At 54.7% G+C, this 140,184-nt stretch overlaps 1 protein-coding gene across 1 annotated transcript; it reads left to right on the top strand.

Moving 5' to 3' along the window:
- Nucleotides 1-28,237: 28,237 nt before the first annotated feature.
- LOC134154715 (transmembrane protein 209-like) lies at nt 28,238-88,766 on the top strand. The gene is made up of 15 exons (XM_062601394.1): nt 28,238-28,304; nt 76,830-76,956; nt 77,073-77,131; nt 77,872-78,003; nt 78,989-79,227; nt 79,647-79,851; nt 80,324-80,499; nt 81,453-81,524; nt 82,661-82,757; nt 84,320-84,445; nt 84,882-84,979; nt 86,914-87,028; nt 87,129-87,226; nt 88,047-88,120; nt 88,712-88,766. The coding sequence occupies exons 1-15, from the start codon at nt 28,238-28,240 to the stop codon at nt 88,764-88,766; spliced, it is 1,740 nt and encodes a 579-aa protein (XP_062457378.1).
- Nucleotides 88,767-140,184: the final 51,418 nt, after the last annotated feature.

The raw sequence follows: 140,184 nt of genomic DNA, 5'->3' as shown, positions 1-140,184 counted from the left end.
AGTCAGGGGAAAAGAAGCAAGGCAAAGTACTCACGTTGGAAAAATACTTGGAAGAGCACAAGGGGCCTCAGTCTCACTCCTCTGGCTGGCTTCGAGGACTGAGTCCCTCATCTCCAGCATCTGCAAAGGTGAGAAACACCGGTGAGATGCTGCCAAGGAAAGAATCTTGCTGCTGGCAAAGGCAGCTAAAGTTTCCACTACTCAGAAAAGAAGAAGCTGCCTCTCAGAAACTCTGAAATACCCATCATTGTGGCTCACAGCAGCCCCTCCATTCCACACAAGACCAGCTGTAGGAGAATATAGGCAAAAGTCTAAAAGCTCTGGCAGGATTATGTCCAGGGCAAGCACAAAGAGGCTAATCCAGCAGAGCATTGGGAAGTCAAGGCAGGCAAGTGCAGGGGAAGGCAGCTCACTAAACTCTAGGGCAATGTGCAGGGCAGTCCTGCTAGGGAGGATGAGAGAGGGCAGTGGGGGTTACGGCAGCTCTGTTTTCCCAGAAGGGAAGGTTCTTTCTCAGCCTCTGCTCTGACCCTTCCCTGTCAGTGCTCTTTTACCCTGAAGGGAAGCCCAGCAAGGCTGAACATCCCTTTCCTGTTTGAACCAAGCATCTGAATAATCACACCGCTGAACAGAATCTCTCCATCTGCTATAGCAGAAAGGCCTAGCAGTTCCACGGCCACTAGAGCGAGGGCCCCAGAGGCTCTGCTGGGAGAGGTTAATGGAGAGTCAAGGAGTCATGAGAGATGCATTGCAGAAGTAGAGCACAAGCAGCGCCTTTGACAGCAAACCCCGGGGACAGTCAGGCAGGGCCCAGCAGAACCCATGGGAAGGGCTCTTGTCCAGCCAGTGCCCACACCACGATGCTTTGGCAGAAAGCAAGCTGCCAAAAGAAGGACCTCCATCAGGAGCACCTACCTCTCTTGAATTCTGATAGCCAATCTCAGGCCCGCCAGCTCCCGCTCTGGCCTCTGGCAGCTGCTTCCTCCAGCCCACTAAATCCTCCTTTGCAGAGCTAGGCTGAATTGCTGGCAGCATGCTGCAAATACATACCGTGGGGAAGTGTGACACAGAGACTCTCCACCACCCAAACACCCAGGGCTGCACAGCGTGCCCGAGGGAAAGCTCTGGGTGCCCACAGTAGGACTTTTTCTCCAGGCACCAAGGAGAGCAGCAGGGTCAGCTCCAAGGACAGGCTCCAGCACACACCATTACCCACTGTCCTGAGCACTCCAGTAGCCTCTGCTGTGTGGCCCCCAAGGACAAGCTTTCTTGGAAGCTTCAGAAAGGGAACCGGGAATAACTGCTCTGTCCCTTGCAGTCCTTCCATTTTCAGGCACTCATGTCCCTCCTTCCCATCCTCTTCAAAGTGCCCAAACAACTCGTCCTTGCCTCTAAGGGCTGCCTGAGCCATGGCCACACCCTCTCGAGCCTGCTGCTCGCCACCCCTGACTGCTGCCTGGAAATGACCCTCCTTCCTCCTTGCTGCTGGCAGTCAAAGGAAGGGCATTGCCCAAGGGGAAACACCACAGCTTTGGGGAGATATTCACCCAAGGCATCCTCCCCTCCAGCAGCATTCCCTGCACACCCCTCTTGCACCTCACACCAGTTGAGCTTTTCCACTTAGCTCCTCACAAGGCCTGACAAGGGCATGCAGACTCTTCCTCAGCCTGCAAAATTGCCCTGAGACACCCAGCCCTGCTCTCCACAGATGAGCAGCATTCTCCTTACTTTCATCTATGGGCTAGGGGAAAAGGCCCTCCTCTTCCCGAAGGACCAATTACATTGAGTTGCCCAAAGGTCTGGAAGCTGGAAGCAGAGGCAGCGGGGGCAGAAAGCCAAGAGCAGGCTCTGCCAGGCACTTGCTCTTGTCTGCCCAACCAGCAACGGAGGCCTAGTCCTCGTGGCAGAGCTTAAAAGGCATTCAGAGCTTGCTGGGACCTTGTGTCCAAGGGAAACATCACCCTCCAAGACACACAAGGCTACAGGGTCACCCTCCGCCATTCCCCCAAGTGTCTCACCTGCCTCGAGGCTCTTCCTCCACCGTGCCTTCCTCCACATTGGTAGCCACCACTTTGGATTCAGGCTGCCTCTCTCGCTGGAGGAGGCGCTGGCCAGATACATGCTCTGCAATCAGAAGGGAAGAAAACACACAGTCAAGCCAAAGGCTGTGCTTTGGGAATGTGTAGGAGAAACACAGAAGGCAAGGGCAGAACGAATTGCTTTGAAGGTGGAAGGAAGTCTTGGCACAAGTGAGCAGATTGTCAACTCCCCATCAGGGCTGAGCTGCCTTGCCTCTAGTGCCTCATGCTAGGCGAGCCACGGTGCTGCAGCCTTGGCTCCAATGCCCTGCCAAGGACCAACAAAAGAGAAGGTGCAAAGCCCAGCCAGGCATCAGCCACTCCATTACCTTCCTTGCTGCTGGCAACATCTAGTCCCTTCTCCTCTTCCCACGTGGGCTTCACAGCTCCCACAGATGGTCTTGGAGGGGCACTCTCAAGCACATAACTGTAAACCAGAAAAAGACACCACTCGCAAGGAAGGGCCCCGCATGTCCTTTGCTGCTTCTGTGAATTCTGGGCACACAGACACATGGCCCAGCTGCTAGGAAGAGCAGCCTTTCCCAAAGGGGGAATATGCAGGACAGGTCTCATCTCCTGGAAGACTCCCTCAGGAAGTGCAGGGACCCAGCATGCCTGCCTGCAGGGCCACAAGCTTCCTCCTCACACTGCTCCAGGCCTTCCCTCTACCCCTGGGGAGAGAGCTCCTTCTCAGCTTTCCAAAGCAAACCCTCCAGGTCAACACTGCAACCTGTCTGACAGCTCCTGAGCAGGCTCCTGTGCAGGCACATCAGACAAGGCCCCTTTCCTCCAGCTTTCCACCCTCGTAGGAAATTCTAATCTAGACCTCCACAGCCCTTGCAATCCCTCCCAAGCTCAGGGCAGAGCATCTGCAAAGAACAGCCTCCATTCCTGGGCCACTAGTGGAACAAAGGCCTTCACAAGGTGGGAGCCAGCACAGAGCTCAGCAGAAACCCCACACAGAGCCCAAACAAAGCCAGGGCATGGCTGCAGCACACGGGGGTCCAACTCCTCGGAAGACTTGCTCTGCAAGCACATCCTGAGCAGCCTTCACTAGCTCTGGCAACACACCTCGACCAAACCTGCAGTGAGGAGCTGCTCTTTGGGTGAGCCCGGAACTCAAGTGGAAAGGAGCAAACCAAAGTACTCACGTTGGAAAGACAATGAGAGAGCCAGAATGGATCAGGGAAGCCGCTGTTTGGGTGCTTGCGAGAACTGAATGCCTCATCTCTGGCATCTGCAAAGGGCAGAGACATGGGTGAGATGCTACGAAGAAAAGGACCTTGCTGTGCACAAGGGCAGACCATGTTTCCACTAATCAGAGAAGAAGCTGCCACTCAGAAAGAGGGAAACACCCCTCGCTCTTGCTCACAGCCACCCCCACCTCCATTCTACAGACCAGCAGGTGCGGAATAATACAGGCAGATGGCCAGAAACACTGGCAGGCTTCTGTCAAGGGCAAGAGCCAAGAGGCTGATGCAGGAGAGCAGTTGTTGCGTAGTGGAGAAGTCAAGGGAGGCAAGCAGAAGTCTTCTGCACCAGAAAGCCCAGGCTGAATGACACGGCTGCACTGGAGACCTGGGCAAAGGCCCTGGCTTGCAATGACTTTGTCTGTGACAAACCCCGAGAGTCTTCTGCAACTTGAGGAGCAGCTGTTGGACGCACTGCCCCACAATCCCAAACATGGCCAGAGGAGGCCTGGAGACAAATGGGATCCTAACACAAAGACCCCAAGGAAAGGCTGACTTTCTGGAAGACTTCTGGAGGAAGCCTAGCAGGAAAGAACTCCCAGGACCCGGCAGTGGGGGGAAAGCGGTTGCTTTGGACTTGGCCAGGCTTGCAAAGGGGTGAGAAGGAGAGCTGTGGAAAAAGGCAGACTTACATCCAGAAGAGCTTTGAGCAGCTGTGGGGAGGCATTCAGCCTGCACAGAAAGCCTCTGTAAAACCACATTGTCACCTCTTTGCCTTCAATGAGAAGCACGCCAATGCCCTTGAAAAGAAGGGCCACGTTCTTCCCATTGGCCAGGCAGCAAGACAGAAGGTACACGGTCTCCTCCACGCAGGCCGCCACTGTTTTCCAAGGCATGGAGATGGCCATGGCTACGTGAGGATACTTGAGGGTCTCAGCTTTCCTGCGCCCTAGGCAACAAGCAAAGAGCAGCCCAGTCACGGACGGAGCCTTCAGCAGGCTCCCACACAGTGCTGGGCGCCTGAAGGTCTTGCGGCAGCACGGAGCTGCAGAGCTCTCTGCTTTAACCCCCACAAAAGCCCCCACAGGAGGCTCCTGTCAGCCCTCCCTGGCCCAAATTCAAAGCACTCTGCAGCCTCCTGGGACAAGGCTACCGCAGGGCTTCCTTCCCTGCACAGACACCAAGAGCGAGCCCTGGCCACCTCCTGGGAGCGGGAGGCAGGAGGGCAGGCCAAGCAGAGCAGCAAGGGGGCCAGCTGCCAGCAGAAGGCAGTGCACAGAGGAATGGTGCCGGCACTCAGGCCATGCCAGCTTTGACGAGCCTTAGCTGTGCCATGTCACGCTGGCTCCAAAGGAGGAGGAAAACACATGGGCTGCACAACAGCCTTCCACGCTGCCTCTTAATCCATCGGTGTTAGGAAGCAATAGGAAGGACTTGTCCTTTTGAGCAGACGGCTGCTGTGGCATCAACGGGGAACAACAGTGGCAACTACACGGCACTGGAAGCAGCAGCCACAAAAGCCCCACTATGGAGCCACGCGTTCGAGCCAGTGCAAGAGAGAGACACACCGAGAGACTCTCGTTGGATTCTGCATTATAATGTTGTGACAATCAAAACACCCTGAAGCTCTGCTCAGCACCCGGGGCAGCAAGTCTCAATTTCTAACAGCCCCTGGGAAACAGCAGAGAGCCACAGCCCCGCGATGTCCCCGGGGGAAGCCGAGGTTTCAGTCTGCCTTCTTACCAGCAACAGAGGCCTCCTCATGGCTGAGGCCATGAAGATCCACAAGGTTGCTTGAGAGGCGAAATGCGGGTCTCCGAACAGTCAGAGGACCGTTCTTGCCAGCAACGACTTGTTTTGTAGCAACACTGAAGGTGCCAAGGGGAATAATTCTCACATCCTGCAGCCAGAGAAGTAGAGAGAAGCCTTAGAAGCATGGGAGACAGACAAAGAGAGAGTTGTTCTCCAAGCATGGCCACGGTGCTAGGTGCCCTGCCCATGGCTGGCATGCAAAGGGGCAAGACAGAGCCTTCTGGAAAGCTTGGCGGAAGCCCTGGAGAACTCCCTGAGAAGGCCATTCCCCATAGTTTCCTCCCCCTCCTCCTCAGCCTCCAAAGGCAACGTTGCCGCCCCTCCAGCACACGAAGAAAAGGCTTTCCCAGAACAGCTCCCTTTCTGGCCTTGCACTCTGCCAGGATCTCCAGAGAGGGCCCAGAAAGCCTCCCACCCTTCCAGCAACCGCAGCTGCACTGCACATTGGGCACCTCCCTTTTGGGAGAAGTCGGTCTGGGGCACAGCTGTCATTTGCAGCATGCTTCTGCAGGGAGGTTGCTTCTGCTTGGAGAGGAGGGGCAGGACTATTGCGGCCCATGGCCCCGAGGGGTCAGTGCTGCTGCCAGCATGGGTATGGGAGGGGAGGGAGAGGATGGCACACCCACCTTGTTCAGCACCAGCTTCTCCTGGATGTAGTTGGAGACACCCTCCCAGATGGGCACGGCCACTGCAAAGCAAGGCAAAGACACGTCATGCCCCCTGCACCACAAGGCACCATCAGCGGAGGACCCTTGGGGCACCCCCAGACTGCCCAGGCCCCCCCGCAGCCCCCGGGCATCTACAGCCCATCTTGGTGCTCAGCCTCTCGACAGCGATCCTGGGCAAGGAGGTCGCGAAGGCCTTACCCCGCGGGGGGATGACGGGCACCCGCTGCTCACGCTGCGTGGCACGGCCAGCGTCCCAGAGCTCCATGTCCGTGCTGGGCGCTCTGGCTTGGCCGCGCAGCGGGAAAGTCCCTGCAAAGGCTTCCTGGCCGCTTGGCTGCTCCTGCTGCGCCCTTCAGCGCAGCCCCGCGCTGCCCCGGGCTCCCGTCGCCAGCTCCCGCTGGGGCTTGTCGGCTCCTAGCAGCACAGTGGTGCCCAGAGCAGCCCCAGCGCCTGCGCTGCGGCGGGCTGTGCGGGACGAGTGGGGAGGGTGCGTGGGCGGGCGGGAGAGGGCAGCGGTGGCTGTGACCCGGCAGGGATGTCCCCTGTGACGCCAGCCCATGTCACAGAGGGGACCGGGACCCCCGGGGCCCCCGGCCAGGGCTGGCCCTGCAGTGGGGAGGGGCTGCACGGGGCACTTGTGGGGCTGCCGTGACCCCCGCACTGGGGAGGTCCTGGGGCAGGGATAACCCCACCGGGGGACCGGCTGGGCTGGGTGCTGCGGCTGCACTCAGCCAGGCCATGGCCCCATGCGGGAAACCTGGCTGCGAGGGGAGGGGGGCAGTGGGGCACTGCACCAGCCTCCACCCATGGCGACACAGCACAGGCTGCGGCTCCTGCTGCCCCCAGTGCAAGGAAGTGCTGAGAACGGACCGATGGCAGGGAAACCTCCAGCAAGGCCTTGGCAGGCAGCAAAGCCCTGCCTCAGTGCTGAAGCAGAAGTTTCTTCCTGCCAGGCGTGGGCAGCTGGTGCATCCTGCCTCTGGGAATGTCCCCCAGAGCCCCCAGATGATGCCACACACGGGTCTGTGTCTCTCCACATTGCCCAGGGAGAGCTCGCAGGCGCTTGCGCATGCCCTGGATCACCTCTGGCACCTCTGGTGTCACCCAGTGTTTCCACAGCAGCAGCTGACTCCCACCTTCTACCACCTTGGACTGGAAATGGGAGGGGGGACAAGGAGCTCGCACACTTCTGTGCACCTCTTTTGGGCACACGGCAGCTTAAGCAGGATGAATCCCACAACCGTCCTGGGGGTTGGTGGCGTGCATGGGATGGAGGTGTCTGCCCCACCACCTGGAGGGCTTCTCCCCAAAGAAATGAGGGGCCCAGGCTGACTCAGCTCACTCACTGCTAGAAGCCTGGGGAAATGACTTCCCTGCTGGGTGCAGGAGCAGCTCCTCTGCCAGGAGCCGCAGTGCTGAGGGCACTGCCTGCCCGTGCTGAGCTGAGCTGAGACAAAACGGAGGGAAGCTCCGGATGCTCAGGAGGGAGGCAGCAGCTGAGAGCTCCTTCTGGCAGAAATGGGCAGAGCCCTTCCAGTGGGAAGTCTCTGGCTGCAGGGCAGTGCTGCTGAGCTGCTCGCGGGGTCCTGGAGACCTCGCGCAGGTGATGGTTGAGGCCATCTTTCCAGAGAGCTCTCTCGGTGGAGCAGCTGGTGCTTTAGGGCAGGGACTTGCTGCCACAGTGTCCGAGGGACAGAGCGGCACGGCTTCCTTCTGCCGGGGAGGGTGTAGGGCTGTGCGAGCAGGGCGTGCGTGCAGCCAGGTGTGCCCAGGGCTGTGGCTGAGAGCAGTGTCCTGGGAGGTCAGGGTGCCCAGGGCCATGCCTCTGCCACCTGCCTTGGTCAGCACTCAGCCCGCCTGGGCAACTGTCTGCAGCGCTGCGTGGAGAAGCCATGGTGGGAAGTAGCAGCCCACAGAAGGGCAGGATCTTGCTGTCCCAGATCAGAGGCTGTGTGGGGCAAGGCTGCTCAGAGCTGCTGCTCAGCCCCAGGAGCTTGCCCGGAGGAAAGTCAAGGCAGGGACCACTCCACAGGGAAGGAGGTTTCCTGAGTGTTGGCTTTCTGTTCCACGCTGTTGTTTTGGGGGAAGGGAAAAGGAGGTGCCAAGGCTGGAGAAGAGCTGGAGACTGGGGAGGCTGCTGAGGGGTCAGCAGGTCTGTGGGGAAGCTCAGAAAGTGCTTTTGCCCCTGCTCTGCCCTCACACAGCAGCAGCAGCAGCAGCAGCTCTGCTGGCCCCAGGAGCCTTTGTGGCAGCTGCTCCTTGGCACCTGCCAAGAGGTGGGTGCCCCAAGGCAGTGCCCTGCTGCCGGGAGGGCTCTCTGGGGCACAGCCAAGTGCCCCAGAAGTGGGCTGGGGTCTGTTGGCTAAGGCAGGCAATAGACATGGGAGAGGGCATTTGGTGCTGGCAGGAAAAGCAGCAGGCGGTGGAGCCATTGTGCGAGAAGGGGAGGAAGGCAGAACAGAAGTGCGGTGGGAGGGAGAATTAGGGAATTTAGCTCTCTTCTCCTCCAGTGCAGATGTTTTCCTCCCAGAAAACCCCACATGGCCTCTGCCAGCCCGCAGAGCCTCTGCCCCACAGGCCCCAGGGCCAGGCCAGGCACTGCCTTCTCTGCAGACAGACCTCTGGCTTAGGAGAGAGTCCGATTCCAACGAGATGTTACTCCAGCCTAGGCCTCTCTTGCAAAGGCTGGAGCAGCAGCAAGTACACGGAGGTTCTGCTTGCAAACTGCAGCTCACTAAGTGCTTGAGGTCAGTGTTCCGAGAGCTGCTGGTGCTTCAGCACAGTCTTTCTAGCACAGGCTGGAACAGCAGCAAGTAGGTGCAGAACAGCCAAAAATGCACTGATTGCCCCAACAGGGTCTTCTTCCAGCAGCCTGGGGCCTGGGAGCTTCCTCAGCCAGAGGCAGGAGCCACAAAGCCTTTGTCCGCTTGGTCCTTCCAGAAGCACACCCCCACCTTGGGCTGAAAGCACACCGTCAATGTGTGGCAGGGCCAGATGCGGCTCCTTGCTTGGCTTCTCTCTTCCTCTTCAAAGCACTTCTGCTGGGCTTCTTCTCACCTCCGCAGGGCAAGGAGATGCGGCTTTCAGCGACCTCTCTCTTGCCTCTCCTTCCTGACCAAGAGCTGTTAGCTCACAGCCTGCCCCGGTGCATGCAAAGTTCAGATGTGGTCATTTACTCCCCAAGAGGCCTTACTCCTCCTGCAGCAAATACCCTCTGGCACTTTATTGCCCAGCCATTCCCTGTGCTTTGGTCCTTCTGTAGCTCTTATTTGGGGAGCCTATAACATGGAGAGGAATGAGAGTTTCTGGTTTTGGTTTGTTTGAAAAGATTGATCCCTACCAGAAGCAAGCAAGGCAGAAAGACATCTTGGGCTGGCTTTTTCCTCCAGACCATGTTTGTCACAGCAGAGAGTCAGCTGCCCGTATGGGAGCATGATTTGGATCGGAAAAGGGTGCGGGAACTCCTCATCACAAAGGCCTTAAGCCATACTGGGGAGCCAAAGTCCTCAGGTAAAGCCCACAATTTTCTCAGCCTGGTCTTCAAGTACGGCCTCAGAACACAAGTGGGCCTCTTGGCATGCTGGGCTGCCACCTTCAGCAGGAGCTCTCCTGGACGGGCTGAGTTCTTGCTTTTCTCTTTACTCATACAGTTTCAAGAAGAAAACAAGAACTCCCCACCAGTGTCCCCGGCCACACTGAGATGACTGTGGCTCCTAATGGCTCCATTCGTAGAAGGGCCCAGGAAGAGTCTGCATAGGTATTGTCAGAGAAGGAAAGCTCCTCAGATCCACTGGAGATGTGGGCCTTCCACTCGTGTATGCAGTGTGCTTCCCAGGCTCTGACAAAGGAAAGGTATGGGCGGAGGAGGAGGGCAAACTGGTTCCTCTGGAGTCCCTGCTTTGTGACAGGACCTATTTCAAAGCACGGAGATCATCAGAGAGGTCCTTTTCGCTCCAGGATCTTTTCCTCACCCAGCACTGTGATTTGTTTCTCTACAGCTTTCAACATTTGCTGGCGTGTCCACAAACCTATTGCCTAACACTAGCATTTTTGAATGTCATCCCGTGCTGACTGGCAGCAATGTCATTTATTGGCTTCTGAGACTTTATCTGATTGTGCTCGATGCAGGAAGACAGTGAGGGTCTTCTTGCTCGGTTTACATAGTCCTGTAGAGGAGTTTCCCTGGAAAAAAACGAAGTTTCGACAGGGCAAGTGGTACCCGTGTGTGTGTTTGTGTATGCACATACATCTCCATCGAGAAGGCTCAGCAGAAAGCGGCTAAAAGATTTGTCCTCCATAAAACTGCCTTTCTGAGCTGTGAAGGAAGATGGGACGCTTGGAGACAGGAGTCCAACCTGCAGGAGTCCAGGTTGGGCAGTGGTGTAAGTAGATATGGTCGGTGGGTTTTCTGAAAACGTGTGGGGCATATCACAGAATCACAGAATGGGTAAGGTTGGAAGGGACCTCAGGGGATCATCTAGTCCAACCTCCCTGCTCAGGCAGGGTCACCTCGATCATGTTAGACAGGGTTGCATCCGGGCAGGGTCTGAATCTCTCCAGAGGAGGAGACTCCACAATGTCTCTGGGAAACCTCTCCCAGTGCTCGGTCACTCTCACAGGAAAGAAATTCCTCCTCATATTGAGGCGGAGCTTCCGCTGGTTCAGTTTGTGCCCGTTGCCTCTTGTCCTGTTGCGTGGCACTAGTGAAAAGAGTTCGGCCCCATCCCTTTGATGGGGATATCCAGTGGAATTTCCTTCACTCTCTTTCAAGAGCCCGTTGAGTGATAATCAAACACAAAAAATCAAATGTCTTCCTCTGTGTGGGCCCCTTTCATTTTGAGTTCCTCTGAGGGCTTTACATCTCTCTACATTTTTGCACCGTCCACTCCCATGTACTATTTATTTCCACAAACGCTTTGGGCTATGTGTGCTGAAAAACTAACACTGGGTTTTTTTTTCCCCCTCTCCCAGGTGCAGGTGAAGTTGGAAGTACATGTGTTGGCCTCCAGGCATCTACTGAAGGATCTGCAGCAAATGCCACTTTCCAGGGCAATACAGAGGCATTGTGATATTCTGAGCAGAAAGGATGTGACCGGCACAAAATACAATGCAATGCTGGTGAAAAATATTTGCTTTACACAGCACGGTAATGGTTTCCCACTAAGTGGTCTGGCTGTGAGAAATCCTTGCCGCAGGCTGAACCTAAACTCCAAGGGGTTTCAAAAACTGTCAGGCACATGGCACTTCCCTCTAACAAGCCTGCAGGGATACGGAGCATGTCTGGCACCGTAACGTCCATGTCCCTTCTCGTGCGAGTAACCAACTGGCTAACCTTTCTTCTGCAGCTTGATGGAGCTGCCTAAGTATTTTGTATGGAAGCACATGTGTGGTCTTGCTCAAGTCAGGTGCTGCCTTTTAGCCACAGCAGTCCCTCTGCTCCCTTCCATTCTCTTCCGGCTACAGACATGTAGCGTTTTCAGCGTTCTCTTAGCACTGAGCACATTGCTCCTGGATCTGTTCTGTGTCCCCTACTTCAGTCCTCCTGCACTGGAAAACCCTCCAGTGCAGCCCAGCATGGCCACTGGCAGGCACAAGGCTTTGATGCTGAGTGTGAGGGCACTTGTGCCTTGCACCCGGGAGCGTCGCAGCAGGAAAATGGTGTCAGTGCTGACAGGGAGGTGATTCCAGCCACACCCACCTGGAAGCTAGGAGGAGGAACCTTGCTGCTGCTTCTGCTAGTGAGCTCACTTGCGCCTCAAGACCTGAGAGGCCACCAGTGGCCACAAAGCGGCTGTTACTGCCTGGGAGGGAGCAACCAGCCTGGGGAGGCAGCAGGGGTGTTGGCAAGCTCAGTGCAGGAGGGGAGAGCAGCAGGTGTTGTGCAGCTGCCTCCAGGAGGGCTCCACGCTGTCTCCCATTGCTTCTTCATCAATGTCCTGATGAAGCAGGGACTTGGTGTGTTACCAGGGAGGGGTGCTGATACCTGGCTGTTCTGGAAAGGAGCTTTTCAGAGAAGGACCTGGGGGCTGTGGTGGGCACCAAGCTGACCATGAACCAGCAATGTGCTCTGGTGGCAAAGAGCAGCCATGGTATCCTGGGCTGCATCAGGAAGAGCATTGCCAGCAGGTGGAGGGAGGTGATCCTTCCCCTCTGCTCAGCACTGGTGAGGCCGCACCTGGAGAGCTTGGTCCACCAGCACAAGAGAAACATGGACCTACTGGAGTGAGTCCAACCACAAAGAAGACTAAGGGCCTGGAGCATCTCCTGTATGAGGAGAGACAGAGATAGCTGGGCCTGTTCAGTGTGTAAGGGGAGAAGGCTCGGGGCAATTTGAATGTACAGAAGTACCTGATGGGGACATGACATAAAGAAGACAGAGACAGATTCTTCTGTGACAGCCAGTGGCAGGATGGGAGGCAACAGGCACATGTAGAAATACAAGAAATTCCATTGAAATGTAAGAAAAGATTTTCTGCTGCAAGAGCGATGGAAGACTGGACCAAGTTGCTCAGCAGGACTATGAGTCTCCATCCTTGTTGCTGCTCAAAACCCAACTGGACACGGTCTCAGTCAGCATGCTCCAGGTATACCTCCAGGTATAAAAGAAAAGAGGGTGGAGGCAGATGTTCTCCAGGGGTGCTTTCCAACTTCAGCAATGCGTTGATTCAGTGATTTGGTGATGCTGCCATTTGTGAAGTCACTTGTGAGCTGCCTAGAGGAACTTTGCTTCTCCATGGAAGAACTCCTCTGTATCACAGAGCAGTCAGTGCCTCGGCAAATTACTTCTCAAGGACTTCAACGAGGCGTGGGGGCTTTTTCTTCAGGGCCTCGTACAGGCAATCCTTGCACCAGGAAGTCCAGCTCGGCATCAGCCTGAACAGCTCACGCATCATGGTGTGGGATGGTTTCTCCGCCAGAATTCTTTGGTATTGCTCAAAGTCCAGAATGTCCCCGAGCAGGAGGTCCAGGACACCTTTCACTTCAACAACACGTTCAATCAGCTCCACTCGGTGCCTATCAACAAAGTGTTCCCCTGGGGAGGCCAGAAGCAAAGGGTTAGTCATCTGTGGACACACTGGTGCTCTTTCAGCTGCTTCACAGGTCATGGAGCAGCAGCCACTTCACAGCGGGGTTTGCCTGAGCTAGCACGACCCAAGGAGGAAATGAACGGCACCACGGAGCACCCAGTCCTCTCTGTTGTTAGTGGGTAATGGCAGCATCTAGCCGAAAGCAGAGGCTCGTGTGAAGGTCTAATTCAAACTGGGGCTGTGCCGGGGCCAATGCTGTGTTTTAGAGTGGGTGTTTGAGCCCCTTACCCTGGTTTTGAGGCATTTTGCCCCCAAAAGTCTCACCTGTCACTGCCAACATTTGAACAGAATCTTTGGGGATTTGTTCTCTGCCCCTAAAGCCTGTGGGACAGCAAAACAGAAAAGAAATGAAAGGGGAAGCAATGGGAGGGAGCTCCAATCTTGCATGGTCAATGGGGCGCTGCAGAAGGGAAGGACAGAGCAGACACCTTTCCAAAGGAGGCTCCTTCCCTTAGGGGACTAGGACTCCCAGGCCACCTCCCAGCCTTGCTGGTGACCCTTTCTCATGGCTGCTCCCATCTCCACTGAGCCAGTGCCATCAAGTGACAGCACAGCTAATTACAGCCCTATCAGAGACCACCACAGCTGCGCAGTGTGAACTGGCCATGGGAAATGCTGGAGCTATGGATGATGTACGATGAGCACCTCTGACAGGGAGGAGACATACCATCACCTGGTTCAACCCATATGTCTTGCTGGGAACTCACTGCGTTGGAGTTTTAAGCTAATTTCAGACAGTGTCATGGCAAATACGTTCAATTGAGCTCATCACCCTTGGTTTGTTCTGCAGCAACCATGCACATGTCAACATGGCTGCCCCACAAACACGCCGACACGCACATGCCAATGACACAGCTGGGCCTTTCACAGGCAAAGACACACACACGGCAGCCCCACGCACACACATATGCAGCGCAATGGGGACCACTGGGGCAACATCCCCCCTGCTCCCCCCCACCCCAGGGGTCCAGGCACCCCTCTGCCCCCCTGCACCCCAGGGGCCCAGGCATCTGGGCATTCTCCTGCCCGCCTCTACCCGAGGGGCCCAGGTGTCCGGGCACCTCTCTTCTGCCCACTACGCGAGCGGCCCAGGCGTACGGGCATCCCTCTGCCCCGCCCTGACTCCAGGGCCCAGGCATCCGGACACCCCATTGCCTCCCCCTACCCCAGGGGCCCAGGCGTCTGGGCCCCTCCTTCCACGTGCCCAGGAAGTCCCCATCCCTTCCCACGTCAGGGGCCCAGGCGTCCGAGCACCCTCCCCCCACCCCCGTTACCCGAGCGCCGGCTCGGACTCCTGGGCCCCTCGCCGCGCCCCCTTCCCTCCCCCAGGCCCAGCGATGCCGCTGCCGCCCCGCGCCGGGAACTGCAATCCCAGCAGGCAGCGCGGCCGCCGAGCCCCGCCCCCTCCCTGGCGCCTCGCGGGAGCAGCCGCTGTGAGGAGGAGCCTTCCTGGCCCCGAGCCCGGGCTGCTCCGCTCCGCTCCTCAGGCCTCCCCAGAGCTGCCGCGCTGCAGGCGGGCGAGCGCGCCGCACACCCCGCCAAGAGCCACCCGGCCTGGGGCAGCTGGTTTAATTCAGCACACAAGAACTTCCTGGGTGCTCGCGCGGCTCACAAGCAGAGCTGCTGCTGCTGCTGCCGCCGTTGTGGCTGCTGCTGTGGCCACCGCCGCTGCCCCCGGGGCTCCCACTGCCGCTTCCCCTCTGTCTGACATGTGGTCTTCGACTGCGCCTGCCCCTGGGGCTGCCGCTGTGCCCGCCACCGGGGCTTCCACTGCTGCTGCCACCGCCAGTGGATCTGCTGCTGTCCCCGCCACTGGAGCTTCCACTGCCGCTGCCGCTCTGTCTGACACTGGCACTGGAGCTGCCGCTGTGCCTGCAGCTGGAGCTTCCACTGCCACTGCCAGTGAGGCTGCTGCTGACACTGGGGCTGTCGCTCTGTCTGACAGTGGGTTTCCCAGTGCCACTGGGGCTCCCGGTGGGGCTGCCGCTCTGTCTGCCACTGGGGCTCCCACTGCCACTGCCAGTGGGGCTGCTGCCGGCACTGTGGCTGCCACTGATGCTGCCACTGCCCCTGCCACTGCTGCTCTGTCTTCTGTTGCCACCGGGTCTGCCGCTGACACTGCCACTGCTGCTGCTCTTTCTCCTGCTTGTCCCTGTCTCCGCCCATGGCTCTTCTTCCCCCTGGAGAAGGAGGCAGAAAGGAACAGGCTGTGCCCTCCTGCGGCAGAAAGGCCAAGGCCGTCCTGCTAGGGAGGACAGGGGTGCGCAGTGGGGGCCAGAGCCGGTCTCTTTTCCCGCAAGGGAAAGGCCTGTTCCCTAACTCTTCCCGTGAGCCTTCCTGTCAGCACCCTTCTGCCCTGAAGAGAAGCCCAGCAAGGCTGAACATCCCTTGCTTGTTCACACCAAAGATCTAACTCATCACACAGCTGAAGAGAAACTCTCCATCTTCTAGCGTGGAAACGCCCTGCAGTTCCACAGCCACCAAGCAGAGAGCCCCAGAGGCTTTGTTGGGTTGCTCACAGAGAGCGCTGGAGAGGCAGATACATTGCAGAAGTAGAGCACAGCTGGCATCTCTGAAAACAAAGGCCTGCGCAAAGCCTTCCAGGGCCCAGCAGGGCTCTTGTACAACCAGCACCCATAGCACAAGGCCTGGGCAGAGAGCAGGCTGGCACATGAAGGGCCTCAATGAGGAGCACTTACCACTCCAGACCTCTGACGGTCCTCGCTCAGAGGACATGCACTAGTGCTCGGGCTTCTCTCCGTTCCTTCTTCCTGCCCGCTGCTGCACTCTGTGCAGAGCACTCTGAGGTGACTGGCACCAGCCTGCAAATACACACCGCGGAGAGGTGATATGAGCACAGGGAGAGTAGGGTCCCCACCTGGCCCTCACCAGCTTCACACCTGCTCCTGCAGCAGAAGGCAATTCTGCAGCAGAAGCACAGGGCTTCCACTGACTGCGGCCACATCAGAGCATCACCTCCCATCAAAACACCTGGGGCTGCACGTCATGCCTGAAGGAGAGCTCCAGGAGCCCAAGGGAGACTCTCTCCAGGCAGTGAGGAGAGCAGCAGGGTCATCTGCCAGGACAGGCTCTGAAACACACCATTACCTGCTGTCCTGCCAACTACACAAGACTGCTCTGTGGCCCCAAAGACTCTGTGTTCAGGGGTGGGAAAAGGATTGTTGCTGGGCACCCAGTGTCAAAGAAGGAGAAAGGCATCAAGCATTTACACACAAAGCCCTTAGCAGGTGGACGACATCACAGAGTTCTGCAGAACCCTCTCCCCACCCTCAGAGCCCAGATGTAGGCAGAGCATGCATGCAGGTCACTGCGACTGTATCCCTGCTACCTGACACTTGATGGGAATGGTCCGTGTTGTAACTTTTTGTATCTGTACTACCTGATACTTGGTGGGAATAGTCTAGTGTTGTAACTTTTCAGTGCCTGAACAATACCGCTGTGTTAAGCGGGATACAAATAAGTAACTGACAAGGTCTTGGGAATCTGTGAGAAAGAACAGTGGTTGGTTACATGTAGATTCGGTGGCTTCCAGCTACAGAATCACCATGAGAAGCAGTCAACATGAAGGTCAGAAGCTGAAGAGTAGTGAAATAGCGACCCCCAAAGCCAAATGTGGCCCCCGAAATAAGTCTGCACGCGTGCGCAGTATCATAGCCTGGTTATGCAACCGGGGTGGAGTTGGGCTAGACTCCCTGCACTTGCTGGCCCCAGGTGCCGGGACTCCCGCCTACCACAAGTAATCATAAATACCGGAGTTTTTCTGAAGGAGAGAGAGGCTGCTACACAACAGAGGACCACGTTGCCTCCTCGGGGACATCCGAAAAGATTGTACCTGCCGATTCTCGCTCTCTCATCATGCAGATGATTGGGACAAGCATTGAGGTGGTCCTCGAGATTACCATTGGGTCGGTCTGTTCGTAAGTATCTACTAATAAACTGCTTGCTCCTAAAGAGTGTTTGTGTGTGTGTGTGTGTGAGTGAGTTTGTGCCGGCTTGCCAACCTGGGCATATGGCCCCTGGGAATCTAACTATAAGAGGGACCCAGCCGCTGGGAAGACTTGTTCCCAAAGCACTTTCAGAGCAGCCTCCCCCAGCCCTGGCACTGCAGCCGTAACAAACCTGTGCGGCGAGGCTGCTGCCTTTCTGAGGCAGGGGGAAAGAAGGAAGGCAAAGTACTCACGTTGGAAAAATACTTGGAAGAGGTTCAAGGGACACAATCGAAGCTGCTTTAGTGGCTGTCGGGATTGAATCCCTGCGTATTTTCATCTGCAAAGGTGAGAAAGAGAGGTGAGATGCTGCCAAGTAAAGGCTCTTGCTCCTGGCAAGGGCAGCCCATGTTTCCATGCTCCGGAGAAGAAGCTGCCTCTCAGAACTGCAGAAACACCCATTGCTTTTGCTCACAGCAGCCCCTCCATTCCACACAAGAGCAGCTGCAGGGGAATATGGGCAAAGAGCTAAATGTTCTGGCAGGCTTTTGTCAAGGGAAGAGCCAAAAGGCTGATCCAGAAGAGCATGGAGTCAAGGGAGGCAAGCACAGGGGAAGGCAGCTCACTAAACTCTAGGGCAATGTGCAGGGCAGTCCTGCTAGGGAGGACAGGAGGGGGTAGGGGGGGGCTATGGCAGCTCCATTTTGCAGAAGGGAAGGTTCTTCCCCAGCCTCTGCTCTGAGCCTTCCCGGGAGCCTTCCTGTCAGCACCCTTTTACCCTGAAGGGAAGCCCAGAAAGGCTGAACATCCCATTCTCTTTGAACCAGGCATCTGAATTATGACAGAGCTGAGCAGAAACTCTTCACTTTCTATCACAGAAAGGCCCAGCACTTCCAGTGCCACCAGCAGGAGGGCCCCAGAGGCTCTGCTGGTGTGTTCACGGAGAGCAAGGTGCAACAGTGTGTGCATTCCAAAACTACATTCACCACCGGCGCCTTTGAAGGCAGGACTGGGCGATGTCGGGCAGGGCTCAGTGAACCCATGGGAAGGGCTCTTGTGAGCCAGCGCCCATAGCACAAGGCTTTTGCAGGATGCACACCGGCAGAAGAAGGGCCTCCAACAGTGACACTTACTGCTCTGGCATTCTCGTCCACTTCATTCCCAAGCCACTCAGTAGGTGCTCCAGCTTCTGAAGATGGCTTCCTCCTGCCTGGCACTGCCTTCTGGGCAGAGCACTCTGGGGTGCCTAGGAATGGACTGCAAATACACACCGCGGGGAGGTGGCATGAGCACAGGGGGAGTAGGGTCCCCATTTCAGCCTGACAAGTTGGGCACCTGCTTCTGCCACAGAAGGCAGTTCTGTAGCAGAAGCACATGGGTCCCACTGACTGGGGTCACATCCACAGGAACGGGGATCAGCCCCTAACAAAACACCCAGGGCTGCAGATCATGCCCGAAGGAGAGCTCTGGAAACAACCACAGTGAAAATTTCTCTCCATGCAGGAAGGCGAGCAGCAGGGTCATCTGGCAGGATAGGCTCCGAGGCACAGCATTACGCACTGTGCTGCCAGCTACATTAGCCACTGCTCTGTGGCCCCAGGGACTCTGTTCCAGGATGGGCAATGGTTTGCTGCCTGTCTTCCTTGGTCCGGTGGCTTACGAGGTCATCCTACAAGGGACAGCCTAAGCTGGAATACAGCCACACCGCTGTTGTGTTAAGGCAGGATCAAAGCAGAGAGGAAAGGTGTTAGGTTCTCACTCTGTTGCCAGGGCACATGTCTGGCTGCTTTCTCCCTCTGTCATAGTTTCTTAATTCTGTCTTCAACACTTGAACTGCACCATATTCAGTGTTGCAGAGGTGGGAGGGGACCAGGTCTTGGGGAAGACTTTGCAAGGTACCTATTTACCACTAGCTCACCATGACATGGTACCCACCTACCTGCACCCAAACATCTTCTGCTCGCTGGAGTTTTAATGGGCAGCAAGTGCTGTGAGCCTGGAGAGTGGCCCTCTCCAGCAGTGGCGCTGACCGGCAACGGCGCAACTGCCTGACAACGGCGGCAACGGCAGCAGCAGCACTGCTTGTGAGCCATGCGAGCACACAGGAAGTTCTCTGATGCTGAATTAAACCAACTGCCCCAAGTCGGGTGGCTCTTGGCTGGGTGTGCAGTGAGATCATCTGTTTGCAGCATGGGAACTTTGGAGAGGCCTGAAGAGCAGAACTGAGGAGTCAGGGCTTGGGGGCTGCTGCCAGGGCAGCTCTCCGCCACGGTCCTGCTGTGGCTCTTTGGCTGCAGCTGTGGTGGCTGTGGCCTAGGGGTGTGCTGCGTCTTGTTGGTGCTGGGGAGAGGCGTGGAGAGGGCCCTGCCATGGCCAACGCATGTCCTGGGGCCAGGGGGCCTGTGGGGAGAGGAGGAAAAAGCTGCTGTACACCTCTGAGGGGAGGAAGTGCTTGAGCCTGGGCCCCCCTTGCTGGGGCCCAGTGCTGGCGTCGTGGTGGGAGGGAACTGCCAGCTCTTGTGTGTGTCTTGGGTGCCCTTGAGTGCTGGGCTTTTGCGGGCGTGAGGGGAAGAAGGCGGGTGCCCATGGCCAGAAGGGGAAGCGGCCACCCCGGAGGCTTGGTGCCAGCAGAGTCCATGGCCACCTGGGCTGTAGCACCCGGGAACTAGTGGAGTTGCAGAGACTGAGGGCAGGTAGGAAGGAGAGCAGCAGAGCCCAGAGCTGGCCTTGAGGCGAGCAGGCTCAGCAGAATCACAGAATCAGGAAGGTTGGAAGGGACCTGTGGAGATCATCTAGTCCAACCTCCCTGCTCAGGCAGGGTCACCTAGACCATCGTAGACAGGACTGCATCCAGAGAGGCCTTGAATCTCTCCAGGGAAGGAGACTCCTCCACCTCTCTGGGTAACCTCTCCCAGTGCTCGGTCACTGTCACTGTGAAGAAATTCCTCCTCATATTCAGGCGGAGCGTCCGCTGGTTCAGTTTGTGCCCGCTGCCTCTAGTCCTGTCGCACGGCACTACTGAAAAGAGTTTGGCCCCGTCCCCTTGACACCCTCCCTTCAGGTACTTAGACACACTGATAAGATCCCCCTCAGGCTTCTCCTCCCTAGGCTAAACAGGCCCAGCTCTCGCAGCCGTTCCTCGGAGGGCAGCTGCTCCAGCCCCCGACCACCTTCGCAGCCCCACGCCGCCCTCTCTCCAGCAGCTCCGTGTCTCTCTCGTCCCCTCTGTCAGGGCTCGAGGAGGCGCCAGGGAGGGGGCGGGGCTCGGCGGCCGCGCTGCCTGCTGGGATTGCAGTTCCCGGCGCGGGGCGGCAGCGGCATCGCTGGGCCTGGGGGAGGGAAGGGGGTGCGGCGAGGGGCCCAGGCGTCCGAGCTGGTGCTCGGGTGACGGGGGGCGGGGGAAGGGGGGGTGCTCGGACGCCTGGGCCCCTGGCGTGGGAAGGGATGGGGATTTCCTGGGCACGTGGAAGGAGGGGCCCGGACGCCTGGACCCCTCGTGTGAGGGGGGCAGAGGGGTGTCGGGAGGCCTGGACGCCTGGTGTGGGGGGAGGCAGTGGGGTGTCCGGATGCTGGGTCCCTGGGGTGGTGGGGCCCAGCGGGGTCTTGGATGCCCCCCAGGGTGGGGGGCTGAGGGGTGCCTGGACACCTGGGCCCCCGGGGTGTAAGGGGGGCAGGGGGGATGTTGTCCCACTGGTCCCAATTGCCCTGCACATGGGTGTGCGTGGGGCTGCCGTGTGCGTGGGGCTGCCGTGTCCATGTCTTTGCCTGTGAAAGGGGCAGCCGTGTCGTTGGCGTGTGTGTGTCATTGGCGTGTTACTGGGGCAGCAATGTTGGCATGTGTGTGGTTGCTGCAGAACAAACCAAGGGTGATGAGCTCGATTGACTGTTTTTGCCATGACACTGTCTGAAATTAGCTTAAAACTCCAATGCAGTGAGTTCCCAGCAAGACATATGGGTTGAACCAGGTGATGGGATGTCTCCTCCCTGTCAGAGGTGCTCATGGAACATCATCCGTAGCTCCAGCATTTCCCATGGCCAGTTCACACCGCGCGGTGGTGGTCTCTGATAGGGCCGCAGTTAGCTGTGCTGTCACTTGATGGCACTGGCTCAGTGGAGATGGGAGCAGCCATGAGAAAGGGACACCAGCAAGGCTGGGAGGTGGCCTGGGAGTCCTGGTCTCCTAAGGGAAGGAGCCTCCTTTGGAAAGGTGTCTGCTCTGTCCCTCCCTTCTGCAGCGCCCCGTCGACTGTGCAAGATTGGAGCTCCCTCCCATTGCTTCCCCTTTCATTTCTTTTCTGTTTTGCTGTCCCACAGGCTTTAGGGGCAGAGAACAAATCCCCAAATCTGCTCAAATGTTGGCAGTGACAGGTGAGACTTTTGGGGGCAAAATGCCTCAAAACCAGGGGCTGGGGCTCAAACACCCACTCTAAAACATAGCATTGGCCCCGGCACAGCCCCAGTTTGAATTTTACATTCACACTAGAATGCTTTCAGCTTTCGGCTAGACGGTGCCATCACCCACTAATAGCAGAGAGGACTGGGTGCTCCGTGGTGCCGTTCATTTCCTCCTTGGGTCGTGCTAGCTCAGGCAAACCCTGCTGTGAAGTGGCTGCTGCTCCATGACCTGTGAAGCAGCTGAAAGAGCACCAGTGTGTCCACAGATGACTAACCCTTTGCTTCTGGCCTCCCCAGGGGAACACTTTGTTGATAGGCACCGAGTGGAGCTGATTGAACGTGTTGTTGAAGTGAAAGGTGTCCTGGACCTCCTGCTCGGGGACATTCTGGACTTTGAGCAATACCAAAGAATTCTGGCGGAGAAAACATCCCACACCATGATGCATGAGCTGTTCAGGCTGATGCCGAGCTGGACTCCCTGGTGCAAGGATCGCCTGTACGAGGCCCTGAAGAAAAAGCCCCCACGCCTCGTTGAAGTCCTTGAGAAGTAATTTGCTGAGGCACTGACTGCTCTGTGATACAGAGGAGTTCTTCCATGGAGAAGCAAAGTTCCTCTAGGCAGCTCACAAGTGACTTCACAAATGGCAGCATCACCAAATCACTGAATCAACGCATTGCTGAAGTTGGAAAGCACCCCTGGAGAACATCTGCCTCCACCCTCTTTTCTTTTATACCTGGAGGTATACCTGGAGCATGCTGACTGAGACTGTGTCCAGTTGGGTTTTGAGCAGCAGCAAGGATGGAGACTCACAGTCCTGCTGAGCAAGTTGGTCCAGTCTTCCATCGCTCTTGCAGTAGAAAGTCTTTTCTTATATTTCAATGGAATTTCTTGTATTTCTACATGTGCCTGTTGCCTCCCATCCTGCCACTGGCTGTCACAGAAGAATCTGTCTCTGTCTTCTTTATGCCATGTCCCCATCAGGTACTTCTGTACATTCAAATTGCTCTGAGCCTTCTCTCCTTACACACTGAACAGGCCCAGCTATCTCTGTCTCTCCTCATACAGGAGATGCTCCAGGCCCTTAGTCTTCTTTGTGGTTGGACTCACTCCAGTAGGTCCATGTTTCTCTTGTGCTGGTGGACCAAGCTCTCCAGGTTCAGCCTCACCAGTGCTGAGCAGAGGGGAAGGATCACCTGCCTCCACCTGCTGGCAATGCTCTTCCTGATGCAGCCCAGGATACCATGGCTGCTCTTTGCCACCAGAGCACATTGCTGGTTCATGGTCAGCTTGGTGCCCACCACGACCCCCAGGTCCTTCTCTGAAAAGCTCCTCTCCAGCACAGCCAGGTATCAGCACCCCTCCCTGGTTACACACCAAGTCCCTGCTTCATCAGGACATTGATGAAGAAGCAATGGGAGACAGCGTGGAGCCCTCCTGGAGGCAGCTGCACAACACCTGCTGCTCTCCCCTCCTGCACTGAGCTTGCCAACACCCCTGCTGCCTCCCCAGGCTGGTTGCTCCTTCCCAGGCACTAACAGCAGCCTTGTGGCCACTGGTGGCCTCTCAGGTCTTGAGGCGCAAGTGAGCTCACTAGCAGAAGCAGCAGCAAGGTTCCTCCTCCTGGCTTCCAGGTGGGTGGGGCTGGAATCACCTCCCTGTCAGCACTGACACCATTTTCCTGCCGCGACGCTCCCGGGTGCAAGGCACAAGTGCCCTCACACTCAGCATCAAAGCCTTGTGCCTGCCAGTGGCCATGCTGGGCTGCACTGGAGGGTTTTCCAGTGCAGGAGGACTGAAGTAGGGGTCACAGAACAGATCCAGGAGCAATGTGCTCAGTGCTAAGAGAACGCTGAAAATGCTACATGTCTGTAGCAGGAAGAGAATGGAAGGGAGCAGAGGGACTGCTGTGGCTAAAAGGCAGCACCTGACTTGAGCAAGACCACACGTGTGCTTCCATACAAAATACTTAGGCAGCTCCATCAAGCTGCAGAAGAAAGGTTAGCCAGTTGGTTACTCGCACGAGAAGGGACATGGACTTTACGGTGCCAGACATGCTCCGTATCCCTGCAGGCTTGTTAGAGGGAAGTGCCATGTGCCTGGCAGTTTTTGAAACCCCTTGGAGTTTAGGTTCAGCCTGCGGCAAGGATTTCTCACAGCCAGACCACTTAGTGGGAAACCATTACCGTGCTGTGTAAAGCAAATATTTTTCACCAGCATTGCATTGTATTTTGTGCCGGTCACATCCTTTCTGCTCAGAATATCACAATGCCTCTGTATTGCCCTGGAAAGTGGCATTTGCTGCAGATCCTTCAGTAGATGCCTGGAGGCCAACACATGTACTTCCAACTTCACCTGCACCTGGGAGAGGGGGAAAAAAAAACCCCAGTGTTACTTTTTTAGCACACGTAGCCCAAAGCGTTTGTGGAAATAAATAGTACATGGGACTGGAGAGTGCAAAAATGTAGAGAGATGTAAAGCCCTCAGAGGAACTCAAAATGAAAGGGGCCCACACAGAGGAAGACATTTGATTTTTTGTGTTTGATTATCACTCAACGGGCTCTTGAAAGAGAGTGAAGGAAATTCCACTGGATATCCCCATCAAAGGGATGGGGCCGAACTCTTTTCACTAGTGCCACGCAACAGGACAAGAGGCAACGGGCACAAACTGAACCAGCGGAAGCTCCGCCTCAATATGAGGAGGAATTTCTTTCCTGTGAGAGTGACCGAGCACTGGCAGAGGTTTCCCAGAGACATTGTAGAGTCTCCTCCTCTGGAGAGATTCAGACCCTGCCCGGATGCAACCCTGTCTATAATGATCGAGGTGACCCTGCCTGAGCAGGGAGGTAGGACTAGATGATCCCCTGAGGTCCCTTCCAACCTTACCCATTCTGTGATTCTGTGATATGCACCACACGTTTTCAGAAAACCCACCGACCATATCTACTTACACCACTGCCCAACCTGGACCCCTGCAGGTTGGACTCCTGTCTCCAAGCGTCCCATCTTCCTTCACAGCTCAGAAAGGCAGTTTTATGGAGGACAAATCTTTTAGCCGCTTTCTGCTGAGCCTTCTCGATGGAGATGTATATGCATACACAAACACACACACGGGTACCACTTGCCCTGTCGAAACTTCGTTTTTTCCAGGGAAACTCCTCTACAGGACTATGTAAACCAAGCAAGAAGACCCTCAGTGTCTTCCTGCATCGAGCACAATCAGATAAAGTCTCAGAAGCCAATAAATGACATTGCTGCCAGTCAGCACGGGATGACATTCAAAAATGCTAGTGTTAGGCAAGAGGTTTGTGGACACGCCAGCAAATGTTGAAAGCTGTAGAGAAACAAATCACAGTGCTGGGTGAGGAAAAGATCCTGGAGCAAAAAGGACCTCTCTGATGAGCTCTGTGCTTTGAAATAGGTCCTGTCACAAAGCAGGGACTCCAGAGGAACCAGTTTGCCCTCCTCCTCCGCCCATACCGTTCCTTTGTCAGAGCCTGGGAAGCACACTGCATACACGAGTGGAAGGCCCACATCTCCAGTGGATCTGAGGAGCTTTCCTTCTCTGACAATACCTATGCAGACTCTTCCTGGGCCCTTCTGCGAATGGAGCCATTAGGAGCCACAGTCATCTCAGTGTGGCCGGGGACACTGGTAGGGAGTTCTTGTTTTCTTCTTGAAATTGTATGAGTAAAGAGAAAAGCAAGAACTCAGCCCGTCCGGGAGAGCTCCTGCTGAAGGTGGCAGCCCAGCATGCCAAGAGGCCCACTTGTGTTCTGAGGCCGTACTTGAAGACCAGGCTGAGAAAATTGTGGGCTTTACCTGAGGACTTTGGCTCCCCAGTATGGCTTAAGGCCTTTGTGATGAGGAGTTCCCGCACCCTTTTCCAATCCAAATCATGCTCCCATACGGGCAGCTGACTCTCTGCTGTGACAAACGTGGTCTGGAGGAAAAAGCCAGCCCAAGATGTCTTTCTGCCTTGCTTGCTTCTGGTAGGGATCAATCTTTTCAAACAAACCAAAACCAGAACCTCTCATTCCTCTCCATGTTATAGGCTCCCCAAATAAGAGCTACAGAAGGACCAAAGCACAGGGAATGGCTGGGCAATAAAGTGCCAGAGGGTATTTGCTGCAGGAGGAGTAAGGCCTCTTGGGGAGTAAATGACCACATCTGAACTTTGCATGCACCGGGGCAGGCTGTGAGCTAACAGCTCTTGGTCAGGAAGGAGAGGCAAGAGAGAGGTCGCTGAAAGCCGCATCTCCTTGCCCTGCGGAGGTGAGAAGAAGCCCAGCAGAAGTGCTTTGAAGAGGAAGAGAGAAGCCAAGCAAGGAGCCGCATCTGGCCCTGCCACACATTGACGGTGTGCTTTCAGCCCAAGGTGGGGGTGCGCTTCTGGAAGGACCAAGCGGACAAAGGCTTTGTGTCTCCTGCCTCTGGCTGAGGAAGCTCCCAGGCCCCAGGCTGCTGGAAGAAGACCCTGTTGGGGCAATCAGTGCATTTTTGGCTGTTCTGCACCTACTTGCTGCTGTTCCAGCCTGTGCTAGAAAGACTGTGCTGAAGCACCAGCAGCTCTCGGAACACTGGCCTCAAGCACTTAGTGAGCTGCAGTTTGCAAGCAGAACCTCCGTGTACTTGCTGCTGCTCCAGCCTTTGCAAGAGAGGCCTAGGCTGGAGTAACATCTCGTTGGAATCGGACTCTCTCCTAAGCCAGAGGTCTGTCTGCAGAGAAGGCAGTGCCTGGCCTGGCCCTGGGGCCTGTGGGGCAGAGGCTCTGCGGGCTTTCAGAGGCCATGTGGGGTTTTCTGGGAGGAAAACATCTGCACTGGAGGAGAAGAGAGCTAAATTCCCTAATTCTCCCTCCCACCGCACTTCTGTTCTGCCTTCCTCCCCTTCTCGCACCATGGCTCCACCGCCTGCAGCTTTTCCTGCCAGCACCAAATGCCCTCTCCCATGTCTATTGCCTGCCTTAGCCAACAGACCCCAGCCCACTTCTGGGGCACTTGGCTGTGCCCCAGAGAGCCCTCCCGGCAGCAGGGCACTGCCTTGGGGCACCCACCTCTTGGCAGGTGCCAAGGAGTAGCTGCCACAAAGGCTCCTGGGGTCAGCAGAGCTGCTGCTGCTGCTGTGTGAGGGCAGAGCAGGGGCAAAAGCACTTTCTGAGCTTCCCCACAGACCTGCTGACCCCTCAGCAGACTCCCCAGTCTCCAGCTCTTCTCCAGCCTTGGCACCTCCTTTTCCCTTCCCCCAAAACAACAGCGTGGAACAGAAAGCCAACACTCAGGAAACCTCCTTCCCTGTGGAGTCGTCCCTGCCTTGACTTTCCTCCGGGCAAGCTCCTGGGGCTGAGCAGCAGCTCTGAGCAGCCTTGCCCCACACAGCCTCTGATCTGGGACAGCAAGATCCTGCCCTTCTGTGGGCTGCTACTTCCCACCATGGCTTCTCCACGCAGCACTGCAGGCAATTGCCCAGGCGGGCTGAGTGCTGACCAAGGCAGGTGGCAGAGGCATGGCCCAGGGCACCCTGACCTCCCAGGACACTGCTCTCAGCCACAGCCCTGGGCACACCTGGCTGCACGCACGCCCTGCTCGCACAGCCCTACACCCTCCCCGGCAGAAGGAAGCCGTGCCGCCCTGTCCCTCGGACACTGTGGCAGCAAGTCCCTGCCCTAAAGCACCAGCTGCTCCACCGAGAGAGCTCTCTGGAAAGATGGCCTCAACCATCACCTGCGCGAGGTCTCCAGGACCCTGCGAGCAGCTCAGCAGCACTGCCCTGCAGCCAGAGACTTCCCACTGGAAGGGCTCTGCCCATTTCTGCCAGAAGGAGCTCTCAGCTGCTGCCTCCCTCCTGAGCGTCCGGAGCTTCCCTCCGTTTTGTCTCAGCTCAGCTCAGCACGGGCAGGCAGTGCCCTCAGCACTGCGGCTCCTGGCAGAGGAGCTGCTCCTGCACCCAGCAGGGAAGTCGTTTCCCCAGGCTTCAGGGAGTGAGTGAGCTGAGTCAGCCTGGGCCCCTCATTTCTTTGGGGAGAAGCCCTCCAGGTGGTGGGGCAGACACCTCCATCCCATGCACGCCACCAACCCCCAGGACGGTTGTGGGATTCATCCTGCTTAAGCTGCCGTGTGCCCAAAAGAGGTGCACAGAAGTGTGCGAGCTCCTTGTCCCCCCTCCCATTTCCAGTCCAAGGTGGTGGAAGGTGGGAGTCAGCTGCTGCCATGGAAACACTGGGTGACACCAGAGGTGCCAGAGGTGATCCAGGGCATGCGCAAGTGCCTGCGAGCTCTCCCTGGGCAATGTGGAGAGACACAGACCCGTGTGTGGCATCATCTGGGGGCTCTGGGGGACATTCCCAGAGGCAGGATGCACCAGCTGCCCACGCCTGGCAGGAAGAAACTTCTCCTTCGGCACTGAGCCAGGGCTTTGCTGCCTGCCAAGGCCTTGCTGGAGGTTTCCCTGCCATCGGTCCGTTCTCAGCACTTCCTTGCACTGGGGGCAGCAGGAGCCGCAGCCTGTGCTGTGTCGCCATGGGTGGAGGCTGGTGCAGTGCCCCACTGCCCCCCTCCCCTCGCAGCCAGGTTTCCCGCATGGGGCCATGGCCTGGCTGAGTGCAGCCGCAGCACCCAGCCCAGCCGGTCCCCCGGTGGGGTTATCCCTGCCCCAGGACCTCCCCAGTGCGGGGGTCACGGCAGCCCCACAAGTGCCCCGTGCAGCCCCTCCCCACTGCAGGGCCAGCCCTGGCCGGGGGCCCCGGGGGTCCCGGTCCCCTCTGTGACATGGGCTGGCGTCACAGGGGACATCCCTGCTGGGTCACAGCCACCGCTGCCCTCTCCCGCCCGCCCACGCACCCTCCCCACTCGTCCCGCACAGCCCGCCGCAGCGCAGGCGCTGGGGCTGCTCTGGGCACCACTGTGCTGCTAGGAGCCGACAAGCCCCAGCGGGAGCTGGCGACGGGAGCCCGGGGCAGCGCGGGGCTGCGCTGAAGAGCGCAGCAGGAGCAGCCAAGCGGCCAGGAAGCCTTTGCAGGGACTTTCCCGCTGCGCAGCCAAGCCAGAGCGCCCAGCACGGACATGGAGCTCCGGGACGCTGGCCGCGCCACGCAGCGTGAGCAGCGGATGCCCATCATCCCCCCGCGGGGTAAGGCCTTCGCGACCTCCTTGCCCAGGATCGCTGTCGAGAGGCTGAGCACCAAGATGGGCTGTAGATGCCCGGGGGCTGCGGGGGGCCTGGGCAGTCTGGGGGTGCCCCAAGGGTCCTCCGCTGATGGTGCCTTGTGGTGCAAGGGGCATGACGTGTCTTTGCCTTGCTTTGCAGTGGCCGTGCCCATCTGGGAGGGTGTCTCCAACTACATCCAGGAGAAGCTTGTGCTGAACAAGGTGGGTGTGCCATCCTCTCCCTCCCCTCCCATACCCATGCTGGCAGCAGCACTGACCCCTCGGGGCCATGGGCCGCAATAGTCCTGCCCCTCCTCTCCAAGCAGAAGCAACCTCCCTGCAGAAGCATGCTGCAAATGACAGCTGTGCCCCAGACCGACTTCTCCCAAAAGGGAGGTGCCCAATGTGCAGTGCAGCTGCGGTTGCTGGAAGGGTGGGAGGCTTTCTGGGCCCTCTCTGGAGATCCTGGCAGAGTGCAAGGCCAGAAAGGGAGCTGTTCTGGGAAAGCCTTTTCTTCGTGTGCTGGAGGGGTGGCAACGTTGCCTTTGGAGGCTGAGGAGGAGGGGGAGGAAACTATGGGGAATGGCCTTCTCAGGGAGTTCTCCAGGGCTTCCGCCAAGCTTTCCAGAAGGCTCTGTCTTGCCCCTTTGCATGCCAGCCATGGGCAGGGCACCTAGCACCGTGGCCATGCTTGGAGAACAACTCTCTCTTTGTCTGTCTCCCATGCTTCTAAGGCTTCTCTCTACTTCTCTGGCTGCAGGATGTGAGAATTATTCCCCTTGGCACCTTCAGTGTTGCTACAAAACAAGTCGTTGCTGGCAAGAACGGTCCTCTGACTGTTCAGAGACCCGCATTTCGCCTCTCAAGCAACCTTGTGGATCTTCATGGCCTCAGCCATGAGGAGGCCTCTGTTGCTGGTAAGAAGGCAGACTGAAACCTCGGCTTCCCCTGGGGACATCGCGGGGCTGTGGCTCTCTGCTGTTTCCCAGGGGCTGTTAGAAATTGAGACTTGCTGCCCCGGGTGCTGAGCAGAGCTTCAGGGTGTTTTGATTGTCACAACATTATAATGCAGAATCCAACGAGAGTCTCTCGGTGTGTCTCTCTCTTGCACTGGCTCGAACGCGTGGCTCCATAGTGGGGCTTTTGTGGCTGCTGCTTCCAGTGCCGTGTAGTTGCCACTGTTGTTCCCCGTTGATGCCACAGCAGCCGTCTGCTCAAAAGGACAAGTCCTTCCTATTGCTTCCTAACACCGATGGATTAAGAGGCAGCGTGGAAGGCTGTTGTGCAGCCCATGTGTTTTCCTCCTCCTTTGGAGCCAGTGTGACATGGCACAGCTAAGGCTCGTCAAAGCTAGCATGGCCTGAGTGCCGGCACCATTCCTCTGTGCACTGCCTTCTGCCGGCAGCTGGCCCCCTTGCTGCTCTGCTTGGCCTGCCCTCCTGCCTCCCGCTCCCAGGAGGTGGCCAGGGCTCGCTCTTGGTGTCTGTGCAGGGAAGGAAGCCCTGCGGTAGCCTTGTCCCAGGAGGCTGCAGAGTGCTTTGAATTTGGGCCAGGGAGGGCTGACAGGAGCCTCCTGTGGGGGCTTTTGTGGGGGTTAAAGCAGAGAGCTCTGCAGCTCCGTGCTGCCGCAAGACCTTCAGGCGCCCAGCACTGTGTGGGAGCCTGCTGAAGGGCTCCGTCCGTGACTGTGCTGCTCTTTGCTTGTTGCCTAGGGCGCAGGAAAGCTGAGACCCTCAAGTATCCTCACGTAGCCGTGGCCATCTCCATGCCTTGGAAAACAGTGGCGGCCTGCGTGGAGGAGACCGTGTACCTTCTGTCTTGCTGCCTGGCCAATGGGAAGAACGTGGCCCTTCTTTTCAAGGGCATTGGTGTGCTTCTCATTGAAGGCAAAGAGGTGACAATGTGGTTTTACAGAGGCTTTCTGTGCAGGCTGAATGCCTCCCCACAGCTGCTCAAAGCTCTTCTGGATGTAAGTCTGCCTTTTTCCACAGCTCTCCTTCTCACCCCTTTGCAAGCCTGGCCAAGTCCAAAGCAACCGCTTTCCCCCCACTGCCGGGTCCTGGGAGTTCTTTCCTGCTAGGCTTCCTCCAGAAGTCTTCCAGAAAGTCAGCCTTTCCTTGGGGTCTTTGTGTTAGGATCCCATTTGTCTCCAGGCCTCCTCTGGCCATGTTTGGGATTGTGGGGCAGTGCGTCCAACAGCTGCTCCTCAAGTTGCAGAAGACTCTCGGGGTTTGTCACAAAGTCATTGCAAGCCAGGGCCTTTGCCCAGGTCTCCAGTGCAGCCGTGTCATTCAGCCTGGGCTTTCTGGTGCAGAAGACCTCTGCTTGCCTCCCTTGACTTCTCCACTACGCAACAACTGCTCTCCTGCATCAGCCTCTTGGCTCTTGCCCTTGACAGAAGCCTGCCAGTGTTTCTGGCCATCTGCCTGTATTATTCCGCACCTGCTGGTCTGTGCCAGAGGGTATTTGCTGCAGGAGGAGTGAGGCCCCTTGGGGAGTAAATGACCACATCTGAACTTTGCATGCACCGGGACAGGCTGTGAGCGAACAGCTCTTGGTCAGGAAGGAGAGGCAAGAGAGAGGTCGCTGAAAGCCGCATCTCCTTGCCCTGCGGAGGTGAGAAGAAGCCCAGCAGAAGTGCTTTGAAGAGGAAGAGAGAAGCCAAGCAAGGAGCCGCATCTGGCCCTGCCACACATTGACGGTGTGCTTTCAGCCCAAGGTGGGGGTGCGCTTCTAAAAGGACCAAGCAGGCAAAGGCTTTGTGTCTCCTGCCTCTGGCTGAGGAAGCTCCCAGGCCCCAGGCTGCTGGAAGAAGACCCTGTTGGGGCAATCAGTGCATTTTTGGCTGTTCTGCACCTACTTGCTGCTGTTCCAGCCTGTGCTGAAACACCATGTGATTGGAGCCAGTGCTCTCTGCTCCTGCTCTGCAAAGCTGTTGGCCTAAGCCTCTTCACTCCCTCGGCATCCATGGCAAAGCCATCAAAGGACGCCAGCTTCGGATGAGATCTGTCTAATGCCTCGTGTTTCCCAGCACAGGAGCTCTGGCTTCCTCCGCTTGCTGCTTAGTTTGCAAGAGCAACCTCTTTTTGTCTCTCAGAGTCCTACCTTTGAAGGGCAGGCTTGTTCCATTTGTCTTCCCCTCAGGGATGGGAGGTGCAAGAGCAGAATCTGGCAGAAAATAGGACGCAAGCACAGAGCTGAGGAATGAGCCCAAAGACAGCAACGGCCTCTTCTCCCACTGCGGGCTGCAGCTCTCGGAACCCTGGCCTCAAGTACTTCGTGAGCCGCAGTCTGCAAGCAGAACCTCCGTGTTTGTGGAGAAAATGGGCACAGGCATCTTGGATGTCTGCAGTCTTCTCCACGGGACTTGCCAGAGTTCCTGTACTGCTATGAAGATGGTTAGAAGGCTGGGTCATCTCTCTAAGGAGGAAAGGCTGTAAGGGCTGCGCTTGTTTAGCCTCCAGAAGAGAAGCCTGAGAGGGGATCCTACCCATGTCTACAAATACCTCAAGGGAGGGTGTCAAGAGGATGGGAGCGGGCTCTTTTCTGTGGTGCCAAGTGCTAGGAGAAGAGGCAGCGCACACGAACAAGAACACAGGGAGCTCCACCTGACTCTGAGGAAAAACTTCTTTCTGGTGAGAGTGACCGAGCACTGGGACAGGTTGTCCAGAGAGGTAGTGGAGTTTCCTTCTCTGGAGACATTCAGAGGCTGCCTGGTGTGATCCTGTGCAGTGTGCTGTAGGTGACCCTGCTTGAGCAGGGGGGCTGGACGAGATGATCTCCAGAGGCCCCTTCCAACCTCCACCCTTCGATGATTCTGTGATGGGCGCTTTCTCTCGCAGCTCCTGCTGTGGGGGTAATGGAAAATGCGTGGAGGACAAAGAGGCTAGAAGCTGGTCTGAGGTGCGGATCCTTACTGAGGCTTGTCAGTCTGCAGAGAGAAGGGGACTCAATGCTCATGAAGTGCTGATGAAAGTCTCCCTGAGCAGGTGCTCAAGCAAAGCTCCTGCATTTGCAGATGCACATGTACCAGATGGATCGATGAAGCCATGTCCTCCAGAATCGCCATTGCTAGTGAGGGGCCGCAGGCTTTGCCCTGACTTGGGCTTGCTGGAGTGTCAAGGTGGAGCAGAGTGGCACTTGGAGGAGGCTCTCCTTCAGCAGCTTAAAGGCCTGCCAGCTTTCCTGAGCTCCTTTGCCCTTCTGAGCTGCCTCCCCTGGCGTCCCCCTAGCAGGTCTCTGCAGAAGGGGAAGCCTGCTCGCCTCAAGGCCAGCCTCTGGGCTCTGCTGCCCTCCTTCCTACCTGCCCTCCGGCTCTGCAACTCCACTAGTTCCCGGGTGCTACAGCCCAGGTGGCCATGGACGCTGCTGGCACCAAGCCTCCGGGGTGGCCGCTTCCCCTTCTGGCCCTGGGCACCCGCCTTCTTCTTCTCACGCCCGCAAAAGCCCAGCACACAAGGGCACCCAAGACACACACAAGAGCTGGCAGTTCCCTCCCACCACGCAGCCAGCACTGGGCCCCAGCAAGGGGGGCCCAGGCTCAAGCACTTCCTCCCCTCAGAGGCATACAGCAGCTTTTTCCTCCTCTCGCCACAGGCCCCCTGCCCCAGGACATGCGTTGGCCATGGCACGGCCCTCTCCACGCCTCTCTCCAGCACCAACAAGACGCAGCACACCCCTAGGCCACAGCCACCACAGCTGCAGCCAAAGAGCCACAGCACGACCGCGGCGGCGAGCTGCCCTGGCAGCAGCCCCTGAGCCCTGACTCCTCAGCTCTGCTCTTCAGGCCTCCCCAAAGCTCCCACGCTGCAAACGCACGAGCTCACCACACACCCAGCCAAGAGCCACCCGACTTGGGGCAGTTGGTTTAATTCAGCTTCAGAGAACTTCCTGGGTGCTCGCGTGGCTCACAAGCAGTGCTGCTGCTGCTGCTGCTGCTGCTGCCGTTGTGGCTGCTGCTGTGGCCACTGCCGCTCCCCATGGGGCTCCCACTGCCACTGATGGTCTTTCTGACACTGGGTCTTCGTGTGCCACTGCCACTGCCAGTGGGGCTGCCGTTGTGTCCAGCATTGGAGCTTCCACTGCCACTGCTGCTACGGGCGGGTTTCCCACTGTGTCCAACATTGCAGCTCCCACTGTCACTGCCGCTGTGTTTACCGCTGGCACTTGGGCTGCCGCTGTGCCCGCCACTGGGGCTTCCAGTGACGCTGCCACCGCCAGTGGATCTGCTGCTGTGTCTGCCACTGGGGCTTCCAGTGCCGCTGCCGCTGTGTCCGGCACTGCCACTGGGGCTGCCACTTGGTCTGACAGTGGGGCTTCCAGTGCCACTGCCGCTGCCACTGGGGCTGCCGCTGTCTCTGACAGTGGGGCTTCCAGTGCCACTGCCACTCTGTCCGGCACTGGCACTGGGGCTGCCGCTTGGTCTGACAGTGGGGCTTCCACTGCCCCTGCCGCTGACACTGGGGCTGCCGCTCTGCCTGCCACCGGGGCTCCCGCTGCCACTGCCACGCTGCCTGCTACTGACACTGGGGCTGCCGTTCTCTTTTGCAGTGGGGCTTCCACTGCCGCTGCCTCTGGGTCTCCCGCTGACACTGCCGCTGATACTGCCCCTGCCACTGCTGCTGCGTCTTCTGCTGAAACTGGCTCTGCTGGGCTCTTTGCCACTGCTGCTGCGTCTTCTGCTAAAACTGGCTCTGCTGGTCTCTTTGCCACTGCTGCTGCTCTTTCTTCTGCTTGCCTGTGTCTCTGCACATGGCTCTTCTTCCCCCTGCACAAGGAGGCAGAAAGAACAGGCTGTGTTCTGCCCTGGCAGAAAGCCCAGGAAGACTGCAGACTCGTGAGGGCCAGGGATGTTTGCAGGAGCTTCTGAGGGTGTTGCCAGCCTCACCGTCATGGGACATGGGAGCTTGTTTGGACACAGCTCATCAGCCCGTGGCGGAGGCTGCTGGTACCAGGACTGGCAGGTACCTGTGTCGTCTTGGCTTCAGCAGTCAAGGAGAGCTTTGCAAAGGGGCACACCAATGCTGGAAGCATCCCTTTGCGCTCAGCTGCTCAGATCTTGCAGGTGCCACTGTTGGAGGCCATTCTCAGCACTCAACAGCTGCCCCTTGGCTGGAAGGCAAGGCTGAGCCCAGGCCAGCCCTGTGGCTTGCTCATGGGGCAATGGGGCTGCAGCCGCACTGACACCTTGTCTCTCTCACTCGGCCTCAGAGCCCTCCTGCTTATATCCTCCTCTACTCCCTCAACCCTGCTCCCATTTGCAGCCACAGCCCTTCAGGTCCACAGCAGTGCTGGGCATTTGCTGAGTGCTGCAAGGAGGGACTTAGTGACAAGCTTTAAGCCACATAAATCTCATGTCAGAAAAAGTCACAGCACGCTCTAGGCAGCACAGTGGCTCCGGGATTACAAGTGGCACCCCTTGCTGCCTCACTGCCCCTCAGTTCTGCCAGGCTTCTCCTGGAGCTGCCACATACCTGCCCTGTCTTGCAAGGCCCCTCTTGACTGTCCAGCCCTTCCTCCTCTTCCTCTAGGCAGGAGAAGTAGACCTTCAGGGTCACTTGCTTGTCTTCTCCCAGCTGGTATTGGACGATCTTCTGAATACTGGGCTTTTCTTCAGCCAGATTCTCAGCACCCTCCTGCACCTGCAAGACAACTCCACACTGTGCAATGTGCCCAACTTCCAAGTCCACTCCGCTGCTCTCCACATGCTCCTCACCAGCATCCAGGGACTGCAGGACCTTGGCAATCACCAGGCCCCTGGCTCTGACCTGGCCTGGGGCACCCCGCCGGACAACAGCTGCTGCCACCCCAGCAGCAGAAGAGCAAGGGGCACCGCAACATGTCCCAGGCTTTGTGACCTTCTCCTGAGCCTTCCTGCCAGCACCCTATTGCCCTGAAGGGAAGACCAGCCATGCTGAACATCCCCTTCTCATTCACACCAAGCATCTCAATAATCACACAGCTGAGCAGAAACTCTCCATGGTCTCTCACTGAAAACCCCAGCACTACCATGGCCAGAAAAAAAGAGAGGCCCCCAGGCGCTCTGCTGGAGTGTTCGAGGAGGGCGCAGCAGCAAGAGCTATATTGCAAAACTAGAGCCCAAGCAGTGCCTTTGAAGGCAAGCCCTGGGCCAAGTCAGCCAGGGCTCAGCAGAGCCCATGGGAAGGGCTCTTGTCCCAGAGAAGAATGCTTCTGCAGACAAAGGAGCTCAGGGAGGAGCACCTACCTGTCTTGCCTTCGGAGCGCTTTCATTCACAGCCCACACAGCTCGCACTCTAGCACGTGGCGGTTGTTCCCAGGTGCCTGGTGCCGGCCGTTTGGCAAAACACTCTGGGGTGGTGGAAAACATCCTGCGAATAGGCACCAGGGAGGTGGCATGAGCCCGGGGAAGCTGGGGAGTTTGGACTCCACGCAGCGCTCCCAAGGGGGGCACCTGCCTCTGCAGCAGAAGGCAGTTCTGCAGCAGCAGCACGGGGGTTCCACTGACGGGGATCACATCCACAGACACGGAAATCACCTCCCGCCAAAACACCCACAGCTGCACAATGTGCCCGCTGGAGAGCTCTGGGTGCCCACAGCGAGACTTTCTCTCCAGGCAGCAAGGAGAGCAGCAGGGTCCCCTACAAGGACAGCCTCCAACTCACACCATTACCTGTGTCCTGCCAACTGCATTAGCCACTGCTCCGTGGCCCCAAGGACTCGGTGTTCCGGGATGGGCAATGGATTGCTGCTGGGCACCCAGCAACAGAGAAGGAGAAAGGCATGAAGGCAGCCCAAAATTAAAGCCCTTGTGTGGTGGGAGCCAGCACAGAGTTGGCCAAAGCCCCCCACAGAGCCCACATGAAGGCAGAGCATGCCCGGAGGTCACAGGGACACTGTCGCTGGGAAGTCTTGCTCCCAAAGCACTTTCAGAGCAGCCTTCGCCAGCCCTGGCACTGCAGCCCTAACAAACCTGCGCCGAGAAGATGCTCTCTTGCTAAACTGGAGGCTAGGGAGCCAACAAACATACTCACGTTGGAAACATATGGCGGCGGGGAGTACGGGCCTGGACATCGAGGGCTTTGGTGGCTGCAAGGATCGAGTCTCTCATCTCCAGCATCTGCACAGGGGAGAAACACAGGTGAGATGCTGCCAAGAAGAGGATCTTGCTGCTCACAAGGGCAGCCAATGTTTGCACTGTTCAGAGAAGAAGCTGCCTCTCAGAACAGCAGAAACAACCTTCTCTCTTGCTCACTGCAACCCCTCCATTCTACACAATAGCTGCTCCCTGGACATACAGGCAAATGGGAAAAAGCTCTGGCAGGCTTTTGTCCAGGGCAAGAGCCAAGAGGCTGATCCAGGAGAGCAGTTCTTGCCTAGGGGAGAGACTGAGGGAGGGCAGCGCAGGGGAGGGCCGCTGACTAAGATTAAGGGCAATGTGCAGGGCAGTCCTGCTAGGGAGGACAGGAGGGTACAGTGGGGGCTGCAGCAGGTCTCTTTTCCCAGAAGGGAAAATTATTTCTCAGCCTCTGCTCTGACCCTTCCCATGCGCCTTCCTGCAAACACCCTACTGCCCTGAAGGAAAGACCAGTCACACTGAACATCCCGTTCTCATTTGCACCCAGCATCTCAATAATCACACAACTGAGCAGAAACTGAATTTTCTATCGCAGAAAGGCTCTGCAGTTCAGAGGCAATCAAAAACGGGACCCCGGTGCCTCTGCTGGTGTGTTCAAGGAGGGCGCAGCAGCAAGAGCTATATTGCAAACCTGGAGCACAAGCGGTGCCTGTGAAGGCAAGCCCCGGGCCAAGTCTTGAAAGGCTCAGCAGAGCCCATGGGAAGGGCTCTTGTACAGCCAGCGCCCATAGCACAAGGCCTGGGCAAAAAGCAGGCTGGCACATGAAGGGCCTGACTCAATGAGGAGCACTTACCACGCCAGACCTCTGACAGCCCTCGCTCAGAGGACATGCACTAGTGCTCGGGCTTCTCTCCGTTCCTTCTTCCTGCCCGCTGCTGCTGCACTCTGTGCAAAGCACTCTAAGGTGACTGGCACTGGCCTGCAAATACACACCGCGGAGAGGTGATATGAGCACAGGGAGAGTAGGGTCCCCACCTGGCCCTCACCAGCTTCACACCTGCTCCTGCAGCAGAAGGCAATTCTGCAGCAGAAGCACAGGGCTTCCACTGACTGCGGCCACATCAGAGCACCACCTCCCACCAAAACACCTGGGGCTGCACGTCATGCCTGAAGGAGAGCTCCAGGAGCCCAAGGGAGACTCTCTCCAGGCAGTGAGGAGAGCAGCAGGGTCATCTGCAAGGACAGGCTCCAAGGCACAGCATTACCTGCTGTCCTGTCAGCTACATAAGACCTGAACACTCTGGGTTCAGGGATGGGCAATAGGTTGTTGCTGGGCACCCAGTGTTGAAGAAGGACAAAGGCATCAAGACAGTCAAGCATTAAGCTCCTGCATAGTGGGAGGCAGCACAGAGCTCTGCAGAACCCTCTCCCCACCCACAGAGCCCAGATGAAGGCAGAGCATGCATGCAGGTCACTGGGACCCAGCCGCTTGGAATTTTTGCTCCCAAAGCACTTTCAGAGCAGCCTGCCCCAGCCCTGGCAATGCAGCCCTAACAAACCTGTGCGGAGAGGCTGCTGCCTTTGTCAGGGAGAGGGGAAAGAAGGAAGGGAAAGTACTCACCTTAGGAACATGTTTGGAAGAGGTGCAGGGGACACAATCGGAGCTGCTTTAGTGGCTGTCAGGATTGAATCCCTGTGTATTTTCATCTGCAAAGGTGAGAAAGAGAGGTGAGATGCTGCCAAGGAAAGGATCTTGCTGCTGGCAAGGGCAGCCCATGTTTCCATGCTTCAGAGAAGAAGCTGCCTCTCAGAATTGCAGAAACAGCCGTTGACCCTTTGCTCTTGCTCACAGCAGCCCCTCCATTCCACACAAGAGCAGCTGCAGGGGAATATGGGCAAAGAGCTAAATGTTCTGGCAGGCTTTTGTCCAGGGAAGAGCCAAAAGGCTGATCCAGGACAGAACGGAGACATCAAGGGAGGCAAGCGCAGGGGAAGCCAGCTCAGAAGCTTCTCCAGAAGGGAAGGTTCTTCCCCAGCCTCTGCTCCGAGCCTTCCCGGGAGCCTTCCTGTCAGCACCCTTTTACCCTGAAGGGAAGCCCAGAAAGGCTGAACATCCCTTTCCTGCTTGAAACAAGCATCTGAATTATGATAGAGCTGAGCAGAAGCTCTTCACTTTCTATCACAGAAAGGCCCAGCACTTCCAGTGCCACCAGCAGGAGGGCCCCAGAGGCTCTGCTGGTGTGTTCACGGAGAGCAAGGTGCAACAGTGTGTGCATTCCAAAACTACATTCACCACCGGCGCCTTTGAAGGCAGGACTGGGCGATGTCGGGCAGGGCTCAGTGAACCCATGGGAAGGGCTCTTGTGAGCCAGCGCCCATAGCACAAGGAGTTTGCAGGAAGCAAGCTGGAAAAGAAGGGCCCCCAGCAGTGACACTTACCGCTCTGGCATTCTCGTCCACTTCATTCCCAGGCCACTCAGTAGGTGCTCCACCTTCTGATGGCTTCCTCCCGCCTGGCACTGCCTTCTGGGCAGAGCACTCTGGGGTGCCTAGGAATGGACTGCAAATACACACCGCGGGGAGGTGGCATGAGCACAGGGGCAGTAGGGTCTCCATTTCAGCCTGACAAGTTGGGCACCTGCTTCTACCGCAGAAGGCAGTTCTGTAGCAGAAGCACATGGGTCCCACTGACTGGGGTCACATCCACAGGAACGGGGATCACCCCCTAACAAAACACCCAGGGCTGCACGTCATGCCTGAAGGAGAGCTCTGGACACAACCACAGTGAAATTTTCTCTCCATGCAGGGAGGCGAGCAGCAGGGTCATCTGCCAGGACAGGCTCCCAGGCACAGCATTACGCGCTGTGCTGCCGACTACATTAGTCACTGCCCCGTGGCCCCAAGGACTCTGTGTTCCGGGATGGGCAATGGATTGCTGCTGGGCACCCAGTGACAAAGACAGAGAAAGGCATCAAGGCAGTCCAGAATAAAGCTCTTGCGTGGTGGGAGACAGCATAAATCTTGGCTTAGGGCCTCCAACAGACCCTGTATGAAGGCAGAGCATGCATGCAGGCCACTGGGATGCAGCCGCTGGGACGTCTTGCTCCCAAAGCACTTTCAGAGCAGCCTCCCCCAGCCCTGGCACTGCAGCCCTATCAAACCTGTGCTGAGGCTGCTGCCTTCGTCAGTCAGGGGAAAAGAAGCAAGGCAAAGTACTCACGTTGGAAAAATACTTGGAAGAGCACAAGGGGCCTCAGTCTCACTCCTCTGGCTGGCTTCGAGGACTGAGTCCCTCATCTCCAGCATCTGCAAAGGTGAGAAACACCGGTGAGATGCTGCCAAGGAAAGAATCTTGCTGCTGGCAAAGGCAGCTAAAGTTTCCACTACTCAGAAAAGAAGAAGCTGCCTCTCAGAAACTCTGAAATACCCATCATTGTGGCTCACAGCAGCCCCTCCATTCCACACAAGACCAGCTGTAGGAGAATATAGGCAAAAGTCTAAAAGCTCTGGCAGGATTATGTCCAGGGCAAGCACAAAGAGGCTAATCCAGCAGAGCATTGGGAAGTCAAGGCAGGCAAGTGCAGGCGCAGGCAGCTCACTAAACTCTAGGGCAATGTGCAGGGCAGTCCTGCTAGGGAGGATGAGAGAGGGCAGTGGGGGTTACGGCAGCTCTGTTTTCCCAGAAGGGAAGGTTCTTTCTCAGCCTCTGCTCTGACCCTTCCCTGTCAGTGCTCTTTTACCCTGAAGGGAAGCCCAGCAAGGCTGAACATCCCTTTCCTGTTTGAACCAAGCATCTGAATAATCACACCGCTGAACAGAATCTCTCCATCTGCTATAGCAGAAAGGCCTAGCAGTTCCACGGCTCTAGAGCGAGGGCCCCAGAGGCTCTGCTGGGAGAGGTTAATGGAGAGTGAAGGAGTCATGAGAGATGCATTGCAGAAGTAGAGCACAAGCAGCGCCTTTGACAGCAAACCCCGGGGACAGTCAGGCAGGGCCCAGAGGAACCCATGGGAAGGGCTCTTGTCCAGCCAGTGCCCACACCACGATGCTTTGGCAGAAAGCAAGCTGCCAAAAGAAGGACCTCCATCAGGAGCACCTACCTCTCTTGAATTCTGATAGCCAATCTCAGGCCCGCCAGCTCCCGCTCTGGCCTCTGGCAGCTGCTTCCTCCAGCCCACTAAATCCTCCTTTGCAGAGCTAGGCTGAATTGCTGGCAGCATGCTGCAAATACACACCGTGGGGAAGTGTGACACAGAGACTCTCCACCACCCAAACACCCAGGGCTGCACAGCGTGCCCGAGGGAAAGCTCTGGGTGCCCACAGTAGGACTTTTTCTCCAGGCACCAAGGAGAGCAGCAGCGTCAGCTCCAAGGACAGGCTCCAGCACACACCATTACCCACTGTCCTGAGCACTCCAGTAGCCACTGCGGTGTGGCCCCCAAGGACAAGCTTTCTTGGAAGCTTCAGAAAGGGAACCGGGAATAACTGCTCTGTCCCTTGCAGTCCTTCCGTCTTCAGGCACTCATGTCCCTCCTTCCCATCCTCTTCAAAGTGCCCAAACAACTCGCCCTTGCCTCTAAGGGCTGCCTGAGCCATGGCCACACCCTCTCGAGCCTGCTGCTCGCCACCCCTGACTGCTGCCTGGAAATGACCCTCCTTCCTCCTTGCTGCTGGCAGTCAAAGGAAGGGCATTGCCCAAGGGGAAACCCCACAGCTTTGGGGAGATATTCACCCAAGGCATCCTCTCCTCCAGCAGCATTCCCTGCACACCCCTCTTGCACCTCACACCAGTTGAGCTTTTCCACTTAGCTCCTCACAAGGCCTGACAAGGGCATGCAGACTCTTCCTCAGCCTCCAAAATTGCCCTGAGACACCCAGCCCTGCTCTCCACAGATGAGCAGCATTCTCCTTACTTTCATCTATGGGCTAGGGGAAAAGGCCCTCCTCTTCCCGAAGGACCAATTACATTGAGTTGCCCAAAGGTCTGGAAGCTGGAAGCAGAGGCAGCGGGGGCAGAAAGCCAAGAGCAGGCTCTGCCAGGCACTTGCTCTTGTCTGCCCAACCAGCAACGGAGGCCTAGTCCTCGTGGCAGAGCTTAAAAGGCATTCAGAGCTTGCTGGGACCTTGTGTCCAAGGGAAACATCACCCTCCAAGACACACAAGGCTACAGGGTCACCCTCCGCCATTCCCCCAAATGTCTCACCTGCCTCGAGGCTCTTCCTCCACCGTGCCTTCTTCCACATTGGTAGCCACCACTTTGGATTCAGGCTGCCTCTCTCGCTGGAGGAGGCGCTGGCCAGATACATGCTCTGCAATCAGAAGGGAAGAAAACACACAGTCAAGCCAAAGGCTGTGCTTTGGGAATGTGTAGGAGAAACACAGAAGGCAAGGGCAGAACGAATTGCTTTGAAGGTGGAAGGAAGTCTTGGCACAAGTGAGCAGATTGTCGACTCCCCATCAGGGCTGAGCTGCCTTGCCTCTAGTGCCTCATGCTAGGCGAGCCACGGTGCTGCAGCCTTGGCTCCAATGCCCTGCCAAGGACCAACAAAAGAGAAGGTGCAAAGCCCAGCCAGGCATCAGCCACTCCATTACCTTCCTTGCTGCTGGCAACATCTAGTCCCTTCTCCTCTTCCCACGTGGGCTTCACAGCTCCCACAGATGGTCTTGGAGGGGCACTCTCAAGCACATACCTGTAAACCAGAAAAAGACACCACTCGCAAGGAAGGGCCCCGCATGTCCTTTGCTGCTTCTGTGAATTCTGGGCACACAGACACATGGCCCAGCTGCTAGGAAGAGCAGCCTTTCCCAAAGGGGGAATATGCAGGACAGGTCTCATCTCCTGCAGGACTCCCTCAGGAAGTGCAGGGGCCCAGCATGCCTGCCTGCAGGGCCACAAGCTTCCTCCTCACACTGCTCCAGGCCTTCCCTCTACCCCTGGGGAGAGAGCTCCTTCTCAGCTTTCCAAAGCAAACCCTCCAGGTCAACACTGCAGCCTGTCTGACAGCTCCTGAGCAGGCTCCTGTGCAGGCACATCAGACAAGGCCCCTTTCCTCCAGCTTTCCACCCTCGTAGGAAATTCTAATCTAGACCTCCACAGCCCTTGCAATCCCTCCCAAGCTCAGGGCAGAGCATCTGCAAAGAACAGCCTCCATTCCTGGGCCACTAGTGGAACAAAGGCCTTCACAAGGTGGGAGCCAGCACAGAGCTCAGCAGAACCTCCACACAGAGCCCAAACAAAGCCAGGGCATGGCTGCAGCACACGGGGGTCCAACTCCTCGGAAGACTTGCTCTGCAAGCACATCCTGAGCAGCCTTCACTAGCTCTGGTAACACATCTCGACCAAACCTGCAGTGAGGAGCTGCTCTTTGGGTGAGCCAGGAACTCAGGTGGAAAGGAGCAAACCAAAGTACTCACGTTGGAAAGACAATGAGAGAGCCAGAATGGATCAGGGAAGCCGCTGTTTGGGTGCTTGCGAGAACTGAATGCCTCATCTCTGGCATCTGCAAAGGGCAGAGACATGGGTGAGATGCTACGAAGAAAAGGACCTTGCTGCCCACAAGGGCAGACCATGTTTCCACTAATCAGAGAAGAAGCTGCCACTCAGAAAGAGGGAAACACCCCTCGCTCTTGCTCACAGCCACCCCCACCTCCATTCTACAGACCAGCAGGTGCGGAATAATACAGGCAGATGGCCAGAAACACTGGCAGGCTTCTGTCAAGGGCAAGAGCCAAGAGGCTGATGCAGGAGAGCAGTTGTTGCGTAGTGGAGAAGTCAAGGGAGGCAAGCAGAGGTCTGCTGCACCAGAAAGCCCAGGCTGAATGACACGGCTGCACTGGAGACCTGGGCAAAGGCCCTGGCTTGCAATGACTTTGTGACAAACCCCGAGAGTCTTCTGCAACTTGAGGAGCAGCTGTTGGACGCACTGCCCCACAATCCCAAACATGGCCAGAGGAGGCCTGGAGACAAATGGGATCCTAACACAAAGACCCCAAGGAAAGGCTGACTTTCTGGAAGACTTCTGGAGGAAGCCTAGCAGGAAAGAACTCCCAGGACCCGGCAGTGGGGGGAAAGCGGTTGCTTTGGACTTGGCCAGGCTTGCAAAGGGGTGAGAAGGAGAGCTGTGGAAAAAGGCAGACTTACATCCAGAAGAGCTTTGAGCAGCTGTGGGGAGGCATTCAGCCTGCACAGAAAGCCTCTGTAAAACCACATTGTCACCTCTTTGCCTTCAATGAGAAGCACGCCAATGCCCTTGAAAAGAAGGGCCACGTTCTTCCCATTGGCCAGGCAGCAAGACAGAAGGTACACGGTCTCCTCCACGCAGGCCGCCACTGTTTTCCAAGGCACGGAGATGGCCACGGCTACGTGAGGATACTTGAGGGTCTCAGCTTTCCTGCGCCCTAGGCAACAAGGAAAGAGCAGCCCAGTCACGGACGGAGCCCTTCAGCAGGCTCCCACACAGTGCTGGGCGCCTGAAGGTCTTGCGGCAGCACGGAGCTGCAGAGCTCTCTGCTTTAACCCCCACAAAAGCCCCCACAGGAGGCTCCTGTCAGCCCTCCCTGGCCCAAATTCAAAGCACTCTGCAGCCTCCTGGGACAAGGCTACCGCAGGGCTTCCTTCCCTGCACAGACACCAAGAGCGAGCCCTGACCATCTCCTGGGAGCGGGAGGCAGGAGGGCAGGCCAAGCAGAGCAGCAAGGGGGCCAGCTGCCGGCAGAAGGCAGTGCACAGAGGAATGGTGCCGGCACTCAGGCCATGCTAGCTTTGACGAGCCTTAGCTGTGCCATGTCACGCTGGCTCCAAAGGAGGAGGAAAACACATGGGCTGCACAACAGCCTTCCACGCTGCCTCTTAATCCATCGGTGTTAGGAAGCAATAGGAAGGACTTGTCCTTTTGAGCAGACGGCTGCTGTGGCATCAATGGGGAACAACAGTGGCAACTACACGGCACTGGAAGCAGCAGCCACAAAAGCCCCACTATGGAGCCACGCGTTCGAGCCAGTGCAAGAGAGAGACACACCGAGAGACTCTCGTTGGATTCTGCATTATAATGTTGTGACAATCAAAACACCCTGAAGCTCTGCTCAGCACCCGGGGCAGCAAGTCTCAATTTCTAACAGCCCCTGGGAAACAGCAGAGAGCCACAGCCCCGCGATGTCCCCAGGGGAAGCCGAGGTTTCAGTCTGCCTTCTTACCAGCAACAGAGGCCTCCTCGTGGCTGAGGCCGTGAAGATCCACAAGGTTGCTTGAGAGGCGAAATGCGGGTCTCTGAACAGTCAGAGGACCGTTCTTGCCAGCAACGACTTGTTTTGTAGCAACACTGAAGGTGCCAAGGGGAATAATTCTCACATCCTGCAGCCAGAGAAGTAGAGAGAAGCCTTAGAAGCATGGGAGACAGACAAAGAGAGAGTTGTTCTCCAAGCATGGCCACGGTGCTAGGTGCCCTGCCCATGGCTGGCATGCAAAGGGGCAAGACAGAGCCTTCTGGAAAGCTTGGCGGAAGCCCTGGAGAACTCCCTGAGAAGGCCATTCCCCATAGTTTCCTCCCCCTCCTCCTCAGCCTCCAAAGGCAACGTTGCCGCCCCTCCAGCACACGAAGAAAAGGCTTTCCCAGAACAGCTCCCTTTCTGGCCTTGCACTCTGCCAGGATCTCCAGAGAGGGCCCAGAAAGCCTCCCACCCTTCCAGCAACCGCAGCTGCACTGCACATTGGGCACCTCCCTTTTGGGAGAAGTCGGTCTGGGGCACAGCTGTCATTTGCAGCATGCTTCTGCAGGGAGGTTGCTTCTGCTTGGAGAGGAGGGGCAGGACTATTGCGGCCCATGGCCCCGAGGGGTCAGTGCTGCTGCCAGCATGGGTATGGGAGGGGAGGGAGAGGATGGCACATCCACCTTGTTCAGCACCAGCTTCTCCTGGATGTAGTTGGAGACACCCTCCCAGATGGGCACGGCCACTGCAAAGCAAGGCAAAGACACGTCATGCCCCCTGCACCACAAGGCACCATCAGCGCAGGAGCCTTGGGGCACCCCCAGCCTGCCCAGGCTCCCCACAGCCCCCAGGCATCTACAGCCCATCTTGGTGCTCAGCCTCTCGACAGCAATCCTGGGCAAGGAGGTCGCGAAGGCCTTACCCCGCGGGGGGATGATGGGCATCCGCTGCTCACGCTGCGTGGCGCGGCCAGCGTCCCGGAGCTCCATGTCCGTGCCGGGCGCTCTGGCTTGGCCGTGCAGCGGGAGGGTCCCTGCAAAGGCTTCCTGGCCACTCGGCTGCTCCTGCTGCGCCCTTCAGCGCAGCCCCGCGCTGCCCCGGGCTCCCGTCGCCAGCTCCCGCTGGGGCTCGTCGGCTCCTGGCAGCACAGCGGTGCCCAGAGCAGCCCCAGCGCCTGTGCTGCGGCGGGCTGTGCGGGATGAGTGGGGAGGGTGCGTGGGCAGGCGGGAGAGGGCAGCGGTGGCTGTGACCCAGCAGGGATGTCCCCTGTGACGCCAGCCTGTGTCACAGAGGGGACCGGGACCCCCGGGGCCCCCGGCCAGGGCTGGCCCTGCAGTGGGGAGGGGCTGCACGGGGCACTTGTGGGGCTGCCGTGACCCCCGCACTGGGGAGGTCCTGGGGCAGGGATAACCCCACCGGGGGACCGGCTGGGCTGGGTGCTGCGGCTGCACTCAGCCAGGCCATGGCCCCATGCGGGAAACCTGGCTGCGAGGGGAGGGGGGCAGTGGGGCACTGCACCAGCCTCCACCCATGGCGACACAGCACAGGCTGCGGCTCCTGCTGCCCCCAGTGCAAGGAAGTGCTGAGAACGGACCGATGGCAGGGAAACCTCCAGCAAGGCCTTGGCAGGCAGCAAAGCCCTGCCTCAGTGCTGAAGCAGAAGTTTCTTCCTGCCAGGCGTGGGTAGCTGGTGCATCCTGCCTCTGGGAATGTCCCCCAGAGCCCCCAGATGATGCCACACACGGGTCTGTGTCTCTCCACATTGCCCAGGGAGAACTCGCAGGCACTTGCGCATGCCCTGGATCACCTCTGGCACCTCTGGTGTCACCCAGTGTTTCCATGGCAGCAGCTGACTCCCACCTTCCACCACCTTGGACTGGAAATGGGAGGGGGGACAAGGAGCTCGCACACTTCTGTGCACCTCTTTTGGGCACACGGCAGCTTAAGCAGGATGAATCCCACAACCGTCCTGGGGGTTGGTGGCATGCATGGGATGGAGGTGTCTGCCCCACCACCTGGAGGGCTTCTCCCCAAAGAAATGAGGGGCCCAGGCTGACTCAGCTCAATCACTCCCCGAAGCCTGGGGAAATGACTTCCCTGTTGGGTGCAGGAGCAGCTCCTCTGCCAGGAGCCGCAGTGCTGAGGGCACTGCCTGCCCGTGCTGAGCTGAGCTGAGACAAAACGGAGGGAAGCTCCGGACGCTCAGGAGGGAGGCAGCAGCTGAGAGCTCCTTCTGGCAGAAATGGGCAGAGCCCTTCCAGTGGGAAGTCTCTGGCTGCAGGGCAGTGCTGCTGAGCTGCTCGCAGGGTCCTGGAGACCTCGCGCAGGTGATGGTTGAGGCCATCTTTCCAGAGAGCTCTCTCGGTGGAGCAGCTGGTGCTTTAGGGCAGGGACTTGCTGCCACAGTGTCCGAGGGACAGGGCGGCACGGCTTCCTTCTGCCGGGGAGGGTGTAGGGCTGTGCGAGCAGGGCGTGCGTGCAGCCAGGTGTGCCCAGGGCTGTGGCTGAGAGCAGTGTCCTGGGAGGTCAGGTTGCCCAGGGCCATGCCTCTGCCACCTGCCTTGGTCAGCACTCAGCCCGCCTGGGCAACTGCCTGCAGTGCTGCATGGAGAAGCCATGGTGGGAAGTAGCAGCCCACAGAAGGGCAGGATCTTGCTGTCCCAGATCAGAGGCTGTGTGGGGCAAGGCTGCTCAGAGCTGCTGCTCAGCCCCAGGAGCTTGCCCGGAGGAAAGTCAAGGCAGGGACGACTCCACAGGGAAGGAGGTTTCCTGAGTGTTGGCTTTCTGTTCCACGCTGTTGTTTTGGGGGAAGGGAAAAGGAGGTGCCAAGGCTGGAGAAGAGCTGGAGACTGGGGAGTCTGCTGAGGGGTCAGCAGGTCTGTGGGGAAGCTCAGAAAGTGCTTTTGCCCCTGCTCTGCCCACGCACAGCAGCAGCAGCAGCAGCAGCTCTGCTGGCCCCAGGAGCCTTTGTGGCAGCTGCTCCTTGGCACCTGCCAAGAGGTGGGTGCCCCAAGGCAGTGCCCTGCTGCCGGGAGGGCTCTCTGGGGCACAGCCAAGTGCCCCAGAAGTGGGCTGGTGTGTGTTGGCTAAGGCAGGCAATAGACATGGGAGAGGGCATTTGGTGCTGGCAGGAAAAGCAGCAGGCGGTGGAGCCATGGTGCGAGAAGGGGAGGAAGGCAGAACAGAAGTGCGGTGGGAGGGAGAATTAGGGAATTTAGCTCTCTTCTCCTCCAGTGCAGATGTTTTCCTCCCAGAAAACCCCACATGGCCTCTGCCAGCCCGCAGAGCCTCTTCCCCACAGGCCCCTGGGCCAGGCCAGGCACTGCCTTCTCTGCAGACAGACCTCTGGCTTAGGAGAGAGTCCGATTCCAACGAGATGTTACTCCAGCCTAGGCCTCTCTTGCAAAGGCTGGAGCAGCAGCAAGTACACGGAGGTTCTGCTTGCAAACTGCAGCTCACTAAGTGCTTGAGGTCAGTGTTCCGAGAGCTGCTGGTGCTTCAGCACAGTCTTTCTAGCACAGGCTGGAACAGCAGCAAGTAGGTGCAGAACAGCCAAAAATGCACTGATTGCCCCAACAGGGTCTTCTTCCAGCAGCCTGGGGCCTGGGAGCTTCCTCAGCCAGAGGCAGGAGACACAAAGCCTTTGTCCGCTTGGTCCTTCCAGAAGCGCACCCCCACCTTGGGCTGAAAGCACACCGTCAATGTGTGGCAGGGCCAGATGCGGCTCCTTGCTTGGCTTCTCTCTTCCTCTTCAAAGCACTTCTGCTGGGCTTCTTCTCACCTCCGCAGGGCAAGGAGATGCGGCTTTCAGCGACCTCTCTCTTGCCTCTCCTTCCTGACCAAGAGCTGTTAGCTCACAGCCTGCCCCGGTGCATGCAAAGTTCAGATGTGCTCATTTACTCCCCAAGAGGCCTTACTCCTCCTGCAGCAAATACCCTCTGGCACTTTATTGCCCAGCCATTCCCTGTGCTTTGGTCCTTCTGTAGCTCTTATTTGGGGAGCCTATAACATGGAGAGGAATGAGAGGTTCTGGTTTTGGTTTGTTTGAAAAGATTGATCCCTACCAGAAGCAAGCAAGGCAGAAAGACATCTTGGGCTGGCTTTTTCCTCCAGACCACGTTTGTCACAGCAGAGAGTCAGCTGCCTGTATGGGAGCATGATTTGGATTGGAAAAGGGTGCGGGAACTCCTTATCACAAAGGCCTTAAGTCATACTGGGGAGCCAAAGTCCTCAGGTAAAGCCCACAATTTTCTCAGCCTGGTCTTCAAGTACGGCCTCAGAACACAAGTGGGCCTCTTGGCATGCTGGGCTGCTACCTTCAGCAGGAGCTCTCCTGGACGGGCTGAGTTCTTGCTTTTCTCTTTACTCATACAATTTCAAGAAGAAAACAAGAACTCCCTACCAGTGTCCCCGGCCACACTGAGATGACTGTGGCTCCTAATGGCTCCATTCGCAGAAGGGCCCAGGAAGAGTCTGCATAGGTATTGTCAGAGAAGGAAAGCTCCTCAGATCCACTGGAGATGTGGGCCTTCCACTCGTGTATGCAGTGTGCTTCCCAGGCTCTGACAAAGGAAAGGTATGGGCGGAGGAGGAGGGCAAACTGGTTCCTCTGCAGTCCCTGCTTTGTGACAGGACCTATTTCAAAGCACGGAGCTCATCAGAGAGGTCCTTTTTTCTCCAGGATCTTTTCCTCACCCAGCACTGTGATTTGTTTCTCTACAGCTTTCAACATTTGCTGGCGTGTCCACAAACCTATTGCCTAACACTAGCATTTTTGAATGTCATCCCGTGCTGACTGGCAGCAATGTCATTTATTGGCTTCTGAGACTTTATCTGATTGTGCTCGATGCAGGAAGACACTGAGGGTCTTCTTGGTTGGTTTACATAGTCCTGTAGAGGAGTTTCCCTGGAAAAAAAGGAAGTTTCGACAGGGCAAGTGGTACCCGTGTGTGTGTTTGTGTATGCATATACATCTCCATCGAGAAGGCTCAGCAGAAAGCGGCTAAAAGATTTGTCCTCCATAAAACTGCCTTTCTGAGCTGTGAAGGAAGATGGGACGCTTGGAGACAGGAGTCCAACCTGCAGGAGTCCAGGTTGGGCAGTGGTGTAAGTAGATATGGTCGGTGGGTTTTCTGAAAACGTGTGGGGCATGTCACAGAATCACAGAATGGGTAAGGTTGGAAGGGACCTCAGGGGATCATCTAGTCCTACCTCCCTGCTCAGGCAGGGTCACCTCGACCATGTTAGACAGGGTTGCATCCGGGCAGGGTCTGAATCTCTCCAGAGGAGGAGACTCCACAATGTCTCTGGGAAACCTCTCCCAGTGCTCGGTCACTCTCACAGGAAAGAAATTCCTCCTCATATTGAGGCGGAGCTTCCGCTGGTTCAGTTTGTGCCCGTTGCCTCTTGTCCTGTTGCGTGGCACTAGTGAAAAGAGTTCGGCCCCATCCCTTTGACGGGGATATCCAGTGGAATTTCCTTCACTCTCTTTCAAGAGCCCGTTGAGTGATAATCAAACACAAAAAATCAAATGTCTTCCTCTGTGTGGGCCCCTTTCATTTTGAGTTCCTCTGAGGGCTTTACATCTCTCTACATTTTTGCACCGTCCACTCCCATGTACTATTTATTTCCACAAACGCTTTGGGCTACGTGTTCTGGAATACTAACACTGGGGTTTTTTTTTCCCCCTCTCCCAGGTGCAGGTGAAGTTGGAAGTACATGTGTTGGCCTCCATGCATCTACTGAAGGATCTTCAGCAAATGCCACTTTCCAGGGCAATACAGAGGCATTGTGATATTCTGAGCAGAAAGGATGTGACCGGCACAAAATACAATGCAATGCTGGTGAAAAATATTTGCTTTACACAGCACGGTAATGGTTTCCCACTAAGTGGTCTGGCTGTGAGAAATCCTTGCCGCAGGCTGAACCTAAACTCCAAGGGGTTTCAAAAACTGCCAGGCACATGGCACTTCCCTCTAACAAGCCTGCAGGGATACGGAGCATGTCTGGCACCGTAAAGTCCATGTCCCTTCTCGTGCGAGTAACCAACTGGCTAACCTTTCTTCTGCAGCTTGATGGAGCTGCCTAAGTATTTTGTATGGAAGCACACGTGTGGTCTTGCTCAAGTCAGGTGCTGCCTTTTAGCCAAAGCAGTCCCTCTGCTCCCTTCCATTCTCTTCCTGCTACAGACATGTAGCATTTTCAGCATTCTCTTAGCACTGAGCACATTGCTCCTGGATCTGTTCTGTGTCCCCTACTTCAGTCCTCCTGCACTGGAAAACCCTCCAGTGCAGCCCAGCATGGCCACTGGCAGGCACAAGGCTTTGATGCTGAGTGTGAGGGCACTTGTGCCTTGCACCCGGGAGCGTCGCGGCAGGAAAATGGTGTCAGTGCTGACAGGGAGGTGATTCCAGCCACACCCACCTGGAAGCCAGGAGGAGGAACCTTGCTGCTGCTTCTGCTAGTGAGCTCACTTGCGCCTCAAGACCTGAGAGGCCACCAGTGGCCACAAGGCTGCTGTTAGTGCCTGGGAGGGAGCAACCAGCCTGGGGAGGCAGCAGGGGTGTTGGCAAGCTCAGTGCAGGAGAGGAGAGCAGCAGGTGTTGTGCAGCTGCCTCCAGGAGGGCTCCACGCTGTCTCCCATTGCTTCTTCATCAATGTCCTGATGAAGCAGGGACTTGGTGCGTAACCAGGGAGGGGTGCTGATACCTGGCTGTGCTGGAGAGGAGCTTTTCAGAGAAGGACCTGGGGGTTGTGGTGGGCACCAAGCTGACCATGAACCAGCAACGTGCTCTGGTGGCAAAGAGCAGCCATGGTATCCTGGGCTGCATCAGGAAGAGCATTGCCAGCAGGTGGAGGCAGGTGATCCTTCCCCTCTGCTCAGCACTGGTGAGGCCGCACTTGGAGAGCTTGGTCCACCAGCACAAGAGAAACATGGACCTACTGGAGTGAGTCCAATCACAAAGAAGACTAAGGGCCTGGAGCATCTCCTGTATGAGGAGAGACAGAGATAGCTGGGCCTGTTCAGTGTGTAAGGGGAGAAGGCTCAGGGCAATTTGAATGTACAGAAGTACCTGATGGGGACATGGCATAAAGAAGACAGAGACAGATTCTTCTGTGACAGCCAGTGGCAGGATGGGAGGCAACAGGCACATGTAGAAATACAAGAAATTCCATTGAAATGTAAGAAAAGATTTTCTGCTACAAGAGCGATGGAAGACTGGACCAAGTTGCTCAGCAGGACTATGAGTCTCCATCCTTGTTGCTGCTCAAAACCCAACTGGACACGGTCTCAGTCAGCATGCTCCAGGTATACCTCCAGGTATAAAAGAAAAGAGGGTGGAGGCAGATGTTCTCCAGGGGTGCTTTCCAACTTCAGCAATGTGTTGATTCAGTGATTTGGTGATGCTGCCATTTGTGAAGTCACTTGTGAGCTGCCTAGAGGAACTTGGCTTCTCCATGGAAGAACTCCTCTGTATCACAGAGCAGTCAGTGCCTCGGCAAATTACTTCTCAAGGACTTCAACGAGGGGTGGGGGCTTTTTCTTCAGGGCCTCGTACAGGCGATCCTTGCACCAGGAAGTCCAGCTCGGCATCAGCCTGAACAGCTCACGCATCATGGTGTGGGATGGTTTCTCCGCCAGAATTCTTTGGTATTGCTCAAAGTCCAGAATGTCCCCGAGCAGGAGGTCCAGGACACCTTTCACTTCTACAACGCGTTCAGTCAGCTCCACTCGGTGCCTATCAACAAAGTGTTCCCCTGGGGAGGCCAGAAGCAAAGGGTTAGTCATCTGTGGACACACTGGTGCTCTTTCAGCTGCTTCACTGGTCATGGAGCAGCAGCCACTTCAGAGAGGGGTTTGCCTGAGCTAGCACGACCCAAGGAGGAAATGAACGGCACCACGGAGCACCCAGTCCTCTCTGTTGTTAGTGGGTGATGGCAGCATCTAGCCGAAAGCAGAGGCTCGTGTGAAGGTCTAATTCAAACTGGGGCTGTGCCGGGGCCAATGCTGTGATTTAGACTGGGTGTTTGAGCCGCAGCCCCTGGTTTTGAGGCATTTTGCCCCCAAAAGTCTCACCTGTCACTGCCAACATTTGAACAGATTCTTTGGGGATTTGTTCTCTGCCCCTAAAGCCTGTGGGACAGCAAAACAGAAAAGAAATGAGAGGGGAAGCAATGGGAGGGAGCTCCAATCTTGCATGGTCAATGGGGCGCTGCAGAAGGGAAGGACAGAGCAGACACCTTTCCAAAGGAGGCTCCTTCCCTTAGGGGACTAGGACTCCCAGGCCACCTCCCAGCCTTGCTGGTGACCCTTTCTCATGGCTGCTCCCATCTCCACTGAGCCAGTGCCATCAAGTGACAGCACAGCTAATTACAGCCCTATCAGAGACCACCACAGCTGCGCAGTGTGAACTGGCCATGGGAAATGCTGGAGCTATGGATGATGTACGATGAGCACCTCTGACAGGGAGGAGACATACCATCACCTGGTTCAACCTGTATGTCTTGCTGGGAACTCACTGCATTGGAGTTTTAAGCTAATTTCAGACAGTGTCATGGCAAATACGTTCAATTGAGCTCATCACCCTTGGTTTGTTCTGCAGCAACCATGCACACGTCAACATGGCTGCCCCACAAACACGCCGACACGCACATGCCAACGACACAGCTGGGCCTTTCACAGGCAAAGACACACACACGGCAGCCCCACGCACACACATATGCAGCGCAATGGGGACCACTGGGGCAACATCCCCCCTGCTCCCCCCCACCCCAGGGGTCCAGGCACCCCTCTGCCCCCCTGCACCCCAGGGGCCCAGGCATCTGGGCACTCTCCTGCCCGCCTCTACCTGAGGGGCCCAGGTGTCCGGGCACCTCTCTTCTGCCCACTACGCGAGCGGCCCAGGCGTACGGGCATCCCTCCGCCCCGCCCCGACTCCAGGGCCCAGGCATCCGGACACCCCATTGCCTCCCCCTACCCCAGGGGCCCAGGCGTCTGGGCCCCTCCTTCCACGTGCCCAGGAAGTCCCCATCCCTTCCCACGTCAGGGGCCCAGGCGTCCGAGCACCCTCCCCCCACCCCCGTTACCTGAGCGCCGGCTCGGACGCCTGGGCCCCTCGCCGCGCCCCCTTCCCTCCCCCAGGCCCAGCGATGCCGCTGCCGCCCCGCGCCGGGAACTGCAATCCCAGCAGGCAGCGCGGCCGCCGAGCCCCGCCCCCTCCCTGGCGCCTCGCGGGAGCAGCCGCTGTGAGGAGGAGCCTTCCTGGCCCCGAGCCCCGGCTGCTCCGCTCCGCTCCTCAGGCCTCCCCAGAGCTGCCGCGCTGCAGGCGGGCGAGCGCGCCGCACACCCCGCCAAGAGCCACCCGGCCTGGGGCAGCTGGTTTAATTCAGCACACAAGAACTTCCTGGGTGCTCGCGCGGCTCACAAGCAGAGCTGCTGCTGCTGCTGCCGCCGCTGCCGCCGTTGTGGCTGCTGCTGTGGCCACCGCCGCTGCCCCCGGGGCTCCCACTGCCGCTTCCCCTCTGTCTGACATGTGGTCTTCGACTGCGCCTGCCCCTGGGGCTGCCGCTGTGCCCGCCACCGGGGCTTCCACTGCTGCTGCCACCGCCAGTGGATCTGCTGCTGTCCCCGCCACTGGAGCTTCCACTGCCGCTGCCGCTCTGTCTGACACTGGGGCTGTCGCTCTGTCTGACAGTGGGTTTCCCAGTGCCACTGGGGCTCCCGGTGGGGCTGCCGCTGTGTCTGCCACTGGGGCTCCCACTGCGACTGCCAGTGGGGCTGCTGCCGGCACTGTGGCTGCCACTGATGCTGCCACTGCCCCTGCCACTGCTGCTCTGTCTTCTGTTGCCACCGGGTCTGCCGCTGACACTGCCACTGCTGCTGCTCTTTCTCCTGCTTGTCCCTGTCTCTGCCCATGGCTCTTCTTCCCCCTGGAGAAGGAGGCAGAAAGGAACAGGCTGTGCCCTCCTGCGGCAGAAAGGCCAAGGCCGTCCTGCTAGGGAGGACAGGGGTGCGCAGTGGGGGCTAGAGCCGGTCTCTTTTCCCGCAAGGGAAAGGCTTGTTCCCTAACTCTTCCTGTGAGCCTTCCTGTCAGCACCCTTCTGCCCTGAAGGGAAGCCCAGCAAGGCTGAACATCCCTTGCTTGTTCACACCAAAGATCTTACTCATCACACAGCTGAAGAGAAACTCTCCATCTTCTAGCGTGGAAACGCCCTGCAGTTCCACAGCCACCAAGCAGAGAGCCCCAGAGGCTTTGTTGGGTTGCTCACAGAGAGCGCTGGAGAGGCAGATACATTGCAGAAGTAGAGCACAGCTGGCATCTCTGAAAACAAAGGCCTGCGCAAAGCCTTCCAGGGCCCAGCAGGGCTCTTGTACAACCAGCACCCATAGCACAAGGCCTGGGCAGAGAGCAGGCTGGCACATGAAGGGCCTCAATGAGGAGCACTTACCACTCCAGACCTCTGACGGTCCTCGCTCAGAGGAGATGCACTAGTGCTCGGGCTTCTCTCCGTTCCTTCTTCCTGCCCGCTGCTGCACTCTGTGCAGAGCACTCTGAGGTGACTGGCACCGGCCTGCAAATACACACCGCGGAGAGGTGATATGAGCACAGGGAGAGTAGGGTCCCCACCTGGCCCTCACCAGCTTCACACCTGCTCCTGCAGCAGAAGGCAATTCTGCAGCAGAAGCACAGGGCTTCCACTGACTGCGGCCACATCAGAGCATCACCTCCCATCAAAACACCTGGGGCTGCACGTCATGCCTGAAGGAGAGCTCCAGGAGCCCAAGGGAGACTCTCTCCAGGCAGTGAGGAGAGCAGCAGGGTCATCTGCCAGGACAGGCTCTGAAACACACCATTACCTGCTGTCCTGCCAACTACACAAGACTGCTCTGTGGCCCCAAAGACTCTGTGTTCAGGGGTGGGCAATAGGTTGTTGCTGGGCACCCAGTGTCAAAGAAGGAGAAAGGCATCAAGCATTTACACACAAAGCCCTTAGCAGGTGGACGACATCACAGAGTTCTGCAGAACCCTCTCCCCACCCTCAGAGCCCAGATGTAGGCAGAGCATGCATGCAGGTCACTGCGACTGTATCCCTGCTACCTGACACTTGATGGGAATGGTCCGTGTTGTAACTTTTTGTATCTGTACTACCTGATACTTGGTGGGAATAGTCTAGTGTTGTAACTTTTCAGTGCCTGAACAATACCGCTGTGTTAAGCGGGATACAAATAAGTAACTGACAAGGTCTTGGGAATCTGTGAGAAAGAACAGTGGTTGGTTACATGTAGATTCGGTGGCTTCCAGCTACAGAATCACCATGAGAAGCAGTCAACATGAAGGTCAGAAGCTGAAGAGTAGTGAAATAGCGACCCCCAAAGCCAAATGTGGCCCCCGAAATAAGTCTGCACGCGTGCGCAGTATCATAGCCTGGTTATGCAACCGGGGTGGAGTTGGGCTAGACTCCCTGCACTTGCTGGCCCCAGGTGCCGGGACTCCCGCCTACCACAAGTAATCATAAATACCGGAGTTTTTCTGAAGGAGAGAGAGGCTGCTACACAACAGAGGACCACGTTGCCTCCTCGGGGACATCCGAAAAGATTGTACCTGCCGATTCTCGCTCTCTCATCATGCAGATGATTGGGACAAGCATTGAGGTGGTCCTCGAGATTACCATTGGGTCGGTCTGTTCGTAAGTATCTACTAATAAACTGCTTGCTCCTAAAGAGTGTTTGTGTGTGTGTGTGTGTGAGTGAGTTTGTGCCGGCTTGCCAACCTGGGCATATGGCCCCCGGGAATCTAACTAGAAGAGGGACCCAGCCGCTGGGAAGACTTGTTCCCAAAGCACTTTCAGAGCAGCCTCCCCCAGCCCTGGCACTGCAGCCCTAACAAACCTGTGCGGAGAGGCTGCTGCCTTTGGGAGGCAGGGGGAAAGAAGGAAGGCAAAGTACTCACGTTGGAAAAATACTTGGAAGAGGTTCAAGGGACACAATCGAAGCTGCTTTAGTGGCTGTCGGGATTGAATCCCTCTGTATTTTCATCTGCAAAGGTGAGAAAGAGAGGTGAGATGCTGCCAAGTAAAGGCTCTTGCTCCTGGCAAGGGCAGCCCATGTTTCCATGCTAAAGAGAAGAAGCTGCCTCTCAGAACTGCAGAAACACCCATTGCTTTTGCTCACAGCAGCCCCTCCATTCCACACAAGAGCAGCTGCAGGGGAATATGGGCAAAGAGCTAAATGTTCTGGCAGGCTTTTGTCAAGGGAAGAGCCAAAAGGCTGATCCAGAAGAGCATGGAGTCAAGGGAGGCAAGCACAGGGGAAGGCAGCTCACTAAACTCTAGGGCAATGTGCAGGGCAGTCCTGCTAGGGAGGACAGGAAGGGGTGGGGGGGGCTATGGCAGCTCCATTTTGCAGAAGGGAAGGTTCTTCCCCAGCCTCTGCTCTGAGCCTTCCCGGGAGCCTTCCTGTCAGCACCCTTTTACCCTGAAGGGAAGCCCAGAAAGGCTGAACATCCCATTCTCTTTGAACCAGGCATCTGAATTATGACAGAGCTGAGCAGAAACTCTTCACTTTCTATCACAGAAAGGCCCAGCACTTCCAGTGCCACCAGCAGGAGGGCCCCAGAGGCTCTGCTGGTGTGTTCACGGAGAGCAAGGTGCAACAGTGTGTGCATTCCAAAACTACATTCACCACCGGCGCCTTTGAAGGCAGGACTGGGCGATGTCGGGCAGGGCTCAGTGAACCCATGGGAAGGGCTCTTGCGAGCCAGCGCCCATAGCACAAGGCTTTTGCAGGATGCACACCGGCAGAAAAAGGGCCTCCAACAGTGACACTTACTGCTCTGGCATTCTCGTCCACTTCATTCCCAAGCCACTCAGTAGGTGCTCCAGCTTCTGAAGATGGCTTCCTCCTGCCTGGCACTGCCTTCTGGGCAGAGCACTCTGGGGTGCCTAGGAATGGACTGCAAATACACACCGCGGGGAGGTGGCATGAGCACAGGGGCAGTAGGGTCCCCATTTCAGCCTGACAAGTTGGGCACCTGCTTCTGCTACAGAAGGCAGTTCTGTAGCAGAAGCACGTGAGTCCCACTGACTGGGGTCACATCCACAGGAACGGGGATCACCCCCTAACAAAACACCCAGGGCTGCAGATCATGCCCAAAGGAGAGCTCTGGAAACAACCACAGTGAAAATTTCTCTCCATGCAGGAAGGCGAGCAGCAGGGTCATCTGGCAGGATAGGCTCCGAGGCACAGCATTACGCACTGTGCTGCCAGCTACATTAGCCACTGCTCTGTGGCCCCAGGGACTCTGTTCCAGGATGGGCAATGGTTTGCTGCCTGTCTTCCTTGGTCCGGTGGCTTACGAGGTCATCCTACAAGGGACAGCCTAAGCTGGAATACAGCCACACCGCTGTTGTGTTAAGGCAGGATCAAAGCAGAGAGGAAAGGTGTTAGGTTCTCACTCTGTTGCCAGGGCACATGTCTGGCTGCTTTCTCCCTCTGTCATAGTTTCTTAATTCTGTCTTCAACACTTGAACTGCACCATATTCAGTGTTGCAGAGGTGGGAGGGGACCAGGTCTTGGGGAAGACTTTGCAAGGTACCTATTTACCACTAGCTCACCATGACATGGTACCCACCTACCTGCACCCAAACCTCTTCTGCTCGCTGGAGCTTTAATGGGCAGCAAGTGCTGTGAGCCTGGAGAGTGGCCCTCTCCAGCAGTGGCGCTGACTGGCAACGGCGCAACTGCCTGACAACGGCGGCAACGGCAGCAGCAGCACTGCTTGTGAGCCATGCGAGCACACAGGAAGTTCTCTGATGCTGAATTAAACCAACTGCCCCAAGTCGGGTGGCTCTTGGCTGGGTGTGCAGTGAGATCATCTGTTTGCAGCATGGGAACTTTGGAGAGGCCTGAAGAGCAGAGCTGAGGAGTCAGGGCTTGGGGGCTGCTGCCATTGCAGCTCTCCGCCACGGTCCTGCTGTGGCTCTTTGGCTGCAGCTGCGGTGGCTGTGGCCTAGGGGTGTGCTGCGTCTTGTTGGTGCTGGGGAGAGGCGTGGAGAGGGCCCTGCCATGGCCAACGCATGTCCTGGGGCCAGGGGGCCTGTGGCGAGAGGAGGAAAAAGCTGCTGTATGCCTCTGAGGGGAGGAAGTGCTTGAGCCTGGGCCCCCCTTGCTGGGGCCCAGTGCTGGCTGCGTGGTGGGAGGGAACTGCCAGCTCTTGTGTGTGTCTTGGGTGCCCTTGAGTGCTGGGCTTTTGTGGGCGTGAGGGGAAGAAGGCGGGTGCCCAGGGCCAGAAGGGGAAGCGGCCACCCCGGAGGCTTGGTGCCAGCAGCGTCCATGGCCACCTGGGCTGTAGCACCCGGGAACTAGTGGAGTTGCAGAGACCGAGGGCAGGTAGGAAGGAGAGCAGCAGAGCCCAGAGCTGGCCTTGAGGCGAGCAGGCTCAGCAGAATCACAGAATCAGGAAGGTTGGAAGGGACCTGTGGAGATCATCTAGTCCAACCTCCCTGCTCAGGCAGGGTCACCTAGACCATCGTAGACAGGACTGCATCCAGAGAGGCCTTGAATCTCTCCAGGGAAGGAGACTCCTCCACCTCTCTGGGTAACCTCTCCCAGTGCTTAGTCACTGTCACTGTGAAGAAATTCCTCCTCATATTGAGGCGGAGCGTCCGCTGGTTCAGTTTGTGCCCGCTGCCTCTAGTCCTGTCGCACGGCACTACTGAAAAGAGTTTGGCCCCGTCCCCTTGACACCCTCCCTTCAGGTACTTAGACACACTGATAAGATCCCCCTCAGGCTTCTCCTCCGCAGGCTAAACAGCCCCAGCTCTCGCAGCCGTTCCTCGGAGGGCAGCTGCTCCAGCCCCCGACCACCTTCGCAGCCCCACGCCGCCCTCTCTCCAGCAGCTCCGTGTCTCTCTCGTCCCCTCTGTCAGGGCTCGAGGAGGCGCCAGGGAGGGGGCGGGGCTCGGCGGCCGCGCTGCCTGCTGGGATTGCAGTTCCCGGCGCGGGGCGGCAGCGGCATCGCTGGGCCTGGGGGAGGGAAGGGGGCGCGGCGAGGGGCCCAGGCGTCCGAGCCGGCGCTCGGGTAACGGGGGGCGGGGGGAAGGGGGGGTGCTCGGACGCCTGGGCCCCTGGCGTGGGAAGGGATGGGGATTTCCTGGGCACGTGGAAGGAGGGGCCCGGACGCCTGGACCCCTCGTGTGAGGGGGGCAGAGGGGTGTCGGGAGGCCTGGACGCCTGGTGTGGGGGGAGGCAGTGGGGTGTCCGGATGCTGGGTTCCTGGGGTGGTGGGGCCCAGCGGGGTCTTGGATGCCCCCCAGGGTGGGGGGCTGAGGGGTGCCTGGACACCTGGGCCCCGGGGTGTAAGGGGGGCAGGGGGGATGTTGTCCCACTGGTCCCAATTGCCCTGCACATGGGTGCGCGTGGGGCTGCCGTGTGCGTGGGGCTGCCGTGTCCATGTCTTTGCCTGTGAAAGGGGCAGCCGTGTCGTTGGCGTGTGTGTGTCATTGGCGTGTTATTGGGGCAGCCATGTTGGCATGTGTGTGGTTGCTGCAGAACAAACCAAGGGTGATGAGCTCGATTGACTGTTTTTGCCATGACACTGTCTGAAATTAGCTTAAAACTCCAATGCAGTGAGTTCCCAGCAAGACATACGGGTTGAACCAGGTGATGGGATGTCTCCTCCCTGTCAGAGGTGCTCATGGAACATCATCCGTAGCTCCAGCATTTCCCATGGCCAGTTCACACCGCGCGGTGGTGGTCTCTGATAGGGCTGCAGTTAGCTGTGCTGTCACTTGATGGCACTGGCTCGATGGGGATGGGAGCAGCCGTGAGAGAGGGTCACCAGCAAGGCTGGGAGGTGGCCTGGGAGTCCTGGTCCCCTAAGGGAAGGTGCCTCCTTTGGAAAGGTGTCTGCTCTGTCCCTCCCTTCTGCAGCGCCCCGTCGACTGTGCAAGATTGGAGCTCCCTCCCATTGCTTCCCCTCTCATTTCTTTTCTGTTTTGCTGTCCCACAGGCTTTAGGGGCAGAGAACAAATCCCCAAATCTGCTCAAATGTTGCAGTGACAGGTGAGACTTTTGGGGGCAAAATGCCTCAAAACCAGGGGCTGCGGCTCAAACATCCACTCTAAAACCCAGCATTGGCCCCGGCACAGCCCCAGTTTGAATTAGACCTTCACACGAACCTCTGCTTTCGGCTTTCGGCTAGACGGTGCCACTATCACCCACTAATAGCAGAGAGGACTGGGTGCTCCGTGGTGCCGTTCATTTCCTCCTTGGGTCGTGCTAGCTCAGGCAAACCCCGCTGTGAAGTGGCTGCTGCTCCATGACCTGTGAAGCAGCTGAAGGAGCACCAGTGTGTCCACAGATGACTAACCCTTTGCTTCTGTCTTCCCCAGGGGAACACTTTGTCGATAGGCACCGAGTGGAGCTGATTGAACGTGTTGTTGAAGTGAAAGGTGTCCTGGACCTCCTGCTCGGGGACATTCTGGACTTTGAGCAATACCAAAGAATTCTGGCGGAGAAAACATCCCACACCATGATGCGTGAGCTATTCAGGCTGTTGCTGAGCTGGACTTCCTGGTGCAAGGATCGCCTGTACGAGGCCCTGAAGAAAAAGCCCCCACCCCTCGTTGAAGTCCTTGAGAAGTAATTTGCCGAGGCACTGACTGCTCTGTGATACAGAGGAGTTCTTCCATGGAGAAGCAAAGTTCCTCTAGGCAGCTCACAAGTGACTTCACAAATGGCAGCATCACCAAATCACTGAATCAACGCATTGCTGAAGTTGGAAAGCACCTCTGGAAGAGAACATCTGCCTCCACCCTCTTTTCTTTTATACCTGGAGGTATACCTGGAGCATGCTGACTGAGACTGTGTCCAGTTGGGTTTTGAGCAGCAGCAAGGATGGAGACTCATAGTCCTGCTGAGCAACTTGGTCCAGTCTTCCATCGCTCTTGCAGTGGAAAGTCTTTTCTTATATTTCAATGGAATTTCTTGTATTTCTACATGTGCCTGTTGCCTCCCATCCTGCCACTGGCTGTCACAGAAGAATCTGTCTCTGTCTTCTTTATGCCATGTCCCCATCAGGTACTTCTGTACATTCAAATTGCCCTGAGCCTTCTCCCCTTACACACTGAACAGGCCCAGCTATCTCTGTCTCTCCTCATACAGGAGATGCTCCAGGCCCTTAGTCTTCTTTGTGGTTGGACTCACTCCAGTAGGTCCATGTTTCTCTTGTGCTGGTGGACCAAGCTCTCCAGGTGCGGCCTCACCAGTGCTGAGCAGAGGGGAAGGATCACCTGCCTCCACCTGCTGGCAATGCTCTTCCTGATGCAGCCCAGGATACCATGGCTGCTCTTTGCCACCAGAGCACATTGCTGGTTCATGGTCAGCTTGGTGCCCACCACAACCCCCAGGTCCTTCTCTGAAAAGCTCCTCTCCAGCACAGCCAGGTATCAGCACCCCTCCCTGGTTACGCACCAAGTCCCTGCTTCATCAGGACATTGATGAAGAAGCAATGGGAGACAGCGTGGAGCCCTCCTGGAGGCAGCTGCACAACACCTGCTGCTCTCCCCTCCTGCACTGAGCTTGCCAACACCCCTGCTGCCTCCCCAGGCTGGTTGCTCCTTCCCAGGCACTAACAGCAGCCTTGTGGCCACTGGTGGCCTCTCAGGTCTTGAGGCGCAAGTGAGCTCACTAGCAGAAGCAGCAGCAAGGTTCCTCCTCCTGGCTTCCAAGTGGGTGGGGCTGGAATCACCTCCCTGTCAGCACTGACACCATTTTCCTGCTGCGACGCTCCCGGGTGCAAGGCACAAGTGCCCTCACACTCAGCATCAAAGCCTTGTGCCTGCCACTGGTCTCTCCGGGCCTGAGGGAGTAGTGGCCTCGCAGTCAGCACTGCCATCCTGGGCCTGCCACTGACCTGTCAGGTCCTGAGGCAGAAGTGACCTCCTGAAGTGGAGCAGCAGCAGTGGGCCTGCTCCTGGCCTACCAGAAGTGACCTCGGAAGCTCCCAAAGGGGCACTGGGCCTGGTGCTGGTGGTTCTTCGGGAGAAGTGGCATCAGAACCAAGAGGAAATCCACGTGCCTGCTGCTGGCCTAGGAGCTGATGAGGCGCAAGTCACCTCCCAAGCACCGCTGAAGCCAGGTGACGGCTCCTGCCTCTCAGGGACTGAGAAATCCTAGGTAGAAGAGAATTTCCGAGCTCTTTCTTCCCCACAGTACAACCGCTCTTCCTCAGCAGCCCTTGGAAGGAACTTCCCCTGTCCCAGCAGCCTGGGATCACTGCCCTCCAAGGGGCACGCGTGCAGCTGTGGGATGACAAATGCAGGTGTTCGATGACGGCAGAGAACTCGCTGAGAAACTCGTGTTACTGAGACACCCTTTACTCTGCCCTTCAGCAGGGCTACAGCTCTGGCGTGACCAGCAAGTCACAGTAACCGAAAGCTTGGCTCATCTGTCAGGCCAGCTTCTAGAAAGGATTGAGGAATGAGGAGGCAGGGACAGACACACCTGTATCTTAACATCCCTGGACTTCTCAGAGGAAGTGTCCCCGGAGTGGCAGCGTGGTTAGTCTAGTGCCTGAAAGCCTCTAGAGCTGCAACATTAAGGTATCTCCAAACCAACGTGGCGTAGTGAAACTCGTATAACAAAACCACACTGTAGTTGTCTTGGCACTCCTCTCACTCGACCGTGCTTTTACAGCCACCTCCAGAGGCGCACGGAAGCAGCAGCAATCTGTAGTGCCCAGCGCTGCCGGCTGAGCCCTCGGAAAGCTTTCGGCTTCACTACAGGGTTTTCCAGTGCATGAGGACTGAAGTAGGGGACACAGAACAGATCCAAGAGCAATGTGCTCAGTGCTAAGAGAACGCTGAAAACGCTACATGTCTGTAGCAGGACGAGAATGGAAGGGAGCAGAGGGACTGCTTTGGCTAAAAGGCAGCACCTGACTTGAGCAAGACCACACATGTGCTTCCATACAAAATACTTAGGCAGCTCCATCAAGCTGCAGAAGAAAGGTTAGCCAGTTGGTTACTCGCACGAGAAGGGACATGGACTTTACGGTGCCAGACAAGCTCCATATCCCTGCAGGCTTGTTAGAGGGAAGTGCAGTGTGCCTGGCAACTTTTGAAACCCCTTGGAGTTTAGGTTCAGCCTGCAGCAAGGATTTCTCACAGCCAGACCACTTAGTGGGAAACCATTACCGTGCTGTGTAAAGCAAATATTTTTCACCAGCTTTGCATAGTCTTTTGTGCAAGCCACATCCTTTCTGCTCAGAATATCACGATTCCTCTGTATTGCCCTGGAAAGTGGAGTCCTGGGGTACATCTGCATTTGCTGCAGATCCTTCAGTAGATGCGTGGAGGCCAACACATGCACTTCCAACTTCACCTGCACCTGGGAGAGGGGGAAAAAGATCCAATGTTAGTTTTTCAGCACACACAGCCCAAAACGTTTGTGGAAATAAATAGTACTTGGGAGTGGATGGTGCAAAAATGTAGAGAGATGTAAAGCCCTCAGAGGAACTCAAAATGAAAGGGGCCCATACAGAGGAAGACATTTGATTTTTTGTGTTTGATTATCACTCAATGGGCTCTTGAGTGAAGGAAATTCCACTGGATATGCACCACACATTTTGTTTAAACCCAGAGACAACATCTTCTTACGCCGTTGGTCAGCTTAGAACACACACACATAACTTGCCCTGTCGAAACAGCCTTGCTTCCAGGAAAGCTCATCTACAGGAGTATTTAAACCAACCACGAAGACCCTCACTGTCTTCCTCCATCCCACATGATCTGATAAATTCTCAGAGGCCAATAAATGACACTGCATGGGATGACATTCAAAAATGCCAGCCTTAGGCAATAGGTTTGTGGACATTCCAGCAACTGGCAAAAGCTGTAGAAGAACAGCTCAGTGCTGGGCAAGCAAAAGATCCTGGAGCAAAAAGCACTGCTCTGATGAGCTCGCTGCTTTGAAACAGTCCTGTCCCAAAGCAGGGACTGCAGAGGAGCAATTGTTGTGAAAGAGGTTGAATTAGTCTCTGGAGAAATGACCTTTGAATGATGAATTTCCATCTACAAGAGCCTGCAGTATCTGAAGATGTCCAAGGGGGCTGGCAGTGCTTAAAGACTGCTCGGCTTTTCTTCAAGAAAGCCCACCTTCTGGCCTGGTCAGTACTGCTCGTGCTTAGCAATGGATAAGAGCTGTGGCAAACATCAAGCACTATCATATTCACAGAACGTGCCTGTGCTATGCTTTCCTGCTGTCTATGCCCTACGGGTAGGCAGGGAGAGCTGAGGCCCCTGTGGCTGAGACCGCCGCTGCTGGCAGCTCCTGCCCCGGGCTGGGATGCAGCTGTGCCAGGCGCAGCGCTGGAGCCAGCTGCAGCTGGGCTTCCTGCTGCGGGAAGCAGCCTGACCTGCTCCAGCACCTCGGGAACAGACATCTCTGGCTGGAGCCCCAGGAGACTAAAGCCCCGTGAGCTCTGCAAACGCAGCCACGTCTTTCCCCAGCTGGAGCGTGCGGAGCCCCGGGGGCTGGGAGAGCGGCTGCTGCCGGCGCTGCTGCCAGGCCAGGAGCTGCCGTGTGACCGTGCTGAGGGGAAGGCGGCCGAGCTGCAGCCCCGGTGCCTGGGGCGAGATCCCTGCTCCGAGGCAGGGCAGGGACAGCTGGGTTGATGGTGAACATGAAGGTGTCAGGTGCACGCTGGCCTGGCACTGCCCGCTTGTGGGTGCTGTGCATGGGCCTCGCCGGGGAGGGCTGCGTGCCGGAGACAAGGGTCCATGCCTGGCCCCAGTGGCAGGACAGCACCTGAGCAGCCTGCAATGACCCAGGCTGCAGCCCTGCTCTACCTGGGCTAAGCCTGGGCTGAAGTCTCACCTCAACCTCATCTACAGGTGGACACAGCAACCTGACCAGGCCATCAAGCAGCCCAAACACCTGCACAGAGCCTCCACAAAGGCTCTCTCTGCTTTCCATCCCACGCAGCATGTGAGCAGAAGCTGCAGTGATGCCAGGGTCATGGCAAGACTCAGCCAGCCCTGGCATGACAGGAGCTCTCCCTGCACGGCCCTGTGCAGGACCTGGCCTCAGCTCTCAGAACCACAGAATCACAGAGCTCTTTGAGGTTGGAAGGGACCTGGAGAGCCTCTAGTGCACCTGCCCTGCTCACGCAGGGTCACCTAGGGCAGCTTGCCTAGGACCCTGTCCAGACGGCTTCTGACTGTCTCCGGGCATGGAGACTCCACAGCCTCTCTGGGCAACCTGTTCCAGTGCTCTGTCACTCCTCCCAGGGAAAAGGCTTATTCCTTTGTCTTCAGATGGACCTTCCTGGGTTTCACTCTGGCCTGTTGCCTCTCGTCCTATCGCTGGGCTCCACTGAACAGAGTCTGGCCCCATCCTCTCGACACCCACCCTGCAGATACTTATAAACATTGCTGAGATTCCCCCCCTCAGCCTTCTCTGCCCCAGGCTGAACAGGCCCAGCTCTCTCCACCGTTCCCTGTGGGAGAGATGCTCCACTCCCTTCCTGATCTTAGTAGCCCTTCTGGGGCAGGACTCCACCTGGTAGCTCCACGTCTCTCTTGTGTTGTGGAGCCCAGAATTGGACAGAGCCTGGAGGAGGAACTCCGGGACTCCAAAGAAGCTTTCTTTGATTTCCCTCTTACTTCTGGGAGCCTCTGGCATGGGGTTCTCCTAGACAGCTGCCTGTAGAGGCCAAAGTCTGCTCTGCTGCAGTCTAGTGTTGGCATCCCACATTTTGTGCTCTTCCATCCTCTCAGGATCCTCAGCTCCACACTCTCACGGCCACTGCAGCCAAGGTTGCTGCCAGTCTTGATATCCGCATGCAGCCTTCCCTTCTTTTTAAGTAGGAGGTCCAGCAGAGCCCGTCTGCTTGCTGGCCCTGCTGTGTTGTCTCTCCAGGAGCTCTCAGGGTGCATAAAGTCTGCCTTTCCTTTGTCGGAGCCTGGGAAGCACACTGCATACACAAGTGGAAGGCCCACATCTCCAGTGGATCTGAGGAGCTTTCCTTCTCTGACAATACCTATGCAGACTCTTCCTGGGTGGTTGTGCAAATGGAGCCTGTAGGAGCCACAGTTATCTCAGTGTGGCAGGGGACAAGGCCGGGGAGTTCTTGTTTTCTTCTTGAAACTGTATGAGTAAAGAGAAAAGCAAGAATTCAACCCCTTCAGGAGCGCTCCTGCTGAAGGTGGCAGCCCAGCATGCCAAGAGGCCCACTTGCCTTCTGAGGCCATACTTGAAGACCGGGCTGAGAAAATTGTGGGCTTTCCCTGAGGGCTTTGGCTCCCCAGTGTGGCTTAAGGCCTTTGTGATGAGGAGATCCCGCGCCCTTTTCCGATCCAAATCATGCTCCCATACAGGCAGCTGACTCTCTGCTGCGACAATCGTGGTCTGGAGGAAAACACCAGCCCAAGATGTCTTTCTGCCTTGCTTGCTTCTGGTAGGGATCAACCTTTTCAAACAAACCAAAACCAGAACCACTCATTCCTCTCCATGTTTTAGGCTCCCCAAATAAGAGCTACAGAAGGACCAAAGCAAAGGGAACGGCTGGGCAATAAAGTGCCAGAGGGTATTTGCTGCAGGAGGAGTGAGGCCTGTTGGGGAGAAAATGACCACATCTGAACTTTGCATAGACTGGGGCAGGCTGTGATCTAACAGCTCTTGGTCAGGAAGGAGAGGCAAGAGAGAGGTCGCTGAAAGCCACATCTCCTTGCCCTGCAGAGGTGAGAAGAAACCCAGCAGAAGTGCTTTGAAGAGGAAGAGAGAAGCCAAGCAAGGAGGCGCATGTGACCCTGCCACAGGTTGACGGTGTGCTTTCAGCCCAAGGTGGGGGTGTGCTTCTGGAAGGACCAAGCGGGCAAAGGCTTTGTGGCTCCTGCGTCTGGCTGAGGAAGCTCCCAGGCCCCAGGCTGCTGGAAGAAGACCCTGTGGGGGCAATCACTGCATTCTTTGCGGTTCTGCATTTACTTGCTGCTGTTCCAGCCTGTGCTAGAAAGACTGTGCTGAAGCACCAGCAGCTCTCGCAACACTGGCCTCAAGCACTTAGTGAGCTGCAGTCTGCAAGCAGAACCTCCGTGTACTTGCTGCTGCTCCAGCCTTTGCAAGAGAGGCCTAGGCTGGAGTAACATCTCGTTGGAGTCAGACCCTCTCCTCAGCCAGAGGTCTGTCTGCAGAGAAGGTAGTGCCTGCCCTGGGGCCTGTGGGGCAGAGGCTCTGCGGGCTGGCAGAGGCCATGTGGGGTTTTCTGGGAAGAAAACGTCTGCACTGGAGGGGAAGAGAGCTAAATTCCCTAACTCTCCCTCCCACCGCACTTCTGCTCTACCTTCCTCCCCTTCTCGCACCATGGCTCCACCGCCTGCAGCTTTTCCTGCCAGCACCAAATGCCCTCTCCTGCGTCCATTGCCTGCCTTAGCCAACAGACCCCAGCCCACTTCTGGGGCACTTGGCTGTGCCCCAGAGATCCCTCCCAGCAGCAGGGCACTGCTTCGGGGCACGCACCTCTTGGCAGGTGCCAAGGAGCAGCTCCACAAAGGCTCCTGGGGCCAGCAGAGCTGCTGCTGCTGCTGCTGTGCATGGGCAGAGCAGGGGCAAAAGCACTTTCTGAGCTTCCTCACAGACCTGCTGACCCCTCAGCAGCCTCCCCAGTCTCCAGCTCTTCTCCAGCCTTGGCACCTCCTTTTCCCTTCCCCCAAAACAACAGCGTGGAACAGAAAGCCAACACTGGGGAAACCTCTTTCCCTGTGGAGTCGTCCCTGCCTTGACTTTCCTCCGGGCAAGCTCCTGGGGCTGAGCAGCAGCTCTGAGCAGCCTTGCCCCACGCAGCCCCCACTCTGGGGCACTGTGATCCTGCCCTTTTGTGGGCTGCTCCTTCCCCCCACGGTTTCTCCCTACAGCCCTGCAGGCAGTTGCCCAGGCGCGCTGAGTGCTGACCATCGCAGGTGGCAGAGGCATGGCCCAGGGCACCCTGACCTCCCAGGACACTGCTCTCAGGCACAGCCCTGGGCACACCTGGCTGCACGCACACCCTGCTCACACAGCCCTGCCGCCCTCCACGGCTGAAGGGAGCCGTGCCGCCTGAATGCCTTTTAAACTCTGCCATGAGGACTAGGCCTCTCTTGCTGGCTGGGCAGCCCGGAGCAAGTGCCTGTCAGAGCCTGCTCTTGGCTTCTTTCCGCTGCTGCTTCTGCTTTCAGCTTCCAGACCTTTGGGAAAGTCAATGTAAGTGGTCCTTTTGGAAGAGGAGGGCCTTTTCTCCTAGCGCGTAGGTGAAATAAATGTGGATGCTGCTCATTTGCGGAGAGCAGTGCTGGGTGTCTCAGGGCAATTTTGGAGGCTGAGGAAAAGTCTGCATGCTCTTGTCAAGCCTTGTGAAGAGGGAGGTGTTGGTGTGAGCTTTGCCGCAGGGTGTGCGTTGTTTGCTCAGACCTGTGAGTATGCAGTTAGGCAGGAGGAAAGGCGGAGGATGTCTTTTGTGGCCAGGACAGGATCGAGCTTTGTATGTCAAAGTGAAATCGGAGCCCTGCTGGCAGCAAGGCCAAGGAGCAGAGGCTGTTTGCAGAGTTGTGGATGAATTTTGGGAGCTAGGAGCCCTTTTCTTCCTTTGAAGTCCCCTCTGGTGGCTGGCACCAACAGAGTGTGACTACACCCCACTGGCTGGCATCTCTGTGTGTCACTGAAGCATGACACACACTTGTGCAGAGTTGGTGGATGTGAATGCAAAGGGGAGTCTATGTGTGTGCACATACATGCAGGGCCTGGAGGAGGCAGGAGGGCCCTGTTTCAGGTGAGAGAGAGCCTCTGTGCCTGCTGCCACAGAATCCTTTGCCAACAATGTCTCCAGGCATGTAGAGCTGTGGTGAGCAGCCTAGTAGAGAGGAGTGAGGTGGAAGAGAGGGCTGCAAGGAATGCTGCTGGAGGGGAGGAGTGCCTTAGGTGAATATCTCCCCAAAGCTGTGGTGTTTCCCCTTGGGCAATGCCCTTCCTTTGACTGCCAGCAGCAAGGAGGAAGGAAGGTCATTTCCAGGCAGCAGTCAGGGGTGGCGAGCAGCAGGCTCGAGAGGATGTGCCCTTGGCTCAGGCAGCCCTTAGAGGCAAGGACAGGTTGTTTGGGCTCTTTGAAGAGGATGGGAAGGAGGGACATAAGTGCCTGAAGAGAGAAGGACTGCAAGGGACGGAGCAGTTATTCCCGGTTCCATTTCTGAAGCTTCCAAGAAAGCTTGTCCTTGGGGGCTACACAGCAGTGGCTACTGGAGTGCTCAGGACAGTGGGTAATGGTGTGTCCTGGAGCCTGTCCTTGGAGCTGACGCTGCTGCTCTCCTTGGTGCCTGGAGAAAAAGTCTCAACTGTGGGCTCCTCGAGTTTTCTTTTGGGCATGTTGTGCAGTCCTGAGTGTCCTGTGGCACACATCCCTGCGGTGTGTATTTGCAGCATGCTTCCAGGAATTCACTCACATTCTGCGAAGAAGGAATTACTGGGCAGGAGGACGCAAATGCCAGAAGCTCGAGCAGCAGCTGCGTGGCCTGTACATGGCCATCAGAAGTCAACAGAGGTAGGTGCTCCTGATGGAGGTCCTTCTTTTGCCAGCTTGCTTTCTGCCAAAGCATTGTGCTCTGGGCACTGGCTGTAGAAGGGCCCTTCCCATGGGTTCTGCTTAGCCTTGTCGGACTTTCCCTGGGGCTTTGCTTTCAGAAATGCCACTTGTGCACTAGTTTTACAATATATCTGTAACTCCTGCACTCTCCATGAACACACTGCTCTTTCTGGTGGCCATGGAAGCACTGAGCCTTTCTGTAATACGAGATGGAGAGTTTTTGCTCAGCTGTGTGATTATTCAGATGCTTGGTCTGAACAAGAAAGGGATGTTCAGCCTTGCTCAACTGCCTTTCAGAGCAAAAGGGTGCTGACAGGAAGGTTTAGGGAAAGGATGAGCGCAGGGACTGAGAAAAACGTTTCCTCCTGGTAAAACAGATGTATTGCAGCCCCCACTGCTCTCTCTCATCCTCCCTAGCAGGCTGACCGACACATTTCCCTAGAGTTTAGTGAGCTGCCTTCCCCTGGGCTTCCCTCCCTTGAATTCTCTATAGGCAGGAACTGCTCTCTTAACTCAGACTCTCGGCTCTTGCCCTCGACAAAAGCCTGCCAGAGCTTTTAGCCATTCTCCCCTATTCCCCCACAGCTGTTGTTGTGTAGAATGGAGGGGCTGCAGAGCAAGAGCAAGGGTTGTTTCTGCAATTCTGAGAGGCAGCTTCTTCTCTGAAGCATGGAAACATGGGCTGCCCTTGTGAGCAGCAAGATCCTTTCCTTGGCAGCATCTCACCTCTCTTTCTCACCTTTGCAGATGAAGGTGATGAGGGAATCAATTTTCACAGCCACTAGAGCGGCTCCTTTTTTGTCCTCTACTCCTCTTCCAAGTATTTTTCCAACGTGAGTACTTTGCCTTGCTTCTTTCCCCCCTGCCTGATGAAGGGAGCAGCCACCCAGCACAGGTTGGTTAGGGCTGCATTGCCAGGGCTGGGGCAGGCTGCTCTGAAAGTGCTTTGGGAGCAAGGCTTCCCAGCGGCTGAGTCCCAGTGACCTGCACGCATGCTCCGCCTTCATATGGGCTCTGTGTGTGGGGAAGGGTTCTTCAGAGCTCTGTGCTGGCTCCCACCTGCTCAGAGCTTTGTGCTTGACTGCCTTGATGCCTTTCTCCTTCTTTGACACTGGGAGCCCAGCAACCATCCATTGCCCATCCCTGAACACAGAGTCTTTGGGGCCATGGAGCAGTGGCTAATGCATGTGGCAGGACAGGGGTAGTGGTATGAGTTGGAGCCTGTCCTGTAGATGACCCTGCTTCTATCCTCACTGCATGGAGAGAAAGTCATGCTGTGGGCGAGCTTAGAGCTCTCTTTCGGGCATGATGTGCAGCCCTGAGTGTTTTATTTGGGGGTAGTCTTCACAGCTGTTGATGTACCTGCAGTCAGTGGAACCCCTGTGCTTCTGCTGCAGCACTGCCTTCTGCTGCAGAAGCAGGTGCCCAGCTTGTGAGGGGGGAGTGGAGATCCTACTCCCCCTGTGCTCATACCACCTCCCCGTGTGTATATTTGCAGTCCATTCCCAGTCTCCTCACAGTGCTCTGCACAGAATGCAGCAGCAGGTGGAAAGAAACCACGTCCAGAAGCTAGGGTACGTGCTACACAGCCTGTGAATGTAGGCCATCAGAACACAGGAGTGGTAAGTGTTCCTGACTGGGGTCCTTCTTGTGCTCGCCTGCATTCTGCAAATGCATTGTCCTGTGGTTGCTGGTTGTACAAGAGCCCTTCCAGTGCCCTTCTTTGAGCCCTGGCTGACTTTGTCCAGGGCTTTGAGTTCAAAGGCGGTGCTCTAGTTTTACAATGCATCTCTCCGTGCTGCACTCTCCATGAACACGCCTGTAGAGCCACTGGGGTCCTCTTTCTGGTGGCAGTGGAATTTCTGGTTCTTTCTGTGATAGAAGATGGGCAGTTTCTGCTTAGCTGCGTGATTATTGAGATGCTTGGTGCAAACAAGAAAGGGATATTCAGCCTTGTTCAGCTTTCCTTTGGGGCAAAAGGATGCTGACAGGAAGGTTCAAAACAAGGTTCAAAGGAGAGTGTAAGTAACCTTCCCTTCAAGAAAACCACCATGTTGAAGCCCGCACTTGCTGCTCCTGGAAGTGACAATGCCCTCCACAATTTATTTGGCAGCAGGAGACATCGGAGACTGATCCCATGGGAAAGGCAGGGAACCCTGCTCAGGCTGTGATGTAGCTGGGGAATGTTGTGGAGCCCCTTGCTCTTCTGCAGCTGGGGCTGCAGAGTCCCTGCCTGCAGCAGCCGTTGTCCGGCGGGGGGCACAGGCCAAGCCAGAGCCAGGGGCCTGGTGATTGCCAAGGTCCTGCAGTCTCCAGATGCTGATGAGGAACATGTGGAGAGCAGCGGAGTGGACTTGGAAGTGGGGCACATTGCACAGTGTGGAGTTGTCTTGCAGGTGCAGGAGGGTGCTGAGAATCTGGCTGAAGAAAAGCCCAGTATTCAAAAGATCGTCCAATACCAGCTGGGAGAAGACAAGCAAGTGACCCTGAAGGTCTACTTCTCCTGCCTAGAGGAAGAGGAGGAAGGGCTGGACAGTCAAGAGGGGCCTTGCAAGACAGGGCAGGTATGTGGCAGCTCCAGGAGAAGCCTGGCAGAACTGAGGGGCAGTGAGGCAGCAAGGGGTGCCACTTGTAATCCCGGAGCCACTGTGCTGCCTAGAGCGTGCTGTGACTTTTCCTGACATGGGCTTGATGTGGCTTAAAGCCTGTCACTAAGTCCCTCTCCGCAGCCCCCAGCAAAAGCCCAGCACTGCTGTGGAGCTGAAGGGCTGTTTCTGCAAATGGGAGCAGGGTTGAGGGAGTAGGGGAGGAGAGAAGCAGGAGGGCTCTGAGGCCGAGCGAGAGAGACAAGGTGCAACCCCATTGCCCCATGAGCAAGCCACAGGGCTGGCCTGGGCTCAGCCTTGCCTTCCAGCCAAGGGGGCAGCTGTTGAGTGCTGAGAATGGCCTTCAACAGTGGCACCTGCAAAATCTGAGTAGCTGAGCGCAAAGGGATGCTTCCAGTGTTGGTGTGCCCCTTTGCAAAGCTCTCCTTGACTGCTGAATACTGGACACAGGTACCCCCCAGTCTTGGTTCACAACAGATTAGCAGTGTCCAAACAAGGTCTCAAGTCCCATGACAGTCAATATAGCAAAACCATCAGCGAACACTAGCCTGCACTACTCTGCAGACTTTCTCAGCCTTTCTAGTGGGGCAGAACACAGCCTGTTCATTTCTACCTTCTTCCCAGGGGTTAGAAGAGCTGTGTGCAGAGACACAGCCAAGTAGCAGCAGGAGCAGCAGCAGCAGCACCAGCACTACTTGTGAGCCACGCGAGCACCCAGGAAGTTCTCTGAAGCTGAATTAAACCAACTGCCCCAAGTCGGGTGGCTCTTGGCTGGGTGTGCAGTGAGCTCGTGCGTTTGCAGCATGGGAACTTTGGAGAGGCCTGAAGAGCAGAGCTGAGGAGTCAGGGCTTGGGGGCTGCTGCCATTGCAGCTCTCTGCCGCGGTCATGCTGTAGCTCTTTGGCTGCAGCTGCGGTGGCTGTGGCCTAGGGGTGTGCTGCGTCTTGTTGGTGCCGGGGAGAGGCGTGGAGAGGGCCCTGCCATGGCCAACGCATGTCCTGGGGGCAGGGGGCCTGTGGGGAGAGGAGGAAAAAGCTGCTGTACGCCTCTGAGGGGAGGAAGTGCTTGAGCCTGGGCCCCCCTTGCTGGGGCCCAGTGCTGGCTGCGTGGTGGGAGGGAACTGCCAGCTCTTGTGTGTGTCTTGGGTGCCCTTGAGTGCTGGGCTTTTGTGGGTGTGAGGGGAAGAAGGCGGGTGCCCAGGGCCAGAAGGGGAAGCGGCCACCCCGGAGGCTTGGTGCCAGCAGAGTCCATGGCCACCTGGGCTGTAGCACCCGGGAACTAGTGGAGTTGCAGAGACCGAGGGCAGGTAGGAAGGAGAGCAGCAGAGCCCAGAGGCTGGCCTTGAGGCGAGCAGGCTTCCCCTTCTGCAGAGACCTGCTAGGGGGACGCCAGGGGAGGCAGCTCAGAAGGGCAAAGGAGCTCAAGAAAGCTGGCAGGCCTTTAAGCTGCTGAAGGAGAGCCTCCTCCAAGTGCCACTCTGCTCCACCTTGACACTCCAGCAAGCCCAAGTCAGGGCAAAGCCTGCGGCCCCTCACTAGCAATGGCGATTCTGGAGGACCAGGCTTCATCGTTCCATCTGGTGCGTGCGCATCTGCAAATGCAGGAGCTTTGCTTGAGCGCCTGCTCAGGGAGACTTTCATCAGCACTACATGAGGATTGAGTCCCCTTCTCTCTGCAGACTGACAAGCCTCGGTAAGGATCTGCACCTCAGACCAGCTTCTAGCCTCTTTGTCCTCCACGCATTTTCCATTCCCCCCACAGCAGGAGCTGCGAGAGAAAGCGCCCATCACAGAATCATCGAAGGGTGGAGGTTGGAAGGGGCCTCTGGAGATCATCTCGTCCAACCCCCCCTGCTCAAGCAGGGTCACCTACAGCACACTGCACAGAGTGGCCAAGCGTTAGACACTGTGTTTATCGATAACTGTGCGGTCTAGGCTTGTAGTTAATCTCCTTTTTTAGGCTTTCTTACTTTCAGGTTGGTGCTTGGGATCTGAGGCAAAAGCAGGAAGGGTTTTGGAGCAGCTGAGGTTGTCCGCTGGCCCGCGCTCACAGAGCGGTCTGCTGTACCTCGTTGTGCTCCCTTTCAGCAGCCAGCGGTGCTTTTATTCCTCCCTGCTCCTCGTGGTGAGGTTTGCAGGCAGGAGCAACACATTTGGCCAGACTCTGGCGTGGGGCAGCCGGGGGGTGTGCCCGCACGCGGCCGTAGTGGGAGCCGAGCAGGGGAAGGGTACAGCCGGGTGTGGGCACGGCCGGTGGCGGCCAAGGCGGGCGGCAGGGCGCGGGGGGCGTCGCGGCCGCCGCGCTGGGGCCGCCATGGCGCCTGGCGCCGCTTGCGGCCGGGTCGGGCAGGCACCATCGGCCGGGGCGTCCGGGGCGGCTGCGCGAGCGTCCCCCTGGCAACGGCATCCAGCTGGGATCCGCGTCCCCCTGTCAACAGCGTCCCCGCCCCCGCGGAACTGCCTCCGGTGACGTCACGGGTCCGCGCGACCAATCGTTGGAGGCGGCTGCGGTGAGGGCGGCTGCGGTGAGGGCGGCGGGCGGAGCCTGGGCCTGGGGCAGGGCCTGGCCGCCCTCGGGGGCGGAGCGGAGCGGAGCGGCGGTGTCGCCGCCCTCCCGGGGCGCCTGCTCGTTGCGGGGCCGAGTCTGCTTGTGGTCGGCGGGGTTTGGCTGCGGGGGAGCCGGGGCGTGCGCGCTCAGCGCCTGTCAGCGAGGCCTGGGAGCGCGGCGGGCCGCTGGCAGGTGACAAGTGTCCGTGCGTGTCGTGGTGTGTGCCAGAGTGGGGGGGGTGTGGGGAAGGGTCTAGGGTGGTGGAGGTGGGAGAGGGCTGTGCGTGTGAAATCCTGTCATTTCAGTTAAACCGCGTGTTCTCTGAGGAAACTCTTGTATGTTTGTGTTCAGCGACGAAGTAGCTGAGAGGTTTTGAAGCCTGTGGCCGGGGGAGGCGTGGCAGTTTCCTGCGCTGATGGGAGGAGCAGGGAAAGTGGCCAGTGTTACTGCTGTTGTGTGCGGCATTTTGTGGCGTAAAGGCGGGGGGGTGTGCGGAGGGTCTGGAGACGGACACGGGCGGGGGTTTTCAGTAGGAAAGCGGCCGGGCTGTGCACGGGCGAACGTTGTTTTTCAAAAGCAGATTCGTCTCCCCCGCCCCCCCCCCCCGCCGTTAACGGCATCTCCCCGGCAACGGCGTTCCCCCCCGCCCCGCCCCTCCCCCCCGCAGAACTGCTCCGGTGACGTCACGTCCGCGCGACCAATCGTTGGAGGCGGCTGCGGTGGGGGCGGCGGGCGGGGCCTGGGCCTGGGCCTGGGCCGCGGCGCCCTCGGGGGCGGAGCGGAGCGGAGCGGCGGTGTCGCTGCCGACTCAGGGCCTGGCAGCGAGGCCTGGGAGTGCGGCGGGCTGCCGGCGGGTGACAAGCGCGCCCGCGCGTGTGTGTGTGTGTGTGTGGCATGGTGTGTGCTAGAGTGATGAGAGGAGTAGAATATGTAGGAAGCGTTATTTCTGTTACATAGGGCATTTTGTGTTGTAAAGGGGGGAGGGTGTGGGGAGGGTACAGAGCTGTCCTGAGCTGACAGAAGGAGATAGGTGGGTGTTTTCAGTAGGAAAACTGCCAGGTTGTGCAAGATGTTTTCTTGGTCTGTTTTCCTTGCTTGGAGAAGGCAGTGTTGCCTCAGCATTCCGAAAAATGCTATTTCTCAAAAACGCTGTTGGAATCTGGCTCTCTTTTCTGTCCTCTGTACCTCAGTGGAGAAAATGGAAACTGTTTCACTGTGAAGAGGTGACAGTGCTTATGCAGTTTATAAGAGGAATATTGTTTTGGGTTTTTTGTTTTTGTTTTTTGTTTTTTGTTTTTAAACCACTGAAGCTCATTCTTAACACTGCACACGATTTGGTACCTCAATGTGAAGTCCTTTTATGTAATTTCTTTTTGCTTTTTTACTTTTTTAAAGGTCTTGTACAGAGTGAGAATCTAACTGTATATAAATTTTCAATCTTTAACTTTCTTTGTGTGCTTCCTGTTGCAGACAATGGCGGCAGAACAGATTTCTGCAGCTTCGCTCCTTGACAGGACTGTGAAGATTAGGAGGGAGGCTGAAGAGCGGAAAGTGGTCTGGGCCTGGGGCCTCCTTAATATGTCTGTTGGGGGGATGATATATACTGACATGTATGTTGATTGTTATATCTGACTCAACTAAGTAAAGCATTCTACTTTGTATATGCTTAAATATTTCATAGGACCCAGTTACTGTTAAATTGATCGCTTCTTCCTTTTCTTTTTAGGACTGGAAAACTTATAAGTTCCTATTACAACATCGCATTTTGGCCGCTCTGGTATATTGGTGAGTTGTCACAGCATATGAATTAGTTTTAGGGAGGAGGGAAGGTTTCAGCCTTCATTCTTCTTGCTGGGGAAAGCATTTTTAAGGTTTGGGGTTTTTCGTTGTTGTTGTTGTTTTTTAATAACCAAGCTTCATTTTGTTTTCCTTTATCCCTTTTGGTGCTGTTGGAATTTCATCATTTTAGTGACAAGTAAGAAAGAGTGTGAAGAACAGGTTTCCTACCTTAAATGTGTTTAATGTGTGCAATAAGGCTTTGGGGAATAGTTGAAATAATAGCGTTGTGTTGTATTGTAGGGCTGCAGGACATTTCCAAATAATCAAATTTGGTTTCAAATGAGTAGGCTCAAAAGTAATTGTATCTAATACTATTAGCGGATGAAAAGGAAGAAGAGTGAGAGCAATGTCAGGTAACGAGTGACAGAAGGTTTGGCAGAAGACACTTGATAAATAGCATGAAACTTCATTGCAGTGCTTTGTATCCTGTCTGGAAAATACCTTTCGCTTTTACAAATACATATTGTAGCAACAGAAATGAATTTCAATATAGAAAGGAAATTTATCTCTAATGGTTCTTGCATGAAAAGGAGAAGTTGTCTTACGTCCGTGCTCAGACTGGCAGTTATTGGTAGCCCTAACAATAAACTATTCTTGATTTGTGTATAAACTTGTTTTCTCAGATCATTTACTGTTACTCCTGTTTATGGTGCCTAGCATGATAAAAACCTTTGTGTTTGTTCTAGAGCTTGCGCTTGTATCCCTGTTCAGTCTGAATGCCTTATTTGATTTTTGGATGTACTTCAAGTACACAATGGCACCAACTACCTTGGTCATGACTCGTAGACAGCAGATCCTTCTAGGGATGCAGAATGCAGGTAGGTGTTATAAATTATAAATACTTTTTTTAAAGATGATATCTTTCTCAAGCCCACGAATCTTTAGTGAAGTGAGTTCTCAGTTACCTCATCTGACAAGAGCAGTAAGATGAACTAACTGCAGCCTATAAAAATTCAAAATGAAAGTGATAAATTGATGAGCAATTAAGGGGAGAAGTGGAGTGGAAGCAACCAATACAAAAGGAGAAAAGGAGAGTGGGCTGTTAAAGGGCAGTGAGAGAGACTTAAACTTTATGAAGCTGGACAAGGAATTTGTAACCTATAAATGGGATTGAGAACAAGGCAGAGTGTATAGGTTTGTATTTAAATTTGGTATCCTACTATCATCATACTGACTGGAGAGCGCCAAATTAGAAAGAGAAAAGAGACCTTAGTGTGCAGTCTGAAAATGACAGGCTAGAGAGCAGTTGCTCTGAAAAGTTCTGAACGTCTAAGTGATGTTGTCAAATATAGAAAAACTTGGCAGAGTTTGAAAATACAGCAAAAGCAAGGTGCTAGTACAATGTGTTACATACTACTAGGCTGTCTCCAGAGAAAGAGCGGCAGATACAGGAGTAGGGTTATATCACCGCAGCTGAGGAGTGTAATATCTGGGTTTGCACAGGTAAATGAGACATTAGATGTGCTAAAGACACATGAAGCAGGCAGGTAGAGTAGCTGACCAAATAAGTTAAATAATTGCCTCGGGCTATGCAAAGGTGCTTGGTAGAATTTAACTGAAATTTTAAATTGTAGAATTTGTATTGAATTATGATCACGTGTCTCAGTTTTCTGATTTTTATGTCTTTGGGGTTGACTGCTGAATCCTGTAGGGGTCAGACTAGAATAGTCTTTTTAGTGTCCTAGAATTTCCTTAAGGGAAGAGAGTTGTGTATGTGTGTTTTGCTGTGTATTTAAAGTGAGGAGGAGAGTTCTGGGCTGCTGCATGTACAGTGCTGATTGTGGGTTTTTTTGCTTATTGCAGCGGTACAAATAATTCCAGCACATGAGCTGGCAGCGAAGAAAGTCCCTTCTTCTACGCCTTCTCCTAGAGTCCAGGGTCAAACTGTGCTGAGTTACAGCCCATCCCGGCCCTTCAGGGCCAGTCCAAAGTTTACTTCTGGTTGTATCTCAGGGTACAGCCCTCAGCGGCAGGCTCTGTCAAGCAACAGCGCTTCTTATAGCAGTGCGTTAACCTATTCACCAAGCAGCAGCTACAGTAAGGTAATGACCAAGGTGGCTTCAAGGGGAACGGTTTGGCTTTGCTTCTCGTGTCTTTATCGTGTCCTATCGTGCTGTAAGCCATTGGAGGTGTGCGGCCGGCAGTGGAGGGTCCTGTGTGTGTGTTCGCTTTGTTTGCAAAGCAGATGAAATTTGTCTTGTCAGTATTCATCCTCTTTCCCTGGTGTTAATTTATTTGTTTTAGAGTAGCTAGCTTGTTTCAGAGCACAGCAAAAATAAGAAACTAGAATGTAACTACAAAATAGCAAAAACCTTCCCCCAAACGAGAGCATATTTTATAGCAGCAATCAGCAGAGTAATCAATTCTTATGTTGAGTCGATCTATTCATTTAGTTTATAAAGTCAAAATGGAACTCTCACTTTCCTCATGTGACACAACTGTTTGCTTTTGTTTCCCAAAGCTTTCCAGCTTCAGCTCTTCTCCTGCTGGTTCACCATATGCCTCAAGTGTTGGGCCAGTGGAAAGCACCGGGCTAAGGTCTCGTTGCCACTTTTCACCAATGCGGTATAATTCCCGTATGAGTCAAGATGATGAAATCACAGACCGCAAGTCACTGCAAAAGTACCTTCGAAGCGAAGAAGAGAAACAGCGTAGACTTCAATTGGGTACATAAATAACTTCATGTAGCCTGAAAAGCTTGGCAAGGAGGGGATGTTGGTTTTATTGATGAGGAGTGGATGAGAAAAGTTGGAAAAGATTCCTGCACAGAAAGAGAGCTGCTGAAGTACTAGTCTATATTATAGATATACTAATAATCTCTGTAGCATTTGTTGTGTATAGTGGACTACAATGAGTTGAAGGGCTTTATCACCTCGATGAGAGGGATATTTTGTGGAGAAGGCAGTTGAGCTAAAGGTGGTGAATTACCTGCAGGCAGTTTTTGTCTGGGATAGGGACAGTGCCTTATTAATATAAAGATGAAATCAGTGTTTATGCAGACAGATTTTGGTGTATGTATTTATGATAATTGAAGAGCACATCTCTCCTGTCAAAGCCTTAATATAGTGACCTATTGCCTGCAGTGTTGCTTCTGTGATTACTTGGTGATAATTTTATGGCTGTTCAATGTCATTTCAGCAAGTTCATGTTCCAGCTCTCCTTCCAGCAGCCCAACCTTTTGGAACTACAGCCGTTCCTTAGTAGAGCAAGCACAGGTGCTGAGAAAGTACCAGTATCAGGTGGCTTGCATGCCCCAAGCTCCGTCAGCACACAAGGACGAAGCTCGTCTGAGCTCTCCACTGACTGCAGAAGAAGTAAGCTCAGCACCAAAGGAGCCAAGAGAGAAAAACAGGGCTCTAAAATATGTGGCTCCATCCAAATGTGAACTCCGTCAACGGTGCTAGAAAGGGAGAAATCCTATAGCATTTAACCATCTTCATACAGCTTGTAAGACTTTTTGCCACAAGGGGTATACATTTCAAATTCCAGACTGTAAAATTTTACAATTGTAAAATTGTAAAATGATTTCTTCCTTGGTGAACAAGGTACCTGTGTTTAGGTGGAAAACTGACTCCTGAGAGAATTTCAGGTTTCATGCTTTGTGGTCTTTGTAATTAACTAATACTCACCGTGTGGGCCACGGTGGAAAGCTGGAAACTTCTGTTGGTTTGGCCAACTGTTCAGAATTATTTTATCTGAAGTTGTTTAATATTACTGTGTGATCTGAGAACAGACAGACTTTGAGTTCAACTCAAGAATGGTGGTTGCGGAACTTTTTTTTACCATTTTGTCCTCTGGATAAAATAAACTTGTGACATAAAAATTGACTGGAAACTGACCTGTACCTAATGTAGTGAAATAGTTGAAGGTGTGTAAAATTGTTCTCCTTTACACTTGTGTCTGGAATAAGTCTGATTCAAAAGAATGTCATTAATGTAGCTTTTAATTAAATTTGATCTGTTTTCTTTATGTCGTACATTAACTTAGTCTACCCTGCAACTTGGACCAATTTTATCCTAACAGAGCAGGGAACGCAAAACTGTGCATTTGGACTCACGGGAGATTTAGTGTACTGTGAAAAGAGAGTAGGAGAGTAGTATGGTAAGCTACTGTAGAATTCACATGATACAGCCATTAGATGAGAGTTCTGGAACAAATGCAATTTGCATTATGTGCTGTGGCTGCGGTCAGAAAACATCTTAGGGCCTAAAAACTCTTTAGTATTCTGTTAGGTTGCTGTATGTAGGTAATAATGTTCTTTCCATAGGTTTGGGCAAGGGTGATCATGAATCGACGACAGCTTGATTACCTGGATTCCTGGACCGCTAGGTTCAGAAGTGTAAGTCCAGTCCCTGTGAACTGCCTGTTCTTGCTGTTAGAATAGGTACAGCAGAATGAAAAAGTACCTCAGTGCTCCATGTATACCTAAGGAAGTGAGAAGAATTACATATTTGAGTCTATTTGAGGATTAGGGTGGGCTTGGACATGGAGACTAAAACAGCATGCTTGTAACAAAGAAGTATTAGGACACATTTTCAACCTGAACTTTTGCACTTGCTGGCCTAGGTGTTTTCTGTTCTGAAAACTTCACAGTTGTAAAGTTCACCCACCTTTGAATGAAGACACGTGCATCTTAACACACAGTGGATGTGAAAAGACTTGTTTTTTCTTTCTACGACCCAAATTTCTGAATTTTTTCTGTTTTTTTTCTCCTGTATTTCAAACTCCTTCTGGACTCAAATAAAGCATGGGAAATGCCAGCCCGTTGACTTTTTCCAACAGCCTTGAGGAGTGTAATAAGAAAACAAAAAGAAAATTTTGGTCTTAGGCAATTGCTTTGGCAAAGGAAATACAATCACATACTATGACAAAATAATTTGTAAGCCTAACTTTGAATTACCCCTTCAGTCAGCAACTATCACGTATGTAGTTCTTCTAAGTAGTGGGACGAGTGAAAAGTAAAAGATTTCTATGAGATGTGGGATTATGACTGTTCTGTACCAGATTCCTAAGCATCTGTTCATAAACCTACAGGCAGCTTGGCTTCAGTTCCCAAACTGTGTCACATACAAGTGTCACATACTGTGTTTATCAGGCTCTTCATTTCCTGAAAGGGTTTTGAGAGGGAGTGGACCCATGAAAGTTTAAATTACCACTATGAGTGACGTGCAGTGCCTCAGAATACCCCTTTTCTCATTGTTCAGGAAAGCTTTATCAGTATCACTGCTTTCTGGAGATTTGTTTTCCCAAGTCCTCTATAGTGAATTTTTGGCATTTTAGAGGGTCTTTCTAGAGCCAATCACCCCTATCTAAATTGATGCTCTTAATTACTTTTCCTCCTTGGTTGACTTCAAAGTTCCTGTTGTTAAACTCCTTTGTGATTGTAACAGTGATGCTGACTAGAGAGTAAACTAACATTTTTGTCACATTCTTGTTGCTTCTAAGCTTTTTAATTTTTGCATTTCTCTTTCCTAGTGGATTAATGAGACTATTTTAGTGCCACTTGTACAAGAGATTGAGTCTGTGAGCAGTCAGCTGAGAAGAATGGGGTACCCAGAAATGCAGGTTGGAGGTATGATGATAGAGTAACTGGGGGGTTCGCTGTGGTGGTTGGTAGCAGGCCACCCCATAGCAGGGCACTGCATAGGTAGTATAGAAAACAAGTCTGCTAAGAATTACAGTTCCGTTTCCTGTTTGTATTGGTGTGATCTTTGCTTCATGTAATGCATTTTACTAAACTGGAAGGATTCTTCATAGGATTTCTGGAAATACTGATAAAGGCATGCTGATGCTGCAATAGCATAAAATTCTTAAGCCTCTTGTTTCCTCTGAATTCATTCCTGGAGAGTTAAAGGCTCAGATTAACATCCTTGTATCTTAAACTGTCAGAAAACTATCACACGTTGCAAGGATGGTTGCCTGTCAGCCCTCTCTGTCTATGTTAGTATGTGTCTTTCCAAACTTCCTTAAAATCAGCTACTTCCTGAAAAACCTATTGCTGTTACTTCCTTAAATTGTTACCTGCTATCTTGTCTGAAAGCAAACAGGCCACAAAAAGTTTTATGAAAACTTAGATGTGATACATTGTATCCAAATATTGTTTAAGAACTGAGAAGTCATCTTATGACTGTGATAATAATAAATCTATAGACCTAGGAAGTATTTATTTATTTATTTATTTTAACTTAAATTAATTCTGTTATCACAGGCGATTAATCGTTTGCATTTAAGATCTAAGATCATTTTAAGGTTAAGATACATTAAAGTTTATTTATTTATTTATTTTAACTTAGAATAGTTCTGTTATCACAGATAGGCTATTAATCGTTTGCATTTAAGATCTAAGATCATTTTAAGATTAAGATACATTAAAGATTATTTAAGTACTAGGTGTAGCACTAAGTGGGGTTGGGGAGGATAATCTCAGGTGGATTTTGGAGAGCTATGGGCATTAGAAGAAAAGATCTTTTGGTTGGGGCAGTTGATTTTTGCTGTTTTGGGGTCCCCCCCCTCCTTTTTAAGCATTTTGATGAGCTAGAATTCTAGCTAAAATTTCATAGTGCAACTCTGAAGGAACTCCTTCCGTTGCCCTATCACATGCATATCCCCCTCAATCAAGAGCAGGATTTGATAGGCTTCATTTAAACAAAGCCTACTTTTTTTTGGCCTGTTTGTAGTCTGTCCTCAAGATCTGCATCTGTTGTGGTGCCTGTGAAAAACTGATCACTTACTGACCTCATCTCTACCTTGCTGCCCTCCTACTGCTCTTTAAAATGGATGTTACTTCTTCCCTTTTTCACACTATAGGTTTCTGTTTTCTTTTGGAATGCAAGCCCTTCAGATAAGGAACTGTCGTCTTTTGCGACTGCACAGTGCTGCATAGCGTTTATGTTGTGTGGTTTAAGGGAGACAGCTAGTACTTCACTGGGATTGGAAACAAACATTTGGAGTATTGGATAAGCTGTTAACTGTGTATAAATCTTAGTAAATTATCTTAGTAAGTTACCTTAGTAAATAGTGAGACAAAAAAGCCAGTTCCTCCTTGTAACATTGCATTTGTTAACGTCTTGTAAGGGAGAATGTTCAAATTTCTGTCGTGGATGCAGATGTCGTGCTGGCTCTTGTCGCATGCAGAAGCCAGCATCAGCAATCTGAAACAAGCAGCGCTTGTTAAAGCTCCAGTCATGCCAACTCTGTACGCTATAATGCAGTATTTGGATATTGCAGCGAACCAAGAGTATTTGGTTGAAAGGGTCAAAGGTATGTGGTCAACCATACTGACTTTAAAACGTTTCCGTTAGCTGGGTCAAGCGTCAGTGGTGTCAGATACCCCATCAATTAAGAGGTTTGAACTACAGTCACAGCAGGGAGAAGAGCTGCTTTTCAAGTAGCAGAGGTAGTTTTTGCAACTTCCTCTTTTCAGACCAATGTAATGATGTGGGACTTGGCATGGAAGTTTTTATTTCTTCTCTCAGTTTGGGGTGTGAAGTGTCCTATTTAATCCCTTCATTAATTACCAATAAAAAATACCTTGTAAACTCCACTCCCCTAACTTTATATCTTTATAAGCACTTCCTTAGTTTAATTTTTCCTATTTTGTGCACTGAAAATACATGCAGTGTTCTTGAAGCTAGTGTCAAATATGTCCTTCTTGCACCTTCAACCTCCAGTAGCTGAATAAATTTTGTTTTTTCAGAGCTTTCTCAGGGAGGATACATGAGCTCATTCCGATGGAACAGAGGAGGAGATTTCAAGGGCCGTAAGTGGGATGCTGACTTGCCCACTGACTGTGCTGTAAGTTTTCAAAGAAGGCTTAATATAACTTCCTAAAGTGTGTCTTTCAGGGTAGATTTTTGTGTGTGGTAGCAATTAAGTCTTTTGAGGAACATGGTCAAAATCCTGTTTGCCTCCCTATCCTGATAATCCCATTGTAGTCAGTGAAATTATGCAAGGAATAATGCCAATGGGATTGGACATTGTGCAGATCACAAAAATGCGATTTCATGTCTTAGTCTTAAGCCGGCCTCTTATTTAGACTCATCTGAGATGTCAGTCAGGTAACTGTTTTGGGAGCAACCTGACAGAAGGTTGCGGATTTGTTAGAGCAATATTCTTACCTTATTAAAAAAAAAAAAAGAAAAAAAAAAAGAAAAGAAAAAAAGTCTGCTTTAACCAAACCTCATAATTTCTCATGCAAGATGAACCTTAAAATTTTCCTTTGCTGTAATGGTTAGAAGAACAAACGGATTAAGTGGCGTGTCTTCATGTTTATTTAATTCAGTAATTTCTTGAGAAATCCACAGGCATTACATTATCTTACTTGAGAACAGACTTGTAGTCATGCTTAGCCAATTAATGCAAAAGGTCAGGAGAAAGCACTTCAGTGAATACAGTGACTTGAAAATTCAACTGAAATAGATAAAAGAAAGGCCACAAGATAATCCAGGGAGTGGAGAACAAGCTTCACGTGTGACTCTTCAGTTGAACTCTGTATTTGAAAGGAGAGTTCAGGTGATTTGATTCCCTCTATAGATGTTCAGTTCCTGGGGAGAAGCAGAAAGAAGATTCATATGCAAGTTTTACAACCTTGCTGACAAAGATGCAACAAGATTGAATTGCTGGAAGCTAAAGCTGAGCAAAATCTGTCTTGAAATAAGATTTGATTTTCTAGTTGTGAAGATGACTAAATATTTGGGAATGACAAGCGTAACACAGACCATCACACCCTGAATTCATTGTCTTTTAATGAAACCAGCTAAGAGAGATAGTACTGCACAATGTACTAAACTTGTAAAGATTCTGGGAAAGAAGTTCTGATATAACAGATGAAATTAATATTGAACACTTGTCTCGAAGCTTTGGCATTAACTTAAGACAATAAGTGCCAAATGAAGAGTTTTTAACAGTAATGTTAGTCTCATTGCATGCAACTTAAAGCAATAATTTCCTCTAGACCTCTTGAGGCTTTGGGCATTTAGCCCATAGAAATTCTTTTGTCTGCCAAACAAATCCTATGTTGAACACAGGAGGTATCATACTACAGAGTAATTTGGTCACGCTGCACCCAAAGAATGTTGAGAACTCTACTGTAAGAGTTAAAACACAACATGCAGTACTGCGATTTTCTCGCTGTTAGCTAAGAAGATACTTGTTCTAGGACTTTCTTCCAAAATGTTGAGAGCTGGTAAGATTCATGAGCAGTTCAAGTTTGTCCATTGATTTTGTTTTGCCATTTTTGACAAGAGATGAGCAACTTGCTGGGTAAGTGTAGTGTTTGGAAAAGTTGTCATTAGATTGGATCGGCCTCTCTAAGCCAAATCTTTGCAGCTAGCGTAGAAACCATCATGAAATCAGGTATCTTGTAGTTTGTCCTATACATGCTATTCAGATCTGTGACTTTGCAAATTCTGTGAGATGTGAAGATAGTTACTTGTATGTCAGGAGTTCAGTTCACATGCAGCACATTTTAACATGTTGTGACTGAAAGGATTTCATTTACAGGAAGAATAAACTTGTCTTGATGCCTGTGGCGTGCCCTGGACCATTGAATTCAGTGCTCTAAGTGTTAAGCTGCCTTGGGCTTCTAAACATGGTGGGATTAATTAAGTCCATGATGCAGCAACAGACTCTCAAATACCCTAACTAATGTCTGAGATTATGGAAAGAAAGCTGCTGTACTGTCAGTCTTCTTAATGATACTAAAATGAGATTTGTTTTTGTTTGCACAGATCCTTATGCACATATTCTGCACTTACCTCGATGCCAGACTGCCCCCTAGCCCCAAATACCCCGATGGCAAAACCTTCACTGCCCAACACTTTATGCAAACACCAGATAAACCAGGTATTGGCATTCTTGGACTGCTTGTTTAGCTGCTGTTTCCTGCTTGGATCCCATCAGCGCTCTTAAAATCCCTATCTTATTTTAAAACTTTAATTCACAGACATTACAAATGAAAATGTATTTTGCATCTACCAAAGCAACATCAATCCACCCCACTATGAGCTGATCTACCACCGCCAGGTCTACAATCTGCCCGAGGTATGATCGTGTTAGTTTTTTCTGCTGTCAGGAAACCTTGAGCAGACCTGATCTGTTTCTTTTTCATTCTTCCTTTTCCTTTGGAACTAGCCACATCTATTGAATATGTAGGCTGGCTCGGTGCAGAAAGCAAATGTTACCACGATCTTTGACCATCATGTGGTATTTAGTCTGCTGCTGAACGATAGCTTCAGTGCCTAACTTAGGTACATCAGTGCCCAGGCAGCAGCTTCCTCTTGTTGTTTATTTTCTGATGATTTATTCTAAAATCCTAATTTATGTAAGCTCTGAGGTGTGTTGCTATTCCTCAGTGCCAACGAGACTGATGCTTGTCTGTACGAGTTTTTGGAGGGAAACATCTAATCTCAATATCAAAATACTAGACTTTTCCTGTACATCTTGATTTTATTATTGAGCCCCGATTGTGAATTGATTTTCTGATTTCAGAAAAGCTCTTTTAAAAAGCATTTAAAAATATTTGAGGGTGATAATCCATCTAGAAAACAAGCTTGGTCTTTTTCTGGTGTTTGCCTAATTGAAAGATAAGAATTGAGGCAAAACCCCAGCAGTCTAAGCTGTAATACCATTTCGCGAGGTCTCTGTTATAGTTTTTTCTCATCTCTGATGATGTAACAGGCCGACAGGGCGCACACCGCAGTATATGTATCTTGCAAAACGTTTTGAAGGAAAAATTGTGCTGCTCCACCTAAGATCAGGACAGGGGATGACAGTTGTTTTAAATAAGACATTCTAAGATATTAGTGTGGTTGTTTGCATGTGATTTCATTTCCAAGTTTTTTTCTCTTCCCGTGGTATTCAGGGCAGAAACAACATGTTCCATACATTGCTTATGTTTCTGTACATCATAAAGACAAAAGAATCTGGGATGCTTGGGTAAGTGTCAAACGTTCCGTATCATTGCGCTGCGCATGAGATCCGAGCAGGAGCTTTCTGTTTTGAAATACCGTAACTGAAGTTGCTATCATAGGACGATACTGATGGAATTAAAATGCTCTTCTCATTTTAAGTAATGGCAGCCTTTTTACAAAATCATGTCAGTTTTGTGTGCATGAGCGTGCAGGAAATGTTTTGTGCTTTTCTTTGGTCTTGTGCTGGCTGAAAAATCCTGTGGAGTCCATGCTGCGGAATAGTGGCCTTGGCCAGACAACCAGGTTGCTACCTTCTTGCTAGAAGTACTGTGCTATTTATAAACAGGAGACAGACACTGCCATAGTGCTGTAATCTCTTGGTTTTGGCATAACAAGAGGAGTTTCGAGTGCACAGTGAAAGCTGCACTGACATAAAAGCAATGTCCGGACTTTTTTGTTCTGAAAGAGCTGTCTTTAATTCGAGGTGAAACACGATACCTACATAAATGTTAAAATGCTGATGTGCGGGATTGGCAGTTTTTCTTGTAATGAAGATTTGTTTTAAATAGGAGCTTTAACTTACTTGTGTCTTATCATTATAATGCTGTTTTTGCAGGCGAGTGAATTTTGGTGCATCAGGAGTCAACGTTCTAGGGGTGTTTGGAGAGTAACATCTCTAGCAGGACTGCAGCTCAGAAGAACGATCCTGCTTCTCCGACAAGACGAACTGAGCAGCATCGTTTCACTTGTTGCCTTGAATATGGACTATGAAATGGGATAATTTAAACTCTGCTTTATGGACAGAGGGGAAATGTTTGTAATTTCTGTACAGTTTTGGGGAGGATACTCTGTAAAACGTTGTATTGTTTTTTACTGATGAAATGTATCTAAACAGGAACTCCAGGCAGGTCTTTTCTATTTGGCTCCTCACCTTAACAAATCGTATTTAAACCCCCCTTGCTATTTCTCTTGCATTTACTCTTCAAGCACTCTAAAGAGCTTAACTGACCGCAGGGCTCAGCAATGAACCCGCGCTTGCCGCGTTTGGGGGTGGAATGCAGCAGCGCAGCTGGGACGTGTCTCCCGCAGTTGTACCCAGCCGCTCGCTGGCGAGCAGTCCCTTGAAAAGACAGTTACTGCAACGCGGCCAACTGCCGGATTCACAAGATCCAAGAGATTCCAGACGGGCATAACAGGCGCCAAGTTAGCGCTTACACCGATTTTTGGTTAATTTAATTACATGCGATCTGAAAGGACGTTGTCTTTTATCCCTGCTCATTGGAATAATTGGATTTTGTGACCTCTCTGGATGCTTCAGGTGTCTCCACCGCAGATATAAGGGAAAGAGAAAACTTTTTGACTTGCTGGTTTCAGTAGGTATTTTTAAAATAGATTTAAAACAAAACAAAATAACCATACCATTCAAATGTGACCATCTTACGAGACAGAAGATGTTGTGGGTGATTGAGTACGACTAGAACGTTACCCTGCCTTTGCTTTTTAATTTTTTAAAAATTCTTTTATTTCTCACATTAGCTTTTCTGCTAGCAGCTCCTTACTTTTAGGGCCTTGCAGACTGGCATGTGGCTTCAGCATCCCTGCATGAAACCAGAGTGGATACACCTGCATGGGCTCATCCCAGGAACTTACGGGAACACCCCGAAGTTCCTGCTGCCTCGCCAGAGCGTGCCCAGAAATGGCTTTTTTCTCTTTTTTTCTCCTGGGGGCGAGCGGCCGCCGCCTGGCCAGAGCCTCCGGCTTCTCGGGAACGAGTCAAGCTCTGGGGCCGCCGGCCAAGCTGCGGTTCCCGTTGCAGTGACGGTCTCAAAGCTCGGGCAGCAGTGGAACGTCCCCGCTGCGGAACGACGCCTGCGCGAGCGTCTCACCACGCCTGCACGTGCCGCCGTTCCCCTTCTGCGGAATTGGCTTTTGGGGGAAAACACTTGCCTTTGTTTCATAGAGCGGGCCCCGCTTTTTAAGGGGGGGCATCCCTTGCAAATTCAGGCAAATCAAAAAGGGCGTTAGAAGTTGATGTGGTTTATTTTTTTAAACAGAGGGGTAAAACTGCGATACTGTTGTCCCAAAATCTGGGTGCTGTTACCCGGTGTGCAAGCAACCAATAGACACACAGGGTCGAGATATTTGTTGATTTCATTTCTGCGCAGAGATGGGGGCTAGGTGGTAGATCCACAAAGCTAACACACCTCCTCCCCCTCTCATTCTTGATTTACACACGCTTTTCAGGGAGTATTTTATACAAATCTTTCTATTGGTTACAGTTTCATTACCTCAGGTAATCGCTCTGCACTTGCGCTTTCACATTCTTGTTAATTAGCATAGGAAGCGAAGAAGAGGCGGTAACATCATTATCATGTCATTTCCATCTCATTATTCATTTAGGGGTGTGAAGTTTAGTATGTTAATAAGCCTTAATGAACCTAAGGTCACTTCTGGGTTATTCTGCTGTTTTTGTCTTACCTACCCCTCACAATCTTCACAGCGCTGTGGTTTCATGAAGGTTATTTAGCCGGAGCTGGTTATCCTTTGCAGTACTGTTTTTCTCTCTCCCTTGTCCTTGAGTCTTGTTAACTATTTGCAAGGTTTCTTCTCACAGTATTTCTCTAGCAATTCCCCCCTTTGAGACTTGTTAATATCACTTATCTAGCAAGTCTCATTTAAACAACTTCAATTATTCTTACATGGATGTTAAGTTAATTCTAAGTATTTCCCATGGCATGGGTAATCCAGGAGATTTGGGGAATAGAGAAGCAAGTAGTAATATCTGAGTCACTTTTTCTGAAGGCCCAAATAAGCTACAAAATCAGGTTAGTTGTACCAATGAGCATGCATAACAAAGTTAACAATGTCCTCATTTTCCATCTTAACTCTATAGCAAACAAATTAAATTAAACAAATCAATATTCTTGTAAATCAGCTCTATCTATAATTAACAATACTATCAGAATGCAAAATAACACCTAATAACACTAAGAGCACTCTATTTCCATATAAAAAAGTTCAGTTTTCCAAGTGCAATTCATCACTTTTGTAACTTTTCTTATCTTGAGAGCTATCTTGTGGGTGTGGCAGTCCACGAGTCATTCAAAGGTGCCTTCTTTATTTGGGAATAGTGGGTCCAGGAACTTATTCCCTCCACCTTTACTGCAGTAGGAGTTGTCAGAAGCACCAGGTAAGGTCCTTTCCACTTTTCTCTTAGTGGTTCTTCTTTCCATGTCCCAATATAAGCTAGATGCCCAGGCTTGAAGTCATGCACAGGGGAGTCCAATGGAAGGGGGGTACGTTGATTAAGGTACCTATGTAAAGATGTTAGTACCCGAGACAAAGACAATAAATACTCTCTCAACATTTCTTCCCCTCTTACATGCATTTGATCACTTCGTCCCCCCATTTCATTAATTGGGTAAGCGTTCCCGTAAAGTATTTCAAAAGGGCTTACTCCCTCTTTTATTCTCAGGGTTATTCTTATTCTCATCAAGGCCATTGGTAATACATCTACCCATTTAAGATGGGTTTCCTGACACAGTTTTGAAATATGTCTTTTAAGTGTTTGGTTCATTCTTTCTACCTTACCGCTAGACTGGGGTCTGCATGGAGTGTGTAATTCCCATTTCATCTGTAAAAATCTGGATGTTCCTTGAACCACCTCTGAAATAAAATGAGGTCCATTATCTGAGGATATACCTTCAGGAATCCCAAATCGAGGAATTATCTCTTGTAGTAAAATCTTAATTACTTCTTTTTGCACGATTGGTGGAGCATGGGAAGGCTTCTGGCCAACCAGAAAATGTATCTACCAAAACAAGTAAATATTTAAACCGACCACATTTAGGCAATTGAGAGAAATCGATCTGCCAGTGTTCCCCTGGGGTTAATCCTCTTCTTAGTTCTCCCATAGGTGGTTTCTTCTGAATTTTGGGATTAGTTGCACAACAGGTGGGGCATCTCCTTACAATAAGGTCAGCATTTGATAGCATCTTTGATCCCACAGCGTATCTTTTTTACGCTGCTTATCATAGCATCTGCTCCCATGTGAGTTTCTTCATGCAGTCTCTTGAGGAGCACTTCCATCATTTTGGCTGTAGTTAAAGCTTGTCCATTTGGGGTGACCCACCACCCTTCAGCATTTTTTGTACATTCTAGCCTTTCTGCCAATTGGTTTACTTTGTCTGAATATTCAGGAGGTCTCATTTGCATTTTTCTACTGGGTAATAAAGCCCCAATCACCTGTCCTGCTAGTGCTGCCTTTTCGGCTGCCATATCTGCTCTCCTTCTTGTGTCACTTCACTATTTCCCTTCTGGTGGGCTTTGCAATGCATTATAGCTACTTCTTTGGGTTCCATTATTGCTTGTAACAATCTTGCTTGTATTAATAAGATGGTGGCTGCTATAGCCCGGAGGCAGGACAGCCATCCTTTACTTACTTCATCTAATTGTTTAGAAAGATACGCCACCGGTCTTTTCCAGCTCCCAAGCATTTGGGTTTAGCCATATCTGGGAGTCCCAGTGCGGGAGCTTCCATCAATTTCTTTTTTATTTCATCGAAACTAGCACGGCATGCTGGGGTCCACTCTAACCATTCTCCCGGACCCTTTAGGGCTGCATATAAAGGTTTAGTTATCAGCACAAAATTAGGGATCCATATATAGCAAAATCCTGCCATTCCCAAGAATCCCCTCAGCTGTCTTTTTGTGCGGGGTCCTGCAATTCGGCATATAGCCTCTTTTCTTTCCGCTCCTAGTGCACGTTCTCCTTTTGATATTTTAAATCCAAGATATTGGACTTCCTTCTTCGCAATCTGAGCCTTTTTCTTTGAAACACGATACCCGGCAAGTCCCAAAAAATTGAACAGACTCACTGTCGCCTCTAAACATATTTGCTCTGAATCCACTCCACTCAAAATGTCATCCACATACAGTAAAAGAGTGACATTTTTGTTACCTTCCTGCCATTGGGCTAGTTCTTTGGCCAAGATCTCACCAAACACGGTAGGGCTGTCCTTGAATCCTTGAGGAAGGACTGTCCAGCATAACTGCTCCTTCCTCCTTGTAGTGGGACTTTCCCATTCAAAGGCGAAAATTGTCTGGCTTTGTTCCTCTATAGGAATACAGAAAAAAAGGCATCTTTTAAATCTAGCACTGTAAAACAACTGTTAGTCTCAGGCACTGAGGCTAAAAGAGTATATAGGTTTGCCACACTTGGATGGATATCTTTTGTTATTTGGTTCACTGCCCTCAGGTCCTGGACCGGTCGATATTCTTGGGAGCGCGGTTTCCTTACCGGCAGGATTGGTGTATTAAACTCAGACTGACACTCTCTAAGCAAGCCATATTGCAAGAAGGCATTAATTAGGGGTTCCAATCCTCTACGTGCTTCTAGCTTGATAGGGTACTGATGCACCCTAACTGGCTTCGCTCCTGGTTGCAGCTCTATTTTGACCGGAGTCGCGTTTTTTGCTTTGCCTGGCTTTGTTGAGGCCCAAACCAAGGGAATCACCGCATCCAATACACTTGAAGGGATACTTGCACTGTTATCGTCTGGAGCCGATCCCACCAAAAGGCAGATTTGTGCTCTCCATGCCGATTCTGGAGGGCTGTGGAGCCGCATGGAACTCTCAGAAAAGGTCACCTGCGCATTCAGTTTGCATAGTAAATCCCGTCCTAATAAAGGGAGGGGACACTCTGGCTTATAGAGAAATTCATGAGTCAATTTAGTACCTCCAATCGTGCACTCCATTGGTTGCAAAAATGGCCTCAAAGCTTTCCTTCCCGTAGCCCCAACAATGGTGGACCCTTACTTAAGGGTCCTTTACAAATAGTTATCACTGAATGAGTGGCTCCACTATCTAATAAAAAAATCTATAGTTTCATTCCCCAGCTTTACTGGAACCAGGGGATCAGCTGAGGAAATTCTGATTTTCTCCCCTGGTCCCCTTCATTCCATATCTGACTCCTCTAACATAATTAGGTTGGTGTTTGCTGGGCTCTGTAGCTTTGTTATCCTTCTTTGCTTTGGACATTCATCTTTCCAGTGCCCTTCCTGCTTACAAATTGCACATTGATTTGGACCCAAAGCGGGTCTAGGGAGGCCTCCTCCTGGCCTCCCTCCCCTTCCACCTCTTCCTCCTCTGTTACCTCTCCTGCTTCCCCTGCCCCTGCCTTGGAATTCATTCCTCTGGACAGCTGCCAGGAGAGAAGCCTGCAGTTTCATTCGATTTCTCTTGTTCTCTTTTCATCTCGATTATTCTATACCTTACACGCTATTTCTATCAGCTGTGGAATAGACATTCCCCCAGCTCCATCTACCTTCTGCAGCTTCTTTCTAATATCCTGAGCTGACTAGCCAATGAAGAGCATATTAAACAGCCTTTGATTCGCTTCCTCATTTGGATCCAGGTCTGTCCATTTTCTGGCTCTTCCGCATAATCTTTCATAAAAGGCCGAGGGATTTGCTTCAGGCCCTTGCTTTACTTCATACAGTTTTGATGCGTTCTTTGGTTTCGGAACTCTGTACCGAAACCCGTATAAGATTAGCTGTTGATACTGCCTCAATAGCTCCCTACCCCCACTCCTATTTGGATCCCACTCTGGATCCTTTCTGGTGCGTAAATAGACCTCAGGTTCCCCCTTTCTGTCCCTTCTCTCACCCTCTTCTTTTGCCTTAGCAATTACCAGCCTCCTTTCTTCTCCCGTCAGGAAAGCATTCAACAGCGCCTGCACATCTCCCCAGTTAGGATTATGAGTTATCATAATAGTCTCCAAAAGCTGATGCAGCTTCTCAGGATTTTCCCTATATGATCCAACAGACTGCTTCCAGTTTAGTAAATCCGAGGCTGTAAAAGGAACATGTACAAATACTGGCAGCCCTTCTGGTCCCACCGCTTGTCTCAAAGGAGCCTGTAGAACAGGTTGTTTCCATCTCCTAGTTTGGCCAGAAATAGGGCTGGACTCTTGGCTTTCTAGCGGGGGGGCCGATGCTTCAACTGCGGTGGAATCGTTTCCACAAGAGGGGGGCACTGTCAGTAGTTGTACATCCTCCTGCTCCTCTCCATTCAGAATTTGTCTGTTAGCACAATACCCACTCTCTTCCTTCTTTCCTACTGCAACCATTACAGATTCCTCCTTACTTATAGGTTCACATTCCCTCTGAATTTCTGCTTCCCTATATAGTGACACAAAAGCCTCCACATAGGGTATCTCATCCCACTTCCCCTTCCAGCAACAAAACAGCAGTAACTGTAATATAGTGTTATAGTTCATTTTTTGGCCATTTCTCATCACATTCCAGCTTATATATTGGCCACCATTGATTACAACATCTTTTCATTCTTTTTTTTTTTTTTTTTTTGTCATCCGATCTCCTCCAAAAATATTCCAGTGTTTCAAAATACAACCCAAAGGGCTACAGGGAGGAATCATGGATTGGCTTGATCCCATGTTAATTACCTAGAAATACCAACCTTATTACCTAGAAATACCTTTTTTCCCGTACCTTTGTGCACACTCAGCTCTGACCCCTCTGGCCAATTTAAGGCAACCTTTGCCAAGTGTCTATGTGTGACATAATCCAACATAATCTTCCGTGGAAGTAGGTAAAGTTTATACTCACCAATCCAAAGATTCACCCCCCTTTCACCCTGGCACAAATACCTCTGGTCAGCGTTGCACCTTTGCAGCTCTTGTCGCCCCGACTACGGAGGGAGGTCGGAGGACTCTCCCATCAACAGGTCAGTGCGTCCTGGAGCTTGATCCGATCCAGTCTGCTGTCGGGAATGGCAAGATGATCCAGGCAAAGCCTTCTGGCAAGTCCCACCTGGGTCGCCAAACTGTTGTCCCAAAATCTGGGTGCTGTTACCCGGTGTGCAAGCAACCAATAGACACAAAGGGTCGAGGCGTTTGTTGATTTCATTTCTGCGCAGAGATGGGGCTAGCTGGTAAATCCACAAAGCTAGCACACCTCCTCCCCTTCTCGTTCTTTGTTTATACACGCTTTTCAAAGAGTACTTCATGCAAGTTTTCCTGTTGGTTACAGTTTCATTACCTCAGGTAATCGCTCTGCGCTTGCGCTTTCACATTCTTGTTAATTAGCATAGGAAGCGAAGAAGAGGCGGTAACATCATTATCATGTCATTTCCATCTCATTATTCATTTAGGGGTGTGAAGTTCAATATGTTAATAAGCCTTAATGAACCTCAGGTCACTTCTGGGTTATTCTGATCTTTTTGTCTTACCTACTCCTCGCAATCTTTACAGCGCTGTGGTTTCATGAAGGTCATTTAGCCGGAGCTGGTTATCCTTTGCAGTACTGTTTTTCTCTCCCCCGTGTCCCTGAGTCTTGTTAACTATTTGCAAGGTTTTCCCCACAGTATTTCTCTAACACCAACACCCCTGCTGCTTCCTCGGGCTGGTTGTGCCCTCCTAGGCACTAACAGCAGCCTTGTGGCCACTGGTGGCCTCTCAGGTCTTGAGGCCCAAGTGAGCTCACTAGCAGAAGCAGCAGCAAGGTTCTTCCTCCTGGCTTCCAGGTGGGTGGGGCTGGAATCACCTCCCTGTCAGCACTGACACCATTTTCCTGCTGCGACGCTCCCGGGTGCAAGGCACAAGTGCCCTCACACTCAGCATCAAAGCCTTGTGCCTGCCAGTGGCCATTCTGGGCTGCACTACAGGGTTTTCCAGTGCAGGAGGACTGAAGTAGGGGACACAGAACAGATCCAAGAGCAATGTGCTCAGTGCTAAGAGAACGCTGAAAACGCTACATGTCTGTAGCCGGAAGAGAATGGAAGGGAGCAGAGGGACTGCTTTGGCTAAAAGGCAGCGCCTGACTTGAGCAAGACCACACATGTGCTTCCATACAAAATGTTTAGGCAGCTCCATCAAGCTGCAGAAGAAAGGTTAGCCAGTTGGTTACTCGCACAAGAAGGGACATGGACTTTACGGTGCCAGACAAGCTCCGTATCCCTGCAGGCTTGTTAGGGGGAAGTGCAGTGTGCCTGGCAACTTTTGAAACCCCTTGGAGTTTAGGTTCAGCCTGCAGCAAGGATTTCTCACAGCCAGACCATTTAGTGGGAAACCATTACCGTGCTGCGTAAAGCAAATATTTTTCACCAGCTTTCCATAGTGTTTTGTTCCAGTCACATCCTTTCTGCTCAGAGTATCACAATGCCTCTGTATTACCCTAGAAAGTGGCATTTGCTGAAGATCCTTCAGTAGATGTGTGGAGGCCAACACATGTACTTCCAGCTTCACCTGCACCTGGGAGAGGGGGAAAAAAAAATCCAGTGTTAGTATTCCAGAACACGTAGCCCAAAGTGTTTGTGGAAATAAATAGTACATGGGATTGGACGGTGCAAAAATGTAGAGAGATGTAAAGCCCTCAGAGGAACTCAAAATGAAAGGGGCCCACACAGAGGAAGACATTTGATTTTTTGTGTTTGATTATCACTCAATGGGCTCTTGAAAGAGAGTGAAGGAAATTCCACTGGATATCCCCATCAAAGGGATGGGGCCGAACTCTTTTCACTAGTGCCATGCAACAGGACAAGAGGCAACGGGCACAAACTGAACCAGCAGAAGCTCCGCCTCAATATGAGGAGGAATTTCTTTCCTGTGAGAGTGACCAAGCACTGGGAGAGGTTTCCCAGAGACATTGTGGAGTCTCCTTCTCTGGAGAGATTCAGACCCTGCCCGGATGCAACCCTGTCTAACATGGTCTAGGTGACCCTGCCTGAGCAGGGAGGTAGGACTAGATGATCCCCTGAGGTCCCTTCCAACCTTACCCACTCTGTAATTCTGTGATATGCCCCACACATTTTCAGAAAACCCGCCGACCATATCTACTTACACCATTGGCCAACCTGGACCCCTGCAGGTCTCTCTGTCTCCAAGTGTCCCATCTTCCTTCACAGCTCAGAAAGGCAGTTTTATGGAGGACAAATCTTTTAGCCGCTTTCTGCTGAGCCTTCTCGATGGAGATGTATATGCATACACAAACACACACACAGGTACCACTTGCCCTGTCGAAACATCCTTTTTTCCAGGGAAGCTCCTCTACAGGACTATGTAAACCAACCAAGAAGACCCTCAGTGTCTTCCTGCATCGAGCACAATCAGATAAAGTCTCAAAAGCCAATAAATGACATCATTGCTCCCAGTCAGCACGCGATGACATTCAAAAATGCTAGTGTTAGGCAATAGGTTTGTGGACACGCCAGCAAATGTTGAAAGCTGTAGAGAAACAAATCACAGTGCTAGGTGAGGAAAAGATCCTGGAGCAAAAAGGACCTCTCTGATGAGCTCCGTGCTTTGAAATAGGTCCTGTCACAAAGCAGGGACTGCAGAGGAACCAGTTTCCCCTCCTCCTCCGCCCATACCTTTCCTTTGTCGGAGCCTGGGAAGCACACTGCATACACGAGTGGAAGGCCCACATCTCCAGTGGATCTGAGGAGCTTTCCTTCTCTGACAGCAGGCAAGCTGACTCTTCCCATGTGCTTGTTCAAATGGTGCCCTTAGGAGTCACAGTTGTCTCAGTGTGGCAGGGGACACTGCAGGGGAGTTCTTGTTTTCTTCTTCAAATTGTATGAGTAAAGAGAAAAGCAAGAACTCAGCCCCTCCAGGAGAGCTCCTGCTGAAGGTGGCAGCCCAGCATGCCAAGAGGCCCACTTGTGTTCTGAGGCCGTACTTGAAGACCAGGCTGAGAAAATTGTGGGCTTTCCCTGAGGGCTTTGGCTCCCCAGTATGGCTTAAGGCCTTTGTGATGAGGAGTTCCCGCACCCTTTTCCGATCCAAATCATGCTCCCATACGGGCAGCTGACTCTCTGCTGTGACAAACAAGGTCTGGAGGAAAAAGCCAGCCCAAGATGTCTTTCTGCCTTGCTTGCTTCTGGTAGGGATCAATCTTTTCAAACAAACCGAAACCAGAACCACTCATTCCTCTCCATGTTATAGGCTCCCCAAATAAGAGCTACAGAAGGATCAATGCACAGGGAATGGCTGGGCAATAAAGTGCCAGGGAGTATTTGCTGCAGGAGGAGTGAGGCCCCTTGGGGAGAAAATGACCACATCTGAACTTTGCATAGACCGGGGCAGGCTGTGAGCTAACAGCTCTTGGTCAGGAAGGAGAGGCAAGAGAGAGGTCGCTGAAAGCCACATCTCCTTGCCCTGCGGAGGTGAGAAGCCCAGCAGAAGTGCTTTGAAGAGGAAGAGAGAAGCCAAGCAAGGAGCCGCATCTGGCCCTGCCACACATTGACGGTGTGCTTTCAGCCCAAGGTGGGGGTGCGCTTCTGGAAGGACCAAGCAGGCAAAGGCTTTGTTTCTCCTGCCTCTGGCTGACGAAGCTCCCAGGCCCCAGGCTGCTGGAAGAAGACCCTGTTGGGGCAATCAGTGCATTCTTTGCTGTTCTGTGCCTACTTGCTGCTGAGGCAGCCTGTGCTGAAACACCATGTGATTGGAGCCAGTGCTCTCTGCTCCTGCTCTGCAAAGCTGTTGGCCTAAGCCTCTTCACTCCCTCGGCATCCATGGCAAAGCCATCAAAGGACGCCAGCTTCGGATGAGATCAGTCTAATGCCTCGTGTTTCCCAGCACAGGAGCTCTGGCTCCCTCAGCTTGCTGCTTAGTTTGCAAGAGCAACCTCTTTTTGTCTCTCAGAGTCCTACCTTTGAAGGGCAGGCTTGTTCCATTTGTCTTCCCCTCAAGGATGAGAGGTGCAAGAGCAGAAAAATCTGGCAGAAAATAGAACGCAAGCACAGAGCTGAGGAATGAGCCCAAAGACAGCAAAGGCCTCTTCTCCCACTGCGGGCTGCAGCTCTCGGAACCCTGGCCTCAAGTACTTCGTGAGCCGCAGTCTGCAAGCAGAACCTCCGTGTTTCCTTCTCTGGAGACATTCAGAGGCTGCCTGGTGTGATCCTGTGCAGTGTGCTGTAGGTGACCCTGCTTGAGCAGGGGGGTTGGACGAGATGATCTCCAGAGGCCCCTTCCAACCTCCACCCTTCGATGATTCTGTGATGGGCGCTTTCTCTCGCAGCTCCTGCTGTGGGGGGAATGGAAAATGCGTGGAGGACAAAGAAGCTAGAAGCTGGTCTGAGGTGCGGATCCTTACCGAGGCTTGTCAGTCTGCAGAGAGAAGGGAACTGCGTGCTCATGAAGTGCTGATGAAAGTCTCCCTGAGCAGGTGCTCAAACAAAGCTCCTGCATTTGCAGATGCGCACGTACAAGATGGAATGATGAAGCCTGGTCCTCCAGAATCGCCATTGCTAGTGAGGGGCCGCAGGCTTTGCCCTGACTTGGGCTTGCTGGAGTGTCAAGGTGGAGCAGAGTGGCACTTGGAGGAGGCTCTCCTTCAGCAGCTTAAAGGCCTGCCAGCTTTCTTGAGCTCCTTTGCCCTTCTGAGCTGCCTCCCCTGGCGTCCCCCTAGCAGGTCTCTGCAGAAGGGGAAGCCTGCTCGCCTCAAGGCCAGCCTCTGGGCTCTGCTGCTCTCCTTCCTACCTGCCCTCGGTCTCTGCAACTCCACTAGTTCCCGGGTGCTACAGTCCAGGTGGCCATGGACTCTGGTGGCACCAAGGCTCCGGGGTGGCCACTTCCCCTTCTGGTCCTGGGCACCCGCCTTCTTCCCCTCACGCCCGCAAAAGCCCAGCACTCAAGGGCACTCAAGACACACACAAGAGCTGGCAGTTCCCTCCCACCATGCAGCCAGCACTGGGCCCCAGCAAGGGGGGCCCAGGCTCAAGCACTTCCTCCCCTCAGAGGCGTACAGCAGCTTTTTCCTCCTCTCCCCACAGGCCCCCTGGCCCCAGGACATGCGTTGGCCATGGCAGGGCCCTCTCCACGCCTCTCCCCAACACCAACAAGACGCAGCACACCCCTAGGCCACAGCCACCACAGCTGCAGCTGCAGCCAAAGAGCCACAGCACGACCACGGCGGAGAGGTGCCCTGGCAGCAGCCCCTGAGCCCTGACTCCTCAGCTCTGCTCTTCAGGACTCCCCAAAGCTCCCACACTGCAAACGGACGAGCTCACCGCACACCCAGCCAAGAGCCACCCGACTTGGGGCAGTTGGTTTAATTCAGCTTCAGAGAACTTCCTGGGTGCTCGCGTGGCTCACAAGCAGTGCTGCTGCTGCTGCTGCTGCTGCTGCCGTTGTGGCTGCTGCTGTGGCCATTGCCGCTGCCCCTGGGGCTCCCACTGCCGTTGATGCTCTGTCTGACACTGGGTCTTCGTGTGCCGCTGCCACTGCCAGTGGGGCTGCCGTTGTGTCCAGCATTGGAGCTTCCACTGGCACTGCTGCTACGAGCGGGTTTCCCGCTGTGTCCAACATTGCAGCTCCCACTGTCACTGCCGCTGTGTTTGCCGCTGGCACTTGGGCTGCCGCTGTGCCCGCCACTGGGGCTCCCAGTGACGCTGCCACCGCCAGTGGATCTGCTGCTGCGTCTGCCACTGGGGCTTCCACTCCCGCTGCTGCTGTGTGCGGCACTGCCACTGCCGCTGCCACTTGGTCTGACAGTGGGGCTTCCACTGCCCCTGCCGCTGACACTGGGGCTGCCGCTCTGCCTGCCACCGGGGCTCCCGCTGCCACTGCCACGCTGCCTGCTATTGACACTGGGGCTGCCGTTCTCTTTTGCAGTGGGGCTTCCACTGCCACTGCCTCTGGGTCTCCTGCTGACACTGCCGCTGATACTTCCCCTGCCACTGCTGCTGCGTCTTCTGCTGAAACTGGCTCTGCTGGGCTCTTTGCCACTGCTGCTGCTCTTTCTTCTGCCTGCTGTGTCTCCGCACACGGCTCTTCTTCCCCCTGCACAAGGAGGCAGAAAGAACAGGCTGTGTTCTGCCCTGCCAGAAAGCCCAGTAAGACTGCAGACTCGTGAGGGCCGGGGATGTTTGCGGGAGCTTCTGAGGGTGTTGCCAGCCTCACCGTCACGGGACATGGGAGCTTGTTTGGACACAGCTCATCAGCCTGCGGCTGAGGCTGCTGGTGCCAGGACTGGCGGGTACCTGTGTCGTCTTGGCTTCAGCAGTCAGGGAGAGCTTTGCAAAGGGGCACACCAATGCTGGAAGCATCCCTTTGCGCTCAGCTGCTCAGATCTTGCAGGTGCCACTGTTGGAGGCCATTCTCAGCACTCAACAGCTGCCCCTTGGCTGGAAGGCAAGGCTGAGCCCACGCCAGCCCTGTGGCTTGCTCATGGGGCAATGGGGCTGCAGCCGCACTGACACCTTGTCTCTCTCACTCGGCCTCAGAGCCCTCCTGCTTCTCTCCTCCTCTACTCCCTCAACCCCGCTCCCATTTGCAGCCACAGCCCTTCAGCTCCACAGCAGTGCTGGGCATTTGCTGGGGGCTGCAGGGAGGGACTTAGTGACAAGCTTTAAGCCACGTAAATCTCATGTCAGGAAAAGTCACAGCACGCTCTAGGCAGCACAGTGGCTCCAGGATTACAAGTGGCACCCCTTGCTGCCTCACTGCCCCTCAGTTCTGCCAGGCTTCTCCTGGAGCTGCCACATACCTGCCCTGTCTTGCAAGGCCCCTCTTGACTGTCCAGTCCTTCCTCCTCTTCCTCTAGGCAGGAGAAGTAGACCTTCAGGGTCACTTGCTTCTCTTCTCCCAGCTGGTATCGGACGATCTTCTGAATACTGGGCTTTTCTTCAACCAGATTCTCAGCACCCTCCTGCACCTGCAAGACAACTCCACACTGTGCAATGTGCCCCACTTCCAAGTCCACTCCGCTGCTCTCCACATGCTTCTCACCAGCATCCGGGGACTGCAGGACCTTGGCAATCACCAGGCCCCTAGCTCTTACCTGGCCTGCCGCACCCCGCCGGACAACGGCTGCTGCAGGCAGGGGCTCCGCAGCCCCAGCGGCAGAAGAGCAAGGGGCACCGCAACATGGCCCAGGCTTTGTGACCTTTCTCCTGAGCCTTCCTGCCAGCACCCTATTGCCCTGAAGCGAAGACCAGCCACGCTGAACATCCCCTTCTCATTCGCACCAAGCATCTCAATAATCACACAGCTGAGCAGAAACTCTCCATGGTCTCTCACTGAAAACCCCAGCACTACCATGGCCAGAAAAAAAGAGAGGGCCCCAGGGGCTCTGCTGGAGTGTTCAAGGAGGGAGCAGCAGCAAGAGCTATATTGCAAAACTAGAGCCCAAGCAGTGCCTTTGAAGGCAAGCCCTGGGCCAAGTCAGCCAGGGCTCAGCAGAGCCCATGGGAAGGGCTCTTGTCCCAGAGAAGAATGCTTCTGCAGACAAAGGAGCTCAGGGAGGAGCACCTACCTGTCTTCCCTTCGGAGCGCTTTCTTTCACAGCCCACACAGCTCGCACTCTAGCACGTGGCGGTTGTTCCCAGGCGCCTGGTGCCGGCCGTTTGGCAAAACACTCTGGGGTGGTGGAAAACATCCTGCAAATAGGCACCAGGGAGGTGGCATGAGCCCGGGGAAGCTGGGGAGTTTGGACTCCACGCAGCGCTCCCAAGGGGGGCACCTGCCTCTGCAGCAGAAGGCAGTTCTGCAGCAGCAGCTCGGGGGTTCCACTGACGGGGATCACATCCACAGACACGGAAATCACCTCCCACCAAAACACCCACAGCTGCACAACGTGCCCGCTGGAGAGCTCCGGGTGCCCACAGCAAGACTTTCTCTCCAGGCAGCAAGGAGAGCAGCAGGGTCCCCTACAAGGACAGCCTCCAACTCACACCATTACCTGTGTCCTGTCAACTGCATTAGCCACTGCTCCGTGGCCCCAAGGACTCGGTGTTCAGGGATGGGCAATGGATTGCTGCTGGGCACCCAGCAACAGAGAAGGAGAAAGGCATGAAGGCAGCCCAGAATAAAGCCCTTGTGTGGTGGGAGCCAGCACAGAGTTGGCCAAAGCCCCCCACAGAGCCCACATGAAGGCAGAGCATGCCTGGAGGTCACAGGGACGCTGTCGCTGGGAAGTCTTGCTCCCAAAGCACTTTCAGAGCAGCCTTCGCCAGCCCTGGCACTGCAGCCCTAACAAACCCGTGCTGAGAAGATGCTCCCTTGCTAAACTGGAGGCTAGGGAGCCAACAAATATACTCACGTTGGAAACATATGGCGGCGGGGAGTACGGGCCTGGACATCGAGGGCTTTGGTGGCTGCAAGGATCGAGTCTCTCATCTCCAGCATCTGCACAGGGGAGAAACACAGGTGAGATGCTGCCAAGAAGAGGATCTTGCTGCTCACAAGGGCAGCCAATGTTTGCACTGTTCAGAGAAGAAGCTGCCTCTCAGAACAGCAGAAACAACCTTCTCTCTTGCTCACTGCAACCCCTCCATTCTACACAATAGCTGCTCCCTGGACATACAGGCAAATGGGGAAAAGCTCTGGCAGGCTTTTGTCAAGGGCAAGAGCCAAGAGGCTGATCCAGGAGAGCAGTTCTTGCCTAAGGGAGAGACTGAGGGAGGGCAGCGCAGGGGAGGGCCGCTGACGAAGATCAAGGGCAATGTGCAGGGCAGTCCTGCCAGGGAGGAGAGGAGGGGGCAGTGGGGGCTACGGCAGGTCTCTTTTCCCAGAAGGGAAAATTATTTCTCAGCCTCTGCTCTGACCCTTCCCATGCGCCTTCCTGCAAATACCCTACTGCCCTGAAGGAAAGACTAGCGACACTGAACATCCCATTCTCATTAATCACACAACTGAGCAGAAACTGAATTTTCTATTGCAGAAAGGCTCTGCAGTTCAGAGGCAATAAAAACGGGGCCCCGGTGCCTCTGCTGGTGTGTTCAAGGAGGGCGCAGCAGCAAGAGCTATATTGCAAACCTGGAGCACAAGCGGTGCCTGTGAAGGCAAGCCCCGGGCCAAGTCTTGCAAGGCTCAGCAGAGCCCATGGGAAGGGCTCTTGTACAGCCAGCGCCCATAGCACAAGGCCTGGGCAGAAAGCAGGCTGGCACATGAAGGGCCTCAATGAGGAGCACTTACCACGCCAGACCTCTGACGGCCCTCGCTCAGAGGACATGCAGCTAGTTCTCTCCGTTTCTTCTTCCTGTCCACTGCTGCACTCTGTGCAGAGCACTCTGAGGTGACTGGCACCGGCCTGCAAATACACACCGCGGAGAGGTGATATGAGCACAGGGGGAGTAGGGTCCCCACCTGGCCCTCACCAGCTTCACACCTGCTCCTGCAGCAGAAGGCAATTCTGCAGCAGAAGCACAGGGCTCCCACTGAGTGTGGCCACATCAGAGCATCACCTCCCACCAAAACACCTGGGGCTGCACGTCATGCCTGAAGGAGAGCTCCAGGAGCTCAAGGGAGACTCTCTCCAGGCAGTGAGGAGAGCAGCAGGGTCATCTGCTTGGACAGGCTCCAAGGCACAGCATTACCTGCTGTCCTGCCAACTACATAAGACCTGAACACTCTGTGTTCAGGGATGGGCAATAGGTTGTTGCTGGGCACCCAGTGTCGAAGAAGGAGAAAGGTATCAAGGCAGTCAAGCATTAAGCTCTTGCATAGTGGGAGGCAGCACAGAGCTCTGCTGAACCCTCTCCCCACCCACAGAGCCCAGATGAAGGCAGCGCATGCATGCAGGTCACTGGGACCCAGCCGCTTGGAATTTTTGCTCCCAAAGCACTTTCAGAGCAGCCTTCACCAGCCCTGGCACTGCAGCCCTAACAAACCCTGGCGGAGAGGCTGCTGCCTTCGTCAGGCAGGGGGAAAAGAAGTAAGGGAAAGTACTCACCTTAGGAACATGTTTGGAAGAGGTGCAGGGGACACAATCGGAGCTGCTTTAGTGGCTGTCGGGATTGAATCCCTGTGTATTTTCATCTGCAAAGGTGAGAAAGAGAGGTGAGATGCTGCCAAGGAAAGGCTCTTGCTGCTGGCAAGGGCAGCCCATGTTTCCATGCTTCAGAGAAGAAGCTGCCTCTCGGAACTGCAGAAACAGCTATCGTTCTTGCTCACAGTAGCCCCTCCATTCCACACAAGCACAGCTGCAGGGGAATATGGGCAAAGAGCTAAATGTTCTGGCAGGCTTTTGTCCAGGGAAGAGCCAAAAGGCTGATCCAGAAGAGCATGAAGGAGTCAAGGGAGGCAAGCACAGGGGAAGGCAGCTCACTAAACTCTAGGGCAATGTGCAGGGCAGTCCTGCTAGGGAGGACAGGAGGGGGCAGTGGGGGCTACGGCAGCTCCATTTTGCCAGAAGGGAAGGTTCTTCCCCAGCCTCTGCTCTGAGCCTTCCCGGGAGCCTTCCTGTCAGCACCCTTTTACCCTGAACGGAAGCCCAGCAAGGCTGAACATCCATTTCTTCTTTGAACCAAGCATCTGAATTATCACGGAGCTGAGCAGAAACTCTTCACTTTCTATCACAGAAAGGCCCAGCACTTCCAGTGCCACCAGCAGGAGGGCCCCAGAGGCTCTGCTGGTGTGTTCACGGAGAGCAAGGTGCAACAGCGTGTGCATTCCAAAACTACATTCACCACCGGCGCCTTTGAAGACAGGACTGGGCGATGTCGGGCAGGGCTCAGTGAACCCATGGGAAGGGCTCTTGTGAGCCAGCGCCCATAGCTCAAGGCTTTTGCAGGAAGCACGCTGGAAAAGAAGGGCCCCCAGCAGTGACACTTACCGCTCTGGCATTCTCGTCCACTTCATTCCCAGGCCACTCAGTAGGTGCTCCACCTTCTGAAGATGGCTTCCTCCCGCCTGGCACTGCCTTCTGGGCAGAGCACTCTGGGGTGCCTAGGAATGGACTGCAAATACACACCGCGGGGAGGTGGCATGAGCAGAGGGGCAGTAGGGTCTCCATTTCAGCCGGACAAGTTGGGCACCTGCTTCTGCCGCAGAAGGCAGTTCTGTAGCAGAAGCACGTGGGTCCCACTGACTGGGGTCACATCCACAGGAACGGGGATCACCCCCTAACAAAACACCCAGGGCTGCACGTCATGCCTGAAGGAGAGGTCTGGAAACAACCACAGTGAAAATTTCTCTCCATGCAGGGAGGCGAGCAGCAGGATCATCTGGCAGGACAGGCTCCGAGGCACAGCATTACGCGCTGTGCTGCCAACTATATTAGCCACTGCCCCGTGGCCCCAAGGACTCTCTGTTCCGGGATGGGCAATGGATTGCTGCTGAGCACCCAGTGACAAAGGAGGAGAAAGGCATGAAGGCAGTCCAGAATAAAGCTCTTGCATGGTGGGAGCCAGCACAGAGCTTGGCCAACGCCCTCCAACAGAGCCTGTATGAAGGCCGAGCATGCGTGCAGGCTACTGGGATGCAGCCGCTGGGAAGTCTTGCTCCCAAAGCACTTTCAGAGCAGCCTCCCCCAGCCCTGGCAATGCAGCCCTATCAAACCTGTGCTGGGAGGCTGCTGCCTTCGTCAGGCAGGGGAAAGAAACAAGGCAAAGTACTCACGTTGGAAAAATGCTTGGAAGAGCACAAGGGGCCTCAGTCTCACTCCTCTGGCTGGCTTCGAGAACTGAGTCCCTCATCTCCAGCATCTGCAAAGGTGAGAAACACCGGTGAGATGCTGCCAAGGAAAGAATCTTGCTGCTGGCAAAGGCAGCCAATGTTTGCACTGCTCAGAGAGGAAGCTGCCTCTCAGAAACTCAGAAACACCCATCGTTGTTGCTCACAGCAGCCCCTCCATTCTACACAAGAGCAGCTGCAGGGGAATAGGGGAATATGGGCAAATGTCTAAAAAAAAAAAAAAAAAAAAAAAAACTCTGACAGGATTATGTCCAGGGCAAGTACGAAGAGTCTGATCCAGCAGAGCATTGGGGAGTCAAGGCAGGCAAGCACAGAGGAAGGCAGCTCACTGAACTCTAGGGCAATGTGCAGGGCAGTCCTGCTAGGGAGGATGAGAGAGGGCAGTGGGGGTTACGGCAGCTCTGTTTTCCCAGAAGGGAAGGTTCTTTCTCAGCCTCTGCTCTGACCCTTCCCTGTCAGTGCTCTTTTACCCTGAAGGGAAGCCCAGCAAGGCTGAACATCCCTTTCCTGTTTGAACCAAGCATCTGAATAATCACACCGCTGAACAGAATCTCTCCATCTGCTATAGCAGAAAGGCCCAGCAGTTCCACAGCCACTAGAGCGAGGGCCCCAGAGGCTCTGCTGGGAGACGTTAATGGAGAGTGAAGGAGTCATGAGAGATGCACTGCAGAAGTGGAGCACAAGCAGCGCCTTTGACAGCAAACCCCGGGGACAGTCAGGCAGGGCCCAGAGGAACCCATGGGAAGGGCTCTTGTCCAGCCAGTGCCCACACCACGATGCTTTGGCAGAAAGCAAGCTGCCAAAAGAAGGACCTCCATCAGGAGCACCTACCTCTCTTGAATTCTGATAGCCAATCTCAGGCCCGCCAGCTCCCGCTCTGGCCTCTGGCAGCTGCTTCCTCCAGCCCACTAAATCCTCCTTTGCAGAGCTAGGCTGAATTGCTGGCAGCATGCTGCAAATACACACCGTGGGGAAGTGTGACACAGAGACTCTCCACCACCCAAACACCCAGGGCTGCACAGCGTGCCCGAGGGAAAGCTCTGGGTGCCCACAGTAGGACTTTTTCTCCAGGCACCAAGGAGAGCAGCAGCGTCAGCTCCAAGGACAGGCTCCAGCACACACCATTACCCACTGTCCTGAGCACTCCAGTAGCCACTGCGGTGTGGCCCCCAAGGACAAGCTTTCTTGGAAGCTTCAGAAAGGGAACCGGGAATAACTGCTCTGTCCCTTGCAGTCCTTCCGTCTTCAGGCACTCATGTCCCTCCTTCCCATCCTCTTCAAAGTGCCCAAACAACTCGCCCTTGCCTCTAAGGGCTGCCTGAGCCATGGCCACACCCTCTCGAGCCTGCTGCTCGCCACCCCTGACTGCTGCCTGGAAATGACCCTCCTTCCTCCTTGCTGCTGGCAGTCAAAGGAAGGGCATTGCCCAAGGGGAAACCCCACAGCTTTGGGGAGATATTCACCCAAGGCATCCTCTCCTCCAGCAGCATTCCCTGCACACCCCTCTTGCACCTCACACCAGTTGAGCTTTTCCACTTAGCTCCTCACAAGGCCTGACAAGGGCATGCAGACTCTTCCTCAGCCTCCAAAATTGCCCTGAGACACCCAGCCCTGCTCTCCACAGATGAGCAGCATTCTCCTTACTTTCATCTATGGGCTAGGGGAAAAGGCCCTCCTCTTCCCGAAGGACCAATTACATTGAGTTGCCCAAAGGTCTGGAAGCTGGAAGCAGAGGCAGCGGGGGCAGAAAGCCAAGAGCAGGCTCTGCCAGGCACTTGCTCTTGTCTGCCCAACCAGCAACGGAGGCCTAGTCCTCGTGGCAGAGCTTAAAAGGCATTCAGAGCTTGCTGGGACCTTGTGTCCAAGGGAAACATCACCCTCCAAGACACACAAGGCTACAGGGTCACCCTCCGCCATTCCCCCAAATGTCTCACCTGCCTCGAGGCTCTTCCTCCACCGTGCCTTCTTCCACATTGGTAGCCACCACTTTGGATTCAGGCTGCCTCTCTCGCTGGAGGAGGCGCTGGCCAGATACATGCTCTGCAATCAGAAGGGAAGAAAACACACAGTCAAGCCAAAGGCTGTGCTTTGGGAATGTGTAGGAGAAACACAGAAGGCAAGGGCAGAACGAATTGCTTTGAAGGTGGAAGGAAGTCTTGGCACAAGTGAGCAGATTGTCGACTCCCCATCAGGGCTGAGCTGCCTTGCCTCTAGTGCCTCATGCTAGGCGAGCCACGGTGCTGCAGCCTTGGCTCCAATGCCCTGCCAAGGACCAACAAAAGAGAAGGTGCAAAGCCCAGCCAGGCATCAGCCACTCCATTACCTTCCTTGCTGCTGGCAACATCTAGTCCCTTCTCCTCTTCCCACGTGGGCTTCACAGCTCCCACAGATGGTCTTCGAGGGGCACTCTCAAGCACATACCTGTAAACCAGAAAAAGACACCACTCGCAAGGAAGGGCCCCGCATGTCCTTTGCTGCTTCTGTGAATTCTGGGCACACAGACACATGGCCCAGCTGCTAGGAAGAGCAGCCTTTCCCAAAGGGGGAATATGCAGGACAGGTCTCATCTCCTGCAGGACTCCCTCAGGAAGTGCAGGGGCCCAGCATGCCTGCCTGCAGGGCCACAAGCTTCCTCCTCACACTGCTCCAGGCCTTCCCTCTACCCCTGGGGAGAGAGCTCCTTCTCAGCTTTCCAAAGCAAACCCTCCAGGTCAACACTGCAGCCTGTCTGACAGCTCCTGAGCAGGCTCCTGTGCAGGCACATCAGACAAGGCCCCTTTCCTCCAGCTTTCCACCCTCGTAGGAAATTCTAATCTAGACCTCCACAGCCCTTGCAATCCCTCCCAAGCTCAGGGCAGAGCATCTGCAAAGAACAGCCTCCATTCCTGGGCCACTAGTGGAACAAAGGCCTTCACAAGGTGGGAGCCAGCACAGAGCTCAGCAGAACCTCCACACAGAGCCCAAACAAAGCCAGGGCATGGCTGCAGCACACGGGGGTCCAACTCCTCGGAAGACTTGCTCTGCAAGCACATCCTGAGCAGCCTTCACTAGCTCTGGTAACACATCTCGACCAAACCTGCAGTGAGGAGCTGCTCTTTGGGTGAGCCAGGAACTCAGGTGGAAAGGAGCAAACCAAAGTACTCACGTTGGAAAGACAATGAGAGAGCCAGAATGGATCAGGGAAGCCGCTGTTTGGGTGCTTGCGAGAACTGAATGCCTCATCTCTGGCATCTGCAAAGGGCAGAGACATGGGTGAGATGCTACGAAGAAAAGGACCTTGCTGCCCACAAGGGCAGACCATGTTTCCACTAATCAGAGAAGAAGCTGCCACTCAGAAAGAGGGAAACACCCCTCGCTCTTGCTCACAGCCACCCCCACCTCCATTCTACAGACCAGCAGGTGCGGAATAATACAGGCAGATGGCCAGAAACACTGGCAGGCTTCTGTCAAGGGCAAGAGCCAAGAGGCTGATGCAGGAGAGCAGTTGTTGCGTAGTGGAGAAGTCAAGGGAGGCAAGCAGAGGTCTGCTGCACCAGAAAGCCCAGGCTGAATGACACGGCTGCACTGGAGACCTGGGCAAAGGCCCTGGCTTGCAATGACTTTGTGACAAACCCCGAGAGTCTTCTGCAACTTGAGGAGCAGCTGTTGGACGCACTGCCCCACAATCCCAAACATGGCCAGAGGAGGCCTGGAGACAAATGGGATCCTAACACAAAGACCCCAAGGAAAGGCTGACTTTCTGGAAGACTTCTGGAGGAAGCCTAGCAGGAAAGAACTCCCAGGACCCGGCAGTGGGGGGAAAGCGGTTGCTTTGGACTTGGCCAGGCTTGCAAAGGGGTGAGAAGGAGAGCTGTGGAAAAAGGCAGACTTACATCCAGAAGAGCTTTGAGCAGCTGTGGGGAGGCATTCAGCCTGCACAGAAAGCCTCTGTAAAACCACATTGTCACCTCTTTGCCTTCAATGAGAAGCACGCCAATGCCCTTGAAAAGAAGGGCCACGTTCTTCCCATTGGCCAGGCAGCAAGACAGAAGGTACACGGTCTCCTCCACGCAGGCCGCCACTGTTTTCCAAGGCACGGAGATGGCCACGGCTACGTGAGGATACTTGAGGGTCTCAGCTTTCCTGCGCCCTAGGCAACAAGGAAAGAGCAGCCCAGTCACGGACGGAGCCCTTCAGCAGGCTCCCACACAGTGCTGGGCGCCTGAAGGTCTTGCGGCAGCACGGAGCTGCAGAGCTCTCTGCTTTAACCCCCACAAAAGCCCCCACAGGAGGCTCCTGTCAGCCCTCCCTGGCCCAAATTCAAAGCACTCTGCAGCCTCCTGGGACAAGGCTACCGCAGGGCTTCCTTCCCTGCACAGACACCAAGAGCGAGCCCTGACCATCTCCTGGGAGCGGGAGGCAGGAGGGCAGGCCAAGCAGAGCAGCAAGGGGGCCAGCTGCCGGCAGAAGGCAGTGCACAGAGGAATGGTGCCGGCACTCAGGCCATGCTAGCTTTGACGAGCCTTAGCTGTGCCATGTCACGCTGGCTCCAAAGGAGGAGGAAAACACATGGGCTGCACAACAGCCTTCCACGCTGCCTCTTAATCCATCGGTGTTAGGAAGCAATAGGAAGGACTTGTCCTTTTGAGCAGACGGCTGCTGTGGCATCAATGGGGAACAACAGTGGCAACTACACGGCACTGGAAGCAGCAGCCACAAAAGCCCCACTATGGAGCCACGCGTTCGAGCCAGTGCAAGAGAGAGACACACCGAGAGACTCTCGTTGGATTCTGCATTATAATGTTGTGACAATCAAAACACCCTGAAGCTCTGCTCAGCACCCGGGGCAGCAAGTCTCAATTTCTAACAGCCCCTGGGAAACAGCAGAGAGCCACAGCCCCGCGATGTCCCCAGGGGAAGCCGAGGTTTCAGTCTGCCTTCTTACCAGCAACAGAGGCCTCCTCGTGGCTGAGGCCGTGAAGATCCACAAGGTTGCTTGAGAGGCGAAATGCGGGTCTCTGAACAGTCAGAGGACCGTTCTTGCCAGCAACGACTTGTTTTGTAGCAACACTGAAGGTGCCAAGGGGAATAATTCTCACATCCTGCAGCCAGAGAAGTAGAGAGAAGCCTTAGAAGCATGGGAGACAGACAAAGAGAGAGTTGTTCTCCAAGCATGGCCACGGTGCTAGGTGCCCTGCCCATGGCTGGCATGCAAAGGGGCAAGACAGAGCCTTCTGGAAAGCTTGGCGGAAGCCCTGGAGAACTCCCTGAGAAGGCCATTCCCCATAGTTTCCTCCCCCTCCTCCTCAGCCTCCAAAGGCAACGTTGCCGCCCCTCCAGCACACGAAGAAAAGGCTTTCCCAGAACAGCTCCCTTTCTGGCCTTGCACTCTGCCAGGATCTCCAGAGAGGGCCCAGAAAGCCTCCCACCCTTCCAGCAACCGCAGCTGCACTGCACATTGGGCACCTCCCTTTTGGGAGAAGTCGGTCTGGGGCACAGCTGTCATTTGCAGCATGCTTCTGCAGGGAGGTTGCTTCTGCTTGGAGAGGAGGGGCAGGACTATTGCGGCCCATGGCCCCGAGGGGTCAGTGCTGCTGCCAGCATGGGTATGGGAGGGGAGGGAGAGGATGGCACATCCACCTTGTTCAGCACCAGCTTCTCCTGGATGTAGTTGGAGACACCCTCCCAGATGGGCACGGCCACTGCAAAGCAAGGCAAAGACACGTCATGCCCCCTGCACCACAAGGCACCATCAGCGCAGGAGCCTTGGGGCACCCCCAGCCTGCCCAGGCTCCCCACAGCCCCCAGGCATCTACAGCCCATCTTGGTGCTCAGCCTCTCGACAGCAATCCTGGGCAAGGAGGTCGCGAAGGCCTTACCCCGCGGGGGGATGATGGGCATCCGCTGCTCACGCTGCGTGGCGCGGCCAGCGTCCCGGAGCTCCATGTCCGTGCCGGGCGCTCTGGCTTGGCCGTGCAGCGGGAGGGTCCCTGCAAAGGCTTCCTGGCCACTCGGCTGCTCCTGCTGCGCCCTTCAGCGCAGCCCCGCGCTGCCCCGGGCTCCCGTCGCCAGCTCCCGCTGGGGCTCGTCGGCTCCTGGCAGCACAGCGGTGCCCAGAGCAGCCCCAGCGCCTGTGCTGCGGCGGGCTGTGCGGGATGAGTGGGGAGGGTGCGTGGGCAGGCGGGAGAGGGCAGCGGTGGCTGTGACCCAGCAGGGATGTCCCCTGTGACGCCAGCCTGTGTCACAGAGGGGACCGGGACCCCCGGGGCCCCCGGCCAGGGCTGGCCCTGCAGTGGGGAGGGGCTGCACGGGGCACTTGTGGGGCTGCCGTGACCCCCGCACTGGGGAGGTCCTGGGGCAGGGATAACCCCACCGGGGGACCGGCTGGGCTGGGTGCTGCGGCTGCACTCAGCCAGGCCATGGCCCCATGCGGGAAACCTGGCTGCGAGGGGAGGGGGGCAGTGGGGCACTGCACCAGCCTCCACCCATGGCGACACAGCACAGGCTGCGGCTCCTGCTGCCCCCAGTGCAAGGAAGTGCTGAGAACGGACCGATGGCAGGGAAACCTCCAGCAAGGCCTTGGCAGGCAGCAAAGCCCTGCCTCAGTGCTGAAGCAGAAGTTTCTTCCTGCCAGGCGTGGGTAGCTGGTGCATCCTGCCTCTGGGAATGTCCCCCAGAGCCCCCAGATGATGCCACACACGGGTCTGTGTCTCTCCACATTGCCCAGGGAGAACTCGCAGGCACTTGCGCATGCCCTGGATCACCTCTGGCACCTCTGGTGTCACCCAGTGTTTCCATGGCAGCAGCTGACTCCCACCTTCCACCACCTTGGACTGGAAATGGGAGGGGGGACAAGGAGCTCGCACACTTCTGTGCACCTCTTTTGGGCACACGGCAGCTTAAGCAGGATGAATCCCACAACCGTCCTGGGGGTTGGTGGCATGCATGGGATGGAGGTGTCTGCCCCACCACCTGGAGGGCTTCTCCCCAAAGAAATGAGGGGCCCAGGCTGACTCAGCTCAATCACTCCCCGAAGCCTGGGGAAATGACTTCCCTGTTGGGTGCAGGAGCAGCTCCTCTGCCAGGAGCCGCAGTGCTGAGGGCACTGCCTGCCCGTGCTGAGCTGAGCTGAGACAAAACGGAGGGAAGCTCCGGACGCTCAGGAGGGAGGCAGCAGCTGAGAGCTCCTTCTGGCAGAAATGGGCAGAGCCCTTCCAGTGGGAAGTCTCTGGCTGCAGGGCAGTGCTGCTGAGCTGCTCGCAGGGTCCTGGAGACCTCGCGCAGGTGATGGTTGAGGCCATCTTTCCAGAGAGCTCTCTCGGTGGAGCAGCTGGTGCTTTAGGGCAGGGACTTGCTGCCACAGTGTCCGAGGGACAGGGCGGCACGGCTTCCTTCTGCCGGGGAGGGTGTAGGGCTGTGCGAGCAGGGCGTGCGTGCAGCCAGGTGTGCCCAGGGCTGTGGCTGAGAGCAGTGTCCTGGGAGGTCAGGTTGCCCAGGGCCATGCCTCTGCCACCTGCCTTGGTCAGCACTCAGCCCGCCTGGGCAACTGCCTGCAGTGCTGCATGGAGAAGCCATGGTGGGAAGTAGCAGCCCACAGAAGGGCAGGATCTTGCTGTCCCAGATCAGAGGCTGTGTGGGGCAAGGCTGCTCAGAGCTGCTGCTCAGCCCCAGGAGCTTGCCCGGAGGAAAGTCAAGGCAGGGACGACTCCACAGGGAAGGAGGTTTCCTGAGTGTTGGCTTTCTGTTCCACGCTGTTGTTTTGGGGGAAGGGAAAAGGAGGTGCCAAGGCTGGAGAAGAGCTGGAGACTGGGGAGTCTGCTGAGGGGTCAGCAGGTCTGTGGGGAAGCTCAGAAAGTGCTTTTGCCCCTGCTCTGCCCACGCACAGCAGCAGCAGCAGCAGCAGCTCTGCTGGCCCCAGGAGCCTTTGTGGCAGCTGCTCCTTGGCACCTGCCAAGAGGTGGGTGCCCCAAGGCAGTGCCCTGCTGCCGGGAGGGCTCTCTGGGGCACAGCCAAGTGCCCCAGAAGTGGGCTGGTGTGTGTTGGCTAAGGCAGGCAATAGACATGGGAGAGGGCATTTGGTGCTGGCAGGAAAAGCAGCAGGCGGTGGAGCCATGGTGCGAGAAGGGGAGGAAGGCAGAACAGAAGTGCGGTGGGAGGGAGAATTAGGGAATTTAGCTCTCTTCTCCTCCAGTGCAGATGTTTTCCTCCCAGAAAACCCCACATGGCCTCTGCCAGCCCGCAGAGCCTCTTCCCCACAGGCCCCTGGGCCAGGCCAGGCACTGCCTTCTCTGCAGACAGACCTCTGGCTTAGGAGAGAGTCCGATTCCAACGAGATGTTACTCCAGCCTAGGCCTCTCTTGCAAAGGCTGGAGCAGCAGCAAGTACACGGAGGTTCTGCTTGCAAACTGCAGCTCACTAAGTGCTTGAGGTCAGTGTTCCGAGAGCTGCTGGTGCTTCAGCACAGTCTTTCTAGCACAGGCTGGAACAGCAGCAAGTAGGTGCAGAACAGCCAAAAATGCACTGATTGCCCCAACAGGGTCTTCTTCCAGCAGCCTGGGGCCTGGGAGCTTCCTCAGCCAGAGGCAGGAGACACAAAGCCTTTGTCCGCTTGGTCCTTCCAGAAGCGCACCCCCACCTTGGGCTGAAAGCACACCGTCAATGTGTGGCAGGGCCAGATGCGGCTCCTTGCTTGGCTTCTCTCTTCCTCTTCAAAGCACTTCTGCTGGGCTTCTTCTCACCTCCGCAGGGCAAGGAGATGCGGCTTTCAGCGACCTCTCTCTTGCCTCTCCTTCCTGACCAAGAGCTGTTAGCTCACAGCCTGCCCCGGTGCATGCAAAGTTCAGATGTGCTCATTTACTCCCCAAGAGGCCTTACTCCTCCTGCAGCAAATACCCTCTGGCACTTTATTGCCCAGCCATTCCCTGTGCTTTGGTCCTTCTGTAGCTCTTATTTGGGGAGCCTATAACATGGAGAGGAATGAGAGGTTCTGGTTTTGGTTTGTTTGAAAAGATTGATCCCTACCAGAAGCAAGCAAGGCAGAAAGACATCTTGGGCTGGCTTTTTCCTCCAGACCACGTTTGTCACAGCAGAGAGTCAGCTGCCTGTATGGGAGCATGATTTGGATTGGAAAAGGGTGCGGGAACTCCTTATCACAAAGGCCTTAAGTCATACTGGGGAGCCAAAGTCCTCAGGTAAAGCCCACAATTTTCTCAGCCTGGTCTTCAAGTACGGCCTCAGAACACAAGTGGGCCTCTTGGCATGCTGGGCTGCTACCTTCAGCAGGAGCTCTCCTGGACGGGCTGAGTTCTTGCTTTTCTCTTTACTCATACAATTTCAAGAAGAAAACAAGAACTCCCTACCAGTGTCCCCGGCCACACTGAGATGACTGTGGCTCCTAATGGCTCCATTCGCAGAAGGGCCCAGGAAGAGTCTGCATAGGTATTGTCAGAGAAGGAAAGCTCCTCAGATCCACTGGAGATGTGGGCCTTCCACTCGTGTATGCAGTGTGCTTCCCAGGCTCTGACAAAGGAAAGGTATGGGCGGAGGAGGAGGGCAAACTGGTTCCTCTGCAGTCCCTGCTTTGTGACAGGACCTATTTCAAAGCACGGAGCTCATCAGAGAGGTCCTTTTTTCTCCAGGATCTTTTCCTCACCCAGCACTGTGATTTGTTTCTCTACAGCTTTCAACATTTGCTGGCGTGTCCACAAACCTATTGCCTAACACTAGCATTTTTGAATGTCATCCCGTGCTGACTGGCAGCAATGTCATTTATTGGCTTCTGAGACTTTATCTGATTGTGCTCGATGCAGGAAGACACTGAGGGTCTTCTTGGTTGGTTTACATAGTCCTGTAGAGGAGTTTCCCTGGAAAAAAAGGAAGTTTCGACAGGGCAAGTGGTACCCGTGTGTGTGTTTGTGTATGCATATACATCTCCATCGAGAAGGCTCAGCAGAAAGCGGCTAAAAGATTTGTCCTCCATAAAACTGCCTTTCTGAGCTGTGAAGGAAGATGGGACGCTTGGAGACAGGAGTCCAACCTGCAGGAGTCCAGGTTGGGCAGTGGTGTAAGTAGATATGGTCGGTGGGTTTTCTGAAAACGTGTGGGGCATGTCACAGAATCACAGAATGGGTAAGGTTGGAAGGGACCTCAGGGGATCATCTAGTCCTACCTCCCTGCTCAGGCAGGGTCACCTCGACCATGTTAGACAGGGTTGCATCCGGGCAGGGTCTGAATCTCTCCAGAGGAGGAGACTCCACAATGTCTCTGGGAAACCTCTCCCAGTGCTCGGTCACTCTCACAGGAAAGAAATTCCTCCTCATATTGAGGCGGAGCTTCCGCTGGTTCAGTTTGTGCCCGTTGCCTCTTGTCCTGTTGCGTGGCACTAGTGAAAAGAGTTCGGCCCCATCCCTTTGACGGGGATATCCAGTGGAATTTCCTTCACTCTCTTTCAAGAGCCCGTTGAGTGATAATCAAACACAAAAAATCAAATGTCTTCCTCTGTGTGGGCCCCTTTCATTTTGAGTTCCTCTGAGGGCTTTACATCTCTCTACATTTTTGCACCGTCCACTCCCATGTACTATTTATTTCCACAAACGCTTTGGGCTACGTGTTCTGGAATACTAACACTGGGGTTTTTTTTTCCCCCTCTCCCAGGTGCAGGTGAAGTTGGAAGTACATGTGTTGGCCTCCATGCATCTACTGAAGGATCTTCAGCAAATGCCACTTTCCAGGGCAATACAGAGGCATTGTGATATTCTGAGCAGAAAGGATGTGACCGGCACAAAATACAATGCAATGCTGGTGAAAAATATTTGCTTTACACAGCACGGTAATGGTTTCCCACTAAGTGGTCTGGCTGTGAGAAATCCTTGCCGCAGGCTGAACCTAAACTCCAAGGGGTTTCAAAAACTGCCAGGCACATGGCACTTCCCTCTAACAAGCCTGCAGGGATACGGAGCATGTCTGGCACCGTAAAGTCCATGTCCCTTCTCGTGCGAGTAACCAACTGGCTAACCTTTCTTCTGCAGCTTGATGGAGCTGCCTAAGTATTTTGTATGGAAGCACACGTGTGGTCTTGCTCAAGTCAGGTGCTGCCTTTTAGCCAAAGCAGTCCCTCTGCTCCCTTCCATTCTCTTCCTGCTACAGACATGTAGCATTTTCAGCATTCTCTTAGCACTGAGCACATTGCTCCTGGATCTGTTCTGTGTCCCCTACTTCAGTCCTCCTGCACTGGAAAACCCTCCAGTGCAGCCCAGCATGGCCACTGGCAGGCACAAGGCTTTGATGCTGAGTGTGAGGGCACTTGTGCCTTGCACCCGGGAGCGTCGCGGCAGGAAAATGGTGTCAGTGCTGACAGGGAGGTGATTCCAGCCACACCCACCTGGAAGCCAGGAGGAGGAACCTTGCTGCTGCTTCTGCTAGTGAGCTCACTTGCGCCTCAAGACCTGAGAGGCCACCAGTGGCCACAAGGCTGCTGTTAGTGCCTGGGAGGGAGCAACCAGCCTGGGGAGGCAGCAGGGGTGTTGGCAAGCTCAGTGCAGGAGAGGAGAGCAGCAGGTGTTGTGCAGCTGCCTCCAGGAGGGCTCCACGCTGTCTCCCATTGCTTCTTCATCAATGTCCTGATGAAGCAGGGACTTGGTGCGTAACCAGGGAGGGGTGCTGATACCTGGCTGTGCTGGAGAGGAGCTTTTCAGAGAAGGACCTGGGGGTTGTGGTGGGCACCAAGCTGACCATGAACCAGCAACGTGCTCTGGTGGCAAAGAGCAGCCATGGTATCCTGGGCTGCATCAGGAAGAGCATTGCCAGCAGGTGGAGGCAGGTGATCCTTCCCCTCTGCTCAGCACTGGTGAGGCCGCACTTGGAGAGCTTGGTCCACCAGCACAAGAGAAACATGGACCTACTGGAGTGAGTCCAATCACAAAGAAGACTAAGGGCCTGGAGCATCTCCTGTATGAGGAGAGACAGAGATAGCTGGGCCTGTTCAGTGTGTAAGGGGAGAAGGCTCAGGGCAATTTGAATGTACAGAAGTACCTGATGGGGACATGGCATAAAGAAGACAGAGACAGATTCTTCTGTGACAGCCAGTGGCAGGATGGGAGGCAACAGGCACATGTAGAAATACAAGAAATTCCATTGAAATGTAAGAAAAGATTTTCTGCTACAAGAGCGATGGAAGACTGGACCAAGTTGCTCAGCAGGACTATGAGTCTCCATCCTTGTTGCTGCTCAAAACCCAACTGGACACGGTCTCAGTCAGCATGCTCCAGGTATACCTCCAGGTATAAAAGAAAAGAGGGTGGAGGCAGATGTTCTCCAGGGGTGCTTTCCAACTTCAGCAATGTGTTGATTCAGTGATTTGGTGATGCTGCCATTTGTGAAGTCACTTGTGAGCTGCCTAGAGGAACTTGGCTTCTCCATGGAAGAACTCCTCTGTATCACAGAGCAGTCAGTGCCTCGGCAAATTACTTCTCAAGGACTTCAACGAGGGGTGGGGGCTTTTTCTTCAGGGCCTCGTACAGGCGATCCTTGCACCAGGAAGTCCAGCTCGGCATCAGCCTGAACAGCTCACGCATCATGGTGTGGGATGGTTTCTCCGCCAGAATTCTTTGGTATTGCTCAAAGTCCAGAATGTCCCCGAGCAGGAGGTCCAGGACACCTTTCACTTCTACAACGCGTTCAGTCAGCTCCACTCGGTGCCTATCAACAAAGTGTTCCCCTGGGGAGGCCAGAAGCAAAGGGTTAGTCATCTGTGGACACACTGGTGCTCTTTCAGCTGCTTCACTGGTCATGGAGCAGCAGCCACTTCAGAGAGGGGTTTGCCTGAGCTAGCACGACCCAAGGAGGAAATGAACGGCACCACGGAGCACCCAGTCCTCTCTGTTGTTAGTGGGTGATGGCAGCATCTAGCCGAAAGCAGAGGCTCGTGTGAAGGTCTAATTCAAACTGGGGCTGTGCCGGGGCCAATGCTGTGATTTAGACTGGGTGTTTGAGCCGCAGCCCCTGGTTTTGAGGCATTTTGCCCCCAAAAGTCTCACCTGTCACTGCCAACATTTGAACAGATTCTTTGGGGATTTGTTCTCTGCCCCTAAAGCCTGTGGGACAGCAAAACAGAAAAGAAATGAGAGGGGAAGCAATGGGAGGGAGCTCCAATCTTGCATGGTCAATGGGGCGCTGCAGAAGGGAAGGACAGAGCAGACACCTTTCCAAAGGAGGCTCCTTCCCTTAGGGGACTAGGACTCCCAGGCCACCTCCCAGCCTTGCTGGTGACCCTTTCTCATGGCTGCTCCCATCTCCACTGAGCCAGTGCCATCAAGTGACAGCACAGCTAATTACAGCCCTATCAGAGACCACCACAGCTGCGCAGTGTGAACTGGCCATGGGAAATGCTGGAGCTATGGATGATGTACGATGAGCACCTCTGACAGGGAGGAGACATACCATCACCTGGTTCAACCTGTATGTCTTGCTGGGAACTCACTGCATTGGAGTTTTAAGCTAATTTCAGACAGTGTCATGGCAAATACGTTCAATTGAGCTCATCACCCTTGGTTTGTTCTGCAGCAACCATGCACACGTCAACATGGCTGCCCCACAAACACGCCGACACGCACATGCCAACGACACAGCTGGGCCTTTCACAGGCAAAGACACACACACGGCAGCCCCACGCACACACATATGCAGCGCAATGGGGACCACTGGGGCAACATCCCCCCTGCTCCCCCCCACCCCAGGGGTCCAGGCACCCCTCTGCCCCCCTGCACCCCAGGGGCCCAGGCATCTGGGCACTCTCCTGCCCGCCTCTACCTGAGGGGCCCAGGTGTCCGGGCACCTCTCTTCTGCCCACTACGCGAGCGGCCCAGGCGTACGGGCATCCCTCCGCCCCGCCCCGACTCCAGGGCCCAGGCATCCGGACACCCCATTGCCTCCCCCTACCCCAGGGGCCCAGGCGTCTGGGCCCCTCCTTCCACGTGCCCAGGAAGTCCCCATCCCTTCCCACGTCAGGGGCCCAGGCGTCCGAGCACCCTCCCCCCACCCCCGTTACCTGAGCGCCGGCTCGGACGCCTGGGCCCCTCGCCGCGCCCCCTTCCCTCCCCCAGGCCCAGCGATGCCGCTGCCGCCCCGCGCCGGGAACTGCAATCCCAGCAGGCAGCGCGGCCGCCGAGCCCCGCCCCCTCCCTGGCGCCTCGCGGGAGCAGCCGCTGTGAGGAGGAGCCTTCCTGGCCCCGAGCCCCGGCTGCTCCGCTCCGCTCCTCAGGCCTCCCCAGAGCTGCCGCGCTGCAGGCGGGCGAGCGCGCCGCACACCCCGCCAAGAGCCACCCGGCCTGGGGCAGCTGGTTTAATTCAGCACACAAGAACTTCCTGGGTGCTCGCGCGGCTCACAAGCAGAGCTGCTGCTGCTGCTGCCGCCGCTGCCGCCGTTGTGGCTGCTGCTGTGGCCACCGCCGCTGCCCCCGGGGCTCCCACTGCCGCTTCCCCTCTGTCTGACATGTGGTCTTCGACTGCGCCTGCCCCTGGGGCTGCCGCTGTGCCCGCCACCGGGGCTTCCACTGCTGCTGCCACCGCCAGTGGATCTGCTGCTGTCCCCGCCACTGGAGCTTCCACTGCCGCTGCCGCTCTGTCTGACACTGGGGCTGTCGCTCTGTCTGACAGTGGGTTTCCCAGTGCCACTGGGGCTCCCGGTGGGGCTGCCGCTGTGTCTGCCACTGGGGCTCCCACTGCGACTGCCAGTGGGGCTGCTGCCGGCACTGTGGCTGCCACTGATGCTGCCACTGCCCCTGCCACTGCTGCTCTGTCTTCTGTTGCCACCGGGTCTGCCGCTGACACTGCCACTGCTGCTGCTCTTTCTCCTGCTTGTCCCTGTCTCTGCCCATGGCTCTTCTTCCCCCTGGAGAAGGAGGCAGAAAGGAACAGGCTGTGCCCTCCTGCGGCAGAAAGGCCAAGGCCGTCCTGCTAGGGAGGACAGGGGTGCGCAGTGGGGGCTAGAGCCGGTCTCTTTTCCCGCAAGGGAAAGGCTTGTTCCCTAACTCTTCCTGTGAGCCTTCCTGTCAGCACCCTTCTGCCCTGAAGGGAAGCCCAGCAAGGCTGAACATCCCTTGCTTGTTCACACCAAAGATCTTACTCATCACACAGCTGAAGAGAAACTCTCCATCTTCTAGCGTGGAAACGCCCTGCAGTTCCACAGCCACCAAGCAGAGAGCCCCAGAGGCTTTGTTGGGTTGCTCACAGAGAGCGCTGGAGAGGCAGATACATTGCAGAAGTAGAGCACAGCTGGCATCTCTGAAAACAAAGGCCTGCGCAAAGCCTTCCAGGGCCCAGCAGGGCTCTTGTACAACCAGCACCCATAGCACAAGGCCTGGGCAGAGAGCAGGCTGGCACATGAAGGGCCTCAATGAGGAGCACTTACCACTCCAGACCTCTGACGGTCCTCGCTCAGAGGAGATGCACTAGTGCTCGGGCTTCTCTCCGTTCCTTCTTCCTGCCCGCTGCTGCACTCTGTGCAGAGCACTCTGAGGTGACTGGCACCGGCCTGCAAATACACACCGCGGAGAGGTGATATGAGCACAGGGAGAGTAGGGTCCCCACCTGGCCCTCACCAGCTTCACACCTGCTCCTGCAGCAGAAGGCAATTCTGCAGCAGAAGCACAGGGCTTCCACTGACTGCGGCCACATCAGAGCATCACCTCCCATCAAAACACCTGGGGCTGCACGTCATGCCTGAAGGAGAGCTCCAGGAGCCCAAGGGAGACTCTCTCCAGGCAGTGAGGAGAGCAGCAGGGTCATCTGCCAGGACAGGCTCTGAAACACACCATTACCTGCTGTCCTGCCAACTACACAAGACTGCTCTGTGGCCCCAAAGACTCTGTGTTCAGGGGTGGGCAATAGGTTGTTGCTGGGCACCCAGTGTCAAAGAAGGAGAAAGGCATCAAGCATTTACACACAAAGCCCTTAGCAGGTGGACGACATCACAGAGTTCTGCAGAACCCTCTCCCCACCCTCAGAGCCCAGATGTAGGCAGAGCATGCATGCAGGTCACTGCGACTGTATCCCTGCTACCTGACACTTGATGGGAATGGTCCGTGTTGTAACTTTTTGTATCTGTACTACCTGATACTTGGTGGGAATAGTCTAGTGTTGTAACTTTTCAGTGCCTGAACAATACCGCTGTGTTAAGCGGGATACAAATAAGTAACTGACAAGGTCTTGGGAATCTGTGAGAAAGAACAGTGGTTGGTTACATGTAGATTCGGTGGCTTCCAGCTACAGAATCACCATGAGAAGCAGTCAACATGAAGGTCAGAAGCTGAAGAGTAGTGAAATAGCGACCCCCAAAGCCAAATGTGGCCCCCGAAATAAGTCTGCACGCGTGCGCAGTATCATAGCCTGGTTATGCAACCGGGGTGGAGTTGGGCTAGACTCCCTGCACTTGCTGGCCCCAGGTGCCGGGACTCCCGCCTACCACAAGTAATCATAAATACCGGAGTTTTTCTGAAGGAGAGAGAGGCTGCTACACAACAGAGGACCACGTTGCCTCCTCGGGGACATCCGAAAAGATTGTACCTGCCGATTCTCGCTCTCTCATCATGCAGATGATTGGGACAAGCATTGAGGTGGTCCTCGAGATTACCATTGGGTCGGTCTGTTCGTAAGTATCTACTAATAAACTGCTTGCTCCTAAAGAGTGTTTGTGTGTGTGTGTGTGTGAGTGAGTTTGTGCCGGCTTGCCAACCTGGGCATATGGCCCCCGGGAATCTAACTAGAAGAGGGACCCAGCCGCTGGGAAGACTTGTTCCCAAAGCACTTTCAGAGCAGCCTCCCCCAGCCCTGGCACTGCAGCCCTAACAAACCTGTGCGGAGAGGCTGCTGCCTTTGGGAGGCAGGGGGAAAGAAGGAAGGCAAAGTACTCACGTTGGAAAAATACTTGGAAGAGGTTCAAGGGACACAATCGAAGCTGCTTTAGTGGCTGTCGGGATTGAATCCCTCTGTATTTTCATCTGCAAAGGTGAGAAAGAGAGGTGAGATGCTGCCAAGTAAAGGCTCTTGCTCCTGGCAAGGGCAGCCCATGTTTCCATGCTAAAGAGAAGAAGCTGCCTCTCAGAACTGCAGAAACACCCATTGCTTTTGCTCACAGCAGCCCCTCCATTCCACACAAGAGCAGCTGCAGGGGAATATGGGCAAAGAGCTAAATGTTCTGGCAGGCTTTTGTCAAGGGAAGAGCCAAAAGGCTGATCCAGAAGAGCATGGAGTCAAGGGAGGCAAGCACAGGGGAAGGCAGCTCACTAAACTCTAGGGCAATGTGCAGGGCAGTCCTGCTAGGGAGGACAGGAAGGGGTGGGGGGGGCTATGGCAGCTCCATTTTGCAGAAGGGAAGGTTCTTCCCCAGCCTCTGCTCTGAGCCTTCCCGGGAGCCTTCCTGTCAGCACCCTTTTACCCTGAAGGGAAGCCCAGAAAGGCTGAACATCCCATTCTCTTTGAACCAGGCATCTGAATTATGACAGAGCTGAGCAGAAACTCTTCACTTTCTATCACAGAAAGGCCCAGCACTTCCAGTGCCACCAGCAGGAGGGCCCCAGAGGCTCTGCTGGTGTGTTCACGGAGAGCAAGGTGCAACAGTGTGTGCATTCCAAAACTACATTCACCACCGGCGCCTTTGAAGGCAGGACTGGGCGATGTCGGGCAGGGCTCAGTGAACCCATGGGAAGGGCTCTTGCGAGCCAGCGCCCATAGCACAAGGCTTTTGCAGGATGCACACCGGCAGAAAAAGGGCCTCCAACAGTGACACTTACTGCTCTGGCATTCTCGTCCACTTCATTCCCAAGCCACTCAGTAGGTGCTCCAGCTTCTGAAGATGGCTTCCTCCTGCCTGGCACTGCCTTCTGGGCAGAGCACTCTGGGGTGCCTAGGAATGGACTGCAAATACACACCGCGGGGAGGTGGCATGAGCACAGGGGCAGTAGGGTCCCCATTTCAGCCTGACAAGTTGGGCACCTGCTTCTGCTACAGAAGGCAGTTCTGTAGCAGAAGCACGTGAGTCCCACTGACTGGGGTCACATCCACAGGAACGGGGATCACCCCCTAACAAAACACCCAGGGCTGCAGATCATGCCCAAAGGAGAGCTCTGGAAACAACCACAGTGAAAATTTCTCTCCATGCAGGAAGGCGAGCAGCAGGGTCATCTGGCAGGATAGGCTCCGAGGCACAGCATTACGCACTGTGCTGCCAGCTACATTAGCCACTGCTCTGTGGCCCCAGGGACTCTGTTCCAGGATGGGCAATGGTTTGCTGCCTGTCTTCCTTGGTCCGGTGGCTTACGAGGTCATCCTACAAGGGACAGCCTAAGCTGGAATACAGCCACACCGCTGTTGTGTTAAGGCAGGATCAAAGCAGAGAGGAAAGGTGTTAGGTTCTCACTCTGTTGCCAGGGCACATGTCTGGCTGCTTTCTCCCTCTGTCATAGTTTCTTAATTCTGTCTTCAACACTTGAACTGCACCATATTCAGTGTTGCAGAGGTGGGAGGGGACCAGGTCTTGGGGAAGACTTTGCAAGGTACCTATTTACCACTAGCTCACCATGACATGGTACCCACCTACCTGCACCCAAACCTCTTCTGCTCGCTGGAGCTTTAATGGGCAGCAAGTGCTGTGAGCCTGGAGAGTGGCCCTCTCCAGCAGTGGCGCTGACTGGCAACGGCGCAACTGCCTGACAACGGCGGCAACGGCAGCAGCAGCACTGCTTGTGAGCCATGCGAGCACACAGGAAGTTCTCTGATGCTGAATTAAACCAACTGCCCCAAGTCGGGTGGCTCTTGGCTGGGTGTGCAGTGAGATCATCTGTTTGCAGCATGGGAACTTTGGAGAGGCCTGAAGAGCAGAGCTGAGGAGTCAGGGCTTGGGGGCTGCTGCCATTGCAGCTCTCCGCCACGGTCCTGCTGTGGCTCTTTGGCTGCAGCTGCGGTGGCTGTGGCCTAGGGGTGTGCTGCGTCTTGTTGGTGCTGGGGAGAGGCGTGGAGAGGGCCCTGCCATGGCCAACGCATGTCCTGGGGCCAGGGGGCCTGTGGCGAGAGGAGGAAAAAGCTGCTGTATGCCTCTGAGGGGAGGAAGTGCTTGAGCCTGGGCCCCCCTTGCTGGGGCCCAGTGCTGGCTGCGTGGTGGGAGGGAACTGCCAGCTCTTGTGTGTGTCTTGGGTGCCCTTGAGTGCTGGGCTTTTGTGGGCGTGAGGGGAAGAAGGCGGGTGCCCAGGGCCAGAAGGGGAAGCGGCCACCCCGGAGGCTTGGTGCCAGCAGCGTCCATGGCCACCTGGGCTGTAGCACCCGGGAACTAGTGGAGTTGCAGAGACCGAGGGCAGGTAGGAAGGAGAGCAGCAGAGCCCAGAGCTGGCCTTGAGGCGAGCAGGCTCAGCAGAATCACAGAATCAGGAAGGTTGGAAGGGACCTGTGGAGATCATCTAGTCCAACCTCCCTGCTCAGGCAGGGTCACCTAGACCATCGTAGACAGGACTGCATCCAGAGAGGCCTTGAATCTCTCCAGGGAAGGAGACTCCTCCACCTCTCTGGGTAACCTCTCCCAGTGCTTAGTCACTGTCACTGTGAAGAAATTCCTCCTCATATTGAGGCGGAGCGTCCGCTGGTTCAGTTTGTGCCCGCTGCCTCTAGTCCTGTCGCACGGCACTACTGAAAAGAGTTTGGCCCCGTCCCCTTGACACCCTCCCTTCAGGTACTTAGACACACTGATAAGATCCCCCTCAGGCTTCTCCTCCGCAGGCTAAACAGCCCCAGCTCTCGCAGCCGTTCCTCGGAGGGCAGCTGCTCCAGCCCCCGACCACCTTCGCAGCCCCACGCCGCCCTCTCTCCAGCAGCTCCGTGTCTCTCTCGTCCCCTCTGTCAGGGCTCGAGGAGGCGCCAGGGAGGGGGCGGGGCTCGGCGGCCGCGCTGCCTGCTGGGATTGCAGTTCCCGGCGCGGGGCGGCAGCGGCATCGCTGGGCCTGGGGGAGGGAAGGGGGCGCGGCGAGGGGCCCAGGCGTCCGAGCCGGCGCTCGGGTAACGGGGGGCGGGGGGAAGGGGGGGTGCTCGGACGCCTGGGCCCCTGGCGTGGGAAGGGATGGGGATTTCCTGGGCACGTGGAAGGAGGGGCCCGGACGCCTGGACCCCTCGTGTGAGGGGGGCAGAGGGGTGTCGGGAGGCCTGGACGCCTGGTGTGGGGGGAGGCAGTGGGGTGTCCGGATGCTGGGTTCCTGGGGTGGTGGGGCCCAGCGGGGTCTTGGATGCCCCCCAGGGTGGGGGGCTGAGGGGTGCCTGGACACCTGGGCCCCGGGGTGTAAGGGGGGCAGGGGGGATGTTGTCCCACTGGTCCCAATTGCCCTGCACATGGGTGCGCGTGGGGCTGCCGTGTGCGTGGGGCTGCCGTGTCCATGTCTTTGCCTGTGAAAGGGGCAGCCGTGTCGTTGGCGTGTGTGTGTCATTGGCGTGTTATTGGGGCAGCCATGTTGGCATGTGTGTGGTTGCTGCAGAACAAACCAAGGGTGATGAGCTCGATTGACTGTTTTTGCCATGACACTGTCTGAAATTAGCTTAAAACTCCAATGCAGTGAGTTCCCAGCAAGACATACGGGTTGAACCAGGTGATGGGATGTCTCCTCCCTGTCAGAGGTGCTCATGGAACATCATCCGTAGCTCCAGCATTTCCCATGGCCAGTTCACACCGCGCGGTGGTGGTCTCTGATAGGGCTGCAGTTAGCTGTGCTGTCACTTGATGGCACTGGCTCGATGGGGATGGGAGCAGCCGTGAGAGAGGGTCACCAGCAAGGCTGGGAGGTGGCCTGGGAGTCCTGGTCCCCTAAGGGAAGGTGCCTCCTTTGGAAAGGTGTCTGCTCTGTCCCTCCCTTCTGCAGCGCCCCGTCGACTGTGCAAGATTGGAGCTCCCTCCCATTGCTTCCCCTCTCATTTCTTTTCTGTTTTGCTGTCCCACAGGCTTTAGGGGCAGAGAACAAATCCCCAAATCTGCTCAAATGTTGCAGTGACAGGTGAGACTTTTGGGGGCAAAATGCCTCAAAACCAGGGGCTGCGGCTCAAACATCCACTCTAAAACCCAGCATTGGCCCCGGCACAGCCCCAGTTTGAATTAGACCTTCACACGAACCTCTGCTTTCGGCTTTCGGCTAGACGGTGCCACTATCACCCACTAATAGCAGAGAGGACTGGGTGCTCCGTGGTGCCGTTCATTTCCTCCTTGGGTCGTGCTAGCTCAGGCAAACCCCGCTGTGAAGTGGCTGCTGCTCCATGACCTGTGAAGCAGCTGAAGGAGCACCAGTGTGTCCACAGATGACTAACCCTTTGCTTCTGTCTTCCCCAGGGGAACACTTTGTCGATAGGCACCGAGTGGAGCTGATTGAACGTGTTGTTGAAGTGAAAGGTGTCCTGGACCTCCTGCTCGGGGACATTCTGGACTTTGAGCAATACCAAAGAATTCTGGCGGAGAAAACATCCCACACCATGATGCGTGAGCTATTCAGGCTGTTGCTGAGCTGGACTTCCTGGTGCAAGGATCGCCTGTACGAGGCCCTGAAGAAAAAGCCCCCACCCCTCGTTGAAGTCCTTGAGAAGTAATTTGCCGAGGCACTGACTGCTCTGTGATACAGAGGAGTTCTTCCATGGAGAAGCAAAGTTCCTCTAGGCAGCTCACAAGTGACTTCACAAATGGCAGCATCACCAAATCACTGAATCAACGCATTGCTGAAGTTGGAAAGCACCTCTGGAAGAGAACATCTGCCTCCACCCTCTTTTCTTTTATACCTGGAGGTATACCTGGAGCATGCTGACTGAGACTGTGTCCAGTTGGGTTTTGAGCAGCAGCAAGGATGGAGACTCATAGTCCTGCTGAGCAACTTGGTCCAGTCTTCCATCGCTCTTGCAGTGGAAAGTCTTTTCTTATATTTCAATGGAATTTCTTGTATTTCTACATGTGCCTGTTGCCTCCCATCCTGCCACTGGCTGTCACAGAAGAATCTGTCTCTGTCTTCTTTATGCCATGTCCCCATCAGGTACTTCTGTACATTCAAATTGCCCTGAGCCTTCTCCCCTTACACACTGAACAGGCCCAGCTATCTCTGTCTCTCCTCATACAGGAGATGCTCCAGGCCCTTAGTCTTCTTTGTGGTTGGACTCACTCCAGTAGGTCCATGTTTCTCTTGTGCTGGTGGACCAAGCTCTCCAGGTGCGGCCTCACCAGTGCTGAGCAGAGGGGAAGGATCACCTGCCTCCACCTGCTGGCAATGCTCTTCCTGATGCAGCCCAGGATACCATGGCTGCTCTTTGCCACCAGAGCACATTGCTGGTTCATGGTCAGCTTGGTGCCCACCACAACCCCCAGGTCCTTCTCTGAAAAGCTCCTCTCCAGCACAGCCAGGTATCAGCACCCCTCCCTGGTTACGCACCAAGTCCCTGCTTCATCAGGACATTGATGAAGAAGCAATGGGAGACAGCGTGGAGCCCTCCTGGAGGCAGCTGCACAACACCTGCTGCTCTCCCCTCCTGCACTGAGCTTGCCAACACCCCTGCTGCCTCCCCAGGCTGGTTGCTCCTTCCCAGGCACTAACAGCAGCCTTGTGGCCACTGGTGGCCTCTCAGGTCTTGAGGCGCAAGTGAGCTCACTAGCAGAAGCAGCAGCAAGGTTCCTCCTCCTGGCTTCCAAGTGGGTGGGGCTGGAATCACCTCCCTGTCAGCACTGACACCATTTTCCTGCTGCGACGCTCCCGGGTGCAAGGCACAAGTGCCCTCACACTCAGCATCAAAGCCTTGTGCCTGCCACTGGTCTCTCCGGGCCTGAGGGAGTAGTGGCCTCGCAGTCAGCACTGCCATCCTGGGCCTGCCACTGACCTGTCAGGTCCTGAGGCAGAAGTGACCTCCTGAAGTGGAGCAGCAGCAGTGGGCCTGCTCCTGGCCTACCAGAAGTGACCTCGGAAGCTCCCAAAGGGGCACTGGGCCTGGTGCTGGTGGTTCTTCGGGAGAAGTGGCATCAGAACCAAGAGGAAATCCACGTGCCTGCTGCTGGCCTAGGAGCTGATGAGGCGCAAGTCACCTCCCAAGCACCGCTGAAGCCAGGTGACGGCTCCTGCCTCTCAGGGACTGAGAAATCCTAGGTAGAAGAGAATTTCCGAGCTCTTTCTTCCCCACAGTACAACCGCTCTTCCTCAGCAGCCCTTGGAAGGAACTTCCCCTGTCCCAGCAGCCTGGGATCACTGCCCTCCAAGGGGCACGCGTGCAGCTGTGGGATGACAAATGCAGGTGTTCGATGACGGCAGAGAACTCGCTGAGAAACTCGTGTTACTGAGACACCCTTTACTCTGCCCTTCAGCAGGGCTACAGCTCTGGCGTGACCAGCAAGTCACAGTAACCGAAAGCTTGGCTCATCTGTCAGGCCAGCTTCTAGAAAGGATTGAGGAATGAGGAGGCAGGGACAGACACACCTGTATCTTAACATCCCTGGACTTCTCAGAGGAAGTGTCCCCGGAGTGGCAGCGTGGTTAGTCTAGTGCCTGAAAGCCTCTAGAGCTGCAACATTAAGGTATCTCCAAACCAACGTGGCGTAGTGAAACTCGTATAACAAAACCACACTGTAGTTGTCTTGGCACTCCTCTCACTCGACCGTGCTTTTACAGCCACCTCCAGAGGCGCACGGAAGCAGCAGCAATCTGTAGTGCCCAGCGCTGCCGGCTGAGCCCTCGGAAAGCTTTCGGCTTCACTACAGGGTTTTCCAGTGCATGAGGACTGAAGTAGGGGACACAGAACAGATCCAAGAGCAATGTGCTCAGTGCTAAGAGAACGCTGAAAACGCTACATGTCTGTAGCAGGACGAGAATGGAAGGGAGCAGAGGGACTGCTTTGGCTAAAAGGCAGCACCTGACTTGAGCAAGACCACACATGTGCTTCCATACAAAATACTTAGGCAGCTCCATCAAGCTGCAGAAGAAAGGTTAGCCAGTTGGTTACTCGCACGAGAAGGGACATGGACTTTACGGTGCCAGACAAGCTCCATATCCCTGCAGGCTTGTTAGAGGGAAGTGCAGTGTGCCTGGCAACTTTTGAAACCCCTTGGAGTTTAGGTTCAGCCTGCAGCAAGGATTTCTCACAGCCAGACCACTTAGTGGGAAACCATTACCGTGCTGTGTAAAGCAAATATTTTTCACCAGCTTTGCATAGTCTTTTGTGCAAGCCACATCCTTTCTGCTCAGAATATCACGATTCCTCTGTATTGCCCTGGAAAGTGGAGTCCTGGGGTACATCTGCATTTGCTGCAGATCCTTCAGTAGATGCGTGGAGGCCAACACATGCACTTCCAACTTCACCTGCACCTGGGAGAGGGGGAAAAAGATCCAATGTTAGTTTTTCAGCACACACAGCCCAAAACGTTTGTGGAAATAAATAGTACTTGGGAGTGGATGGTGCAAAAATGTAGAGAGATGTAAAGCCCTCAGAGGAACTCAAAATGAAAGGGGCCCATACAGAGGAAGACATTTGATTTTTTGTGTTTGATTATCACTCAATGGGCTCTTGAGTGAAGGAAATTCCACTGGATATGCACCACACATTTTGTTTAAACCCAGAGACAACATCTTCTTACGCCGTTGGTCAGCTTAGAACACACACACATAACTTGCCCTGTCGAAACAGCCTTGCTTCCAGGAAAGCTCATCTACAGGAGTATTTAAACCAACCACGAAGACCCTCACTGTCTTCCTCCATCCCACATGATCTGATAAATTCTCAGAGGCCAATAAATGACACTGCATGGGATGACATTCAAAAATGCCAGCCTTAGGCAATAGGTTTGTGGACATTCCAGCAACTGGCAAAAGCTGTAGAAGAACAGCTCAGTGCTGGGCAAGCAAAAGATCCTGGAGCAAAAAGCACTGCTCTGATGAGCTCGCTGCTTTGAAACAGTCCTGTCCCAAAGCAGGGACTGCAGAGGAGCAATTGTTGTGAAAGAGGTTGAATTAGTCTCTGGAGAAATGACCTTTGAATGATGAATTTCCATCTACAAGAGCCTGCAGTATCTGAAGATGTCCAAGGGGGCTGGCAGTGCTTAAAGACTGCTCGGCTTTTCTTCAAGAAAGCCCACCTTCTGGCCTGGTCAGTACTGCTCGTGCTTAGCAATGGATAAGAGCTGTGGCAAACATCAAGCACTATCATATTCACAGAACGTGCCTGTGCTATGCTTTCCTGCTGTCTATGCCCTACGGGTAGGCAGGGAGAGCTGAGGCCCCTGTGGCTGAGACCGCCGCTGCTGGCAGCTCCTGCCCCGGGCTGGGATGCAGCTGTGCCAGGCGCAGCGCTGGAGCCAGCTGCAGCTGGGCTTCCTGCTGCGGGAAGCAGCCTGACCTGCTCCAGCACCTCGGGAACAGACATCTCTGGCTGGAGCCCCAGGAGACTAAAGCCCCGTGAGCTCTGCAAACGCAGCCACGTCTTTCCCCAGCTGGAGCGTGCGGAGCCCCGGGGGCTGGGAGAGCGGCTGCTGCCGGCGCTGCTGCCAGGCCAGGAGCTGCCGTGTGACCGTGCTGAGGGGAAGGCGGCCGAGCTGCAGCCCCGGTGCCTGGGGCGAGATCCCTGCTCCGAGGCAGGGCAGGGACAGCTGGGTTGATGGTGAACATGAAGGTGTCAGGTGCACGCTGGCCTGGCACTGCCCGCTTGTGGGTGCTGTGCATGGGCCTCGCCGGGGAGGGCTGCGTGCCGGAGACAAGGGTCCATGCCTGGCCCCAGTGGCAGGACAGCACCTGAGCAGCCTGCAATGACCCAGGCTGCAGCCCTGCTCTACCTGGGCTAAGCCTGGGCTGAAGTCTCACCTCAACCTCATCTACAGGTGGACACAGCAACCTGACCAGGCCATCAAGCAGCCCAAACACCTGCACAGAGCCTCCACAAAGGCTCTCTCTGCTTTCCATCCCACGCAGCATGTGAGCAGAAGCTGCAGTGATGCCAGGGTCATGGCAAGACTCAGCCAGCCCTGGCATGACAGGAGCTCTCCCTGCACGGCCCTGTGCAGGACCTGGCCTCAGCTCTCAGAACCACAGAATCACAGAGCTCTTTGAGGTTGGAAGGGACCTGGAGAGCCTCTAGTGCACCTGCCCTGCTCACGCAGGGTCACCTAGGGCAGCTTGCCTAGGACCCTGTCCAGACGGCTTCTGACTGTCTCCGGGCATGGAGACTCCACAGCCTCTCTGGGCAACCTGTTCCAGTGCTCTGTCACTCCTCCCAGGGAAAAGGCTTATTCCTTTGTCTTCAGATGGACCTTCCTGGGTTTCACTCTGGCCTGTTGCCTCTCGTCCTATCGCTGGGCTCCACTGAACAGAGTCTGGCCCCATCCTCTCGACACCCACCCTGCAGATACTTATAAACATTGCTGAGATTCCCCCCCTCAGCCTTCTCTGCCCCAGGCTGAACAGGCCCAGCTCTCTCCACCGTTCCCTGTGGGAGAGATGCTCCACTCCCTTCCTGATCTTAGTAGCCCTTCTGGGGCAGGACTCCACCTGGTAGCTCCACGTCTCTCTTGTGTTGTGGAGCCCAGAATTGGACAGAGCCTGGAGGAGGAACTCCGGGACTCCAAAGAAGCTTTCTTTGATTTCCCTCTTACTTCTGGGAGCCTCTGGCATGGGGTTCTCCTAGACAGCTGCCTGTAGAGGCCAAAGTCTGCTCTGCTGCAGTCTAGTGTTGGCATCCCACATTTTGTGCTCTTCCATCCTCTCAGGATCCTCAGCTCCACACTCTCACGGCCACTGCAGCCAAGGTTGCTGCCAGTCTTGATATCCGCATGCAGCCTTCCCTTCTTTTTAAGTAGGAGGTCCAGCAGAGCCCGTCTGCTTGCTGGCCCTGCTGTGTTGTCTCTCCAGGAGCTCTCAGGGTGCATAAAGTCTGCCTTTCCTTTGTCGGAGCCTGGGAAGCACACTGCATACACAAGTGGAAGGCCCACATCTCCAGTGGATCTGAGGAGCTTTCCTTCTCTGACAATACCTATGCAGACTCTTCCTGGGTGGTTGTGCAAATGGAGCCTGTAGGAGCCACAGTTATCTCAGTGTGGCAGGGGACAAGGCCGGGGAGTTCTTGTTTTCTTCTTGAAACTGTATGAGTAAAGAGAAAAGCAAGAATTCAACCCCTTCAGGAGCGCTCCTGCTGAAGGTGGCAGCCCAGCATGCCAAGAGGCCCACTTGCCTTCTGAGGCCATACTTGAAGACCGGGCTGAGAAAATTGTGGGCTTTCCCTGAGGGCTTTGGCTCCCCAGTGTGGCTTAAGGCCTTTGTGATGAGGAGATCCCGCGCCCTTTTCCGATCCAAATCATGCTCCCATACAGGCAGCTGACTCTCTGCTGCGACAATCGTGGTCTGGAGGAAAACACCAGCCCAAGATGTCTTTCTGCCTTGCTTGCTTCTGGTAGGGATCAACCTTTTCAAACAAACCAAAACCAGAACCACTCATTCCTCTCCATGTTTTAGGCTCCCCAAATAAGAGCTACAGAAGGACCAAAGCAAAGGGAACGGCTGGGCAATAAAGTGCCAGAGGGTATTTGCTGCAGGAGGAGTGAGGCCTGTTGGGGAGAAAATGACCACATCTGAACTTTGCATAGACTGGGGCAGGCTGTGATCTAACAGCTCTTGGTCAGGAAGGAGAGGCAAGAGAGAGGTCGCTGAAAGCCACATCTCCTTGCCCTGCAGAGGTGAGAAGAAACCCAGCAGAAGTGCTTTGAAGAGGAAGAGAGAAGCCAAGCAAGGAGGCGCATGTGACCCTGCCACAGGTTGACGGTGTGCTTTCAGCCCAAGGTGGGGGTGTGCTTCTGGAAGGACCAAGCGGGCAAAGGCTTTGTGGCTCCTGCGTCTGGCTGAGGAAGCTCCCAGGCCCCAGGCTGCTGGAAGAAGACCCTGTGGGGGCAATCACTGCATTCTTTGCGGTTCTGCATTTACTTGCTGCTGTTCCAGCCTGTGCTAGAAAGACTGTGCTGAAGCACCAGCAGCTCTCGCAACACTGGCCTCAAGCACTTAGTGAGCTGCAGTCTGCAAGCAGAACCTCCGTGTACTTGCTGCTGCTCCAGCCTTTGCAAGAGAGGCCTAGGCTGGAGTAACATCTCGTTGGAGTCAGACCCTCTCCTCAGCCAGAGGTCTGTCTGCAGAGAAGGTAGTGCCTGCCCTGGGGCCTGTGGGGCAGAGGCTCTGCGGGCTGGCAGAGGCCATGTGGGGTTTTCTGGGAAGAAAACGTCTGCACTGGAGGGGAAGAGAGCTAAATTCCCTAACTCTCCCTCCCACCGCACTTCTGCTCTACCTTCCTCCCCTTCTCGCACCATGGCTCCACCGCCTGCAGCTTTTCCTGCCAGCACCAAATGCCCTCTCCTGCGTCCATTGCCTGCCTTAGCCAACAGACCCCAGCCCACTTCTGGGGCACTTGGCTGTGCCCCAGAGATCCCTCCCAGCAGCAGGGCACTGCTTCGGGGCACGCACCTCTTGGCAGGTGCCAAGGAGCAGCTCCACAAAGGCTCCTGGGGCCAGCAGAGCTGCTGCTGCTGCTGCTGTGCATGGGCAGAGCAGGGGCAAAAGCACTTTCTGAGCTTCCTCACAGACCTGCTGACCCCTCAGCAGCCTCCCCAGTCTCCAGCTCTTCTCCAGCCTTGGCACCTCCTTTTCCCTTCCCCCAAAACAACAGCGTGGAACAGAAAGCCAACACTGGGGAAACCTCTTTCCCTGTGGAGTCGTCCCTGCCTTGACTTTCCTCCGGGCAAGCTCCTGGGGCTGAGCAGCAGCTCTGAGCAGCCTTGCCCCACGCAGCCCCCACTCTGGGGCACTGTGATCCTGCCCTTTTGTGGGCTGCTCCTTCCCCCCACGGTTTCTCCCTACAGCCCTGCAGGCAGTTGCCCAGGCGCGCTGAGTGCTGACCATCGCAGGTGGCAGAGGCATGGCCCAGGGCACCCTGACCTCCCAGGACACTGCTCTCAGGCACAGCCCTGGGCACACCTGGCTGCACGCACACCCTGCTCACACAGCCCTGCCGCCCTCCACGGCTGAAGGGAGCCGTGCCGCCTGAATGCCTTTTAAACTCTGCCATGAGGACTAGGCCTCTCTTGCTGGCTGGGCAGCCCGGAGCAAGTGCCTGTCAGAGCCTGCTCTTGGCTTCTTTCCGCTGCTGCTTCTGCTTTCAGCTTCCAGACCTTTGGGAAAGTCAATGTAAGTGGTCCTTTTGGAAGAGGAGGGCCTTTTCTCCTAGCGCGTAGGTGAAATAAATGTGGATGCTGCTCATTTGCGGAGAGCAGTGCTGGGTGTCTCAGGGCAATTTTGGAGGCTGAGGAAAAGTCTGCATGCTCTTGTCAAGCCTTGTGAAGAGGGAGGTGTTGGTGTGAGCTTTGCCGCAGGGTGTGCGTTGTTTGCTCAGACCTGTGAGTATGCAGTTAGGCAGGAGGAAAGGCGGAGGATGTCTTTTGTGGCCAGGACAGGATCGAGCTTTGTATGTCAAAGTGAAATCGGAGCCCTGCTGGCAGCAAGGCCAAGGAGCAGAGGCTGTTTGCAGAGTTGTGGATGAATTTTGGGAGCTAGGAGCCCTTTTCTTCCTTTGAAGTCCCCTCTGGTGGCTGGCACCAACAGAGTGTGACTACACCCCACTGGCTGGCATCTCTGTGTGTCACTGAAGCATGACACACACTTGTGCAGAGTTGGTGGATGTGAATGCAAAGGGGAGTCTATGTGTGTGCACATACATGCAGGGCCTGGAGGAGGCAGGAGGGCCCTGTTTCAGGTGAGAGAGAGCCTCTGTGCCTGCTGCCACAGAATCCTTTGCCAACAATGTCTCCAGGCATGTAGAGCTGTGGTGAGCAGCCTAGTAGAGAGGAGTGAGGTGGAAGAGAGGGCTGCAAGGAATGCTGCTGGAGGGGAGGAGTGCCTTAGGTGAATATCTCCCCAAAGCTGTGGTGTTTCCCCTTGGGCAATGCCCTTCCTTTGACTGCCAGCAGCAAGGAGGAAGGAAGGTCATTTCCAGGCAGCAGTCAGGGGTGGCGAGCAGCAGGCTCGAGAGGATGTGCCCTTGGCTCAGGCAGCCCTTAGAGGCAAGGACAGGTTGTTTGGGCTCTTTGAAGAGGATGGGAAGGAGGGACATAAGTGCCTGAAGAGAGAAGGACTGCAAGGGACGGAGCAGTTATTCCCGGTTCCATTTCTGAAGCTTCCAAGAAAGCTTGTCCTTGGGGGCTACACAGCAGTGGCTACTGGAGTGCTCAGGACAGTGGGTAATGGTGTGTCCTGGAGCCTGTCCTTGGAGCTGACGCTGCTGCTCTCCTTGGTGCCTGGAGAAAAAGTCTCAACTGTGGGCTCCTCGAGTTTTCTTTTGGGCATGTTGTGCAGTCCTGAGTGTCCTGTGGCACACATCCCTGCGGTGTGTATTTGCAGCATGCTTCCAGGAATTCACTCACATTCTGCGAAGAAGGAATTACTGGGCAGGAGGACGCAAATGCCAGAAGCTCGAGCAGCAGCTGCGTGGCCTGTACATGGCCATCAGAAGTCAACAGAGGTAGGTGCTCCTGATGGAGGTCCTTCTTTTGCCAGCTTGCTTTCTGCCAAAGCATTGTGCTCTGGGCACTGGCTGTAGAAGGGCCCTTCCCATGGGTTCTGCTTAGCCTTGTCGGACTTTCCCTGGGGCTTTGCTTTCAGAAATGCCACTTGTGCACTAGTTTTACAATATATCTGTAACTCCTGCACTCTCCATGAACACACTGCTCTTTCTGGTGGCCATGGAAGCACTGAGCCTTTCTGTAATACGAGATGGAGAGTTTTTGCTCAGCTGTGTGATTATTCAGATGCTTGGTCTGAACAAGAAAGGGATGTTCAGCCTTGCTCAACTGCCTTTCAGAGCAAAAGGGTGCTGACAGGAAGGTTTAGGGAAAGGATGAGCGCAGGGACTGAGAAAAACGTTTCCTCCTGGTAAAACAGATGTATTGCAGCCCCCACTGCTCTCTCTCATCCTCCCTAGCAGGCTGACCGACACATTTCCCTAGAGTTTAGTGAGCTGCCTTCCCCTGGGCTTCCCTCCCTTGAATTCTCTATAGGCAGGAACTGCTCTCTTAACTCAGACTCTCGGCTCTTGCCCTCGACAAAAGCCTGCCAGAGCTTTTAGCCATTCTCCCCTATTCCCCCACAGCTGTTGTTGTGTAGAATGGAGGGGCTGCAGAGCAAGAGCAAGGGTTGTTTCTGCAATTCTGAGAGGCAGCTTCTTCTCTGAAGCATGGAAACATGGGCTGCCCTTGTGAGCAGCAAGATCCTTTCCTTGGCAGCATCTCACCTCTCTTTCTCACCTTTGCAGATGAAGGTGATGAGGGAATCAATTTTCACAGCCACTAGAGCGGCTCCTTTTTTGTCCTCTACTCCTCTTCCAAGTATTTTTCCAACGTGAGTACTTTGCCTTGCTTCTTTCCCCCCTGCCTGATGAAGGGAGCAGCCACCCAGCACAGGTTGGTTAGGGCTGCATTGCCAGGGCTGGGGCAGGCTGCTCTGAAAGTGCTTTGGGAGCAAGGCTTCCCAGCGGCTGAGTCCCAGTGACCTGCACGCATGCTCCGCCTTCATATGGGCTCTGTGTGTGGGGAAGGGTTCTTCAGAGCTCTGTGCTGGCTCCCACCTGCTCAGAGCTTTGTGCTTGACTGCCTTGATGCCTTTCTCCTTCTTTGACACTGGGAGCCCAGCAACCATCCATTGCCCATCCCTGAACACAGAGTCTTTGGGGCCATGGAGCAGTGGCTAATGCATGTGGCAGGACAGGGGTAGTGGTATGAGTTGGAGCCTGTCCTGTAGATGACCCTGCTTCTATCCTCACTGCATGGAGAGAAAGTCATGCTGTGGGCGAGCTTAGAGCTCTCTTTCGGGCATGATGTGCAGCCCTGAGTGTTTTATTTGGGGGTAGTCTTCACAGCTGTTGATGTACCTGCAGTCAGTGGAACCCCTGTGCTTCTGCTGCAGCACTGCCTTCTGCTGCAGAAGCAGGTGCCCAGCTTGTGAGGGGGGAGTGGAGATCCTACTCCCCCTGTGCTCATACCACCTCCCCGTGTGTATATTTGCAGTCCATTCCCAGTCTCCTCACAGTGCTCTGCACAGAATGCAGCAGCAGGTGGAAAGAAACCACGTCCAGAAGCTAGGGTACGTGCTACACAGCCTGTGAATGTAGGCCATCAGAACACAGGAGTGGTAAGTGTTCCTGACTGGGGTCCTTCTTGTGCTCGCCTGCATTCTGCAAATGCATTGTCCTGTGGTTGCTGGTTGTACAAGAGCCCTTCCAGTGCCCTTCTTTGAGCCCTGGCTGACTTTGTCCAGGGCTTTGAGTTCAAAGGCGGTGCTCTAGTTTTACAATGCATCTCTCCGTGCTGCACTCTCCATGAACACGCCTGTAGAGCCACTGGGGTCCTCTTTCTGGTGGCAGTGGAATTTCTGGTTCTTTCTGTGATAGAAGATGGGCAGTTTCTGCTTAGCTGCGTGATTATTGAGATGCTTGGTGCAAACAAGAAAGGGATATTCAGCCTTGTTCAGCTTTCCTTTGGGGCAAAAGGATGCTGACAGGAAGGTTCAAAACAAGGTTCAAAGGAGAGTGTAAGTAACCTTCCCTTCAAGAAAACCACCATGTTGAAGCCCGCACTTGCTGCTCCTGGAAGTGACAATGCCCTCCACAATTTATTTGG

The sequence above is a fragment of the Rhea pennata genome, unplaced genomic scaffold (assembly GCF_028389875.1).
Source record: "Rhea pennata isolate bPtePen1 unplaced genomic scaffold, bPtePen1.pri scaffold_33, whole genome shotgun sequence".
Classification (NCBI taxonomy): domain Eukaryota; kingdom Metazoa; phylum Chordata; class Aves; order Rheiformes; family Rheidae; genus Rhea; species Rhea pennata.
This window is presented reverse-complemented; position numbering and strand designations above follow the sequence as displayed.

Bases quoted from the DNA above. Each gene is read 5' to 3' on its own strand.
- LOC134154715 (XM_062601394.1), top strand. From the start codon at position 28,238: ATGGAGCTCCGGGACGCTGGCCGCGCCACGCAGCGTGAGCAGCGGATG. The intron at 81,525-82,660 runs GTAAGTCCAGTC...TCTCTTTCCTAG, and splicing joins GGACCGCTAGGTTCAGAAGT to TGGATTAATGAGACTATTTT. The intron at 84,980-86,913 runs GTAAGTTTTCAA...TTGTTTGCACAG, and splicing joins ACTTGCCCACTGACTGTGCT to ATCCTTATGCACATATTCTG.